Source organism: Ictidomys tridecemlineatus, chromosome 13 (assembly GCF_052094955.1).
Source record: "Ictidomys tridecemlineatus isolate mIctTri1 chromosome 13, mIctTri1.hap1, whole genome shotgun sequence".
In the NCBI taxonomy this organism is placed as follows: Eukaryota; Metazoa; Chordata; class Mammalia; order Rodentia; family Sciuridae; genus Ictidomys; species Ictidomys tridecemlineatus.
In genome coordinates, this window is record NC_135489.1 from 4,297,758 (window position 1) to 4,414,465 (window position 116,708).

Sequence of the window (116,708 nt, forward strand, 5' to 3'; positions counted from 1 at the left end):
TTGGTATCTACATCTCCAAACCTATCTGTATGAATTAACAGCCACAAGTTCTCAATAGTATTTTTAATTCTGATCCAATTGTACAGGGTTCTTTCTTGTTTTTGCCCCTTTCATATTAACAGCTCTCTTCCCCATCAGCAAGAGGAGTGGCTTCTGCCGTCTTTCATAGATTCAGTCATTCCACCAGTTTTTCCATATGTGGTCAGTGTCCCTGCAGCCCCCTCTTAAGGCCCTTCCTCACCCACTTGAGCTTTAGTACTTCTCCCTCCTCACCTGTCCAGGCTCGATACTCTTATACTCAATTGCCCCCTCCCCGCTACTTGAGCTTCCATACCCATGAAGCCCCCCACCCACCCTAGGGATGCTCTTCTCATTCTGCTTGGGTTCTGGTCCCTACAGAGGCCACATCCCCACTTCTGGACATCCTGTTCATTGGTGCCCTGCTTTAGGCCACCCCTAGAATTATATGCTAGTTCTGGAATTTCACTTTGTCACATCTCATTCAAGATCGTAGGGCTGGAGGTGTAGCCTAACAGGTGCAAGGCCCTGGGTTTGATCTTCAGCACCAAAACAAATAAGCAAACAAAAAACAAACATACACACACAAAACAAAACAAAACAAAACAAAAAAACCAAGAAACGAACAAAACACCCTGGAACCTAAAGTTGCTAGGAGTCACCAATAGCACATGGCAGGAACCCTGCTATTCCAAGGCTCTTACTGGTGGTCCCAGGATGCACCAGCCCCTTCACCTCTCTGTCCCTCCACCAGCCACAAATGAAACAAAGAGACACTTTTTGGGCAATCTGGTGTAAACATGAGATGCCTTCAGAGGGCTGAAATATATATGTCCGTTTGGTGGGCTGCATTCTTGGTTTCATGAAATACAGAATCTGGATTACAATGGAAAAGTGTAAATTGATCTTTGCTTGTCGATCAAGCTATTTAACCATCTTTTCTGTGACTCTTACAAGTCTAGTCTAGAGCAAGTTTGTAAGTCTTTGGTTGCCTTCGGACGTAACCCTGTCTACCTTAAAATCCCCTCCTCTGCCCTCCCAGTATCTTCTGCTTTGTCCAGTGAGGCACCCTTCTCCTTGCTACCCCTGATTTGCAACACCTTTTCCCCACCGTCCCTCATTGTCCCTCCCTCTGCTCTGTGGAAATGTCCCCTTGAAGGTCTTTTGTGATGTCACTCTTAGTCTTCTCTGCTTGATCCCTGTGAAACGTGGACACTGCTTCCCATTCACTTCCTAATGTCCCCACTGTATTGGTTTCTGGGTTCATTTACTGGAGCTGCTCTTACAAAGCACCACAAACTGGGTGGTTTAAAAAAATAGAAATTCACCCTTTCAGAGTTCAGGAGGCCAGAAGTCCAAAATTATGGCTTTGGTAGGCCACACTCCCTGTGCAGGCTCCAAGGAGGGTCCTTTCCAGCACCCCTGGTGTGCCTTGGCTTGTGGCTGCCTCACTCCATTCTCTGCCTCCATCTTCACGTGGCCTTCTTGTATCTCGGGGTCCTTTTCTCTTTCTTCTTAGGATGTCTAATTAGATTCAGGGCCACCCTGATTCATTATGCTCCCTCTCCAGCCTTACCTTAATTACATCTACAAAGACCTGGTTTCCAGTTAAGGACACATTCCACAGCTCCTGGTGCAAGTTGGGGATACTACTTAACTAAGCACAGTGTCTAAGGTGAGCCTTGCCTCTGCCTCCCGACATACTGTCAGCTCTTGATGAGGGAGTCTGCCAGACTCTTGTGCTATGTGTACCATGCTCATGATGCTTACTTACTCCCTTTCTCATGGCTTTGAGCATTGGGTACTTGAAGCATGTGTTTGGATGACAAAGATTCTAGGTCTCCAGTCCCATCTGTGCAATAGTCCAGTAGAGACACAACTGGTGTCCTCCATGCTGGCCTGCCTGATGTTGTAGTCCAGCAAGCCCAGCAGGAACACATCATCATTCTGCCCCTGTGTCGACTGCCAGCCAGGTCAACTCCTGGATCCTCACTGGGTCGGAGGCATCATTAACCATAATTGTTCAGGCTAAAGTTCTTAGTGTCATCTCTTATGTAGCAGTTTGAGAATTTGTGGCAATGAAAGAGAAGCAGCATACCTTATAATGGGCTGATTGAAAAAGGAAATTACAGGGAGAATTTCCTTATAAGATGTATTCCCTTTGGGTAAGTTATGAAGTTAGCTCCGAATTGCTAAATAAGGTAAGATCACAAATGATTAGATTTTCACAGCCTCAAGTTTAAATAAGTTAAAGTTTTTCTAGTCTTCAAGTATTTAAAAATATCTTCAGGTTAGCTATCACAATCTGAGAGGTAAATAACAAGGAAACAAGGGAGTTCTTTAGAAAATGGTGTTTAATAAAATAAATAGGCAATAAAGGTTTTACTTTTTCTTTAAATAGAGTTAAACACTGATTTGTTGTTGAGATTTCCCCCCAATTTCTCAAATTGTATTATTCTTTGCATTTTGAGACCCCATGGGTTTCAAGTATTAAGCTGTCCCTGGAAAATAATATTGAACATCTGTGGACACATCTTTGCTCTGTGGAAAAATGTGGCCTTTAACTGCAAAACTTCTTGTCTTTGTAATTTCGTAGGATTAGGTTAGAGCAATGCCAGATCACTAGTAGAGTGAGAAATGCAATCTTAGGTGACTTCTTTTTTTTTTTTTTTCCAGTACTGGGAATTGAACCCACAACTCATGCATGCTAGGTGAGCCTCTATGACAGAGCTACATCCCCAGCTGCAGTGATGTCATTTTATGCAAATGTCCCGGAGTGCACTATGCTAACACAAACATTCCAGAAGGAGCGACCCACTACACACCTGGGCTGTATGGTGCAATCTATATTTTATTTTTAAACATTTTTGTTAAGAGACTAAGGCAAAAATAGTTTCATTAGCCTGGCCCTACACAGGGTCAGAATCATAAATATCACTGTCTTCCACCTCCATGTCTTGTCCTACCGAAAGTTCTAAGGGATCGTAACAGGCAGGGATCCATCACCTCCTGTGAGGTCTTCTGGAACTCCCCCAAAGGGACTTTCCTTTAAAAAAATGAGTAGAATACATTAAAATAGCCATGGAAGTATATGTATTAGATACAAGAGCCCACGACAGTCGTTTATCATCATTATCAAGTAGGGTGTGCTATTCACAGTTGACTTGCTGTATTTTATACAACAGGTAGTGCAGTGGGTTTGTTTGCAGTGGTATCACCAGGAACAGGTGAGTAGTGCATTGCAGTGTGGCTAAACGTGGGGCATCACTGGGCCATTGGAAATTTTCAACCCCTCCTCAACCTTCTGGGACCATCTTCTCATGTGCAGCCGGTCACTGTGGAAACGTGTGAGCATGTGTGACACTGTAGCTGATGTCCATGGGGCTTTGCACATCGCTGTCCTCTTGTTCAGCTACATATGTTTTTACCTCTGATCTTCATGTCCTTCTGGGTCCCTTTGTTATCTGCAGATAAACTGAGACTCAGAGAGGTTGAGTGAAATTGTCCATGTCACTCCAGTCAGTGGCAGAGCTAGGATTCCATTCCTTGGTTTGTCTTGCTCTAAGCTTTGTCCCCAACTATTCAACTATAATAACTTTGAAATTTGCAAGTCATAGTCTAAGACTCCTGATTTTCAAGGTACTATCAAGATCTCTTTCCCTGAAAAAAATGACTATAGGTTTCCAGTGTGACAACTGATTTCTATGTTGCTCCTTCCATGATGCACAGGAAAGCTCCTGGGTCCCCTCCAACCCCGACTGGATGATCTCATGCCCAGCACAGGGTAAGGAAATGGGATCAGAACTGTCTGACCTCCGGCTCCCTTGTGCATCAGAGACCAAGGAGCTCATGTTCTCTCCACGGAAAACAATCACAGCTGGGAGCAGAACAGGACTCCTACAAGGAAAATCTTAGCAATGAACAAGGCCAGCAGGAGAAGGTAACACAGTGATAAAGGAAAATGTTATATTCATGGTGTAATGTATGAGAAAAGATTCCACAGCAAAAAGAAACCGTTTCTCCTTTCCAGTGGTAAATCCCAGCGTAACTCTTAGAACACAGTTAGACTCTATAACAAGGTTTTAAAAAGATAAGCAGAGTAACTTTAGCACTTCTCCAAATAGTTCTGCTCCATGTAATTCAAACAAGGTAAGCGAGTGGCATATTAAAAGTCCTTCAGAGCCAGGGATTCATTTCCTTTTTCTTTCTGTTTTTTTTTTTTTTTTGCTATGTAAACTATTTTGACCAGATGACAGAATCTAATTAAGCTAAACTCTTTTTTCAAGCACATTAAACAATTCAAAATTTCCTTTTCATTCTGAAAATATGTTTAAATTTGAATATGGGTCTCTTGTGAATGGTAATGAACAGTTAGTTTCTATGAACACTTCCTCATAATATCATCATTTCCACCAAGAACCAAGGGTATTTCTAAAGTCACGTCTGGGATTGCTCTCTGGCACTGATGGCAAAGGAGTTTATGGTGACCGCTGTACAAGGCAGTAAGGTGAACAAAGACCTAAGTTCTCCTTTGAGCAGGAAATGAAGTGTACTCTAGCCTCAGCAGATGGGTGGTTGGTGCTATTGCGCTGAGGAACACCCTGGTGCTTCTAATCCAGGCTCCTGATGTCTGTTCAGCCACAATGGAGAGAGCACTGTATCTGTGAAATGTCATCCAGCTCTGGTTTCACGGTTTTAAGGCGAAAAAATGAAATAGCTCTGAGTGTCAAGGTTTTCTTCTGGTCTTCTAAATTTTTAAATTATGTTATTTTAAAATTCTTTTCTTTCTTCAATATTATATATATATTATATACATATATATATATATTTTTGTATGTGTGTGTGGCGCTATTAGGAAGACCCTATTAATTTTCGTATCCCCCTCCTAATGGCTCCTCCCCTTGGGGCCTGGGAGGGCTCAGCTGGGAGAGAGTCTGGAAACCGGGCCTCACCTTCCTGCCCCTCCCCCTCAGGCACATAGGAAGCCACATAAGTTGCATTAAGGGCATCGGGCTTTGACTCTCACCAGGAGAGTCAAACAATCCACCTCTGCAGCATGTTAAATGTCCTCCAGGAACTGAAGTTCCTTCTTCTGTGCGCTGACTTTTATTAAATGACTGCAGATGTCATGTGAACAGATGCAGAGGGCCCTTGAGCAGCATAGCAGAGGAGGGGCCAGCATGGTCTCTTGAGTTCTGCTGGGAGAGCTTCTAGTACCACTTTGCATAGCATCTTACACATGTGGTGTCTCATTGTTGCATGTTTGTTCAATACACAGAAAGGCTTTTGTCCTTAGTAAAAGGAGAGCTTCCTTACAAGGCCCAAACCAATTGCAGCAACAGCCCCAGATGAAGAGGCTGCTAAGGCACCAAGAGCTGAAGGTGGGGGCATTCTCTTGGCCAGCTGTCCCCAGCTATCCATGTCACTTCAGGATTCCATTAAAAATGATAGGTTTCTGGGCCCTGTCATAGATGCAATGGCTCGCCCCCATTGCTTAGTTCTAGTGCTTAGATCCTGCAATGGGATCTTATTTGGGAAATCTTTGTGATGTAATCAAGGTTCTTGAGATGCGATCATCCTGGGTTATATGAATGATCCCTAAATCCAATGACAGCTATCATTAGAAGGGAAGATATGGGGAGATGGAGAGCAGAATTCTGGCCATGAAGTGACAGAGGCAGAAACTGTGGGAGGCAGCCACAAGGGCAGGCAGCCACCAGATGCTGGAGGAGGCTGGAAGCATTGGACTCCGGAGCCTTTTGGGGAGTGTGGTCTTGCTGGTGCTTTGTTGGCAGGTTCCTAGCCTCCAGAACTGTGGGAATAAGCCTGTTTTCAGGCCAGGTTGTGAACATTTATTTTGGTAGAATAATATGGGCCTTGCTTAGGCCTACTGAAATCAAATTTTAAAAATTTCCAGAGTGATTCTGAAAATCAGGTAGTTTAATGTTTTAGCCTTTTCATGGTCATGACCAAAGTACTGAACAAGAATAACTGAGAGGAGGAGAAGTTTATTTGGGGACTCATGGTTTCAGAGGTCTTGGTCCACAGACAACCGATTGCATTGCTCTGGGCCCAAGGTGAGGCAGAACCTCATGGGGAAGAGCATGGTGGAGGAAAGCAGCTCTCCTCCTACAGCCAGGAAGCACAGAGAGAAAGCAAGGGGGAGGGGACCACAGGGAAGATGCACCCTTCCAGGGCAGCTCCCAGTGACCCACCTCCTCCAGCCACGCCCCACCTGCCTGCAGTTACCACCCCATCAGTCCATTCACAGTAAGAAAGGCTGATTAGGTTACAGGCCTCATAATGGGAGGTTCTAGGGGACACCTTGTATCCAAGCCATAATAGGCAGTGCCGTCTGAGTCAATGGTCTGGTTCTGAGTTTTGTGACACCTGCTGCACATTGAATGGTTTTAGAGGGGACACTTCCAGTGGTCATGCTCTGGTGACCCAGGCAGACAACTCGAATCGACTTGAGGTTGAGAAGCACCTGAGATATGGATCCATGCATCATCCCATGGGATGACTCCTCCATGTCCTGGCTGCCCCTGACGCCCTACAGCTGCCCACACTGGAGCAGCCTGTCCTTTGTCTCCAGACTCTGTCCACGTTGCTCACCCTCCTTCCTGTGAACGCCTGCCCTCTGTTACCCTCTCTGTTTAAACCGAGGCATTACATACTTGCAGAGTGTGAAGATGGGGGGACACAGCCCTGTGTGTTGACAGTGGCCTGCATCTGTGGGACTCTCAGTCTCCTCTCCCAGGAAGAGTCCTATGCTGCTCCAGTTCCCTCCCAGCCCTCATAGAAAGAGTGCTTAGCTTTTCCTGTCACTGGACTTCCCATGTGTTTGCTCCCCGGGTGCCTGGGTACCCTTGTTTCCCCACCACCTGTCCCTCATGCTCTGCCATAAGAAGAGGACTAGAGAGCGAAGCCACAACCGCCCAGTCCTCACACACTGGTGTTAGCCCTAAAAATAGAGTAAAAAGGAAATGACTTGATAATGATGAATAATGTAATCATATTTGATAAAGATGAAAATGAACACTTTTATAATTCTATAATATGAAAATTAGTGAGCCTATTAAGATTCATTTGTACTATTTGAAATGAGTTTTTTTGTATTATCCCACTTCATGCATCTATATGCTAAATAAAATCAACATCAATTACTGTGATATTTAACTTAATCAATGTAGGCGTCTTATTTGAATTATCAATAAATACAATTGACAGTATTTTTTGGCAGCCCATCACACACAGTAGCCGGTGGCTTCCAGAAAAAAATATGGCTGATTTCCATCATCTGTGCCAAAGACAAAGAATCCTGTCTGGTTCATGGAAAAATCAATACATTGATAGTTGCAATACAGTATGTACCTGCTGCTGTTGAGTTGTCTTCTGTCTGATCTTGGGCAGTCCTAATAAAATGCCAACGAGGCAGGTATTGTCATCACTTGAGAGATGAGGAAACTGAAATGTACAGGGTGAAGAAACAGGGAAGGCAACACTTGGTAATAAAACTCTTGGGATTTGAAAATCAAACAGGCCTGGGTTCAAATCCCTGGTTCCAGGCTCATAAAAAAGATGAACTTGAGACACATATTGCCTTAAAGTGGCTCCCCAAAGGTGGATATTTCCCTTTCATCACTTTCTAATCTCTGGAACCTACGAATGCTACATTCTTATATGGCAAAAGATGTGACTGGGTGAAGGATCTTGAAAGCATGCACTTATTCTGGGTGATATGGTGGGCCCTAAGTTCCACCACCTGCATCCTTGTAGGCCAGACCCATAACAGAAGACAGAGCAGAAGCTATGTGCAGGGGGAGGCAGAGACTGGAGAATGTGGGGCCACTAGAAGCTAGGAGAGGTGGGGAGGATCTCCAGCACCTCCAGATGGAGCATGGCCCTGCCTGCAGCTAGAATTTGGTCTCCAGAGCTGTGAGGCCACACATGTGTTTCTTTAAACCACCCCATTGGTGGTACTTTGCTTTGGCAGCCTCGGGAAGCAGACACACCCTGCTCCCTCCTTCATACCTCACATATGCTTTTCAGTTTCCACTCCTCAGGGTGAAACGTCCAGCCTAGGAAAAGTCTGATTAGTCTGAGATGGATGGAAACCCCCTTTTTTTCTCCAGAGAGCACTGAAAGGAGAACTCGGGCAGTGGTTTTTCTTCTTGAAGCCTGGGCGAGAGGTCAGAGGACCCCCTGGTTTCCATGGCCATGGAGAATGACCAGGTCAAGCCAAGTAGGTTGTATCTATGTTCATCAGGGATATTGGTCTTAAGCTTTCTTTCCTTGATTTGTCTTTTGCTTTGGTATCAAGGTGAAACTAGCCTCATAGAATGAGTTTGGAAAGGTTTCTCCTTTTTCTATTTCATGGAATAATTTGAGGAGGATTGGTGTTAGTTCTTCTTTGAAGGTATGGTAGAACTTGGCAGAGAATCTGTTTTTGAAAGGGCTTTTCTTTGTTGGTAAGCTTTTGATGCTTTCTTCAATTTCATTGCTTGAAAATGATCTGTTTAAATTTTCTATGTCCTCCTGATTCCATATGGATAGGTTATATGTCTCTAGAAATTTGATGATGTCTTCAGCATTTTCTATTATATTGGGGTATAAATTTTCAAAATAGTTTCTAATTATTGTTTGTATTTCAGTAGTGTCCATGGTGATATTTCCTTTTCATCACGAGTTTTAAACTTTGATTTTTTTCCCTCTTTCTCTTGGTTAGCTTGGCTAAGGATTTATTAATTTTATTTATTTTTTTTCAAAGAGTCAACTTTTTATTTTATTGATATTTTTTCATTTCAACTTCATTGATTTCAGCTCTTATTTTAAGTATTTTCTTTCACTGCTATTGGTGTTGATTTGTTTTTTTTTCTAGGGCCTTGAGGTGTAATATTAGGTTATTTATTTGATGATTTTCTATTATTTTAATGAATGAGCTCAATGCAATGACCTTTCCTCTTAGAACAACCTTAATAGTCTTCCAGAGATTTTGATATGTTATGTCACTATTCTAATTTACTTCCAAGTATTTTTAAAGTTTCAGCTTTGATTTTTTCTGTTATATATTCATCATTCAATAGTGTATTATTAGTCTCCATGTGTTAGAGTAGCTTCTTTTTTTTAAAAAAATTCATCATTGATTTCTAATTTCATTGCATTATGACCTGATAGAATGTAAGGTACTAGCTCTACTTTTTTTGTATTTGCCAAGAGTTGCTTTGTGGCCTAAGATAGAGTCTATTTTAGGGAAGGATCCATATGTTGCTTAGAAAAAAGTCTATTTAATCATTAATGAGTGAAATATTCTACATATGTCTGTTAAATCTAAATTATTAACTGTAGTTTTTTGTTCTATACTTATTTATTTAGTTTTTCTTTGGAAGATATATCCAGTGGGCTAGGCTGCCCAAGTCCAGCTAGGCAAAATAACCGAGAGGTGACAAGCAACTTGAAGGTTGAAGCAGGAACTACTTTGTTGCCAGTGAACTCAGCAGGAACTGAGGAACCCAGGGTAGCAGGAGCCGCCGACTGTAGAGGTACATATACCCAACTAATTACACACAGCTTAACTTAATTGACATCATTTTGACACAGCAGTCAGTCATTAAGGAATCCTCATCATCTTAATGGCTTGCTGGCGTTACTTCACAAACCACTCCTCTTGGCATACTGCCAGGCGCCATCTTAACTTGATTGTGGCCCTCATCAGGTATGTTAAAATCACTTAGTATTATTGTGTTGATTTTTGAAATTGAGAAGGGTTTGTTTGATGTACGTAGATGCTCCATTGTTTGGGGCATAAATACTTATGATTGTTATGTCTTGTTGCTGTGTAATTTCCTTATTCAGTAACAAAATGTCCTTCTTTGTCCCTTATGATTGACTTTGGCTTGACATCTATTTTATCTGATATGAAGATAGAAACAGATGCTTGTTTATAAGATCCATGTGAATGATGTTTTTTTTTCCCCATATTTTACCTTCAGTCTGTGGATGTCTTTGTCTATGAGGTGGGTGAGTCTCTTAGAGACAGCATATTGTTAAGTCTTTTTAAAAATCCTATCTGCCAGTCTATGTCTTTTGATTAATGAGCTTAGGCCATTTACATTCAATGTTATTATTCAGAAATGATTTTTATTCCTTGTCATTTTGATTTATTTCTGTGTTTAATTTGAATTAATATCTCCTTTAATTAACTATTCTTCTGGTGTAGTTCTTCCCTCTGTTGATTTTCATCTTTATTTTTCATTTCTTCTTCATAAAATATTTTTTGAGTATGTTTTGTAGTGCAGATTTTCTAGTTGTGAAGCCTTTTAAGTTTTATTTATCATGGAATGTTTTTATTTTATTGTCAATTCTGAAGCTTAATTTCACTGGGTGTAGTATTCTTGGCTGCCATCCATTTTCATTCACAGCTTGGTATATAACATTCCAAGACCTTTGAGGATCTGGGTTGAGAAATCAACTGGGATCTGAATTGTTTATCTCTAAAGGTTAATTGTCATTTTTCTTAAACAATTTAAAAATTCTTTCCTTATTCTGTATGTTAGAGACATTTTCTTAATAATGTGGCTTGGTGTGGGTCTGTTGCAATCTTGTATATTTGGAGCCCTGAAAGCCTCTTGTATTTGATTTTCCATTTTATTCTTAATGGTTGGGAAAACTTCTGATATTATTTCATTGAAAAGATTGTGCATTCCTTTAGTTCATATCTCTGAGTCTTCATTTATCCTGATAAATCTTATATTTGCTCTTTTCATGTTATACCATGTTTTTGGGGAGTTCTGTTCATGGTCTCTTTTACATCTTTTCTCTTTGGTCAAGATTTATTTTCAAGATTATATGTTTTTTCTTCATTGCCTGAAACTTTATCTTCCAAGTGGTCTATTCTGCTGATGCTTTCCATTGAATTTTTTTTTATTGATCCCTTCATTTTGAGGATTATCTACTTGATATTTTTTTCAAAATCTCTGTTGAAGTGATCTTTCACTTCGAATTTTCTGATTGTATTCCTTACAACATTCTTTATCTTGCAGATCAGTTTCACTGTGATATGAACTTTCTAAACTCCTTCTCTGACATTTCTTACACTGTGCTGGTATCAATGGATTCTTTTATTGAAGTTTTTTTAAAATTCATTTGGGGTGATTTTTTTCCCATGTTTTTTCATATTATTTGTGTGTCTAACTATCTAACAGTATGGATCTGAGGCAGGAGAGTTTCTACCTTGTGGACTTATAGTGTCCCTGAATGTTTCCAGCACCTCACTGTTTAGGGGGAGACAAATAATAACAACCACTAATGTAAACAATATACAGCATTAAACCAAACAGTTCCTACTATGACATCTACATGTTGTCACAATAAACAGAAATGATGTGATCAAGTATTGTCTACAGTAAAAACAGTAAGTTTGCAAAAGGATTTATATCCCTAAGTGGAAATCCATCAATTAGAAGTTGGCAAGTTATATTTGGGTAAAAGAAACAGAAGTAACATCCCTGTATTAGTTTACTAAATGGAAGGAAATGAATAAAGCATTCCTGGCACAGTTGTAAAGGGGCCTGCAAGGTAGTTAGGCTGGAATCTCATTCCTCAGTAAGCAGAACCTCACAAAACTTCTGACTTGAAACCTGTCTCTTCATTTAGGAGGTAAAGACCATGAAGAGGAAACGCTGCCTGACTCTTAATGCTCATAAGATTTCACTGACTAGGCATGAAGGGACAACCGCCTGAGAAGATAATGACCAAATCATTTGTAAATGCACAGAATGATAGAGGAGGGATATTGGGCAGTCAGATATGTCCTCGAGATTTTTGAACTGAATTCAGAGAATATGGGAGAAGAAGCCTATGGACAGAGATGCCAGAATAAAAGCTGCTTAAAGATGCTCAAATAAGTAACTAAAAAATTACACATTATGTTTTTCTGTATTATACAGAAGAAGCTCTCATGGGCTCAGAAATGTTTCCTTTTGAAATAATTAGGTTTCTTAAACATACATGAAAGTAACTTGGTAAACTTAGAACTTAAGGGACATGGGTATGTAATAAAATGGGAGGTAAGTAAAGCTGAATACAGAGAAAGCAAATGGTCTTAACCAAACAACAGGGTCAGAGAGGGTGATGAAATCCCCACCTGAGCACAGATGCCAGGGTTCTTTGTCCAGGTGCAGTTTGACAACTGCTATGAGGTCTGAAATCAGGTCTGAGTTTTTGAATTTTAAGATGGTAGGAAGAACTTCTCAGCCTGTTACATGTTGTCACCTCAGGGAAATAAAAACACAGGAATAGAGCATTCTTTTGGGACGGACAGGAAACACTAACTAGGATACGGAGCCCATGTCCAGAGCTCAGCCTGTCACTTCACATGTGTTACAGCAGGGAGACAGGCACATTGCTCAGATTCTTTCTACACTTTCTACATGTTTGAGATTTTTAGAATTAAAATTAATCATTTAAAACAAGCACTTAAACCAAAACATTCACTAGTGTAAGGAGGGAGATAAACTAAGTGGGTGAGATAGCCTGGGAGTCCTTCTACCCCCAATAGCCTACAATCTCAAGAATACATTGGAAACCCCTGCACTCACAGTTCTGCAGGAGAAGAAGAAACACCTGACTGTGGAGACACCATTTGGAAGCCACTATGGAGAGAGATGTTTCTAAACTACCTAGTACATACAGCACTTAAGTGTCACATGAGCAGTACTTTTAAGAGGAAGTCATTTTTTAAAGAAATTCCTAGCAAAGACTTCAAATTAAATAGGGTGGTCATAAAAAAAAAAATTAAAAAGACCTAATACACACATTTAAATGGCCTCCATTGCTTTCTAGGCTTTTCTTAGCAATATAAAGTATCAGCATAAGCTTTGAGTGGGCTGGAAACACCTCATGGTGCCCTGGTTTAGGCACTTGCATCCTCATCTCAGTGACCCCAACCTCTGGTGGGGGCTGACAAGCTAAGGTTACTAGGAGAGGAGGGGTGAGGGCCGGGCACCTGGCCACAGAGCCTGCGCTTTTCCACTGGATTAATGCTCCCATCTGGTGCCGAGGCAATGAGACGGGCTCCTAAAACCCCGTGTACCACCTTTCCTAATGTATTCAGCGTCTGGTTCACTACAGTTCTCAAACATTTTCACATGTATCTCATGTCAGAATCCAAAGTACACGAATGGAAGGTGCTTTTGACATCTTTCTTTTAGTTGTAATTTTATTCTTTAGGCTTAACACAACTATACAATATAAAAATGCATAAAATATTGAAATCTGTTCTTTTTCAGTAACAAAAATTCTCATCATAAAAGATGCAAAAACGCTGTCATGATTGACATTTTAATGAGGAAACATAAAATATGCTTTCATGATTTTTCACAAGAAAATCCCTAACGTGGCTCGTCTAAGCTGTCGGAGCCCTGTTCCTTCGCGGTCGGGAGTGCTCGGCGCCCTCGCTGGGCACAGGCTGCCGGCTCAGTCCTCGCGGCCTCGGTTGTCCTCGATCACGATGGTCCTTCGAGGGTAGGAGTCCACCTCCACGAACACGTACTGAAACTCGTAGTCGCCACCCTCCGGGTTCTGAAAAGCACGCGTCTGCAGCCTGCTGCCTCCCCGCCGGCCCGCGCCCTCCCCGCCACGGCCGCCCACCTGCCCGCCCCCCGTCCCCCGCCCCCCGCCCCCCGCCCCCCGCCGGCCCCGCTGGCCCACCTGCCGCACTTCGGCGAACACCGTCCCCTGCTTGCCCGGCTCGGAGCCCTCGATGTAGAACTTGACGCGCAGGTGCTTCAGCCCGTCTCTCACGTACTCGATGAAGCTGCGGAGGAAGCGGCCCAAGTAAGACCGAGTCCCGCAGGCCGCCCGCAGGCCACCCGCAGGCCACCCGGAGGCCACCCGCCTCCCCCGCCCGCGGCACCTGACGTGCTGCCTCCGCCCGCGGCGCGTCATCTCCCCGTAGCCTCTCACGGGCTCCCCGAAGACGCTGACCACCTGCGGAGAAGGCGCCGGTCAGTTCCGGGGAGCGGCTCTGCACACCACGTGCCTCCGGGAAGGCCCGGTCCCTTTAAAACACGGTGACTCAATGATGCCAAGGCCAGGCAAGGAGGCTGTGCAGCAAAGGCATCCCTGAAGAGCTCAAGTCATCTCAAGCCCAGACACGGAAACGACCTTCTGGCACTCACCTGCAGTGGCCAAGGTGGGCTAGAGGAAGCTGCCCACTTCGTTACAAAAGAACACAGTGCCTCAACACTGCTCTAACGCTTCGTGCTTTCAAGGTAAAAAATGTACGAACACTCTGAATGACATTCAATATATGGGGTTTAATGCCCAAAACTGTGATGTTGAAATGAGTCAAGTCACTCAAACAGTGAGGAAAAAAACCCAAGAATTAATAGCATATTCAAAATCAGGTGTGAATCTACTATTGTTAATGGTAAAATTCACATGAAGTAGAAATGTATTTTTTATTTAACTTAAAAAGCAAATGCTTTGGAACTCTCTCTAAAAAATACAAATTTGATGTCAAACTTAAAAAGAAAAAAATTGACCCTCAATTTTGTAAAATTGTCTTTGTCTCTTTGCTGAGCATCTTTACTATCACAATTTCCAGACACAAAAGAAAAGGATACTATGTAAGATGAGAGATATTTAAGATCTGTGTGCCTGAAACCAAGGAACCACTGTCCAAATAATTTACTTTAATAGACTAAACACATCAGTATCAGAACATTAGGAGTATCTATTTTTTAATCAAGCATGGTGCCTAAGAATCCTTGGGACCTTAAAAACTACTGACAAAACTGAACTGTTAAAACTTAATTATTGTTCAGAGTTCCTTTTGGAAGCAAACTGTTATGACCCTAGTAATATCATACTCTGTGTTTATTCTATAGATTTTGTTTTGTTCAAAATGCCATAACTTCTATGAGACGCTGGGTTTGTGAAACGCTAAAATTCTTCACCTGTTCTCAGAGATGCATCCTGATATCTAACTAGGTTTCTACTGATATTATTTTTGTAAACTATAAAAGCAGATAACTTAGATATAATAGAATCCAGATATAATTTGATTCCCAATAACCATAGTAGGAACCTTTTATAGTCCCTGCCCATTTTCAACTCTCTCAGGGACAGTTCTCACTTCCTGCCTCCCTCTCCACGGTTCACACAGACTAACAACCAGAGTCCAGTTCAGAGAAATCAACACATTGAAAAGAAAAATGCCAGCACCCACTGGCTGCTGAGCCACACACCTGACACGACCAGAGACTGATGTAGCACTCAGAGCCCTGCTCCAGGGAACCCAGCACAGCACACCACGCTGAGAAAACCTGTGGCCTTCATCTCACCCCTGGCTGAAGACTGTAGACTCTGCTTCTCTGACCTCACTTCTTGGCCCTTTCAAGGTATCAAATTAGGATTTCAGCAAGGAATGCTTTTCAATGCTGAAGCTTTCCCCCAAGGGAGTAAGGAATCTGTCACACATGGGCCATGGTGTCTTGCAAACTGACTGGATGGTCATGATCTAAAGCCTTCCTTCTGGGAGGTTCCTTCAGAAACCACAGTGAGGCTGCATGTCGACTCCTCCCAGGGAATGGCTGAGGAAGGTTGTGCCCAGCAGGGTACGATGTGGAAACCGACCAGCTTGGATTTGGGTTCTGGCTCTCACCTAGTTCAGTGATTGACGCTGGGTTAGTTATTAATGCCAGTTTTCCCCTCTGCAACTGGAGACAGGAGTAAGACCTAATGCCAAGGACCTCTGCGAGACTTAATGAGATGATGCATGGAGTCACTAAGCACTGCCTGGCACATGACGTACTTTTGGCAATGTTAACCATTATTGTCATGATCACAAGACCACGAAACAGGTATTTTCAAAGACTAGAAACAGACTGCTTGAGTTTGACACTTTGATGATTATCTATGAGCAACTAGTAAAAAATTCACTGTACAATTCAGATGAAAACATCCACACACAGACCTCTGGGTGCTTGTGACCCAAGCATTTCAAGTACAGAACAAACACTTAACATAATCACAACCCAACCACTATGTGCTGTTCCATGAATCCCCTGGGTTCAGAACTGGTATTTTAGTTGGGCCCATTTCTGCCTCCCCCACATGTTCTCCCTCTCATCAGAGAACTAACCTCGGGATGTGATCTGCATTTTTCTAAGGCTTTCCCATATACCTTACTAGGACTGGATGAAGAAAAGAGTTCTCTGAAAATCGTGTAGAAAAGGCCACCTGAAAATCACAGGAAAAGATGATGAAGCAAACCAAGAGTGAGAGATGAAGATATGTTAGTAAAAAAAAAAATGTTCAGGGATGTTGTACTTGCTGTTTTTGGCAACCTGTTATGCCGATTCCAATGACCACGATGACTAAGTAGGTGAAATCTCTTCCAGCTTCTTTCACTGTAAAGAGAAAAATGCCAAGGAGTCACAGGTGTGTGAGCAGGCCCACTTCCAGCTTCTTTGACATTGCAGCAGGGGACATGTGAAGTCAGAGTCAAAGCGAGCAGTGCTGGTGCCTTCTCAGTGGCAGCTCTGGAATCTCCCTATGCTTTGGAGTTTTAGCAGGATCTCAGAGCAGTGCCTAGGAGTCTCTAGTTTTTACTTCATCTAATGTTATAATCTTGATACTGTCTTACTTTCTAAGAGGAGGACTCCTCATCCAGTCTCTTAGAAATAAGGACAAGTGCCACGTATCAGGCAGCTCTGGACATGGGTCCAGTGCACAGATTAAGAAGTGTTGGCTTTGTCAACCAAAGAGACCAAAACGATCATTAAACCTTAACAGTCAGTAACATTCCCAAATGCCATCCTTCTGTAACCCCACTGACTGGTGCATAAAATACAAAGAAAATTGAATTCAGAACAGGAATTTATCTCAACAGAAGAATTATGAATCAAACAAACTTAAAAAAAAAAAGAAGAACCTACATAGAGACTACACTGCATTTATTTTTTCCCACATAGATAAAAGATGTCCAGATGGATTAAAGAGAAATTCTGGGAGCTAAATAAATTCAATCAAGACATGTTTATGCAAAAAATTGCAATTACAACTACATTGTTTAATTGATGCTGAAAAAGTACATTTCTTCCTTGGCATTAGTTTACATATTTGATTTATTCACCACTTTAGGAAGACTTCTTTGTTTTGAACCTGGGGATGTTCTGCCATTGAGCTACAATCCTACTTTAAAAGATGTGATTCAAACAATAAAAATAGTGCATCTGCCAAATCTGTTCAGCTTATGAGACTGATCTACACAATAATTGTCACCACAAATCCCATTTCTTTACTTAGGTTCAGATGTGGAAAAGCCTATGGTGACACCACCTCATTCCATCTCATCACTGTCATAACACCTCGATAACTATCAATTGCCAGTAGTGTACCAGCCCCCAACTGGGAGTATACTGATAGCTTCATTTGAGCCTATTACCTGAATCAGGTCACAGGCTCCATACCTTGGATTTCTGATTGTCTCTTTCTCAATACATTCATTCCTGATAGGCTGTCTTCTCTATTTATTCAATCACAGATAGCTACTACATATCTATTATGTATAAAGGCTGTGCTGAATATTATCCACATTTTATGCATTCAAAAAATTTCTATTGCTAATATATAAGTATCACCAATGGAAGCTGCTCATTGCTTACCTTACTCTTCTTGACCTCTTAGACCTATCTTCATACCTAAAAACCTCATTAGTATGTTTCTGCAATTCTCCACACTTCCTGCAGTGGGTGCTGTGGTGCAGTATGGGTACTGTGGTGCAGTATGGGTACTGCTGGCTGCAGGGAGGAGTGGTAGCTGACAGTTCTCAGTTCCTCTCTGCAAATTCCTTCACCAGAAAAGAGCTTTCTCACCTAGTTTCTCATGGCCTGCCTAGTTTCAGAGTTCACTGACCACTGGCTGAAGCCCTTCTTGCAAGTGCACTTGAGCTCCTCCCTCTGCCAATACTGCTTTCCTTAACCTTCAACGTCCTTATGCAAATCTGTTGTCTGTTTCCCTGGGATGATCTACAACAGGTGCTACCAGGAGTGGTCCAATGAAGCAGTTCCAAATTGAAATTTTAGAACTGGATCACCAGCCACTCACTGGCAATGAGGACTCTCTGTGCCTGGTGGTAGATGGAGCATTGACAGGCCCCAGCATGCAATTCTAGGCAACTGTTGAAGCTTTTGTCCATGATGATGAGCTGGAATGGAATAGTGGGCAACAAGAATGCACTGGTTGGTGTTATTTTGAAAAATCTGGAGGACTAGGTAATTTTAGGACTTGTGTTGCATGGTTGTGTGGGGGAGAGGGATGTACTGGGGAAGGCAGGGGAGAGTTTGGAAATAATCTTCACCAGTGAAGTGAAGTGGGAAAGGCAAGAGATATTTGGGGCATAGGATATTCATGCTGCACCCAGAAGACAGAAAAGGCTGAGGGTCAGGGCCAAGGTAATAGAGTAGCAAAGAGGCTAGCATGGCAAACACGTCAGCTCTGCCAAGCTGGGGCCATGACCTGATTGGGGCGTAAAGGGAATGTGAAGCTTGGTACAAGAATATTGAGGTCAATGCTCTAAAAAAATCTGTTATATTCAGATTCTCCTGAAGAAGCGGCTCACTCCTTCCCCATTAAAATGTATAATGTCTTACTTCTTAAAGACTAGGTGAGGCTTCTGCCTAGCAAGACACATACTCTCCTCAAGAAGTGTCTACAACCTCCTTTCCTGGCCAAGGTACAACATAACTTGGGTGTGAGAAGGAGAAAAATAAACCATACTGTGAATACTGCTTGGAAAACATATAAATGACTTTTTCTTAAAGGGTGTGTGTCAAGGTCACAGAATACAAACATGGCTGATTGAGAGTTGATTTACATGGGGTACCCTCCTGAGATCAAGAACATAACAATCAGTTAAGTGCCCCAGGAACTGAAGTGCAGTCATGTCTGCTCTTGGAAACTTAGAAACAGCGATGGTCCCCATGAAGTGATGTGAAAACAAGAGGACAGAAGTGGCAAACAATGGAGCAAAGGCTCATCAGGCATTCTAGAGTGGATACTAGAGAGAACTCTGAACCCAACAGCTAGCCATGTTTCATAGGAGGGCACTTTACCAAAGCTATAAGGGAGCCATAGTTATACCTTACAGAGTAGGGCAGTGGTCTCCATTATACTCCCACCAACCTTCCCCTTCAAAAACCAGACAGATGCTAGAGAATAATGCGGATCAATGCAAACTAAACCAAGTAGCAGTCCCAATGTAGATGTAATAATGCCAAACATGGGAACTTTATGGGAGCACATTTATACAGCCTCATGGCATTGGCCGGTGATCTGAAGAATGCCTTCTTTTCTACCTCTCTTGAGGAGGAGCAGAAGTAGTGCATGGTAATAAAAATGGGATACCTGTGGCCTTGCCCAGGATTTGCTTACTTTCTCACTCTCTGTAATGTGGCCAGTGGCTATCATATTGGATAACACAGATATAAAACATTTCCATTATTGCACAAAGTTTTATTTGGACAATGCTGTTTCAAACATTCAGCAAAATCACCTGTTTGACTGTTATGTAGATGCCATTTTGTTGGAGCCAATAAGTAGTAAGTGGCAAGTATACTGGAAAATTTGGTAAGATATGTGCTTCATGTGTGAATGATGGGCCTGACAAAGGCCTAAACAAAAAAAAAAATTGTTAGATTCAGAGGCTCACTAACCATATCAATGAGACCTGCAGGAAGTACTGTCTCAGACACGCCATGCCATTCTGTCCCATGAAAAAAAGGGCAAATTCTTGCATTCTACACTGTGACCGCAATGCATGGCAGGTCTTTTTGCATTTTGGAGGCAGTGTATTCCACACTTGAAAATACTGCTCCCATTCATTCACTGAGTAACAAGAAGTGCTGTCACCTTTGGATGGGATCCACATCAAGAAAGGATTCTATGGCAGGTCCAGTCTGTAGTGCAAGCAACACTGGCCCTTGAGCCAGAGTAACTGATACATATGCATACCTTTATCTTTCATTTCTGCATATCAGTTTTTTTGTGTGTGTGCTAAACTGCTATCCTAAACAAAAGATTATATTTTTGGCATGTTCAGCAGATTACAAAACAATTGGCAGGATACCATTTTTTGTTAAAAATCAGGAATATTAACTGAAATAACACAAATTATTATCTAAACAATTGTTTTTATCTGCAACATATAATTATGAGTGCCTGAACTGCTTTCTGTGCCTTTCATTTTTTCTACCACATACTTGTGAAATGAAGAACACAACAATAAGAAAAAAATTAAACTTAAAATACCTGTTAAAATACCTTTGACTTTCCCGACTAAATTACATTTCATCTTTCCTGTTTGTATGTTCTATTACTGCACCTAATGTGTGAGGGCAAGGGATGTTCTGGATGTCTTTCATTTTATAGTCTACAAAGTGTAGCTCAGTATCTGGGAACAGCATCAATTATTCCATGAAGTGATCACTGAGTTTTTCCTATTGGTTGTAACTTGATAATCTCTCTCTCTCCAATCTATCCTATCCAATTTCTCTTTCTCATAGGCATTGAAACACAAGCTGAGAAAAATCTCCTAGACAGTATGCAACAAAATGACCAAATTCAAGATCAACTTCCATATATCTAAATTCGAATTTTTGAAACCTGGTCCTAAACAGTTTAACGGTTCTTCTGTTGAGTCGTTTTTCCCTCCTTAGGTGTCAACTTGGTAGAAGGACATGGTCAGCTCTTGTCAGGTTGACTGGAAGACAAGTACCGCCTTTACCTTTCTGGGAGGTGGAGACTGCCGTTTCCGCCCTCTGATCTCTGTGCACCGACACTTGCTTGCGGCGGTCCTCCTGTGCGTTGCAGGGGCTCGGTCCCTGTGTCCAGATCGTTTTCTGGACGAGTCCAAGAACAGATCTAGGTTGCGCCGTTTTCTTGGGCTCTCGCAAGCCCCACCTCAAACTGGGCTGAGTCTTCGAGGCAGCCCTGTGAGGCCCACGGTCCGGCAGCAACAGCCGCTTCCCCGAGGACCTGTGCAGCCTCTCCGCGTACTGCAGAGCTCTTAGGGCAGTACAGATCATGTTCCCAGAAAGCCGTCCCGCTCAGGGACGCAACCAAGCAGCAAAGCTTCGCAGTCCACAACACGACTGGCCGGCCACGCACGAATCCACACCTTCACGTTCCACGGCGTCCGCCTCCCTCCCGGCCCCCAACTTGCTTGCGAGCGCCCTGACCCTTCCGCGCTGACATTCACGCCCTACTGCTCCGCAGAGCAGCCTGGGAAACCCCTGGGTGTCTGGGAATGGCAGTTCCCGGGCCGTGCAGCACACTGCGGGGCCGCGCGAGGGCCGCGGCAAGCACTGCATCTCCCACAATGCAAGGCGGCCAAGCGCGTTGCCCTCTCCGCGCCTCCCAGAGGCCTCTACGCGTATGGCCACGCATGCGCCGCGCATCATCCGGCGGCAGGGGGAGGGGCCGCAGGAACTTGTGCCTCGGTCCTGGTAGGTCCAGCAGAGGTTGCAAGAATCAAATAAGCAGATGTAAACTGTGTGTTCTCCTGATCGTTCTGGAGAAGGCTGTGTTAACTGGAGAATCCTTCGCCTCATGGTGGCCCATTTGAACTTATTGGCAAATAATTTCATTTCTGTGTTTTTTCTCAAGAAAACCAGACAACAGCCAAGTGAAAATGAACGGGGATGCCGAAAAGCAGGCAAGGGTGTCGTAAAGTCCCAGCGGCGGACTTGACGCCTGGCGTCCTGGGCATCAGAACGACGCGGGCATGGGAAAGAAGCCGCCCCGAAGCGTCTAGAACGCCATCTGGTAGCTAGGCGACAACGTCAGTAGCGCCAGTGCACGCACGCGCGAAGGCGGCCGCGCTTCTGCGCGTGCGCAGAGCCTAGGCGCTCTCCGAAGCGTCGCGCCGCTGGGCGGGCCCCACCAGGTCTCCATGGCGACCGGACGCGGGCGGATCCTGAGGCAGCACTGGCTTGGCCTCCAGGCGCAGCGCGGTCCCCTCCTGGGTGGCGGCTGGCCGCGGGGCAGCGCGGGGCCAGCCGCGTGGCGTGCCGGGGCCACCGGGTTCAGGTGACAGTGGGGTCCACTGGCGTGTCTACCCGACCCGTGAACCCTTGGCGGACGTCCCCGCCTGCTGCTCTCGAGCGAGTGCTTTTATTGGTCGGGCGTCGCCACGTGACTGGTGGCGCGCTCTTTTTTTTAAACGCGGGAAAGGGTGCAGGACGGTAGAAAGGTCCCCTCACCCTGGAAAAGTGGGTTTCCTACTCTGTGGTACTTCCCGGGAAGAGCCCAGCGCCGCCCGCGCGGCAGGCTCTGCCAGTGTCTGCAGGGGTCTGGGGCGGGAATCACCCCTTGCCCTCGGTGTGGGCCAGGAGGGGCAACCCCCCGGACCTCCCCGGGGTTGGCCTGCTGGCGGCTGGGCGCCGTCGCTCCCCGGCACGGTCCTCTGGTGGAGGCTGGTCGGGGAGGCGCTGCGCCGCCGCCGCGGGCCAGGTCGCCAGATCCACACAGGACCCTGCCCTGCCGCCGCCTCTCTCAGGCTTGGGGACCCAGGGAGGCCTCTCTGCAGTGTGGGTGGCCGGGGGGGGGGGGGCGGGAGCGGGAGGCGCCGCCCTCCAGCCGAATCCGGTTTGACCCGAGGAGGGGACTCGGTCCGGGAGGTCCCGAGTGCCTGCAGCTGCTGAGGCACCGCACTGGCTCCCCGTTTCCTCGCCAGCTGTGTCTGGCCCAGTCCCCGTTATTCTGGGCAGGAATAATGCTAAGATCGTACGTTCCTGAGGATTCCCTGTTCCCAAGGCTGTTGGGCTACGAAGCGAAAGGCCAATTGTCTTGAAGCCTTGGATGTTACCTCAAGTTTTTTCCCCCTCCCCTGGCTGGAGGAGTGCATCTGTCCTCCCTGGTCTCCGAAGCACAGCCCCGTTCGTCAGTGCCACGACAGCAGTTCTGTTTGAAAGGCTATAGCGCTGGATAAAGCGCAACCCTGTGGCAAACCAAAGGTCACAGTGCTTGCAAAAGTTATTATGCAGAACAGAAAAACTGGCTTTTAAGTAGGAAACTTAAGCTTTCAGTCAGTTTGCCTCAATTACTAAAATCAGTTTTTATGTAGTGCTCTGTTGGGGGAAGCAGAATGACTTTTATATGATGAATCTTTTCTTTGTAAGTTGAGTGAACTTCCTGGTGGAATGATGTTCACTTCAGTGCCAGTCATTATGCCTGGCATGGGAAACTGCATTTCAGCCTGTGGTGTGAACATGTATAGATGCTACTTGGTAAATGGAAGTCAGCTGCTAAAAATAGAATAACTCTGGTTTGAGAAGCTACTTTTAAAAAGTGCATTATAATTTAACACAGTTGTGGAGTTCATTTTGACATATGAATGGCATTTAATACAATTTGGTGCTGTTTATATCCCCAGTACTACCCCCTTATATGTCTTCTCCCTACTGATCCCTTACCTCTATTCTGTTGGTCTTCCTTCTATTTATTTTTTAACCCGTGCATTACAGTTATACATAAAGTGGAATTCATGATGATATACTCATACATGCATATAGAATACTTTCTTTCCGCAGTTCTTGCCCTTTTCCAACCCTCCTCCCTCAGTCCCCTTCCTCTACTCCACTGTTCTGCTTTCTGTTTTCATGAGGTCCCCCTTTTTAATTCCTTATTTCTCTTTATATTTTGCATATCAGAAAAAACATTCAACCCTTAGTTTTCTCAGTCTTATTTCACTTAGCATGATGTTTTTACAGTTCCATCTATTTACCAGCAAATGGCACAATTTCATTCTTTTCTATGGCTGAGTAGAACTCCATTGTGTATTCATACCTCATTTTCCATATACATTCTTCTATTGATGGGCACCTAGGCTGGTTCCTAACTTGTCTATTGTAAATTGTGCTGATATAAACATTGGTATGTATGTATCCCTAGAGTATGCTAATTTCAGTTCTTTTGGGTAAATGACAAGGAGTGGATAGCTGCATCAACAAAGCATTACTTTTAATGTCTTATTGTGGAAAACTGATGTGAATAAGGAATCAGTGGTTTCCTTTTTAATAGTCTACATATAACTGTCACCCTGTAAGAAATATAGCAGCACATGTATCAAGTTGGCTCAGTTTTTATCTACCCTAATTGCTTTGATTTACTAGATACTAAAAAGAAGGCAGAGAAATTAGATTTTTAAAATATTAAACTTATTCAAAGTTATCAGGCAAAAATTTGTCACTTGAAAAAAAAGTGTTTTAAACCAAATATGCTCCAGTAAGTATATCAGACATAGATCTTTTTAAAAATTATTTATCTAACTTGCTATACACGATGGCAGACTGTAGCTCGTTTCATACTACACATATAGAGCACAGTTTTTCAAGTCACTGATTGTATACAAAGTATTTTCACACCACTTGTGTCTTCAGACCTAGATCTCAGGAGAACATGCATACAACTTAACTGATATGCTAATGTATGTCCCTTAACAATGTACAGTTGGTTTTAGGAAGAATGGAAATGTGCTTTCAATAGTGTCAAAATTTAAAATCTTATCAAACATGGAAAAAGACCCCTGAAGGGAAATATAGCAGGCTGGGTCTTGGGGCTCCCTGCCCTGACTTGGGACTTTGAACAAGTCTCTTTAATTGCCTAATTAGAGCCTTAGTCTTCTGTGAAATGATGGACTCCATGAATTGTATTTTAATTGTGAGAAAAACAAAACTAAAAAAAAGATTTTAGCATTTTTAAAGTGTTAAAATGTTTGTGAAAAAATAGTTTTCACTTTCAATTAAATGAAATAGGATGAAATAAGTTTTAAAGCACTTAGCACATTACTTTGTGCAGAGTATCCAACTAAGGAGTATTGGTAGAATTGTACTTACTAAATGAACCCTGTTAAATGTTTAGTCAAAGATAGAGGCATATTCATTTGCTTCTGGTTTAGGGATTCAGACTAGGGAAAAGCCTTTGGTACTTTTTGTTGTTGTTTTTTAAATAATTAGGACCAAACAGGATTTGCCTGCTTGATCACTATTTGAAACTATCTTTGGGAGAATTACAGCTTGAATTTGAGAAATCCACGAAGATTATTTTATTTACATTATAGGTTATGTAAATTTACATAACAGGTGGCTTTATTCAGTTCTTGAAAATTTCTAAAGCAGGCTTTCATAAGTTCTGGACATTTGAGTTAACTTTCTCAGGAAGAACTCACTGGATAGAGCCGGTATGTGTTCTTTGACACAGCTGAGCCCCATCTCTCTGTGCTTCTCAAATGGATAGGTGCTACTGGGTAAGGGACACATAGTTACTCTTTCTGATGTCTAAAATTAACAGAGAGATTTTGGAAAATTATTACATAATTTAAGTGGTAATTTTTGTAAGAAAAAGGTAGATAAATTATCTAGGAGCATGCATTATTTGTGTGTGTATATATATGCACATAGATAGATATATATATACACATATATGTACACATTCATGTGTGTGTATATCCATATATGTGTATATGTGTACATATATATATGTGTGTGTGTGTGTGTGTGTGTGTGTGTTAATACCTTGTCTCTATTCAGATCTGGTTTCAATTTCTTTGGGGGCACTTGCCAGGATGCCTCAGAGAACCACTGTTTCATTCTGAAGGATTGTGCTGCCAAACTGACTTCTAGCAGCTATGTGCATGAGATCTCAGTTTTGAAATTGAAGCAACAACTACTCCTTAAATTTATTACATACTCAGTATATTAAAACAATGAGAAAAATAAATGGAGTTTTGCCTCTTAAGTCTTCCAGTCCCCACTTGAAAATCACCACCACTATTAAACCTTCTAATTCTATGACTCATATATATATATATATATATATATGTAATATACATATGTATACATATTTACACTTATATATATGCATGTGTGTAATACCTTTTCTCTCTATTCAGATCTTTCCTTTGTATGCATGTGCTTACTCTTAGAGAACTAGGAAAGTTCGTTTATGTAGTATATTCTGATATGACCTGACTTTTCAATTAATATGTCATTAATTTAATATATTTATTAAGTGCTATTTGCATACCAGATGCATGGGGGTGCTGAAGAATTAGCACTGAACAAAGCTCATACATGTTCTTACCTATATGGAGCTTACATCCCAATGATAATAAATAAGACAGAATACTAAAATGCATAGTATTGGTGACATATGCTAAGGAAAAAATTAGTAGGGAAATAACATAAAGGGTATGTGTTTAGGGTCTGGATGCAGTTTTAGGAGGCATGGCCAAGGAAGGTCTTGGTGAGATAGTGACATTTGTAAGTGCCTAAAGAAGGTGAGGGAGCAAGCTAAGCAGACTCCTGAAAGACATACATCAAGCACTTCACCTTTGTTGGGACTGCATCTTCACTGTCTGCACAAGGTAAACAGCATGGCAGCCATACAACCTAACCAATACTATGCTGTTTCCATCTTTTTATCCAGTGAAGACAGCTTTGAGGTGAATATTCTCATGGGAGCTATCTGGGCACGTTTTCTTTATGTAGGGTATATAGGTCCTGCTTGTTTCTATAGCGGAAAAGCTATCCAGGGAAGAGAAGCTCATTCTTCAACTGCTCGGGTACATGCAGTGGTGCCTGCTGATCAGAGCAGATGTGTGCTGTTGGGTAACATAGTGCTCATTGCCATGTGGACATCATGGTGTGCTACCTTGGTGGTAGGACTCAACCTACACTGTCACTTGGCTTGTCAGCTGACACCTTGGGCCAGGGACCCTTTTATTGCCTGTGGCTCCTAAGAGCAGGGTGTGCTTGGAGTGGAAAACTATCCTTTGTTAAGATCCATTTTAAGTGGATTTCATACTTCAGCTCCAGACGGTTAATTAGCCTTCCTTTGAAGTGCTTTGGGCACCTCATTTTGGTCCCCAATTATTGCTTACTTCCTATTTGAGTGTTAGTCCAAATATGCCTGGGGAATCAGTGTGGTACAGAAACTGAGGGTTATTAAACTCTCTGTGAGTAAAGTACATGTTCTAAAGTAATGGCAGTGAACTGAGCATGTGGGTAGTATACTCTAGATTTTAGTTGCTTCTTGAATGACATGCTGGGTGGGAGATGGGTCAGTAACTGATGTGTGTGTGTTGTACATTGCTTCAAGAGGCAGATTCCAAATCTTTTCAAGAGAATTAGCATCTTAAAGATCCTGCCTAGAAATCTGAGCTCTATGACTCTTCTAGGGTGTTTCATATCCCCTCTAAACTGCCATCAATCATTGCTGGTTTTGAGGCTTGATCATGATAAGGACTAATTGTGTAAAGTGTTATATCTTATTTCATAAAATGTAAAAACTTTAATTTAGATATTCGATAAAATAAAAAAGAGGCCAAATAAAATATATTTCATTGAATGTGAGATGTTAAATGTGAGAGTGCTGTGGATGAGTCTTTTGGCCAAGACTGCCAAAGCTACAGAGTTGGAACTGGTCCTAATCTCCCCAAAGATAAGCAAAGTTGTAGCTTGCGTTGAGAGTTCTAAAGTTCTTAAAAATCTCAAGCTCTTGATGCTATCTTTATTATGTTTCTTTTGTGTTATCATAACTGGCCAGTCAGTATATTTTTCCTTTTCCTTCTTGTGTCCATTGAATACATTTCATAGCACTTCTTTGACAAGCTGACAATTTGTAATGAGAGCAGGTGTTAAACCTTTGATTGAAAACACATCAGAGTAAGTCCAGGCTTCAGGTCTACTCACCAGGACACTTGCCACAGGACCTTCTTCCTTTGCCCTCCCTTTTTTCCTTCATTTCTTCTTCCCCTCCTTCCTGTCTTCCCATGCTTTCTTTATAGAGCTATGCAGAGATGAAGTTTCACAGTGAGACATCTTTGGAGTTTATGAATTCTTTAGAATTTTATAGAGAGGAACAGAAAACTCACCTCATTTGGCAGTCATGTAATTTGAATCCCCACTTTTCCTTTCAGAAAGGGGCCTGGTGTCAAATCCTCTGCAGGCCGCACTGCTGTGAAGCAATATGCCAGACATGGCCAGCACAGTGAGAAATCTTCTAACTGTTCTATATCTCTGGATAGGTAAGTAGCTGGAGTAGCTGACCACTGTTTTGGGGGCTCTAGATGGAGATTTTAGAGAAAGTCATAGTGCTGTATATACCAAGTTGCTATTTTGAGCTCTCTAAGAATAGGATTGTGTAGGAAGAATGTACAACAGAGAATTTGATATGAGTCACGAGCCTGTCACCATTATTCTTATTAGACGAGTTTTATGAAACTAAGCTTATAAAAGTGACACATAAATTGAATTTTCCTTTTATTAAAATGTTCTCTAAAATTATTCACTTTTCAATTGATAAAGACCATTGAAAGAAGAGAAAGAAGATTAAAATGCATTCTCCTAAAATCTTAGAAGTTCTCTGTATTTCTTAGCTACCAGTATTTTGGGACCCCATTTTCTATGACAAGATTCCATACTGTGACCTTCATTATGAAGATCCTTAGAATTTTGTAAAAATAGTTATTTGTAATTGATAAGATGTCTATAGATTTGCACTGTGGTAACATTATCTGTGTGCTAAACATTGTGTGGAGCTCTGAAAATTTGGTGTTATTATAGAGAGACATTTTACACTGGAGGAAGTAAGGTCCACATAGTCCTGTGTTGCAAAACTGTGATTTAAACATAAGTTTCCTGTGTTCAAATTCTGGGCATTTAATAATATATCATGACTAGTTCAGCTAATAGTGTCCATATTTTTATATACACATTTTATTGTGAATATTTTAGTATGGTTTTACAAAGAAAAGCCAAAAAGATAATTAAGGACATCAGTTTAGTTTAGAACCCTTTATTCTGGGAATACAATCTGTCTACAATAATCAGAGATGGAAATAGAGCAAATATTTGTTAGTTTGGTTAATCTGTCTAGGTATTTGAGGACCTACTCTGCCTGGGGTGCTGTACTCACTTTTGGAGACAAATAACCACTCAATTCCCATGAAGCTTATGGTCTAATGGGGGAGACAGATTTTTAAAATGTAAATTATTATAAATTGGGATACATTCTATCCAAGAAACAAATAGATTCTGTAGTGCAGAATAGTGGCGTAGAATGGTAAAGAAAGACTTCCCTGAGGGGGTAGCATAGAAAGTGAGGGCTGAGAACAGACTCAGGAGCTTGGAGAAGAGGACCCAGAGGTATGGAGGTGGTGGTGGTGCTGCTCCAGGTGCTGCTGGAACAGTGGTGGCAGCACGTGAAGCGAGGCTTCCATCATAGTATGGCATGGTGTCATTTAACTTTTTGGTATTTTGTTTGCTTGTTTGCCTCTCTCCTTTTGAAGGAGGGGAAGTGGAGATACATGCAAATTTGTGATAATATTTAGATGTAATTGGTATCACTCATTTTTGAATGATAAGTCAGTGTGAGGGGAAAATTGACATCAGATAGGAGCTTGAACCTGTCAGCTTGAGCAGACGTATAAATGAAGGTGCTGCTGACTCATATGGGTGGGGGCAGAAGAGGGTCAGTGATGACAGAAGAGGATGCCAGGCGACAGTGGGCATGAGTCTCCTTCAGGGTGAGGTCAGCAGGAGTTTGTTCTACTGGAGACTGTGGGGTGTCCTGGGGAGAGAGTGGAGAAAGAAGCAAATGTGGCGTAAGATGAGCTTGGGAGACTGGGGCATTGAGAAGCACCCAGGGAGCTAGGGGAAGACCTGCGAGAGCCAAGAAATCCAAGAGGGGTGTTGCGTGAACCAGGAGAGGAGATTGCTGAAAAGCCAGGAATGGTCCTGTATCTGCTGTGGCAGGAGGGAAAGTGGGTGGACTGTGACAACCTTGAACTGTTTCAGGTCAGCAGAAGGAAATGGCTGGACATCATTTTTAAAAATGTTTTTTGAATGTTTTATTTCACACTGAAATGTACAAAAGAATGTGGGAGGCACAAAGTGGGGGCAGCAGGTGTGACAAGTTGTTTTCTTCTGTTCTTTCCTAGAAGCTTGGCTGTGTGTGGGGGTCTTAGAGATTGTGTGGTAGCTGGAGGGAGACATGAGAGAAGAGGATAATGTTATGATGAGATATTTGGAGCAGTGTTTTCAGAGAAAAGCAGGGCGGGAATGGAAAGCTAGGGTTCTTGAGGATGAGTAGGGACTCAGAGCACAGGTGGTTTGATAGGAGGAAATGAGGATTCTCATGGGAGCAGAGAGGTGTAGAGATTATAGATGCAAAAGTATTGGAGTGGATCACAATAAGAAATAGGGACAAAGTTATGTTCAAGTTTGAATTCCCTTAGTTCTGAAATGAGCAATCACAAATGAACTCAGTGTTTCTCAGGGAAGCCTGTTGGCCTAAAGCAGTTTCCTTGCTTTAAACTTCTTTGTCCTTCTTCTTGCCTTCCACTGTCACTTTTCTCCCCCATAGTCCCCTATCCTTTTCTTCTCCCTCAATAACTATGTAAAACTGCAAATGTGAAAAAATTAAAACCCAAAAGAAAATAACCCAATATGGGTGTAACCATTGGTGCTTTCATCTTGGAGGAAAGTTTAGGAACAATAATTAAGAATACTTTAATCTTAGCCATTTTAACTATAAAGCGAGGTTTTCCCCTTGTGCCAGAATTGCAAACAAAGAATCCCTTTTTAGGATATTAGTTTGGTGGTAAGAAGGTAAAATCCTGTCTGATGTTTAACTTGAGTGGGATTTCATTCTAGTTAAATGATTCTTACTACATATTTTTCTGAAATGTCTTTAAGCCCAACTTTAACTTTTTTAAAATTACCCTGATTTAAAAAAATAATAGGTATGAATTCTTATGAAATAATTAAAATATAAAAACTATATACAGTAGATAACCTGAATGGCCACAAAAACATATTTTCTTGTAACTTTGCTATCTGTAGCATTAGAGACCCTTTATCATTGAAAGTGTTAAATTTAATGGCTCAAAACATAAGGGAATTCATTTGAAGAGAGGCATTTATTTTATTTATTTATTTTTTTTAAGAAAAATTTTTAGTTGTAGATGATGCAATACTTTTATTTTATTTATTTATTTTTATATGGTGCTGAGGATTGAACCCAGTGCCTCACATGTGCCAGGCAAGTGCTGTACCACTGAGCCACAACCCCAGCCCCAAGGGGAGGCATTTAACTAGTACCTAAGCAAGGCTACTATTTAGACTCTCATAATGTTTCCAGTTTTGAGCAGTTAGTAGCACTTGTACAGTGACGTACATCATCAGCTTTTTTCTGAGGATCCACTTTGTTCTCTCAGTGTTACCAGAATTTCAGGACTGTGACACATTTGATCATCTGATTTCCATCATAAGTAACAAATTTTTTGATAATTTAAATCACAAGTATGAGAGTAGAGAGTATGGGAAAGCCATTTTAAATTGGTTCAAGGCTTTCCCCAAGTCTATCCCTAGACCACATTATCCCAGTCATTAATACAATCTTCTGTCTCATTTCATTTTCCCTTTTACTGAATGTTCATAAAGGTGCTTAAACACTCATTCCTGACTTATTAACACTGGTAACACTTCTAGGCACTTTCAGAGTCTCATACTCTTTGTAGAATTCTGTGCTTTATGGAATATTGAATACATCCAACATTATTTACTTAGGCATAAAATTGAAAAAGTCACTTCAGAAAACATTACGGGATTTGGTGTCTCTTTGAGAATTGAGAGAAAGCAGTAAGAGTACGGGAGCATTTAGGAAGAGGATGTACCACAGGGCATAGGTTAGGTAGGAAATAAGCTGATATTCCCCATTTCAGTTAATTCTACTTAGCATTTTTTTTTTAAGGGGACGAGGGATTCTGCTTTATCTTACTAATAGCTAAGAATGTGCTCTCTGTCCTTTTATTTCCTCCTTTTTCCCTCTGATAGTGGAGAGATTGAACCCAGGGATACTGAAGTACACCTCTAGCTCTTTTTATTTGAAACAGAGTCTCACTAAGTTGCCCAGGCTGTTCTCCCACTTGGGATCCTTCTGTCTCAGGCTCCTGAATAGCTGGAATTACATAGCATGCTCCTCCCAGCCTGGCTTGTTTATTCTTTGTATCTCACCAAAGAATGATATATACTTTCATAGAGGGGTGGTGTAGTCATGCCTATTGATTCAGTTTATGAGATTAAAATGCTGAGAAAGTTTGCTCTTTGTGCCTTAGGATTTCTTTATTGGTTTATATCATTAAAATTCTTTTTTTTTTTTTTAACCAGGGATTGAACCCAGGGGCACTCAACCACCGAGCTACATCCCCAGCCCCTTTTTGTATATTATTTAGAGACAGCATCTTTCTGAGTGGCTTAGGGCCTCACTAAGTTGTGAGGCTGACTTTGAATTTTGGGTCCTCCTGCCTCAACCTCCTGACCTGCTGGAATTACAGGCACGTGCCACCATGCCTTGACTGTTACTAAAATTCGAATGAAAATTTCAGTCAAAAAAATAATTGAAAGGGCTGGGGTTGTGGCTTAGCAGTAGAGGGCTCTCCTAGCACATGTGAGGCCCCGGGTTCAATCCTCAGCATCACATTAAAATAAATAAAATAAAGATATTGTGTCCAACTACAATTAAAAAATAAATATTAAAAAAAGAAAATAACTGAAGATTATTTGTAATTCTGGCACAAGGGGAGAACCTTGTGGGTACATTTGCCTCTTCTAAGGAAGAATCTGTTTATGGTCTTCTATTTAGAGATGAATAGCCACTTGTTTTCTGGGTGGTTTTTTAGATAAAGCACTGGTACAATTCTGATTTTTCCCCTCTCAGAATGCCTTCTGAGATCTTGCTGAAGATATTTTCCTACTTGGATGCTGTGAACCTGCTGTGTGCTGGATGTGTAAGCAGACGCTTCTATCATTTGGCTAATGACAAGTAAGTAGAAAACCAAGTCTGTTATGTTTTTAGCCACATCAATGTTTATAGCAGCACAATTCTCAATAGTAAACTGGAGCCAACCTAGTTGCCCTTCAGTGGATGAATGGATAAAAAGTGTGGCATATATACACAATGGAATTTTACTCAGCATTAAAAGAGAATAAAATCATGGCATTTGCAGGTAAATGGATGGCATTGGAGAAGATAATGCTAAGTGAAGTTAGCCAATCCCAAAAAAACAAATGCTTAATGTTTTCTCTGATATAAGGAGGCTGACTCAGTGGAGTAGGGAGGGGGAAGATGGGAGGAATAGATGAACTCTAGATAGGGAAGAGGGGTGGGAGGGAAAGGGAGAGGACAGGGGATTAGCAAGGATGGTGGAATGTGATGGACATCATTATCCAAAGTACATGTATGAAGACATGAACTGGGTGTCAACCTACTTTATATACAAACAGAGATATGAAAAATTGTGATATGTATGTGTAATAAGAATTGTAATGCATTCTGCTGTCATTTTTAAAAAATAAATAAAAATGACAATTTGATAGAAGTCATGAAAACTATTAAGAGCTTTTGAAATATTTTTAAAAATTTAAGATAATTTCAATAGTATTTTAGACATAAATAGAAATAATTTGTCTAATACTTTATGTAGTCATATATTTTCAGCTCTTTGAATTTGTATACTTAAAGAAAGGAATATTCTTTGCATATACTGAATAAGATCAGGCTCATTATTGCTGTAGTAATTGGAGGTTGCAGCTTTGTTCCCTTAGGGTTCTTAGGTGTGCTCACTCCAGCACTAGACAGACACATCCACATTCTCAAGCAGCACCACAGAGACTTCCCCATTGTCCCTGGCCTTGGTTTGCAGACCAGATGACATGCTTTCTTCTGGCAGGCAGGCAGGCAGAGCCTAGAGGAACAAGCACAAGGAACCAAGTTAAATAGAGGTAGCCCCTCCCCCCAAACTTGCCAATCAAGTAAATTCACTCTGTGGGGAGAGTGAAGGAGGGAAGGAGAGGCCCACAGCATCTTCTGGAGCTGTTACCTTTGAAGCAGGGAGTCACCCTTGCCTGAGCTCCCAGGGTGTCTATGAATAAAGAAAAATCTCTCCACTGTTTTGACACTCAGCTTTGCCCACACCACAGAATTTATCTTGTGTGGGGAGATTATGGGACCTCCTGACATCCGGTGAGCATTGTGTGTATTTTGGTCTTCTAGGCCCTTCTCTCATTCATATCAAAAGATCACACAGATACTAATTCTACCTAGAATCCATGTGTCATGAGGGAAAACATCAAGGGAATCCAGATTTTACTTATTTATTTTTTGCTTTTTTCCCCTCTTTCCACATTTTATTGGTGTATTATAGTTATGCATAATGATGGGATTTATTGTTTCAATTTGTACATGCATACAGTATAATAATATAATTTGTCCATTATCACTTCCCAGCAAAATGCAGGTTTTAATGGTAGTTTTGTTTAATAGAATGACAAAAGAAGGTCTATAATATAATTTAATCTTGGAATGTGGCAGGCAAGAAATGTTATATGGTATATTGGTTCTTATATGCTAGTCAATAGAAACCTGAATCAGAACCATCTGGGAAGTCTTGAAAAAAACCTTGGATTTCTAGTCTGCATTTCTGATGACTGTAATTCAGTGCTCTGGAATTTGTATTTTTAACATTTCTTCAGATTATACTGCTGAAAATTAGGTTCTGAAATGACTTGATGTCATATGTTTGTCAGTTACTTAAGGAACTCAAAATAAGCTCTTAGACTCCATTAAGGCTGCCCTCAACTGTTATTATACTCAGGAGAGCACATATATCATTCTCTGGTTGGGAAGCATTGATTTTACTTATTTTTCAATTTAAAAAGATGTCTCCTATATGGGAGAACTATGTCTGTCTGTCTATCTGTTTCAACACACACATCAGTGAGTGAAATTATGAATCATGTTCTTGACAGAAGTTGTAGAGTGAATGGAGAGCAATTTTTATGTTTCTTTTTCTTAACAACCTAAAAAGAGATGATAGAATTTACTAAAGCATAATGCAGTGAGGAATTTCTCAAGGAAATAGTAATCTAGTGTCCAAAACTGTAGTATGCTGGAGAGTTCTCATTATATTTAATGATAGTATTAAAAGGGTCTTAACCTTAACATTTTTATTAAATAATCAAGAACAATCTGATTTAATATTTTGATTCCATAATATAAAACATTTTTGTGTAGGCACCACTTGTTAATTGAACGTGCCAGTGTGTGTGTATGCAGCTCAGCATTGCACCATGGTGTAGTCACTGCTGCGGAGTATGTGTGGGGCTGCTGATCTGACCCCTTCTCCACAGGAGTGCTTGCTCTTGTGGTTTGTGAGGACTAGACCATGTACCAGTAGCATTGGCAGTGGTTTGGTAGTGCTGATGGGAGAAATTTATCCCACCCATGTCCTGCATGAGTGGTGGAAACAGAGTTCCTCTGGGGTTCCTCTGTGTAGTATAGGCTGGTGGCGAAAAGACCACGTGACTAGGTTCTGAAATGACTTGATGTCATATGTTTGACAGTTTTTAAAATTACAGAAGTAATTTTTTATAAAGCTGGGACAGGATGGCTCTTTGACCTCACACTGGAAAAAGAGAGTGTGTGAGCCTGCATTTTTTTTTAATATGGGGGATACACAAAGGCTTTTCCATAGAATATTTTGCACCAAATAAGGCATGGGGTAGGCTGTCCAAGCCCAATGGGTTATGCCCACGTCCGGAGCTAGAAGAAAGCAGACTTCCTAGCCCAGGGAAGGCAGTGATCCCGTGCATCGCACCAAGTGGAAGGAGCCACACTGCAATGCCAGATCAAAACCTTCTTGTCTCAAGGCTGAGTGAAGATGCTATGATAGCTCGGGGATCCCCCCTGCCTCCCACAAAATTTGAAGTTCCATAAAAATCTTGCTAAAACAAAGGAACACTTAAGTAGAATGAGATTTTAAATAAATCTGAGGAAAACACAAGTAAGCTTTATGTACAGGGAGGAGTTTTTTTAAAAGTATGTATTTGAGAGATTTTGGTAAAACAGTTTTTATTTACCTAGATATGTTTAATTAATCATTACTTTACATCTGTTGGCTCACATATGAAAGTTTAGAAATTTCTGAACCAAAAACGTAAAGGCTTTTGTACAACTACCTTGCATGAGACGATTTTGTAGGGTGAAAGAAATGACTTTAGAAAACCATACCAGAAAGGGATGTCACTAGGCCTGTGATTATGTGTGAATTTGTTGGGAAGTCCATGCAAATGTCTGAATTCTGGAGAGGTTCTCTGAAGTCCTTTTGTGAGAAGTGATCCGTTTCTGTTGGAGTGAATGAGGTACCTGTGGTATCTCTAGCTCAGCAGCAACCTCTTCTGGGAGGCTTCTTGGCCATTTATCATTTTATACCATACTTCTCTAAATAGAAAAGTAGGGATGTAAATAGCAAATAATTAAATTTTATTTATGGGAAGCTTATCTTTTAGATTAGGAAATTGATTTTAACCCCTGCTTCAGTTTTCCCTAGTTGATATTTCTAGGATGGAGAGTATTAGCTCAGAGACAGGAGACCTGTGGTCCAACTTTAAGCCCACTACTGACTGAGTACTACTGCACATGGGGTTTCTCACTGGCCTCTTAGAAACAGTGAGCAGAAGGAACACAGACTTTGTATCTGAAGGGAATTTGTATTACAACCTTGTTTAGTTTATTCAGTTATTGGAGACAGAGTGAAGCATATGGATATGAGAGCTCCAGTCCAGCCTGCATGGGTTCAAATCCAAGTTCCATAGTGTTCTGGGGTGTACCAACCTGATCCAGAGCACTTTGCATCAGGGCTTCAGCTGCATCATCTCTACAATGGGGAGCTGCCTCCTGGGTTTGTTGTGAGGACTCAATGAGTTAATGTGTATAAAGTGCTTAAAAAATGCTTGACATATAGTATTTGCTCCAAAAAACTTAACAGTTGTTGTTAGTGTTATCAATAACATTCACATTTTTATCTTTGAGAAAGCAATGCATGTTACTGTTGAAAAGTTAAAAAATAGGAAGCAAAAGAAATGCATAATTCAGTTCTTCCCTGTTGATATTTCTGTGTGTGTGTATCCTTTTTGATCTTTTTAAAAGCATGCATGTGTAAAAAAAAATAAGACTTGTACTACATAGCCTTCTTATTTTTCTAGAATAGAACTCCTATTCAGTTGACAAGGCAGTGGTTTGGATTATCCTAAATAACATGAGATTGCTTACTTTATGCTTTATCCTCAGAAACAGACTTTTCCATTTTTTTTCATATGTTTTTGGGGTTAGTGAATCTAAAGCACTGCATTTCAAACTGCAGTTCACTTTAACATATGAACAGTTGTAAATGTTCAGCTTTATTTATTCATGGAATTGAACTGTTATGCATCTCTAATTTAATATGAGATGCATAATACAGGTGTGTGGCAATGTCTCTTGGTTTATGTATTTTCTCTTTTTTTCCCAGTTTTATTTGGCTCAGAATCTATTCAACTGTGTTTTCACCTAAAAGATCCAACTGGAAAGTTAACTCAGTGGAGGAGACAACTGTGTCTGTGAGTGGACTGTCAGTTGAGGATAAAGAAGCTGGCTATTGGAAGAAAGAATATATTGCAAAACAGATCACATCTGTGAAGACAGCACTGGCCCAGGTTCTCCAACCTGTCAGCCCCTACACAGGCCTTCCTGTGAAAACCAAAGAGGCCCTTAGGTATGCAGTGTGTCCTTGAGCAGGGACCTCTGAGGCTCCTGGACAGACTGTGGCACCTTTCAATTTATAACCACTTTAGAGAAGACTGGTGACCTCAGCTCTTAGTGTCCTGTGCATAGGGCAGATGTGTAGTTTAGGTGTGGGGAACTATCACTGATAATTTTTTGTTTTTCTGCATCTATATAATATGCAGTATATTCCTATTCCATATATGTGGCCTAAAGTTTTTCTGTTTTTATGAAAAGCAGAAATAACCTAATGATCTGCTCTAGTAAAGCAAGGGTGTTCAAGATGTTCTTCCTTCTGGGTGGAATCTTTGTTGTACTTAATGTCTGTTGTCAGTTGCTGGAACATCATAGATGTTCAGTCAGTTTTAAGAGAGGAGCAAAAGTATAACAAAGAACTTCTGGTGAAACAAAAATTATGTTGTGCATGTTCCGAGAATGTTGATTTTTGCTTTCACGGAAATAGATGCTTTCAAGATAATGTATGAAATTGCCTTTAGCATTTATTTTCTAGAATGAGGTAAACATTTTTAGGTTTTTTTTTCTTTCTACAGGATATCAGGTTTAGGTTGGGCAATTGTATTGAGAGAAAAAAGTGGAAAAGAATATATCATGCAGCATGTTGATCTTTCTTTAAATGATACATCAGTTACTGTTGTGTGGTATGGCAAAAACTGGCCATGTTTAGCAACATTAACAACCTTGGATTTGTGTGGTGTGACGCCAGTTTTTATGGACCGGCATAAACCTCCTGCCAAAAATGGGTAAGTATTAATTTGTAGAACTCTCAAGTGACAGCATCTTGTACCTAAATATTAGTTGGCATTACTTTGGTAATTCAAAAATATTGCTAATGTATTTTAATTTGATTGTACCCTAGACTTTTCTGCAATTTTGCATCACCATGGAATAGGAAAAAAATGTCTTTGTCATACTTAAATCAGGTCTGAATTTAAGTTCCTCATGTATTGGTTATATGTAACAGTGTGAAATGATGTTCTAGTTAGCAAAGTTTCTTGGATAATTGATGGCTAACCTTTTGAAGTTTTTAACAGAAAGATCTATAAAATGATTACATTTTTCTTTAGTAAATGATTATACCAATCATAGTTGAAGTATGAAGTCATGCATATAATTATTTATTTTGCTTGTCTTTCTTTTGAACTTACTACATGTGTGACCTTGCTACGTAACTTTTTGCATGCTTCCACTGTCACATCTGTAAGTAGGATGGTGCCTGTGTAGTATTTAGTGTGGGGGGACTACTGTGAAGATCAGACTCTTATCAATTTAAAATGCAATATCAAAGGTGTGTGTATCCCAGTGCTAGTGCTTACTGAACACTCACTCTTTTCCTATTGTTAGGTGGCTTTATACTGAGTCCATACTCATTAGAAGGCTTACGTTTACTTTACCCAGGAAATCTCTCATGCCACTTTTCTCATTATCAGTTATTTTCTCTTGAAAGTTGGACTATGGCATGTAGCATCCCCATTTCCTGAGCAAGCTAACATAGTCTATACAAAATCTACCACAGATGAAAGGGTCCTATCTACCTTCTGCAGAATTTATGTCCTGCTCTCCCTCCCTCTTCTTTCACTGTTACGATGTCCTTGGACTTTTCAGCAACACTTCCCATACCCCTTTTCTTGCTATTCTTGCATGCTGCAGATTCACCCATCGGTCTCTCTTTGTCCTTGGTGAAAGGTATTCAGGTGCCTGACATTAGGGCTAGCTGTCCCCAGGAGGATCAGTGTTCTTTACCGTTTCCCTGGAGGTGGATCTTGTGTCTGGCTTCTCTGTGGTCCTGTTGTGATCACTTAGCTCTCCCTATGCTGTGAATATGAGGACATTCAGACTTCTCACTGATGTAAGTCCAGATTTTGTATTTTGAAAATGCCCTTGATGCCACAGTAAAAAACATATGAATTATTTTTTCTGATTGTATTACTGAAAACATTTTGGAAACACAGTTATCTTTTAAATAGTTTTTTTATTTGAATAACTTTCTGAAATTGCAAATGGTATCATGATGGGTACCAGATTATTCTAATACAATATTTAGGTTTTACACATTATGAAATAGTGTTTGGAGGCTGAGCCCACAGATTCTGTTCTTATTTGACTGAACAACATGCTACTTGGCATATCATGAAATGCTGTTTACAAGTATTAGGACAAAACTGTTAAATTAATTAAAATGAACACAAAAGATGGGTCAGGTGGAATTGTAACACTCAGTTGAAAACAGTATATTCCTAAAACTTGACATCAAGGTCAGGAATACTGGATGATATACAGTGAGCAATGCTAGAATTTATTGAGGAAATATATTTTATGTAATTTATTTCCATTAACACTCCATGGACTTTAGCTGGCCTCTGATCAACCATGGCATTGGTTTTGATTGCTCTTTCATTGTAAGTTTGTGAACCAGTGCTGTCATCATGCGGCAGCACAGATCCTTGCCTCCAAGAAGATACTTTATGACTTTTATTTGTTTTTGTTTTTTGTTTCTTCAATGAGAATTTTTTCAGAGACAGTGAAAGTACTGTTGATGTAATTTGCGAATTGGATTTCCCTATAATTCATTGCTTTCTAATTGAATCTCAGTTGGCTTCCTTGCCAGTGTATGTCAGTGGCTTGTAAGGCCAAGGCAAATGAGAACTCAACACATCCACAGAATCTAGTGTGTTTTTTTTTTTTTTAACCTTTGGGCCCATTGGAGAGGGAGAGAAGAGGGATTTTCATACCCCACTTCGCCTCCTCTCCATTTTAATCATGGCAGTGGCAGTGACTGCCATTTATTAAGTACCCACCATGTGCACTATGCTCTCATGGTATTTTCTCATTTATTTTTTCAACCTCCCTTCTGAGGAGGCTGGTGATCTCATACACAAGAAATTGTCTGCTGTGGTTGAGGAGGAAGAGTCACTGTCAGTGGGAGCTAAGGGTTCACCTCAGGTTTTCCTGAATCTACAATTAAATCAGAAATCATCCTCCTTCAGGAATAATCTGCATATACTGAATGTATTTTTAGTTTGTGAATCACACATATGCTCACTGACCACCTCTTCTTTTCCAGTGGTTCTCAGCACAAAAAGTTTTCTTGAAGGGCTCAATTCCCTGGTATGGGAGCTGTGGGTTTGCCTCTAGTGCCTTATAGTGCATCCTCTGCTATGAAACAGTGCTATAGCTGACCTTTTAAAAAATTCTTTTACCTAATGAACATTTGCATAATTATTGACTTCTGCTAGGTGCTGGGGGCAGCCTCTGGAATGCTCTGGAGCCCCAACTCCTTCGGGACTTTGTTCTAAGGCTGTGCTCTGTTAATTGACCAATGAGATCTCATCTTTCTTATAATTCCCTGAATCATCTTTAGGTTCCTGAGAATGACAGACATTCATGTCTACTGTTTATAGTGCTCTAGAAGGTTTCACTAGATGACTTTAAGTCTTGTGATGAGACACAGACTTGTCTTTTCTTACACCTCTGAGTATTTACTCTTAGACACTGAGTTCTCAGGTTATCTCCTTTATGATAACAATCATGATTTTGGTTTAAATTTATTTTCTAATGTTTCAGTTTTTACTCTCTTAGTTTCCCTGAAGATAAATTTGAAAGACACTTTTGTGTTCAGATATCCTACTGAGATTACCTGTTTTGTGTAACTTAAAGTATCTTACCTTTGCTTATGCACTATTTCACTCACTAGATTAGAATTACATATTGAGAATTGACTTTTGATTGTCATGTTTTTTCTGGGTTTTGGCGTCGGGTGGGGGTGGGGGTATGAGAATAGAAGACAGTTCTGCCACTGCTTTACCATGCTAATTCTTCAGTGCCCCTCTGGCTGGGTCATTGAGTTGATAGAGCAAGGGAGTGGGGAAAACATAGTATGGTGAAAAGCTCAAATGTATCCATTTTGCGTTTTATTTATGCAAGTCTTTTGTGTCCCCACGTCATGATTGATTGTGCCACTTAGTTTGAGTAAATAAGTATGTATAAATTGCTCTTCAAAAGCATTTTTAGATACACTAAGTAGTAACAGTGATACAGATAGGAAAGCTCACGTCTCTCTTTTTTCTTTGGCATGGGTTTTCAAAGACCTCGATGGTATTCTTTAATTGCAAAGTATGACTTGAGTCACTTAACGGAATCTACCATGATCGGTTGCGACAGACTTGTTCAGATATTTTGCCTACACCCTGGTCTCCTGGTGGGGCTATGGAAGGTAAGATGTATTCCTTGTGTATCCTGAATCATTTCCCTGTCACAGCCCCATGTTCACTCACCATTAGGTATAAAGTCATATGTAAACTCCTTGACTTTTCAGCAGTTGCATCTCACCAGCCTCATTTTTCTGGCTAAATGATCTTCTCTTTATTGAAGCAACTCTACTGTTCTGCTATCACAGTGACAAACCACTTCTTCCTCCTTGTCTGTTTTTGTTAACGTTGTTCTTTTAATGTCATGGGGCTTCTCTTTTCCCCCTTCCAATCAATCCGTGTTTCTTCCTCTGTTTCTTTCATGTCCTTGTCTGCCAAAGCCTCTTGATCATTCACCATGGTAGTGTTCGAAGCATGCTTCTGATGCTGCGATGTAGCATGGGATATAATTTGCTTTTCAGGGTCAAGTGTTTGAGAAGTTGTCCTTTCCTTTTACATAGGTTTCTTGTTGTGCCAAGTCAGGCTGGTTGCTTGCTCCTCCTCTGGAGGTTATTTTCTGGCAGTCACAGAGTAAAAAGCAGAATATACCTCTGTGTATACAAATTTAAGTCTTTGGCCTGTGGATGTTTTAAGGGAGTTAACAGACTTTATTTTGAGAATAGCAGTGTGCATCAGTGTACACTGATGAGACAGAATCAAGGTCTCCATTTTCATAGAGCATCATCTTGTGGCACTCTTTTCTTTTTTCAATCTCCTATGGCTGTCCATTTTTCTTTTCCTCTGTCCCCTTCTCTTTGAAGGTAACTTGTGGGTGAGGCAAGGGTTTTTTTATTTTACATTTTATGACTTGACCATCCATCTGTGTTGGCCTATAGAGTTAAGAAGACTGTGGTTGATCTGCTTGTCTTCTGCCTGGTATTTGAAGGTTTACTGTTTGTGAGTGTCTACACCAGTCAGCATCAACCATGAATCTGAAGAGAGATGGATGAGTCCCAAATAGTCACATTTTCTGTTCAGCCTAATGGGCATGAGAAAAAGCTGAATCTAATCACTCTCACTGCATTTGCTAAATCAAATACTTTCTTGAGTGAGGAACATTATGCCAGTAATGTTCAGTATTTGTTGAATTAATCTGGTACTTGTGAAAGTCTTACCAGTATTGTCTTTATATTGGACAAGAGTCGAAACAGCCCTGAATTGACTATATATATATATTTATACATATTTGCAATCACAAATATATATATATATATATATATATATATATAATTTGCAATCATCATATATAATAGAGTATTTTGATGTTTCCCAAGTCCTAGGATGTTAATTCTTTTGGTACTGCATGCTCTGCCTATTTGGATGAATTGTGGTCCTACTGTCAATGTGACACATAAGTCTTATTAGATAGTAATAATATATTAGCAGTAATAACGTATTTGTGCCATGGTGATCTTCTAGTTATTAGAAACCACATCTATCTGCAAGATGAATGTGCTGTGATCTTCACAACGACCTTGTGAAATATTAAAATATTTCAGTTGAAAAATGTATTCTTTTTAATTAACTTTTCAGAAGGAGGAAGAACTGGCTTTTGTCATGGCAAATCTTCATTTTCATCACCTTGTGGAGAGGAGCACATTAGGCTCAGCCTCTGTGTATGTATCTGGGTGAATTGAATTTTTATACCATCAATATAAAGGGTTAGAAGTTGATGCCATCTTAATATTTGACAATAGCTACAAAGATATTCTTCTAATCGGTAGACACAAGCCAACAGGCATAAGTGCTTTAGCTGTTGCTAACATAGTTGGATTATTAATGAGTATATATTTGCTTTATGTATCCCTAGTTAAGGATTTTGTACCTAATATAACATTATTCATGGACATAGGAATGCTTCACTACTACAAGATGCTGCCAGTTGATCCCTCAGTTTCTTGCACTTCTGTGAATTTTCATATCTTGCAAGACATGCACATTACGGGCCCTCTGGATGAATTTGGTCTGCAGATTTATTTTGGTTGGGGTATCTTTTAATGCATTTGAATGTCCTTCATTGGGGAACATGCTTTCCATTTCCGTGTAGCTCTTAACCTTCCTCTTTGGACTAATACACTCCCTTACTCATTTATTTTTTATTGTCTAAAAAGCTCCTGGGTGCTTTTGAGTGTTACCTTGTAGTAAGGTTTTTCTTATAGAGCAAAACTTTTATCATCTTGGCTTCAGTTTTGCCTGAGTCCCTAACCTGTAGGTCTGCTGTTTGATGCATTTCCTTGCTGAATACCCCGGTTTCTGGTTACTGAGAACATTGAAGGCAGTTCTACCTTTGTAGAACTGATGTTGGGATCCATCTCAGAAATACCTTCATCATGGCGGTCCTATGGGTACCTTTGGCACTCATAAATGTGCCTGTTTTTATAGAAATTGGTGAGAGGAACATGAAACAGTTCTTTTGGGTTTATGGTATTGAAGATTATTGGTGTCTCTATAATGTCTCATTGGTAAAAGATAGTGCTTTGAATGAATGCTAATTGTTTTAGAAGTAATTTCAACCCAAGTATTTCATCTCTGGTGTTGACAGATTTATGTGTTTTGTTTTTCTTTTCAGGCCCTATGAGCTGCCTCTTCACAGCCCCTTTTTGGATGACAGTCCAGAGTACGGGTTGCATGGCTACCAACTCCATGTTGACATGCACGGCGGTGGAGTTTTCTACCTGTGTGGTACATTTCGCAATCTCTTCACCAAGAAAGGTGAAGTTAATTTAATTTTTGTTCCATGAAAGTAAAAGGTGTAGAGAATATGGAACTAATTTCTGGGGCTAAGAATCATTTTCCTAACTGGTCATTTTGTAATCCATTGGCACAGTTATGTTCCCTGACCCCATCTCACTCTGGACTTGTGAGATTCCTTGGCTTTGTGAATGTGAATCTCTTCTGCATCTGGCTTTGACTCTTTCACCACCATCGCTTTCTACTTTCTGGATGTGGTCTCATTTTCTTTGCTTATATTTTTTTATTGTTTTGCACTCCCCCCAACCCTTTTCCCTTCTTTCTCTGAGGATTTGGTCAGTGTGCCAACAGAGCTGATGTAGTACCTGTCCAGGATGAGAACAAAGAGAGGCTAGCCTTCTCTCGTGTGTGCTGAGTTAAGTGTTGTCCCACTTGCCAAAGCTGAGAAGAGGACAGGGAGACCTAGGGATGGAGGAGGGAACTTGAGCTAAGCAAAAGAAAAGAGAATATCTGTATTCTGATTTTTCATTCTTTTGTATACTGTACACATGGAATTTGATGTAAATACTTGTATATAATTGAGTTTAATATTTTTGATAAGGATTTTTTATATGAGAAATTATATCTCCTTCATTTTGCATCATATTAAGAGGCGTATAATGTTGGGTCATCTCTCTGTTAGTATTCCTGAATTTCTTTTGGTTAAACTGACCACTAGAGCTCTCATTATAAAGCCATTCTTTACCAGATACACTGTTCCTCAAAAGCTTTTTACCTAATGAACTTGACATCCATTAATGATCCTTGCCTAATTTCTTTTTTTAATTTAGAAAATGCTGGATTTCTAATTATGTCATTATTTCTATATTTTCTAGCTGAGATTTTAAAAGGTACTTTGTTTTATCACTTGGGTGAAGGCAGGTAGATGCTTAATTCTTTTCGTTTTAAGTGTCAACTTTCAGATTAAGAAAATGATGTGTAGTTACCTCCTACAGTGGAACTGTTTTTCATACTTCTTTCTCTTTCCTTCCTTTCTTTTTTCATGTTTAGTGTCTCTCTGGATTCTTGGGTAAGTCTATTTATCCAAGAATTTATAAAAAGTTACAGATGTTATTATTTTTGAAGCTAAAATTGTTGCCAATTTGGTCATTGGGGTCTTCTCTGTGTTCTTTGGATTCACCTCCATTAGTCTGCTGCCTGTCTGTCTTCCTTTCCTTTCCCTTTCTTCCCTTTCCCTTTCCTTCAGAGATACTTTACCACTGAGATATATCCCACATTCTTTTCATTTCTTATTTTGAGATAGAGTCTCACTAGGTTGTTGAGGTTGTCCTCTAACTTATGGTCCTCCTGCCTCAGCATCCTGAGTCACTGGGATTCAGGTATGCTGCATTACACCTGGCTTCTCCATTAGTCTTCGAGCCCTCCTTGCCTTTTGATTCAAGATTTCTATATTCCTTTGCTTTTTGGCATTTTATTGTAATTATGAATACATTAACATGAGATGCTTTGACATTTTTGTTGTTGAATAGTTCCACCCAAGAATGTGGAATGCCCTTCAATTTGTTAAAAATACTTATATGACTTTTAGGAGTGTTTTAACATCTTCCTCATACTAATTTTGTACATTTGTCATTAAGATTTTTAGTGACTATTTAATCTTTGTATCTTTTCTTCCATTTTGTCTTTTAGTTGTTTTGTAATACCTGTGTAGTTTTGGCCTCAGGTCACAGATGGTCTTGTAGAATCAGTTGGGAAGTCTTCCTTTTTCTTGGAGTTTTGGAGAATTTTACATAGAATTTTATGAATCTATCAAAGCCTGCAGCTTTCCTTGAGAGAATAATTTTAACTATATTTTGATTTTTTTGATATCTACAGGGATATTTATGTTATCTATTTCTTCATGTGTGAGCTTTGATAATTTGTGTCTTTCAAGGAACTTGTTCATTTATCTCACTTGTTGAATTTGTTAGAATAAAGTTGTTCATAGTCCCTTATTATTATTTTTTAATATTTGTAGGATCTGTAGTGATGCCCCCTGATTCCTGATAGTTAGTTTGTGTCTTTTCTTTTTTTCTGGTTAGTGTGGCTAGAAACTTGTCAATTTTAATGATCTTATGAGAACCACCTTTTGGTTTAATTGGCCTCTCTTTGATGTTCTTTTGTGTTTCATTGATTTGTATGCAGATTTTTATTCTTTCCACTTCTTCAGGTTTGTAATTTGCTTTTCCTTTTTTAGCTTTTTAAATAGGAAAACTGAAGTCATTGCTTCAGGAACTTTGATAATGAAGGGACATAGTGTATTCTACCCAGTACTGCTTTAGTGGCCATAAATTCTGATTTATTTTATTTTCATTTTCATTCATGTTCTAGGTTCCCATCATTTATAACATATACCTGATATAACCAACTTATTGGGAGAAGATATTTATTTTGGTTTATGATTTTAGAGGTTCCAGGCAACGGTCAATTGGCCATAATGTTCTGGGTCTTTAGTAAGGAGCACATCATGGCAGGACCACATGGTGCATAACTGCTCACCTTATGGTTGGGAGGTAAAAAGAGAGGGAAAGAAGGAACTGAGATCCTCCAGTCTCCTTCAGGGAATGCTGGTACTGAAGGTTTTTGTTATGTATTGTTATAGGTTGAAGATAATTCTTTCTATTCCTAGATTAGTTGGATTTTTATTATTTTTTAAATGAGGAGTAATTGTTAAATGCTGTTCCATATCTTTGGACAACTGTGGATGATCATATGACTTTTATTCTCCTTTGAACTATTAACAGTAAATTTCACTAATGGATTTCTAATAGTAAATATTCTAGAATCCCTACAATGAGCTCCTCTTGTCATATTTATATTTAAGCCACTGGTTTTAGTTACTTGGATTTTAGTGTTTTTTCATTTTCACTCACAGATGGTACAATGTACAGTTTTCATTTTTTTTCTTCTATTACTGATTCAGTAATAATCAGACTTTCTCCTTTGGAATCAGATTTGGTATTTGTATAATTTCCTAATATTGTATTTAGTTTATTAGTTAGTTTAGAAAAGTGAGCTCCATGAAGTAGTGTGTGTTTTCTGTAGGTGTATTTTGACTTTTTTCCCCCTAGCATTCTGAATTGACTGTTCAGGTTGTTTCATTTTCAGGTTTTTATGTTTTTCCTCGTTTTTTTTCTGCTGTGCCCAGAGTCTTGGGCTCTCTGAGGTAGGCAGGCACTGAAAGGTGCTCTTGAGCTGGCCTCTCCTGGACTTACTTGGGCCCTGTGGCCTCCACTTCAGATTGTGGTTATAGGCACTGGCAGCCTTTTGGTCAGGTGCCCTGCCTGTGAACAGCCCACCCATTTTGCAAAGTTGTGGAAATTCTTTCATTGGTTGCAGTCATTCTGTCCTTTGTGGCCCTGCAGATAAAATCTGATCCTTGGAATCTAGGTATGCACTGTTAAGGGTCTTGCTGACATGCCATATAACAACCCAGGTTCAAATGCCAGTGCCTTTGATGCTTGTGTTGGCAGAGAACTTAGTCTGCTCTCTGAGGAGCCCATATTTGTGTCCGTAGGTGTCACCTTCCCCCAGCCTTGACTGAGTTTGAGTTGCGAAACACTTGCTAGCCTTTCATGGTTTTATCATGGCGAGAAACTGGCTTGGTGATGGATGAATGAGACCTAGTACCCACAGTAGGGGATGAAATAGTTGGAGTGGTTTCTGCCACAGCTGCTCCCCAGAACTCTCCTTGCCCTCTGAACTTTGTGATCATTATTATAGTGGCCTGTGGGGCTCTCACTCTGCATCCTCTTCCTGGTCTCAGTGTTCCCATTGTCCCCCTCTGGCCTTATTGCCTATTGCCTTCCATCTTCTGCCTGCTCTCTTCAATCTGCACCAGCCACTCTGGCTTCCTCCCTGTTCCTTGGCCATTCCAGGCCTGCTGTGTGCTTGGGTACTTTTCCTGCTTCCCTGCCAGCAGTGCTGCTGTCCTAGACCTCTGCACAGCCTCACAGTGAGGCTTTCCTGTGAGGCCACACCAGGATATCTATTATATTATTTAATTGTATTTAGTTTATTAGTTAGTTTATAAAAGTGAGCTCCATGAAGTAGTGTGTGTTTGTCTGTTTTGTTCAGGACTGTCTTCCAGCATGGCAGAATCAGTATCTGTAGCCTAGTGGCCTCCTTGTTTGACCAAAGTGAGGGAAGTCGCTAGTGGTTAAGCCTCCATGGAGGAAAATGAAATCCTGCCCTCATTCCACCTCTCACAGTCCAGGAGGCCCCCCAAATACTGGTTCGGCCTGGTTCTGAGGTCATCTCTTAGTTCCAGAGATGCTACTGCAGTTCTGCCTCTTATTATCTCACTTCCTTTTCTCTTAGAATCCAGAGGAAGAGTCATAACCCTCCTTTTTAAGTACTTCTATGTGTACATCTCTCTCTGGAGGGAAGAAGTTCCATAAACGTATGTCTTGGCAGACGGCTTTCTATCTATGTACCTATAGTAGGGTTCTTTGCTCCAAAATGAAATTTCTTCAGCATCTGATACAACTACTGTTTGTCCATCTCATGCTCTCACTGTGAGGTAGACAATAAGCATTTTTTTCTGATCTGACATGGTTTATAAGGCATGAATATTTCAAATTACCAAGCCATCTATAAAAATTCCTACTAAGATACTTTTTATATACTATTGTATACTTTAAAAAATTTTACTTTGAAATATTTTCACACTGTACAAATACAGAGAACTCCTATATAGCTTTTATGCAGAATTTACCAATTTATAACATTTTTGCTATATTTGTGTTGTATGCATATATACATATATGTATATATGTGGAGTTAGCCTGACCACTACTCTTTAGAGATTAGGTCTGTTAGGTGCCAGGTCTGATTTGGGAGTACCCAGGAATACAGGGAACAGGGCTGTGCCTTTCCTTCCTCTAAACAAATAGAGTATAATATGGGTCAGATTTTACATTGTATTCCTTGTATCTACAAGATACCCTTAATGATAGAGATGAGAGTTCTAGGACACATTTATGAGCCCTCATTATAGGTTTCTGCTTAAGTTTTATATCTACATTAATTATTTAGCTGAGTCTTCATTGAAAGCCTGTGAGACAAGTCCTCTCACCTCTCCTGTGTCATTGACAAGGAGTGCACAGCTAATGGCATAGGTCACTTCTCTAATGCCAGGATGAGTCCTTGCTCAGGTCCACAGGACTCCAGAGCTGAGAGTCTTTAACCCAGCGGCTCTACAAACTCCTGTGAATTTTTGCATTTGAATGAGATGCTTTTAGAGTACATATTCTCGTGTGTGTGTGTGTGTGTGTGTGTGTGTGTGTGTGTGTGTGTGTGTGAGATTAGCTGTGCAGTGTGCTGGCATTGTACTGTGGTCAAGGCTTGGCCCCTATGTGCTGAGCTGCTGCATTTACATTCAGCACAGCTCTGTGTTAATTCTAGTAACACCCTTTAATCATTATGTGATTGTTATCGCTTATAAGAGGTTAAGTTTTTAAAGAAGGAGACCTGGACACTGAGATGGGAATTACCCTATTTTTGTCTTTTTTTGTCTGTTTTTTTCAAAAGAAGTCTTTACATAATCAGATGACTTCCCAGGCTGACTCAAATGCATTTCTTTTTCATGTGGTTCTATGAAGAGTCAGCAGAGGGTGCTGTTGCCATCAGAGTGTCTCTGACATTTTTGAAAGTACAAATAGAACGTCCTCTACAGTGTTTGAGAGACTCTCTTGGTACTATGTGGTATATTTAGTAAATTCCAACTATGTCATTGCAGTTGGGGATGACAACACTTTGCCCCTATTTTTAAAAAACACTCTCTTCCTATCAAGGATAAATTCTATCATCATGTCTCCAGAATTCAGGTTGCTCTGTGATCTCTAATCCTCAGTGAAACATGAAGAATCCGGCCTGACTAAGGAGACAGGCTCTTTGGAGTGGTGGGAAGTCAACAGGTTGAGGCTGACTTATTTGATTCATTTGTTAACCAACGGTTGTGGAATGCAGGGGATGCACAGGCACAGGTGCATGCCAGGAGCATGGAGTTACGAATTCCTGGGGGGCTCTAAGGACAGACACCCAGGAGTTGCTGCCAGTAGGGATAAAGTAACCATTTGTGTTCAGACCAACATGTGTCCAGTTTCCAGGGTCATGCTGTAGAGCAAAAGAGAACACTTTAAATAGGACGAAATTTATAAACAGGGCCTGCATCTGGTCATCTTATAGGGCCATTTCTAGTATTTCATCTTCGAATAAGGATTCTGTGGATATACCAGTTTCATCCACAAATTCATTGCAGTTGTTTTAAAACATCTCAGTGGGAAGTTACAAAACTTGCAAAGTAGAGTCTAATATCCATTTGGAAATATAAGATGCATTAATAATGGCTGCGAATTTGTTTTACAATTTTGAGTTAGTATATCTTTTCTATATATGGAATGTATATAGGCTACAGGAGAAAATACAATAAAAACCAAAACCAAAAACAAAAAACAGAGAGCCAGCACACAGTTGAAGAAAGAAACTATCACTTTGAGTGCTGAAGTCACTTGTGTGTCCCTTCCTGCTCTCCATCTGTCTCTCCTTCTGCCAGAGGGGACCACCATCCTCTATTATGTTAATAATTCTCTTGTATACTCTTTTTTTAAATAATTAAGCTTTTTTTGTATTGTGAAATGGCACACAGAGAAATTCGTATAACAGATTACAATAAAGCAGAAACCTGTGTGATCACCATCTTGGTCTTGATTAAATTTTGGAAATGAATAGTAAGAGGGGGACTGTTTATCAAATGCTGGACACACCCTGAAACTCCAGTAACCAAGAAAGAATGATATCATTGAAGGATAGAAACTCAGGTGAATGGAGCAAAATACTTCTATACATCTTTTGCTGTTCAAGATTATTTTGTCACATTAGTTTATATTCATAAATCCCTTATCTACATCCTAATAAATATTGGACTTACAGAAAAGCAATTACTATTTAAATTAATTGCTTCATGGTATGTCTGTATATCTGGACATATCTTCATCCTTTAAAGAATATGTAGGTATTTCTGTAGGTTCTATAGAATCCATTATGTAATTTGCCAAAGACTAGCTAATAGAGTTGAATATGAAGGGGATATAAATAATATTGAAAGAATTTATGATATATTTACTTTTAGACAGAATGATCCCCATGGAATATTCGGAGTAAGTTCTAATGTTTTAATGTTGCCTACTTCTTGGTCATAGTATTTTCTCTGAATAAAATATGCTTTCCTTCTATTTTCTTAACTCTGTTCCATATGCTTTACTACAAGCTTCTTTGAATTTTTTTCTTCTGTATGTGTTACCAAACCCACCTAAGCCCCCAAGTGGTTGCTTAGGTGTCTAGGATTAGATTTCTGAGTCACATGGAGGATCACTTGGCCAACTGAATCCTCATGAATACTCAAGGATATGTATTGTCTCCTTGGCAGACAAGCAGAATATCTGAGCTCAGTGGTGCTGTCCTCATTCATTTCAAGGTAGAGCTGATGATTCTTGGCTTTGAATACTGACTGTCCAGCAGGCCCAGCTCCCAGTAATGAACATCAAGTCCTGCTTTGCTTTTCATTTTATTGCTTTTTCTGATCTCTTCTCTTCTGGCACAGTCAGGAGGAGCCTAGATTCTTTAATTTTATAATATATCCCTCATGTTTCTAGAATTTTTCCTCCCTTAGCAAGGAATTGGGATAAGTTTTTTCTCTCTCCCAGCTCCATTTGAGAGTGAATAACCAGGATCTGTGTCTTTTCTTCCTCATCAGTTTGATTGCTTCTCCTTAGAACTTTGGTATACTCCTCCCCCAAGAAACTGGGAACAAACCTTCCTTCTTTCCTTCCTTCCTTCCTTCCTTCCTTCCTTCCTTCCTTCCTTCCTTCCTTCCTTCCTTCCTTCCTTCCTTCCTTCCTTCCTTCCTTCCTTTTTCTATAAGTCATATCATGTTGAGAGTTTAAAAAAAGATCCGTAAAATCTCTTTTGAAAAAAAAAAATCCCTGAATTTGCTTCTTTGTGTGTTACCACTAAAATTAAACTAAAAGGAGGTTTAGGTGAGGAAATATTTTGCTCTCTGAATCGGATTTATGAGGGGCTAAAGGGAGGGAGGGATAAACAGTTAAGGAAATACTGAAAGTAATTTATAAATGAAAACTCAAGGTAAGCTTATGAAAGTGCCTATGGGTTTTTTCTATATACAATTTGTTTTCTATTCATTTGGAAATGTAAATGGACTATTGACACCAAGTCCCCAAGACAGGCCCTAAGGTCAGTGATTCACTAGGAGGACTCCTAAGTCTTGAATATAGATGTGTTAGTGACTAAAAATTGGCTCTTGGCTTTGAATGCTGACTGTCCAGCAGCATTCAAAGTTAAAGTTATAGTTAAACTATATCTATATATATATAGTTTATATATAGATAGAGGATACTCAGCAAGGAGAGAATGTGCGTAGGGTGAGGTTTAGAGGAAGCCAGCACACTCTTCCAAGAATTCTTTCCCTGTGGAATCATACAAGATGTGCCTATCCTCTTGGAATGAGTTGTGACTATGCGTGTGAAGTACTGTCAACCATTAGATAATCTAATTAGAGCTCACTAGAGACTCCACACCCGGAGTGTTTACGGGGGACTGGTCCTGTAGGCCCTCACTACAAAATACTACCACAATCCAGACTCCCAGAAGAAATGAGTTCAGTATAAATTACATTGTACAAGTAGTTTAGGCACAGTGAATCACTCTTATTGGTTAGGGAATGGTGATAGGAAACCACCTAAATTCCCAAGTTCCCAGACTTTCAAGGGCCAACCTTGCAAGCAGATCTTTCCAAGAATAGACAGACTCAGGCGTGCTGTATTAGTTCCTTTCTGCACAACTATCCATTAACATTTTAATGAGATTATGATACAGCCTAGTGAAGAGAAGATAGGAAGTAGTCCAGTCATGTCTTTGAAGTGTAAATAGAGCTTGCCAAAGGGCTTGATCAGCATTGCAAAGTATAAAGGAGTGTATATTTTTTTGATCTTAGTATCAAGCTAATTATTACCAGTTTTCAGAAGTTGAAGGAAGAAGGTCTTGTAAAACACAGTATATTGTAGTCTTTTTTTTTTTTTAATAAATTTTGAGTGGAATAGTTATAGTAAAGAAGCAGAAGGAAGTCACTTTAAATAAAAAGTATGCTGTTCCTGTCATTTGACTTACAACAAAACAAAACAAAACAACAACAACAAAAAACCCTTTACTTTTTAGAACCTAAGTTCACAGCAATATTGGGAGGAAGGTACAGAGATTTCCTGAACTTACACCCGTCACCCCCAAATGAATAGTCTCCACCTTTAATATTCTCCATCACAGTAGAGCATATGTTAGCATCACATATGTTGACACATCATTTTCACCCCAAAACCATAGTTTACAATAGGTTTCCCTCTTGGTATAATACGTTGTAAGGGTTTGGACAAATTTTAATGGCATGTATTCACTGTGATAGTATTACAGAGTAATTTTACAACCTTAAAAGTCATCTTTACTTCACCCATCCCTCCCTTTCTCCCCCCACTAGTACTTGGAAACCACTGATCTTTTTATTGTCTGCATAGTTTTTCCTTTCCCAGAATGTCGTGTAGTTAGAATCATATAGTATATAGGCTTTCAGATTGGCTTCTTCCAGTTAGTAATATGCATTTAATGTCTTTTTATGGCTTCATAGCCCATTCCTTTTTATTTTTTGGGTACTGGGGAATGAACTCAGGTAGCACTTGACCACTGAGCCACAGCCACAGCCACAGCCCTATTCTGTATTTTTTGTTTAGAGACAGGGTCTCACGGAGTTGCATAGTGCTTTTGCTGAAGCTGGCTTTTGATTCTCAATCCTCCTGCCTCAACCTCTCTAGCCACTGGGATTATAGGTGTATGCCACCATGCCCAGTTGCCCATTCCTTTTCAGTGTCCAGATTTATCACAGTTTATTTTTCTGTTCATCTACTGAAGGTCATCTTGCTTCCAAGTTTGGGCAATTATAAATATACAATAAGCATGTGCATGCAAGTTTTGTACAGACATAAGTTTTCACCTATGATTAAATACCATTAAATGTATTGCTATATCATATGGTACAAGTATGATTAATTTTATAAGAAATTGCCAAACTGTTGTCCAACTCAGCTGTATCCCCAGAGGCAATAAATTACATATTCCAGGCTTGCATCCTCACCAGCATTTGGTTTTGTCAGTGTTCTGGATTTTGGACTTTTTTAAAAAGATTCTTTGGATATTTTCTGTGGATGATTGGGCCATGTGTTAAGAAAGACGGTTTCAATTTTTCCTTCTTGATCAGGTTGCCTTTTGCTGTGATTTGGATCTGGAATGTCCCCCAAAGGCTCATGTGTTAAAAAGCTTATTCTATCTTGGCTCTAATGGGAGATGGTGGAGATGTCAAGAGGTACGGCCTGACAGCAGGAGGTCTCTGGATCCTCAAGAGGGTTAGTGAGACCCCAGCCTGTTCCTCTTTCTGTCCTGACCATGAGGTGAATGGTTGTGCTCCCTGTGCTCTTACCATGACGTGCTGCCTTGCCACAGGCCCAGAGTAACAGGGCCAACCAACCATGGAACCAAAATAAACCTTTTCTCTTCATAAGTTGATTATCTCAGGAACTTGTTTTAGTGACCTTTTATTTCTTTTATTACTGTATTAGATGTTTCCAGCACAATGTTGCAAAGCAGCAATGAGAAGAAATACCCTGGTCTTATTCCTGATTTAAGTGGGAAAGCTTTGAATTTCTCATTTATTATTTTAGTTGAAAATTTATCATCATAAATTGTTAATTGTAGATTATTTTGTAGATATTTATCAGTTGAATAGAGGAAGTTTCCCCCTCTATTCCTAGTTTACTGAGAGTTTTTAATCATAACTTGGTATTGGATTTTGTCAAATGCTTTTTTTCACATCTCTTGAAATAATTGTGTGATTTTTCTTTTTTTGCCTATTGAAGTAACAGGTAATATTAATTGGTTTCAAATGTTAAACCAATCTTGCACACTTGGGAGGAATTCTACTTGGTTATCGTGTATAATCCTCTTTTTTTTCCATAGTTGAATTTTATTTGCTGATACATTTTGTTGAGAATTTGTCATCTGTGTTCATGAGAGATACTGGTCTGTATTTTTATTTGCATACACTGTCTTTGTTTTCAAAAATAGGATAATGCTGCATTATATAGGCCTGTTCAGATCATCTGTTTATGTAAATTTGTCACATTGTGTCTTTTAAGGAATTGATCCACTTCATCTAATTATCACATTTGTTCATTGTTCTCCTTTACTATTCATTTAATGTCCATGGGGTCTGTACTAATGATCTATTTTTTTCATTTGTGATATTAGTAATTTGCATCCTCTCTTTTTTTTTCTTGGTTTGGCTGGCTAGAAGCTTATTGATTTTAGTGAAATTTTCAAAGGAGACCAGCTTTTTGTTTCATTGATTTTTCTCTGTTGATTTCACTAATTCCTGCACTAATTTTTATTATCTTCTTCTGGCTTAGTTTGGATTTAATTTGCTCTTCTTTTTCTGTTTTTCTAGATTGTGGAAACTTAGATTGATTTTAGATCCTTTTTTCTTTTTCTAATATATGCATTCAGTGCTTTGAATTTCCAACTAAGCACAACTTTGTTGCATCCCACACATTTTGATAAATTATATTTTCATTATCATTTAGTTCGTAATGTTTTAAAATTTCTTGAGTTTTCTTCTTTGACCTATGTATTATTTAGAAATGCATTGTTTAATCACCAAGTATTTGAGAATTTTGCAGCTAACTTTCTGCTATTATTTCTAGTTTAATGCCACTGTGGCTTTCTAGCAGTCTATGATTTCCAGTCTTGTAAATTTGTTAAAGTGCGTTTTATGGTTTTATGACCCATAATGTGGTCTTTCCTGGTGATTGTTCTATGTGAGCTTGAGAAGAATGTGCATTTTGCTTTATAGTATGAAGTAGTCTATAGATGTCCATTATATCTAGTCGATTAATGCTGTTATTGAGTTCAGCTTTGTCCTTATTGATTTTTCTGCCTGCTGGTTCTGTTCATTTCCGAGAGAGGGGTGTTGAAGTATTCAGCTTTAATTTATCTTTGCAGTTCTATAGCTTTTGCCTCATGTCTTTTGATGCTCTTTTGTTAGGCACCTACACATTAAGGATTATTATGTCTTCTTTGGGGTATCCATCCCTTTGTCATTACCTAGTACTCTTCTTTATACCTGATAATCCCCTTGCTCTGAAATCTGCTCTGTCTGAAACTTATATAGCGATTTCCATTTTCTTTTGATTGGTGTTGGCATAGTGTGTTTTCTCCACTTATTTGCTTTTACTCTATGTTGTTTTCTTATAGCCAACCTATAGTTGAGTTTTTATTTTTTCACCCAATTTGACAACCGCTGTCTCTATTGGTATATGTAGACCATTGATATTTAAGGTGATTATTTTATAGTTGGATTAATGTCTGCTATATTTGTTGTCATTTTCTATTTGTTACCCCTGTTCTTTGTATTTCTTTTTTCTGCCTTCTGCAGTTTTATTTGAACATTAATATGATTCTATTTTCTCTGCTTTCTTAGTATATCAGTTATAGTTCTTTCTTAAATTTTTTTTAGTTGTTGCCCTGGAATTTGCAATAGACATTGCGAATAACCTTACAATAACAAAATAATTCTAATTTTCCTTCTTGTCTCTTGTATCATTGCTGTCACTCATTCCACATATACATAAGCATATATGTATATATGTATATATATTGTACATTTGTGTACATATTTGAATATAGTATTTTTTTTAGTATTTGAACAAATAAGTTTCAAATGAGAAATGTGTGGAAAGTTTTATTTTGCCTTCATTTACTTCTATTTTAGTGCTCTACTTTTCTTTATGTAGATGTGAGTTTCTGACCCATATCATTTTCCTTCTCTCAAAAGGACTTCTTTGAACATTTCTTGCCAGGCAGATCTGGCAGCACATTCTCTGATTTTTCATTTGACTGAGAAAGTCTTTATTTATTCTATTTAACCTTTGAAGGATAATTTCACAGGGTAGAGAATTCTAGCTTGGTGCTTTTTTTTTCTTGCAACACATAATACCAAATATTTTACTCTTAGTTTCTTCTTACTTTTATGGTTTCTTAGAGAAAATCATATGTAATTTTTCTCTTTATAGACAACATCTTCTTTTACTCAGTCTTCTTTCAAGATTATCTTTGATTTTTTTCCTTTTTTTTTGGTATTTATCCTGCTGCTGTTCTCTGGGTTTCCTGTGGTTTGGTGTCTGACATTAATTTGGTGGAAATTCTTAGTCATTATTGTTTCAGATATTTCTTCTTTTTTTCCTCCTTTGTGTTTTCATTATGTGTACATTATATCTTTTGTAGTCATACCATATATCACAGTTCTCACATATTCTGTTCTTTTCTTTCCCTAGTCTTCTTTCTCTTGTTTTGGAAGTTTACATTGAGAATATCCTTAAATTCAGAGATTCTTTACTGAGCTGTGTGTCCAGTCTACTAACAAGAGCCCATGAAGATATTCTTCATTTCTGTTACTGTGTTTAAATCTCTGGAATTTCTTTTACATCTCTCTTACTTCAGTGTCTTGCCTTATATGTTCTTGCATGTTGTCATCCATAGGAGCCCTTGGCATGTTAATCACCATTGTTTTAAGTAAATAGTGTGATAATTCCAGCATCTTTGATATAACTGAGTCTGATTCTGATGCTTTCTTTCTCTTCAAACTGATTTTTGCCTGTTAATATTCCTTGCAATTTTTCCCTGATAGGTGGACATGATGTGCTGGGTAAAAGGAGTCACAATAAATACCTTTAGTAGTGTGGAGATAAAGTTTGTGTATGTAGGTGGGGGCGTTCCCTGGTTGTATGTTAGGTCCCAGTCTTTTAGTGAGCATGTGCCTCTGACTGTGAACTTAACACACGCTTCTCAGTTTCCCTCCACTACATGGGGATGGCACAAGATGGCTGGAAGGGGCTGGAGTTGGGATTTCTCTTCTTCAAGGTAGGTTAGGGTCTGATAAAATTCCTATGGGTTAGGCTGCATTGGGTTTCTTCTGAAGATAACCCTTGTTAAAAAGAACCAAATGCTCTGGTATATTTCAAAATGGTTCCTTTCCCTTCCTCTCTACAGTAGAATGTGGAATTTTCCCTTCATATCAACTGTGAGAACCAGCTTCAGTACACAAGCTCCTGGAGGCTATATAATATAAAGATATGCCTTTACCCTACAGTGGGGTGCCTCTAGAGTTTACCCTTAGACATGTCCACCCTGACCTCCAACAATTTGTCAGTTATTGCTCAGGCTTCCATGGAGGATTGTTTTCTACTAAGTTCTGACTTCCTATATTCTCCTGCCTGTCTTCTCCAGTTTGAGGGTAGAGGTATGCTCTGTGACTTCACTTTTCTTGTGGATCTAACAAGAAATATTGACTTTTCAGTTTGTCAGCTTTTTACTTGTTAAGATGCAGTGGTGACCTATAAACTTCTTATAGTGCTGAACAGAAAGCCAGAAGTCCAAGTGGACTTTTTGAGTTACTATAAAAACACACTTAAAAACTAAATTTTTTTGGCTATATGACATTTTAAAATATAAGAAATTTATAAAAAAGCAAATAAAAACTGCCCAAAGACAACTATTGTCCATAATTTGGTCCATTTTCAAATATATAATCTTATATTGTGGACAATATTATATGAATTATGCTGTTCTTTTTCTTCCTAATGTTACATTAGGATCATTTTTCAATGTCACTAAAAAGTCTTAGAACATTTGCTTTTTCAAATTTATATGACATTGCATTGTTTACTTTTATCATGATTTCATGATCCATACTCCTAACATTGGGCATTTAGGTCTCCAGTTTTCATGATTATAATACTGTTCTTATGAACATTATTTTGAAAAAATATGTGGTGACTTTGGGGAAGGTGAAAATGACATCTAATTACTTTAAGTTTGCATATGTCTGAATGTTTAATTTTTTTTTAATTTAAAAAATTATTGACTGTAACAGAGGTTTGGTTATTATAGAAACCACATGGAAGTCTGGTTTAGGGATATCTTCCTAGGAACCAACTTCAGTACCATTTCTTAATATTTGTGTGACTTTGGTCAATCACCATAGTGTCCTTGCTTACAAAATGAGAATAACATTAGAACTACCTTCCAAGGGATTAAAAGATTAAAAGGAGGTAATAAACTGAGTCTCAAATATGTATGACACTATGTTGCTATTATCATTGTCTATTTTTATATTTCTTTTCAACTTGAATATTTATGTTGTATTGTATTTGTATTGATTTATTCCATTGTTTTAAATGCTTACAAGATTCATATGCATTACATTTATTACAATCTTTTTTCCACTTTGTCTTTTGCCTTTTTATGTAATTAAATTTAAATTTTTAAAGTGTTTTTTTTTTTTTTTTTTGGTGCTGGACATCAAACCCATGACCTTCTGTGTACTAGGCAAGTGGTCGGTCTACCACTGAATCATATCCCTGGCCCTTTAATTTGATTTTATATATATTGGTTTGGATTTCTCAAAAGTTTTTAATTTTATGTAAATTACTTTTTAAATATTGTCATATATATATACACACACACAAATTATATATACATACTTGTGTGTGTGTTTGTGTGTGTGTATAAGGGGGAAGGCCCTCACTCTCTAAGATCAGGTGAATACTAACCTGTATTTCCTTTAGACTGAGAATTTCTCTTCATTTTTCAAATCTGTGTTTTCTTTTAACAAAGTAATTTTTTCATAGCTTTATTTTATTCGTTTATTTTTTATGTGGTGCTGGGGATTGAACCCAGAGCCTCACATGTGCTAGGCAAGTGCTCTACCACTGAGCCACAACCCCAGCCCCTGTGTTTTCTTTTAATTAACATGAAAATTACACGGACTACTAGTTTCCATGCCTATGCCTTTTTTGGGGTGTTTCCTTCTGTTGAGAATTAGTGCACCTATCCTCTCCAGGAAAGAAGATATTTCAGACTTTACTTGATCATTTTGTTCTGAAAGTATACAATCCCTACCTCAATATAAAATAAACTTAGTAATGAAATTCTGTCACTGATTTCTTGATTGTTTTTGTGCCTTTGTGCTTACTCACTTGGCCAGATTACACAATATCTTATTTGGATTTTGATCAGATTCATAGTATATTAGTATATGAGTTTGGAAGAATTTGTATATCTTCTTTAGGGTTTTGGTCTATCTTTCCATTTATTGAAGCTTTCCTTTACTACCCTTAGAAAAGTACCTTTTGCTATTCACTAACACTTCATTTTTGTGTTGCATTTGTGAATAAAGTTTTATGGAGCATATCTGCATTTTGTTAGATTTGCTTTATTTCCTATATAGTTTTTGCAGTATGCTTTCCATTAAAATACTGACTAAATAATAAATTCAGGGCTTACTCAGTAAGACATCATAAAAAATGTCGAGGGGATAAAAAAAGTTAAGGGCCTTAAAAACTGCTCTTTTGTACCAAGAGTGGGGTCATTCAGTTCTTCAGCAGCTGAACCTGATAAGCCAGAAAATTCTTCTATTCAAGTTTTTATTGTTTGCTTCAGGTATTTTCTGCTTCCATTATGTTATTTTTGTTGTGATTCTAAAAATAGATGACTTTTTTGTTCCCCTCTTTCTGATATTAATGGTTTTCTATGTTTCTAGGTCAGGTTGTACTGTGTAAGCATTTATCATAACAGGTAAAGCATTAGAAACAGTGTTGTCCTTTCAGGGTGGTGATTACCTAAAAAAATTAGAACAGATAACTCATTATAGCAACTTCATTAGTAGTTGTTTGTACATTTTTGTACATCTGGTGACTCATTATGAAAAATAAGCATTACAAATTACTGTTCATGCAGTCAGAGAACCCAGATCTCCATAATTTCATTCAGTGCTTATCAGAACTAAGCTGTGCTTTACCCATGGGTGGGAAAAGTTGCATAATCTCAGGAAAAAAGAAAAATGTGGGGATCCATGTTACAAAGTTGTAGGAATTTATGGAAGTGGTAGAGCCTTACAGCAAGAGGGGGGCCTTCACAACTACACAGGCTGCACTCCTAGCATGGCCCTGCCTACAACACAGGTTGTGCTGAGCAGAAGCCTCAAGATTCTGAAGTCCTTTACAGGCGCCCATATAGCTTCTCTGGTATTCTTGAACTCTGACTTCTATTCAAAATTTGACCTAAATTTTCATTTGTTCTTTCTCTCTTCTGATTAGAATTTTTTTAATCATTCAAAAGGAAGGATATGTGTTCTTTATTTTGTTATATTTATGTTTTCAAGAATATTGCTTAAATAAGACTTCAATATTTAGTAAAATATTTAGTAAGGCAATTGTAGAAATAGAATCTCTTACTTAAAATAAGGGAAGGTAAGTCTAGTAAGAAACATGAGGAGTGGATTTTCTAATTTTCCCCTGGTATGAATTTAGTTGGTATCAGGACTCTGGATCTCTAGGATTCTGGGTTTAAAGCTTTTTGTTGGATAATAATCTTCCCATCATCTATAATACCACCTTTCTTACTGCTGGTGAATTGTTTGGATTTCTTGTTGCTCTGAGTCTTTGTTCTCTTTCTGGTTTTATTTTTCTGGATATCTAGCCAGATGACACCTTGGCTGTCTCATCCTATATGGCACCACAGAGGTCTTTTCCTGTCGCCCTGTACCTTCACCCCCACTGATCTAAAACTCCCTTCCGCCTTACTGAAGTAGCTTTTTAAACTTTGAATGCTCATTAGTTTCTTAAGGGAAATCACAAAGGCATGTCCACTGTGGCATTCAACTTATCCTTTCTTCCTACCAAGAAATTTTTAAACCAACTCTTGATGTCTTCCCTTTAACGTTTTACGTAAAGGAATTAAAAATACCGTTACAGCATCTTCCTCTTTTGCTCCTTATTCTCGGACTCACTGTGCTAAGGAGAAACTGTCACTCAGTTGTGCTTCCTGATCTTCCTCTGGCAGCGCATCTTCACTGTGTCACAAGCTCTTTGTATTCTTGTTTTCTTTTTTTCTCCTATTTCAGAGAAAAAGATGTTCCACTTCTTTCTAAAATGAGCCTTCCAATTTCTGTTTCTAAGTATATTTGCTCCTGCCTGCTGTGGGACCTTTATTTAGCCATTTGTCTCTTATCTCTTTCATCATCTCAAATCTATTTTTCCATCAACTCCTTTTCTACTTAAAAATATATATATATTTTTTCTGTGTCAAAAATATTTTAAAAGACAAAGTACTTCTGTATAAGACATTTATTAATTGAAAGTTGTAGAAAACCCAACCTAACTCAAAACTTGGCTTACCAAAAAGGGGTCATGTTGTTTCAGATTCAGAGGTAGGTCTTTTTTTTCAAGTTTAGTTTTATTCAGGGACTCATCATGCTTGTCCAATGTTGGTCATGGATCTGGATAAGGCTATCTCTATTTTTATCTCCCATCCTGATTCTTCTTGCTACACTTTAATCTTAGTTACCTTTCTTCCTTGCAAGGTAGCACTAACTAGTTCTAGACCTCTTGTTTCATGTCTGAGGGTCTCCTTTCCAAGGCCCCTTGATCTCCTCCCAGGATTTTCATTGCATCTTCTTGGTTCTGGTCAGGCCATGAACTCTTCGTTGAGTCAGTCTTGTAGCTGGGTAAGGAGAATGTTTGATAACTAGGCCTAGCTTCTGTATGTGAAGCATATGACCTGACCGGGTGTGCTGCTTACAGGAATATCGGAACATACACAACAGGTATCAGAGAGCCCATAACAAATATTCTTATATTCTTCTTTTAAACTTCTGTGAAATGACTAGTCTGGAAAAAAGGACTTGTCTAGAAAAAATGTACCCAAGTGGAGTGGACTGGACTGGACTGGGCTGATAAAAAATTTCTCCAAAGATGTGGAAAACAGAACTGAATCTTGCAGAAATACCAGTTGAAACTCTTAATATAGCAATAGAAAAAGCTACTTTTATACTCAATTGAATTAACTGACAGTGAATTTTTAGAGTCTAAGCACATATTTTATTCTTTTTAAACTCAAATTAATTGTCACCAATATCTGAAAAAATACCATCATCTGTATTGCTGGTTAAGTCCTAGTTAATATGAAAAATATAGAGACTTCTACTAGGAATATCTCAGTCCTTTTGCTTTTATATATATGAGTTATCCTTTTATTCCTGAATTGTAAGAGTTCTTTATATATTCTGGATATCAGTTGTTTGTCAGACATATATTTTCTTTTTTTTAATGGTATCTTCTGATGATCACAAGTTTCTCATTTGATGAAATCTAATTTTATCAATTTTTAATTTTATGGGTATTTTTTCCTGTCTTAAAGGCTTTTTCTATTCAGGCTACAAAATATTCTCTAGTAGTTTTCTGGCTTTAGCCTTTTTTACTTTTAGATTTCCAATCAATTCCTAATTAATTTTGTGTAAGGTATGAGGTAAAGGTTGTTTTCTTCCTCTCATGTTATTTTGTACCATTTGTGAAAAGACTTTCTTTCTTGATTAAATTACTTTGATGTCTTTGTTAAAATCAAAAAGAAGGAAAGATGGCTGAATAGAATAATGGTACATTTTCCAGCCACTCTCTGACTTGGGATTCGAGCAGGAATATGGCTTCTTAGTGAGGTGGGTAACCGGGTGTTCACTGAAATTCAGTTGACAGCAAGAAAACCAGAGAAACAGAAATATGCTTTGAGCATAGGACAGGAAGGAGTAGTTTGGAATCATGGTGGTGGTGCTAGCAGTACTAGTTTACCACAAAGGGGAACAGTGGCACAGGTAGAAGGAGAGGAAACAGAGCAAACAAATTTGGCACTGGAGAACTTGTAAACAGAGAGCCAGTCTGATCTTAGCTGACCAGAGGCTGTGCAGCGAGCTGGTGTTTGAAAAGTACTCTGTTTCTTGCTTGTAAGTGGGGAACCATCTTGAAGCAGCTACCTTACTGTTTCCTGCTGCAGGAGTCCGATAGATCATAGACAGCATTGCCAGACTATACCAGCAAGTGCTTGCCTTGGTTTGAGGGTATCCCTGGTGGGTTTGTATCTCAAATGGACACAGAGGATTGTGCCCAGGGGGATTCCAGATGGGGACATGGAGTGGAGTGCAGCTTGCTTGCTTTTCCTTTGGGTTTGGCAGCTCATGTGGGGAAAGTCCAGAAGCTGATCAGGCAGGCATAATTGCACTTATGGTTTGATCCAAGGAAGACCACATTCATGGGTGATGGAGTGTGTGAGACCTGTGGAGGGTTAGCTGCCCTGCCCTACAAGTGGATTTCTCTGGAGAACCAAGAGATCCAGATGCCTAGCAGAGATTGGCATCTGCCTGGCTCTAGGGTGTGTTGATCTAAACTCTCTGAAACATTTACCATCCCACAAAGTTCTAATCAGAGCTAAACAGTAGCCAACAGCTGCCAAAATGTCCCATTTAGAACAATACTTCAGCCCTACCTTGGGAGTGCATTGATTTCATCTGTCTGGACAAAACTTCAAGTGTCAGTACTTCCCATTCCTATCTTCCTGATTGGTTAATGGACACACACACACACACACACACACACACACACACACACACACTTGTTATTTCACCTTATTTTGTCTTTGAAAGGTTAGGGTTATTTGTTTGGTTTTGCTTTTATTTTTGTTTCTCATTATTCTTCCTTCCCTTTCTCCATCTCTAATAGCCAAATTCTGTATTTTCTTTCTCTCTTTAGTTTCTTTTAGTTATTTTTTACTCTACCTCCTTTATAGTCATCACTTGCTAACTCTCATCTTCTTTTCCTCTCTTTTTTTGAATATTTTAAACTTTCTTTATATCTCATTTTTTCTCTTATGAGCTATAATTTTACTATCTTTTAGAACTATTGAATTTGTATAATTCCTGCTACTACCATTCATTTTGTTGTGGTTATTAGTACTATGAATTGAATAATTGACACTTGCTATTTACTTTAATGGCAGATATAGTTCAGGACTATTTATTTTTTTCTGGCTGCTGTTAATTGCTGACCCCACCATTCCTCTTTTTGTGGTAATTAGTGTTGTAGATATCACAATAGACAATGGGCATTTTAATGCTATGTGTCATTTTCTGCTCTTCTTGCTTTTGTTTGTTTCCCATTTTTTTCTAAGAAGGGCTGGAAAGAGACTGGGACACTGAGTTCACTGGTAAGAGATTCTACTGCTGAGCCATACCCAAAACTCAGCCAAGTGACAATTCATCTTGTTCTGCACACAAACTAACCCTGTTCAAGCATCAAAAATATTTTAATATGTAGAAGAGGGAGTGCAAAAACCCAAACCAGTCACAAAGCTCCAGGTAGGAAGCACTGTGGGGCAGGTACCTTGAGTCCCACTCTTGGACATCTGCTCCTACAGCAAAAAGAGAGAGATTCCAAGACAGTGCTTCAGAGATCCCACAGTGTTGCAGCAATTTTCTTTTTTTTTTTTAAAGAAAGAATGAGAGAGAGAGAGAATGAGAGAGAGAGAGAGAGAGAGAGAGAGAGAGAGAGAGAGAGAGAATTTTTAAATATTTATTTTTTAGTTTTCTGTGGACACAACATCTTTGTTTGTATGTGGTGCTGAGGATTGAACCCGGGCCGCGCACACATGCCAGACGAGCACGCTACCACTTGAGCCACATCCCCAGCCCCCCGTTGCAGCAGTTTTCAAAGAGTGAATTATATCAATAGTTCTGCAGTGGCAAACTGAGAGTCATTGGTGGTTGAAGATAGCTTAAATTATACTGAACATAGGCATTAAAGCTTAGATATGCCAAGAATACAGAATTTGTTACAAAAGAAATAACTACACACCAAAGGACACCCTTAGAAAAGAGAAAGAGGAATCCCTCTGAACAGATGTGAAAACCTAAAACATCTGAAAGCATGAGGAAACAGGCAAACAAGTCTCCACTCAAAATTTATAGTTCCCCAGCAATAGACTATAGATATGGAAGGAGATGAAATTCCAGAGAAAGGCTATACAGATGGATTTTAAAATAATCATGAGCTAAAAGAAAAGTTAAAGAACAAATTAAACAAATATAAGCAGTGACAGACCTTTCATTAGTGATAGAGTCTGAAAACAATGAGAACTCCTGAAAATGAAAGACAAAATAGATTAAATTAAAAATTAACTTGAAATTATCATAAACAGATTAGATTACATAGGAAAAATAACTTCAGGCCTCAAATATAGGGTATCTAAGTTTGAGTGCTCAATATTCAATCAGTTTAGAAATATAAGAGCATGATCAGCATAGATAAGACTCTGGGACAACATTGAGGTCAAGCATAAGAGTCATTGAGATAGAAAAGGGCACAAAGATGCAGGCTAATGGCATTAAGAACCTTTTCAGTGAAATAACAGAAAAAATTCCAAACCCTAGGAATGAGATGGACATTCAGATATGAAAAACATATAGAATTCCAAATAGATAAGATCAAACAAGAACCTTTCCAAGATACATCATAATCAAAATGCCTAACATAGAGATTAGATTAGTAAAATCCACACGAGAAAAGCATCAAGTCACATTTTGTGGTGTTTTAGTCAGCTTTTTCACCATTGTGACTTAAAGACCCGACCAGAACAATTGTAGAGGAGGAAAAGTTTATTTGAGGGCTCACAGTTTCAGAGGTCTTAGTCCATAGAAGGCCGGGTCCGTTCCTCAGGGCTGAGGTGAGGCAGAACATCATGGCAGAAGAGTGTGGTGGATGGAAGAAGCTTACATGATGATGAGAAAGTAGAGGGATACTCCACTCACTAGAAACAAAATATATACTGCATAGCCAGGCCCCCAGTGAACCACTTCGTCCTGCCACATCCCACCTGCCTCCAGTTACCACTCAGTTAATCCCATCTGGGATTATTAATTCACTGAATATGTTAAGGCTATAACCCAGTCAATTTTCCTCCTTGCATCATTTCACACGCAAGCTTTTGGGGGACACCTCACATCCAAACCATAACAAATGGTAAATCAGTAAGGCTTACTTCTGAATTGTCAGCTTAGATCCTAAAATACAGAAGGACTTGGCATAAGATAATCCAAGCTCTGCATGAAAACAATTGCCAAGATTGTTATATCCAGCAAAGCCATCATTCAGAACTGAAGAAAAAATAAAAACTTTCCAGGATAAACCAAAAGAATTCATGATCACCAAGCCAGCACTATAGAAAATACTTAAAGAAATACTACACACCAGAGAAACTAAAAAATATACTCCAGGACTGGGGCTATAGCTCAGTGGTTGAGCACCTGCCTTGCACGTGTGAGGTACTGGGTTTGATTCTCAGCACCACATAAAAATAAATAAAAAATAAAGATATTGTGTCCATATACAACTTAAAAAAATATTTGAAAAATGCACCCCAGATCCTCAAATGGATGAAGCTCACTACCTGAGCCATTAAGCAACTAAAAATTAAGACCAAATTAAATATATGGAACAAAAATAGCAGAAAATAATAAACATCTCTCTGTCATAACTCTGAAAGTAAATGTTCTCACCTCTCCAATTAAAAAATATAAACTGGCAAAGTGGATAAAAAAACAAGATCCAACTATATATACTATTTGCAGGAGACTCATCTTATAGGCAAAGATATCCACAGGCTGAAAGTAAAAGGGTGGAAAAAATATTCCATGCAAAGGGAGTCTGAAAATCAGCAGGACTAGCTATTGTCATATCCATAGAAGCAGATTTCAAGTGAAATGAAATCAAGAGAGACAATAAAGATTGCTACATAGTGGTAAAAGGAATAATCCAGCAAGAAGTTATAATGATAGTAAATATTTGTGACCCAAATGTTGGTGTACCTGATTATGTAAGACAAACATCATGGCATCAGTCCCAGCTAGACCCCAGTAAAGTAATACTGGGCAATGTCAACATATCCCTCACACTAGTAAGTCATAATAAAGACACTGCTGACATGAGTAATACTATAACTCAAAAGAACCTAACAGAAATCCTTAGACTATTTAATTAAATAGTAGCAAGATTCACATTCTTCTCAGCAGCTCATGAAAATTTTGCCAAAGTAGATCATATCTTAGGTCACAAAGCAAGTCTTTCCAAATACAAAAACAAAAGAAGAAACCAAAACCCCTTAAAACAATATAATCTCTTGCACCTTATTAGATCATAATGAAATGAAATTAGGAATAAACAGCAAGAAAAAATTATAAAAACCAATAAAAACATGGAGATTGAGCAATACTCTTTTAAACAAAGAATTGATCATAGAAGAAATGAAAAATTTTAAATATTTCTAGAATCAAATAAGAATAATGATAAAATGTATTAGAATTTCTGGGACATTATGAAGGAAGTTCTAAGAGAAAATTTTATAGCATTAAGCACCCACATTAAAAAAAATAAAAGAAGAAGAACAGATTCTAAGAAATCTAATGCCATAAATCAGGGCCCTAGAAAAGCTAGAATAAACCAATCCCCAAACCATAGAAGACAGAAAATAATTAAGGTCAGAGTAGAAAATAATAAAATAGAGAATAAAAAATGTAAAGAATGAATGCCAGCAAAGATTGGTTGTTTGAAGAGATTAAACTATATTGATAAACTCTTAGCCAAAATAACCAAAGGATAGAAGACCTAAATCAAGCTTAGAGATGAAAAAGGAGATCTCACCACAGACATTTCTGATATACAGTGGGTCATTAGGGACTACTTTGAAAACTTGAATTTTAATATATTGGAAAATCTAGGAGATAGACAAATTTCTAGACACATACTAACTGCCCAAATTGAACCAAGAGAATATAGAAAACCTATAGCCAAGAGCAAGCAATGGGATTGAAGCAGTAATAAAAAGCCTTCCAACAAAGAAAAGCCTGTACCAGATGGATTCTCAGCTGAGTTCTACCCAATCTTTAAAGGATAATGAATTTCAGCTCTCACTAGTTATTTCATGAAATAGAAAGGAACATTCCCAAATTCATTCTATGAAGACAGTATCATCCTCATACCAAAACCAGATAAAAGATACATCAAGGAAAGAAACTGCGGACAATTACACCTGATGAACTTAGATGCGAAAAGTCCTCAATAAAATATTAGCAATCCATATTCAAAAGCACAATTGATCAAGTTAGATTCATTTCAGGGGTACAAGGTTGTTTCATCACATGCAAAGCAATAAATGTGTTTTATCACATAAGTAGAATCAAGGTCAGAAATCACATGTTCATCTCAATAGATGCTGAAGAAGCTTTTCAAAAAATCTAGCACCTCTAATGTTAGAAAATAAACACTGAAGAAAATAGGGATAGAAAGAACGTACTTAAACATTATAAAGGCTATGTATAGCAAACCCACAGTCAAGGTCATTGTGAACAGAGAAGAATTGAAAGCATTTCCTCTAAAATCAGGAACAAGATAAAAATGTCTATTCTCACCACTCCTATTCAATATAGTTCTTGAAACTCTAGCCAAAAGGAATTGGGAAATGAAAGGAAATTAAAGGGATACAAATAGGAAAAACAGTCATTGAACTATCTCTGTTTGCTGATGAATGGTTCTAAACTTAAATGACCCATGATAAACAAATTCAGGAAGGTTGCAAGATACAAAATTTTCAACATAGAAAATTCAATAGCTTTCCTATTGAATGAATTTGATGAGATCAAGAAAACTATTTCATTTATAATAACCTCAATGAAAAGTAAAGTTCTGGGAATAAATCAAACTAAGGGGGGTAAAAGACCTCTACAATGAAAATTATAGAATACTGAAAACACTGAAAAAAGAAATTGAAGAAGACCTTAGAAAATGAAAAGACCCCTTCCCCCATTCATGGGCAGGCAGAATTCATAGTGTCAAATGCCCATATTACTAAAAGTAATATACAGATTCAGTGCAATCTGGGGATGCACTGAATGGGGATCAAAATACCAATGACCTTGTTTATAGAACTAGGAAAAAACAGTCCTGAAATTCATATGGAAGAATAAAAGACCCAGATAGCCAAGGCAGTGAGAGGTATGATGAAGGCATGATAGTACATAATCAAATTATACTACAGAGCTAGAGTAATAAAACCAACAAGGTATTGGCATAAAAACAGATATGAAGACCCATGGAATGGAATAGAAGACACAGAGATAAACCCGCATAAATTCACTCATCTGTTCCTTGACCGAAGTGTCAAAAACATAGTTGGAGAAAAAATAACCTTTTAAACAACTGGTGCTTGGAAGAACAGAATATCCTTACATAGAAGAATGAAACTAGACCCTTCTCTCTCACCCTGCACAAAAATCAACTCAAAGTGGATCAAAGACCTAGGAATTAGACTAGAAACAATGAACCTGATAGATAAAACATAGGGTCAATAATCCAATATATGGGAGCAGGCACTGACCTCCTCAATAAGATTCCTAAGTCTCAACAAATAAAACCATGAATCAATATGCGGATGGAAACAAATTAAAAAGCATCTGTACAAGAAAGGAAACAAGAATGAGAAAATCTTTGACAGCTATTCTTCTGACAGGGGATTAATATCCAGAATATATACTCAAAAAAAAAAAACTGAGACCAGAAAAACTAATAACCTAATTAATAAATGGACAAAAGATGTAAAGACATTTCTCAAAAGAAGAAATACAAATGGACATCAAATATATGAAAAAATGGTAAATATCCTTAGCAATTAGGGAAATGCCAATCAAAACTATATTGAGATTTTATCTCAATTCTAGTTAGAATGGCAGTCATCAAGAATATAAACAAAATAATTGCTGGAGAAGGTGAGGAAAGTGGTATACTTACACATTTTTGTTGGGAACTCAGATTATTACAACCTCTTTGCAAAGCAATATGGAGATTCCTCAAAAGACTAGATCTAAAGTCAGCATACTGTGGTGACACATGCGTAATAATGCAATTTATAATGGTCAATTTATGGATCCAATCTAGTTGTCCATCAGCAGATGGATGGATAAAGAAAATGTGGTGTATGTATGTATGTATATATATATGTGTGTGTGTGTTTTTGTGTGTGTATATATACACACTCACACATACATACATACACACAATGAAGTTTTACTTAGAAAGAAAAATTGTAATTATGTCATTTGTAGGTAAATGAATTGAATTGGAGAACATCATTGGTAAATGAAATAAGCCAGACTCAAAAAGTAAAAGGGCTAAATGTTTCCTTTTCGTATACAGAAGTTAGAGAGAGAAAAGAATATATATATATATATATATATATATATATATATATATATATATATATATATATATATATACACACACATTTATAAATTTTTTGAGTCTCTTCAGTATTCTATAATTTTCATATATATATTCTTTTTTCAGTGTGATTGTATTGAATCTATAGGTAGTTTGGGTAAATAGATACTATACACACACATATACATATATGTGTGTATGAGTGTGTGTGTGTGTGTGTGTGTGTGTGTGTGTGTGTGTGTATCTCACAAAAATAGAAGACAGTCCAATAGTATAGAGGAAGGGGATTCAGAAGGAGGGAAGGTCATCAGGAAGTAGTTGTAGCCATAGTTTAATTTGAATCACATATACTATAATGCATTAATTAAAATAATAATAGAAGATCAGTACAGTAGAGTCAGTGGATTAGGGGAGGGAGTAGGGAAGAAAAAGGGAAAGTACTGGCAATGAGATTTATCAAATTATGTGTGAATATAGCATAATGAATCCCACTATTATGTACAATTGTAATGTGCCAATAAAACATCAATTGCTTATAAAAGTGGTTCTGTTTCTGGACATGTATTCTATTGATCCATTTATGTGTCTTTTGAATCAGTTCTGCACTGTCTTGATTGCTGGAGCTCTATTGTAAGTGTTGAAGTCCCTTTTCTTTTTTCCATGATAGTTTTGAGTATTTTAGGTCCTTAGCATTTCTATGTGGATTTTAGAATTATCTTGTTATTTTAAATTATTTATAAGTATTATTTATAAAGTGTTTATGAAAATGATTGCTAGAATTATGATCGTGATTGCATTGAATCTATAGGTAGATTGGGTAAATAGATACTATATATATATATATATACATACACACACACATATACATACATATATATGTGTATATGAGTGTGTGTGTGTGTGTGTGTGTGTGTGTGTGTGTATATATATATATATATATATATATATATCTCACAAAAATAGAAGACAGACCAATAGTATAGTATATACCAATAGTATATTTGGGTAAATAGATACCTTAACATTACTCAGTCTTGAATCCATGAACTTGGTTATCTCTACCTGTTTGACAGTGGACTTGGCCCTTTAGATTGATTTCTTGTTCTAATAATGCACATAAGGTACTTCACATGCAGCCTGGCATAATAAGCTTCCTTGTAATGTTTATATCTTACTAGTTCCACTACTTCTCACAAAGCTTTCTCAGATGCTCTCTATTTGTATGCCTATTTTATGAAGCTTGCAAGTTGACCTTGGTTATAGAGCCAGTATATGGCCAGGCGTTGTTCAGAATCGTGTCCTTATCATTCTTATATGTGCATTGATACTGGACGCCAAGATGGTGAGCCTTAAGTTTTATTTGGTGCATTGGGGAATGGTCTAATGTACCTACAGGTTTCAGTTGGAGTCTCCTACAGTAAAATTTATCTTGAGTGGTTTAAAGAGTACAGAAATGTAGTGTGGATATAGGAGCCCAGTGTCTTGCCAGGAGCGCAGATGGAACATTTGCACCTGATGTACACACTCAGTGGCTTCTCTCCAGAAAACATCACCTATTAGGGCACTTATTCTAGAGCTCTGCCTCTGCCAGCCCCAAGGAATAGGGCTTCTCTGCACTGCATTTTCCATAAAATGGCTTTTCCCATCCTCTGCTCACTTCTGACCTCGGGTATGCAGGGCCATTGTTTTAGTCAGTCTTATTTGCCACTGTGACCAAAAGACCTGATAAGAACAATTTTAGAAGAGGAAAAGTTTATTTGGTGCTCATAGTTTCAGAGGTCTTGGTCTCTAGAGGGCAGACTCTGCTGCACTGGGCCTAAAGGGAGGCAGAACATCATGGTAGAAGAGTGTGGAGGAGGAGAGCAGCTTGGGTCATGCCAGCCAGGAAGCAGAGATGGTCTAGCTCATCAGGAACAAAATATATACCCCTAAGGTACATCCCTAAATGACCCACTTCCTCCAGCCACACCCTACCTTCCGCTAGTTACCACCAAGTTAATCTCTGTCAGCAGTTTAATGCACTGATTACATTAAGACACTCATAACCCAATCATTTCACCTCTGAACTTTCCTATATTTTTTCACAAATGAGGTTTTAGGAAACATCTAATGTCTAAACCATATAGGTATGCTTGTCTCATCAAGGGGCAATCAAGGCACTCATTACCTAGCTAAATGGAGGGTTGAGAATGGGAAATGGTGAGTGTGAGACTCACAGATTGAAAAATTGTCAAAAGTTTGAGGGAGCCATAAATGATCCCCCAGTGAATCTTGTTTTGATAATTTATAGGTAGGGTTTTCTCTATTGACAGTAATAATGTAAACAAAGCATCATGAGAATTTGAATTACCCTTATAAATTCTTTGTTTTTGAGAGAGAGAGAGAGAGAGAGAGAGAGAGAGAGAGAGAGAGAGAGAGAGAGAGAGAGAGAGAGAGAGAATTTTTTAGTTCTCGGCGGACACAACATCTTTGTTTGTATGTGGTGCTGAGGATCGAACCCAGGCTGCACGCATGCCAGGTGAGCGCGCTACCGCTTGAACCACATCCCCAGCCCCCCTTATAAATTCTTAGCTAGTATAAAAACCAGTAGGTAAGTCTGTTTGTCCCTTTTTGTATGTGTTAATCTTTTAGACAACAAAACAATTGTGCTTCTGCTATTTATTAGTGGGAGGACTTTCAACAAATCATTGTTAACCTTTGTCCATCAGTTTTCTCATCTATGAATTCAGAAAACTATAAAACATAATTACTAGCATTATTTTTAAAATAATATTTCAAAGCATTTTTTTAAGCTACTGTATGTAAAATGCTGAATTCAGTGGTAGGCAACAAGTACTCCAAGTGCCACCTGTGTGTACACACACTTTGACCCACACATTTCCTGTGTGGGCTGTTGAAATGCAGACAGAGCTGAACCTTCTCAGTAAGATAAATTTAAGTGGGCATGAAGGACTGGCAAAAAGAGCATGGATCTTTGAAGCCACCACAGCATCATGATTGTTTTGAAATGGTAGGATATCTGGTAATAACAAATAACAGCAGGTTTGTCTCCTGCAGGAATTTCGTGTGTATTAGCTCAGACAGTTGCCATTGAGATGTTATTGGTTGTTGAATCGGGAGTGCATTTTCTCTGGTGTGCTGAAGATAAGTCACACATGGAAATGGACTCGTGGTTTTCTGTATGGCTCTGCTACTTACTGCTAGCACACAGGCCTGCCCTTGCCATGCCAGTCGGAGGCCTCTCTTGCTTTGCTCATAGCTGTGCAGTAGTGCACAGCAGAGCAGTCACATCTGGTCCATTCAGAATGTCATTACAGAAGCTTTGCTTTTCATAGACTTCGCCTGCTTTTGTCCAGCCCTGGGAATGACAGTAGAGCTGTTTGGGAAGGGACAGTGTTTGGCATTCGATCCTGTATCTAGAGGCAGTGGAGAAAGAAGCTGCACAGTTTTTGTTAATTACTCAACAGGGAGGGAAGTGTGGGCTGCCACCATAGTTGGGGCAGAGATGAGACTCTCAGAAGCCAGCAGAGAGAATACCTAGGTGAAGAGTGCCCCTCCCCAGGACATGGGATGCCTGCCTCTGGTGGCGTTTTCCACTTAAGGTACATTGTTTATTATAGAGGAGCGCCCTGCAAAACATTGGTTTTACATTTGGCTGTACTTCAGTTATAGGAGACAGTATAGAATTTGTGTAACAGGGCATTGGTCCCAAGACAACTTGGCTTTGGTTGTATTTTGTCTTATGAAATAACTAAACCTAGGGCCGAAGAACATTTGCTCTTCTGTTTTTCCCATGTGCTTTGCCTTCTGAATTGTGCTTCATCTTATTCAGGTGTTGTATCATCTTGCTACGGTGTTACTGTGCTTAATGGTTGCTCTTCATGGTGTGGTCATTGGATCTGTGAAGCTCATCCTTAATGAGCTGGGTAATGCTGCCAGCTATCCCCAAGCAAAGAGGCCAAGGAAAGTGGAACATGGTTATTGTTTGCTTCAGTGATGGAGTTGCTAGTGTCCAGCTTTGAGCTAGTTAAGAGCCCAGGGAAGGTTTGGCCTTGCACTTTAGTAAGCATGTGCAAGGACTTGTACTCATTTGTGAGCATGTGCAAAGATGTTCATTTTGAATGCTGTTCTTCTTCCCTTACCTCCTGTTTATCTGTTCTCTGTTCTCTCCTTTCTCAGGGCAGTGTTCTCCTTGTTCCCTCTCATTTTATGGTCTTTCTTTGCCTCTTCTGTATTTGCTTCCTTAAGCTTCATATTTCTGGTTTTCTGTTTCCATTACTATTGCATTGACCAAGTGATAAGAGCCTTAATCAAGACAAAGGCTCTTCACGTAGTCTTTTCATTAGAGACAAGGTACATGTCCTGACTCACCTTCAACATCCCTTTCTCCTTTTCTAGGAATACACATTAATTTTCTCTAAGGCTCTAGTCTCAGTTCAGGGCCAGGATTTGCTGTTCAGATGTCCTTGGGTAAATCTAGAACTTAACATGATAAGTATCCCTATGGACCTGCCAACCTGAAGACTCTTAATTTGTTGTCCTGCCTTAATATAGTAACTAACAACCTTAAATTATTTTCAGGATGCATCGAAGATGGATATGTGAAGCTGGTTGTGATAAATTTTAAAAATAACAGAGAACACCTACCTCTTATTGGAAAAGTTGGCCTTGCTTGGAGAACTAATATTTTTGATGGCTTTATAAAGGTAAAAAAAAAACCAAACAACAACAACAACAAAAAAAACCAGTTGCTTCCTTTTCTTCGTATCATGGTTTCTGCATAACAAAATGAGGGTGTTGATATATATCTGTGATGCTTCCTTTAAAGTGTTGGACTTTTTATTCTGGTTTACATGAGCTGGGCAGTGCTGCCAGCTATCCCCAAGCAAAGAGGCCAAGGAGAGTGGAACATGGGTATTGTTTGCTTCAGTGATGGAGTTGCTGGTGTCCAGCTAGTGTCCTTGTAGATCGGTGGGCATTCCCTAAGCCAGTGACAATCACTTGATTCCTCCATCAAGTTCTTATCAAGCACCTTTTGCTCTTCATGGTGTGTGTAGTTAGACTAGAGCAGTGTTTGGGTTGAGCTGACTGCACTCTCCACTTTCTTAAAACCTGTCTGTTCTGCAGAGAGAGAGCAGAGCTGAAAGTTGGACCAGGCAAATACCATTTGCTCAAAATGTCATCATCATTCCTACATGAATTTAAAGTTTTCTGCAGTTATAAATTCTTTTTCCAGGATACAGGTGTCTTTTTGATAGTTAACATAAAAAATTAACCACTTGGATGGGAGTTGATTTAGTGTTGGAAATTGGAGGGAAGGATGGAAGGATGTAGGAGGAAGGAGAAGATATTTGGCACAATGAAATGTTTTACTCATCCTATTTATCTAGAAGCACACATTTAAAATTTGGTAAACATTATGTTTATCACACATAAAAGAACGTTGTTTCATGTCTTTAAGAGCATAAACCTAACTTTTTATTTTCCTCTGATAGCCTTAGAGGGGGCCTAAAATAAAAATGTGTACTAAGATAAAATATTAGAATCAAAATTTACCTTATGGACTAAGAAAGTCTGAATATAAATATGACTTCTGTAAAGGGCCAGCATAATCTTTAAAAATAATTTGTTATGTGTTTTCTGGAAGTTTAAAACAAGATGAAAGCTATCATTTAGTCTCACTAAGGGACAAAGGGAAATATAGTAATTATGCTAAGAAGCAAAGCTTTATTCCAGCTCTATTATTAAAACAACATCTCTAATGGAGCTGTATGCAAGGCCAACTAACCCTAAATAGCACTTAGCAGCAAATGTACTCGTGTACTCCTCACAGCAGTTCTTACAGAGGCTGAGGCCCTTCAGTGAGCTCTGGGCAGAGGTGCTGGCTGCTGTGCATTTTCCCAGGCACTCAGGCTTCTGGCACAGCAGCTTGATCTGGAAACAGGATTCTGAGTCCCTAAAGTAGCCAGTGGACTGCCTGGCTCTGGATAGTTCCCCTATAAATTCCTTCTCTTGGATGAACTTTGGGAGAAGAAAGGAGGACGATAGCTCAAAAATTCTGTGCCTTCTTCTCGGCTGGAGGGGGGCATGGTCAATCTGCATTTGCCATTTATATATGGGGTCCCTACTAAGACTAAGCTGTCCTTGTTCACAAAGAAGGAAGTCAAGTGAATGATATGTTCCTTGTGTTTGCCTTGCAGCTCAGGCATAGGAATAATGAATTAATAAAATACATTTGAGAAGTTGCTCTCAAGGAGCTAAAGTCTTTATTTTTAAACAAGAGCATAAGATATAAAGTGTTTTTAGGTATATATAGCTATTAAAAATAGACGTAAAAAAATTGCTTCTGAAAACTGCCTCTGGAAAGGAGCCTTCTGACACTTAAAATGCCCATCTGAGCAAATACTGGTAAGAAAGTATGTCACCCAACTGATTATGGTGCTAAGGACAAAAAAATAAAAAACAAAAATAATGTAGATGACAGAGGATATGTTGCCTTGTTACATTGCTTTATTTGAAGTGACATGTCCTGGCAAGGGTCCTGATCCTCTGGACTTCACTGTTTCCATATGAAAATTCTTCTCTAGAGCTTGGAGTGAGTTCAGAAGCGTGGTGGCTGCTATCACCTGCTGGGATGGTGGAGGTGCCAGTGAGAAACATCTTGAGTTGGGGGTCAGCATTAAAAACAGTAAAAGCAGATCAGTTTTTTCCTTTTAAATAAGTCAGATTTGATATATATATTTTTTTCCTCCTGGGGATTGAACCCAGGAGTGCTCAACCACTGAGCCACATCCCCATTTTTTTTTTTTTATTTTTTATTTTGAGACAGGGTCTCACTAACTTGCTTAGGGCCTTGCTATGTTGCAGAGGCTGGCCTTGAACTTGAGATCCTCCTACTTTAGCCTTCTGAGTCACTGGGACTGTAGGCCCACACCACCAGCTAAAATGCATTTCAAAGATACTTACAATGGCTGAATGTCAGTAACCAACCCACATAGGACAGTTGCTATATGAGCAGTTACCACACTATTTTACAAAGACACTTTAGATGTCCAAGTTCCCTATAAAGGGTGCCCTGCTGCAGTCATCAGTGTGATATACGATACAGCACTCCCCTGTTCTGTTTTCTCTCAGTTCCTATCATGCTTTCTGACGAATTTTCTTTTGGTAAGCTTTTCTTGTATGTCTACCTTTCCTTGTCTTTCATGCTTTGGTATTTTTTGATGTTATTTTAATGTTCCTTATAAATCTACATAGAGTTTGACATAAGTTTTAACTTAAACTAGGTATTTAGTATAGATCTGTCATTCTGCTTTATGCATGAAGAGTTGAGGTCAGTAGAGCCTGCCATGGGAAGATCCTGGGTCCTGCATGTTGTGGGTGCTCATGCCCCATAAGAAGGGTGCTCTGGCTACTTTGCTGAGAAGTGTTGCGGCTGGCTGCATAGGTTCTGCTGCAAGCTGTTGGTGCCATGAAAGAGCAGGGCATTCCCATGTGGACGGGTGCTATAGTCTGCCAGACACTCGATTTTGACCCTGTTATGAGAATAGGAGCTAATGTGAGTCCTGCCCTGGCAACTCTGGAGTCTCCCTTCCTGGGCCTGGTCATACAGACTGGTCCTCAGTACAACCACTGTGTCATATTCTTTCAGCCTTTGTGCATGTGCTCTTTCCTTTTCTTTCTCCTTTTTGCAGAATGAACTCTTTTCAGCCTTATGACAGGGCTTACTTATCATTCATTTGCTAATTCATCAGCAAATATTTATTGGCCACAAAGGGCTAGTCTGACCTGGGTGCTCAGGCATGTGAGATGAGTCCAAAAACCAACAAAACCACCACATTAAAACAACATCAAAAAACTGTCTTCCATTGAGCTTATGGCCTGTGGAGATAGGAGTGTCAAGGAGACTTCCCCAAGGAACTAGTGTCTACTCTGAGTTCTGAAGGCTGAGACATACCAAGGGTTGGGGAGAGAGTTTAGGCATGGCCCTTTGTGGGGGTGGGGTGGGGTGGGGGGTGGGGGCATGGCAGGTTTGGTGTTGGGATAATAAGGAAAGTGCCTTTTTTATCTCCTTGTGCAGAGTGTGGTTATCTGCCAAGGCATCTTGAATAGGGTGCTGAGGGACAAGGGAGGGATGAGTGAGCCCCCAAAGCAGCACAGCAGGATCCACATGTGACGCTGAACATGGTTTTGGAATAGCTTTTCACTCAGATCCAATGAGAAAGAGAGAAATAATGGAGTTCATCCAGGGCTGGGGTTTGGCTAAACCTGCTCTCAGGTATGATGAAAGAGAGGCAAAGGAAATGTTCATCATCAGTTCAGAGAAGGACAGGGAGGTCTAAAGTAGGTGGGAAGAGCCTGAGAAGGGAGAACTGGAAGGCAGGGGGTGAGGATGCATGCGCTGTGCTCTCAAGTCATTTTACATTTCCACTGTGATCCACATACATGTGAATATACATATTCATGGGTCATTAAAACACAAATTCATAAGATAATACTTATGCTTATTATGTATGATGCTTGTTGAAGTTTGCTGTTTTATTATATTTTGACATTTAGTTGTGCCCCCACTAAATGTAATTCAGGATGCACGAATTAGTTGTGATTTGCAGTGTGAAAATTCTAGGTGAATCTGAAGGATAGCCATGATGGAAGTGGTTGTGAATAAGCTGAAAGGTAAAGAGACATAGAAACAGTGTTGATCTTGAAGGAGAACACTTAGGGGAATGGTTTGTTTAAAGGTAAAACCCTAGAAAGGAAGACTGAAGTGAAGTGGAGAGCAGACCATAGACGTCATGTGGTGCAGGAATTGAGAGTACCGAGATCCTGGGGGATTGGAATCCCTCAGGGGATAGTGAAACCTGGGAACAAGTGAGCAAAGAGAGAGATACAGAGGCAACAGAGGGCCTGCCTTGCAGTGAGAGGGATGAGCCTGAGGTTGGTTATGACTGAGTCCGGGTGAAGCAAGCATGGAAGCGCTGGAACTTCAGAGCCTCAAAGAGCAGGGGTTGTTACAGGAGAGGAGGCCACAGTCTGTAGGTGTCATCGAGACACTGGAGGGATCACTGCTGCTCTCCAGGGCAGCGTGGCCCCATGCTCTTGAAAGCACTTCACAACCATCTGTGTCCTCTGTGTGATGTCTGTTGCCTCTAAATGGTGAGACTGTGTGGACAGGGGCAGCGTTTGTGCTGCATCTCTCAGGCTCTGGCACTAAAGTTCTGTAACATATTGGAAGATCCCCAGGCCTCCCCTTCTGTGTTGGAATGAGTGTGAATGTTAAATGATGAGGCAGGAAATACTAAGTATGGTTTAGGCCACGAAATGCCAGTGATAGTCTTCCAATTTTGATGTCACATGCAGGATTTCTAGTCAGTTTTACATAGAGTCACAATCTCCATGAAAATTGCGTCTAATAGGCCATTTTATTTCCATAAATCTTGTTTATTTTTAGAGTTGTTCTATAGTGGACATAACACTGTTGGATGAACACAGGAAGCCCTTTTGGTGCTTGAGTTCTCCTGTTTGCATGAGATCTGCAGCCTGCCCCTCAGATGGTCCCAATTTCTTGGGACAGACATACTATGTGGACTACATGGATACAGAAGGAAGAGTGCATGCGGAGCTGGTGTGGATTGAAGAGACTGAAGAATACTTCATTGTCAGCCTGGTTCTTTACCTCAGTGTGGCAAAAATAAACCATTGGTTTGGGACAGAATATTAAGAATTGACAGTAGGTGACAAAGTGTGGTGTGCTGTTTATTTTTGACTAACAAATTTGTTCCTGGTATTGGAAGTTAAAATAAAGCATATTGCAGTAATCTGGTGGCTTTTTACTTTACATTAGAAAGTATGATTCGCAGGTCATTTTAAGTTAATATTTAGAAGTTGAATTAAAATTTAAAAATAAAAACAGCATGTCCCAGGGCTGGGGTAGTAGCTCAGTGGTAGAGGCTTCCCTAGCATGTGTGAGGCATTGGGTTCAATTCTTAGCATGCATTTAAATAAATAAAACAGAGGTCAATTGACAACTAAAAAGTCTTAAAAAACAAAACAAAACAGTATATCCCAATGAAAATTCACTTAAAACAAAAAGGGAAAATGATATTTACTTTTCTTATGCCCTTATTTAAAAAAAAAATTAAGTAAGTCTACCTAATCTACATGTGTGCTGGGTAGCTTAATCTTTGTATTTTCTTAATCGGTAAGAAGCCCAAATGAGAATATATATTTAAATATAAACTTCATGGTATTCATTAGAATTACACAGTGCTATGTTTTACAGCTCAACAGCCATTTTGTTATTTAATAAAACAAAGTAAATTGGCAAATCCAAGAAGTAAGATGTATCTGAGATCATCAGAAGAAATACAAATTAAAAATAGTTTCTGGGCTGGGGCTGTAGCTCAGTGGTACAGTGCTTGCCTTGCACATGTGAGGCACTGGGTTTGATCCTCAGCACCCCATAGAAATAAATAAAGATATAGTGTCCATATACAACTAAAAAAGAATTTTAAAAAAAGAACAGTTTCTGGTGCAATACAATTAGACCAGCTCTCCCTTAGTAGGGTAGAGATGGAGGAGTTATCAGACACTTCACCTGTGGAAATAATCCAGGAGAGTCAGTGTGTATATAAGGATATGTTATTTTAGGGCATTTGGTTTCAAATTTTTTTTTAGACTGCACTATGCTTTGACCATATTTTTATCTCCTTCATGAAATTGATCTCAGAGGTGATTTTTTAGTAACTCACCATGTTTCTCGTAATCAGGCATGCGTGATTAAACTCATCCTCCTGTGTTTTTCCTTCTTTTGAATTACAACAAATTTTCTCTTTTGAGGTGTACATGATTGTGTGTGTGTGTGTGTGTGTGTGTGTGTGTGTGTGTGTGTGTGTGTGTGTGAATGTGAATGCAGAATAAAGAGATTGAAGACAGCAATGAACTGAAGACTTGGAACAGATATTAGGTTAATGTTCAAAGAAGTGTGAGAGTAGAAAGACTTTCTGCTGCTGACATTGTCCTCCACTCTCTTGTTCTCCTTGGCCTCAGACTGAAGCCCTTGAGAAGAGAATCTGAAATTCCTATCAGACATTGAAAGTGAAAAGCAACATCATTTCATGGTATCACCAAAGAGAGCATTAAGAGTATCTGCCCCACTTGAGTGGGAGTTGGGGATGGAAGAGGCTTTGGCTTAGCAGTGACCAGAGACAGAAGTATGAGGAGTTGGTGAGAGGCAGGTTGGCACCTTGGAGGCAGGAAAGGTATTATCTTGGAGTCAAATGTCATTCACAGGACTGAGTCTGAAAACCATCACAAGACTATTTGAGGAGACTCCTTAAACTTGCTGGTTACACTGTGCAGGGACTAGACATCCTGAAAATACCAGAAATAAGGTAGAACCAGAGAAAGAATTGTCTTTTCAATTCCTGTTTAACAACACTTGGATGGAGTTGGGGGTGCAAGAAATATAGGACAACTGGAAAGCTTTTAGACTGGAGCTTATTGTTGCAAACTTTGTCAGTACTGGACTTCACTAATGCCTAATGTCTTCCTTTAGAGCCAGATTGCTAGTCATGTAGCAGGTACTATGATTCTTGTCCACTGCTTTATCTCTAGCATCCAATAGGATGCCAGGCCAAAAACTGATGCTCAGTAGTTATTGGTTGAATCAGTGAAAGCTATTTTAACTAATATATCAGCAACTATTCAAGCTTGAAGGAGGCTTGAAGAAGACTAGAAACCATTCATGTCTCAGGGAAAATCTGCATCTCAGGGAAGTTGTTGGGAAGCAAGGGGAAAGTACTCAAGGCAGGGGAACAGCCTTTAGGAAGCCATGGTACTCCAAAGCAAGTGTGCACACCTTATGTGACTGAGTAAGGCTACAAGACACTGCTGTCCCCACATGTCCTCTCATGTGTCTGATACAATATGCAACTTCTTAAAGCTACAGCTTCTTATATTGACCTCCATATTTCTAAATATATCTAAACATATTAAATAAGGTATGAATTATAATTTCTTTTTTCTCCCAGAATATTTTATCCCCATTTGCCTTTGTTTGTTTGAAACTGCTTGCTCTCTAGCCTTGCTGGACGGTTGTCATCTTAGGGTTTCCTGTGGGCATCCCAACTTTATGGAATCCTGTCTTCTTCCTTGTCCTTTTTCAGTGGTACACATTGTCCTGTGGCTTTCTAAGAAAGGTTGATGTGGTACATGCATTTTGAATTCATGAATTTCTGAGAGAAAATAAAAAGCCTGGTGGATAGTTTAGCTGGATACCAAGTTGTAAACAAGAAAAATAGCCTTCTTGAAACTTTGAAGACCTTTTTTCCTTGGCATCTAGCACTGTGAGATGTCATTTGTTACCCCCACCCCTGGCCCCTGTCATATGCAATCTTTCTCCGCTTTCTCTGGAAGCATTTTAAAATTTTCTCCTTATTTATTTATTTCAAGGTGATATTTTTGGAATTTCTTTGTATTTATTGTGAATTATTTTATTGAAGAATTTGTGTATTGCTGTTCTGGATTTCTTAATCTGGCAGTACTTTCTCTGTTGTCTTTTTCTGTAACTTTCATTGATGGACTATTGTTCTTTCTTGACTGATCATCTCATTTTGTTTTAATCTTTTATTTCAATTTTCTGAAATATTGCCTACAGTTTATTCTTAAATCCTTCTATTGAATTTGCTTTTTCATTTTGATAATCATGTTTTTATTTTTTGGAACTCTTTTTCTGTTCTTTTTGTTTGTTTCTCAAAATATCTGTACTGGTTTATTAAGCGCAGTCCCCACTCTCCCCTGGTGGTGGGGATTGAAACCAGACTTCACACATGCTAGGCAGGTGCTCTATCATGGAGCTGCATCCTCAGCCTGCAAGGGCAATATTTTACCAAAGCAGGGTTGGAAAACCTTTTCTATAAAGGCCAGACAATAATTTAGGCTTCATGGGATATATGGTGTCTGTTGTAGCTACTCAGCTCTGCCCCTGTAGTGTGAAGTCAGCTACAGATGATCCATAAATGAGGGTGTGGGATCATGTTCACACAAAAACAAGCAACAGGAGGGAAAGGAGAGGTATCAGAGAATAAAACTGACCAAATTATATTATGTGCATGTACATATATGTAACAATAAATCCCACTATTATGTATAATTATAACATATCAATAACAATTTTAAAATGACAATCATCAAAAACAACTACCACCTCATAAAGCCAGGCAGCAGCTGAACTTGGCTTCAGGCTAGAGTTTGTCCATTCCTGGATAGAACTGTCTTAGGCTATCCATTTCCTTTTCAAAAAAATATTACCATCTTAACTGGAAACCCATAGCATGGGTGCCCAAGTCTGATGTAGTGTTGAAGTCTCATGCCACTGGTACTTAACTACTTACAAAGGAAAGAATGGTAAGTTTACAGTGAATAACCTGAGAAGACAGAACCATTAAAGTCAACAGCATCAGTAATGAGCAAATCATAGCCTCTTGATATGTCAAAGACTTCTGTGATGTTTACCAAAAATCATACATGGGGAAGCATTAGACTAAGACAGGGGCAAGAACATTTTATACTTGTATTCTATATTCCTCTTTGAAAATTTTAAAGACAAAGAGTTAGGAGGAGGCTAAGGCTTGGGACAGATGAGAGCAAGAAATCTGATTAGATTTTGGATCAGAAAATGACACTAACAAAACAATGGGTGAAATCTGAAGAAGGGATATTGATCACACATTAGAACACACTGCTAATTTCCTGATTTTAGTATCAAATGTCAACATTTGGAGAATCTGAAGAGTATGTAGGAAATTTTTCATGTATCTTTTTTATAAATCTTTTTTACAACTTTTTTAATGAAATAATTCCAAAATTAAAAGTTAACACAAAAAAATAAAATGATCCCTGTCTTCCTTGTGTTCTCTGTCTTATATAGACTCTTTCTGTCTGTTTTCCTGGATTGTTGGTTTTCCCATTAGAATTTGCTCTCTGCTCATATTTAAGACAAAGTCTGTAGAAGTTGACCAGACCTCTGCTATAGTCAGCTGACAGGCCACAGCAGAGCAAGGGTGTGGGTGCTGCCTAGGACTTTATTCTTTAGATCAAAAGCCCTTAAATATTTTTGCTTTGTTCTCATATATAAAGGTAATAATTTCAAAGAATAGGAATACATAAAGTAGAATATTTTTAAAAAATCTCCCACTAAACTTTCCCATCCCTATTTAGCCAAAGTAATAGCACTCTCTGCCATGCAACCCACTCTGCCTTGCTAGGATGTAGCATGAGGCACTTACCAGATACTGAGCAGATGCTGTGCCATTTTTTTTTTACATAAGTCATACAGTTTCAGGTATTTTGTTACACCAACAGAAAACAGTACCATCTTAGTATTATTATGTATTGAAATTAAGTTGTCAGACACATGAAGTAAATGCATTTGATAATCCTATTTCTTTGTCAGAAAGAAAGCCTTTGTTTGCAAAGCAAGAGAAATGATTATGCAGGGGCATGTTTGATACAAAGAGAATCACAAAGCAGGACTCGATTGAGTTGAATCAATTCAAGAAAAGTAACAGGTGCAAACTCTTGATTATGCAATTGGCAACAAAATCAAGTTTGAGTTACACACAAAAGCATATCCACCACTAGTGTGGAGTAAAAGAGGCATACTTTTATTTCACAAGTACTCAGATGCAAAATCTTCTGTGGTTTAAAATCCGGCCAAAGATCTGATCAGCCTTTGAAGAGATAATATGTATAGGTAACTTTATAGTTGTCTCTTCTTTTCATCAACATCTGCTTTAAAGTGTGATGATGATAACTGCTTCAGAAATGCTCACACAGGAAAATCTATGTCAAATGGTTTATAAACACTTTTAATGTGAAAAATGGTGTCTCCAAGCTGAAAGTAAAACTGTTAGCTTAAGTCATCTGTGTCCATTTGTATGTAGAACAATATGTCATCCACCTTGAGCCTGGGAGAGTCTTGTGGTTTCCTATGACTTCAATAAATAATACTTGAATTTCCTATGAGCTATAGTAAACATGGAGCAGATCACTGCTACACAAGTCCCAAGCTGCTGGCTGAAAGGCATGCTCCTGAGCACAGTTCAGCAGGATCGGACATGCCACGCAGTGGGTCAGGGCAGATGACAGGTGCCCAAGGAACCCAGCAGCTGCTGCAGAGAGCATCATGGTGCACATTTGGGAACAGGCAAGTGCTGGACCTCATGAATCCTCCAGCCAGAGGGCCACCCGGCTGCCAGGGAAGAACCAAGGAGACAAAGCTGTTCTGGGGCAAAATGGGAAGAAGACGCAGCTACAAATACACGGGCCCTGTTGCCTGCAGTTGGTGAGAGCCACGGGTACTGCACCAAGCACTGCAATGCCAGTCCTGAAAGTGACATGCAGCGGGTGAGTGCATGCTGGGAGAGGCTGTGTCTGCCAAATGCCTGAAAGCGGGTTGAGGGACAGGGCCTCGGCTTCATACTACTGGCTCAGCCTGAGCACTTGTCCTGTGCTAACCCTCCATGTTATCTCCCTCAAGGCCTCTTGATGATTATAAGAGGAACTCTGGGAATTATCCCAAGGGAAAATAATGGTCACTGGTTAACTTATGTGCTTGAGTCATGGTGAAATGGGCATAAAACAAATCATTCATCTGTATGTGTCCAATTCAGAAAAGTGCTTACAGACTCAAGAGAAAACATAGGTGATTGCTCATTGACTTAGTGTTGGCTGGGGATAAAGTCAAAACTTTATTATGAAATAATAATAGTGACTTTCATTTTTAATAGTTGACATCTTTTTTTATGCCAGGTACTATACAATAGCTTTACCTATATTTCTTAAATCCTTATAACCCTATGGGTATATGATATGATAATGCATTTTACAATGAGGATCTGAGTTCAGGGAAGTTAAGTAATCAAAGGAGCACATTTGGTAATAGTCAGTGCTAGGACTTGCCTGCTTCTGAAGCCCCCGCCCTGGGGTTGCTCTGTACCTCCATGTGTGCAGTGGCACTGGAGGGCAGAAGCTCCATTATAAACACTTAACCACATGAGAAATTGTGTGGGTGTTCAGCAGAGCATAAAAATAAACATATGCAATGAAGCTAATTCTTCCTAATGGGTAAATTTATTAAAAGAATTGTGCTTTAAGTCAACGAAACTTGCATTTATGCACACAAAGAACAGAATAACTGTTACTTTGAAGAAGCACAAGATGACAGGGCTTCAGAAGACTTTCCACAGTGCCATAGTGATGCAGCCACCAGGTACCCCCCACATACACCACAGAGACCCCACCATAATTAAGCTTCTTCAAGCACCCCTACCATGATTAAGCTTCTCTTCTTGTCAGAAAGACTTTTACAAAGAGTGTCAACAGGATTTCACAGGATTTCTGCAGAGAGCTCAATGTGGTTTGAAATGTCCTCTCCTGTAAATGCCAGGTTGCAAACAAATGGTGTAACAGACTCCTTGGTAAAATCTTGTGAAACCTCTGTCTAGCTGAAGGATATGGGACAAAGAGTACCTGCCACGTAATCACCAACTGCTATATACCCAGTGCGCACACACACTGTGTATAAATCTCAAAGAATTTCTAGACCCAGGGTCCAGAGATTTTTAGGCATTAACCCCTCTGGACCACTGCAGCTTAAATAAACCTGCTCCCTAAAGATTCCTCGGGTGTCCAGCCTCATCTGTCCTACAGTAATAGGAAATAAGATATTGCCCTTCATTTCAAGAAAAGATCAACTAAACATATGGAGCAGAATACAGAGCTCAGAAACAGGCTCATTGACATGGTGGCATCACAGAGCAGTGGAAGAAGATGGGTTTTTCAATAGGTGACACTGTGTTACCTGTACAGCCACTTGAAAGAAAGAAAAGGGCATCTACTTTATGCCTAGAGACACAGTCCAGGTACAGTATGTGAAAAATAAAGCAAGAAAGCTCCTAGAAAACAAATTGGGTAACTTGCAACTCCATAGCACAAGGAAAAATATACTCAGTAAAAAAATGGGCAAAGGACCTAAATAGACATTTCTCCAAAGAAGAGATGCAGATGGCTAAGAGGTATGTGCAAATTTGCTTGGTGTCACTAATCATCAGAAAATGCAAATCAAAACTATAATGAAATACCACCTCGGACCTACTAGGATGGCTGTTATCAAATGAACAAAACAAGTTGATGGTGAGGACGTGGAGGAACTGAACCCGTTATCCACTGCTGGTGGGAACGAAGCATGGTGCAGTCTTTACGGAAAACAGTATTGGAGGTTCCTAGGAAAAGTAGGATCCTGAAGGAGTATCTGCACTTGTGTTGTCATTGCAGTGTAGTTCACAATATTTAAGATACAGAGTTAACCTACTTGTCCATTAGTGGATTAATGAATAAAACATATCTCACAAACACACATAGGAATATGAATGGGCCTTAAAAAAATAATGACAGCAACATGGATGAACCTGGAGGATGTTACACTAAGTGAAATAAGCCAAATACAGAAAGAAAAATACACATTTATATGTAGAATCTAAAATACTCACTCATAGAAACAGTAGAATGAGTAGGCTAGGAAACTGGTCAAAGAATTATGTTGGCTTAATGTATTTAATGTTGCTATAATTGAGGAGAAGTTTTTATTGATACATACAGTCTAAAACCATTCTCAGGTCAAAATGGTGGGGTTAAAAATTCTATGCATTTTGTATTGGTTCAAAATGTCAAATACCTCTTAACTGTAGTGTGCTTTAAGTTAAGTAAAATTTCTATTTTTTTTAATAACAGAGACTAGAATGAATAATGACCAAATAAGAGCAGTTTGACTTGTTGAAGACATGGGATTATGAGTACATTTTGATTATAATTCTATTAATGTTGCTATAATGTAACAAAATATTTAAAGATCAGAAATTCAGTTCATGATTGTGTTAAGTATACTATTAAAGTCTGATGCAACTGGACCCTGGAGCCTGCAGAGAAAGTTGCCCAACCTTTTTACTCACTGCAACCCACTCCCATGGTGCTTTGCTCCCCCTGGAGCTTGTGCTTTTCCTGCTTGTGCTGGTCTTTCTGCATTAGGGCAAGAATCGCCACTGCATGGCATAAGACACCAAGTGGCATCTGTTTTGTACACATTTACGAATCCCAACTCCCCATTTTTCCAGACAGAACACTGTTTTCTGTGGTAAGATTCTGTTGGCTACTCTTCTGTCACTGAATCGCTCATGTGCCCCTTGCTTGTTCTGAAGCCACCTGGGAAAAGGCCACACTGACCTTCTGCTCACACTGGCTCCGTGGTTTCAGGTGTTTGCTCTTCTCTTTCCTGAGGGGCTTATTATGGTGCATCAACAACTGCTTTAAAGACATTTTAAAAGCTGTGTTGTAGCTGGGTAGCAGAACTTTGTCTCGTGGAGGGGCATTAGAAGTATGTGAAAAGCTCTGTTTTGGAGGCAGACAATGTAATGTAGTCTCGTGGATTTAGTGACCGTTCACATTTATTCCTCAAGAGTATTATTAAATTAGTGTGTACCACCATGCCTTTAAATCACACACAACCTGAATCCCAGCTGGAGGCTCAGAGAACAGGGTCGTAGGCTCCCTGTTACAGCTCCCGTGGCCCCTGGCCCCCAGGGCTACAGTGCAGTCAACATCCTCTCAAAGGTAGGCCTTGTCCCTCCGCACTGGTGGATGGAGGAGTGAGGGCACCCACTCAGCAGAGGGAACTGGGTGCAGCAAGCAGCAGGTGACTTAAGGAGCATAGTCACTGGGGCATGAGGCTGCCCACCATCGCCCAGCGACAGCCCGGATTCTCTGCAGAGGTGAGGCCCAGAGCAGTGAGTGCCTCCTGAGCTCCACGTGGTTTCTGCCACCATGTCTACTCTGTACTTCCTCAAACATAACTCTGCTCCTTTGCTCACAAGACTTACTCAGAAAACGCCCTTTAAGTCTCTAACATTCCTCACCAAGGATTATGACAAGATGTTAGAATCCAAGGCAACGGTAGGCGTTTGGTCAGGGCAGGGAGGCTTTTCCTTCTTGTATCTGCCCTTAATCCCCCGGTGATGCTTGTCCATGCCCACGTGGGACTACAGCTAGCAGAGGAGCCATGGTGCAAACGCCTGGCTAAGAAGTGGGCATGCTTCAGTCCTTCCTTCCCTCACTCATTCATGAAATTCTCATTATGTGGGCCACATTGTGTATACAAACGGGAATGTCCTGGTCCCTGCAGGCCTTCAAGACACCATGTACCCAGGGACCATTAAAACCTGAGCTGTCTGTGTGGGAGTGTCCGTGTTCTGGGTGGGCTGACGAGTCACGGATCCCTCTATGGTCAGACGAGCAGCACTGGCTGCTGGACAGGGGCTATCCTGCCTCCGACTTGGGCGGAGGGTCTGGAAGTGAATATCCAGTGTGCAACAACAAGAGGGTGGCCTATCTAGTCCTTCCTTGCTGAATAGAGCTCTCTGCTCCCGAGCTGGCGATACTGCACTTCCTATGCCACACGTAACCCACGATGAAGCTCTGCAGCCAATTGAGTGAGGGGTGAGTGAAGTGTCCCCTGTGGTACAAGCACCTCTGCCACAGGACAGAGGGCAACCCTGCATGGGATTTGCAAGGAGGTGACAGGAGGGTGGTTTTAGTGGCTTTTGATGACAAACAGTAGCATTCTCATTGCACGAAGATGTATTTGCCTGCACACTTCCACTCCCTCTTCCCTGGTTAAAAATATTCTGGAGAAAAGTACATAAAAGTTCTGAATCGTAAATCAAGGCCACCAGGAATCTACCCTGTGGTAGATCACTGCTCTAACTGTCTCATTGATGCAGGCTGCAGCTTGAGAAATCACTCAGTGCTGAGAGTAGAAGTCCCTGGTGGAGCTGCCGCACGTCCTCAGGATGTCTGTGGAGGACAGAGCACACTCAGGAACGCAGAGGAAGACGGTAGGAGAGGAAACAGCTCCTTTTATTTAGACTCCTTCTCAAGTCATTTAATTCAGTTCGGCAGATATTTACTGAGTACCTAGCAGGTTCAGATGACAACCTGTCACTTCCCAACCTTTACTCCGGCTCACGCTACAAGAAAACGTGTCTATGATTCAACACTAAGTTCCCTGTTTTCCACTGTCCATCCATTTAGCTTGAAGATAGGCCGGCATTTCAGAATCCAGAGTAAAGTTCTTGATCCATGAATTAAAGAAGGGCTCACAACTCTGCTCTTCACTGGCTGTGTTGGAATCTTAGAGAGATTGTTTCACAGGAAAGGAAGTCAGTAATGCCCATCCGGTGATCGGAAATCCCATATATATAACAAGCAGCTGCAGATGGCATTGAAGGCTGCAGTAGAATTCTTCCTCCTCCTCAGCAACTCAGGCAGAGGGTGTTGAAAGAAAGACTGCAGACACACGTGTGGCTGGGGAAGGCAGGGTGCAGCTGAAAAGTCCAATTTTAGAAAGTCAGGAACACTGTAACATGTGAGCCTCAGAGAGGGGTGCAGGATGTAAAGTCCTGGATAGCTAGCTTGGTGGTCCACTTCCAGAATGACCTTTAGGCTGTCATTTAGAAGACAATCCTGCTGACCAAGTTGGCATGCTAAATAAAGCCCACAAAGAGGACATACTGAATTGATAAAGCTTCATGCTTCATTAAAGTTTGCCAAGGGAGAGAAATTCCAGTTATAGGCTGATATCATCTTTCACATGGTAGATAGGCAACAAATGTGGAATCCAAGTGAGTTTGTTGAAGTGTGTGCAATTACACATCTTTTCCCAACTTGATGCAAATAATTAAACTGCTAATAATCCATTAGAAGAGTGGCGTTTTGTTTATGCGATTAGGCAAGTTATTTTTAGAGGTAAATGAACACTACAAATTGTGCCCAACTGCCCAGAGAACATTTTACAGCCGTGTTTGTCCAGAGAAGTCAGTGGTTTGTCTGGGGGCTGTAGCTTTAGTGGAGTTCCTCAGCCAGGGCCTGGAAAGTCTACACAAGGGGGATGAAATTGGAACATTGGGATAAGCCCTCCTCTATCAATAAGGGTCGTTCTAAATGACAAATGACCATGCTGTCACTTGTAGAATTATCTTTCACTTTACCATCTCTATTGACAATGTGGAGTTGGGGAGAAAAGATTATTACTTGGAGAACTTATCTTTCTTGTGAAAAAAAAAAGTTAAAAAAAAAAGTTAAACACTGACCTATGACACTTTTCACTTGTGTTTTATACCTACTTTAAGAATATGAGATAAAGTAGGGCATGGTGAAGTTTGAGGCCAGCCTGGGAGGCTCTGCCTCAAAACAAGAAGGTCTGGGAGTATCACTCGGGGTACAGCTTCAATCCCCAGGAACACACACACAAAGACAAATTGGAACCACGAATTAAAATAAAATCTGGGGTGTACTAATGGAAGGTGAAATATAGTAGACGGCTCCAGCTTAGGAAGCAGATGAGATCACTTCCTGATACATCCCACTTCTGCACTCTCAGAGCATTGGGGTCTGGTGAAATAGTCTAATCCACTCTTTCTGTGGGGGATGTGACCTTTCTAAATGGGTTTCATTCCAATTTCTGGATGATCCTTAGAGCCAGTGCTGGTGAGAACCAGGCAGTAGCTGGCATTCAGGGGACAGGGGAGCAAGAGGGCGTGTGAAATGTGCTCGAGGCCCAGCATTGGACTGGCCGTAGCTTCGGCTTCTGCCGGGCAAGATGCAAATGCAGGGGGGATCCATTCCTGGCCAAAGCTTCCGTCTGTGTGCAGGGTCTTTGAAAAGTGCCACTTGACATCCATCATCACACACAGAGGCACATTTTAAGTAAAGCTGATCTGTGAAATATTAGGTTATTAATTAGATACCTCAGGATGAGGTTGCCCCCTTTCTTAGATGGTTTTTCATATTATTGAAAAATTCTCAGAGTTCTTATATTTTGCCTCCAAACATTAGATTTCTTAGTTTTTTTTATGAATTATAAAAATGAGATATGTTCTTTGTAAGAAGTACGAAATGTTATGGAGGAAGTTAAAATCACCCCAAGGTAAGTAGATGTAACTAATATTAATAATAAAAAGATGAGCAAAACACTGAGATAGTAAAGACAAAATACAAATTATAAACAAATTGATTCCATAGAAAACATTAAGAAAATGGATGATTTCTTAGAAAAAATGATTTAATAAGAAATGAAACATGGATGGAAGAGAACCTCTACAGAAATGCAGTCAATAAGCCAGACACACACATTTCAGTAACTCCTACCAAGTTCAAAGAACTTAAAGCTGATTTTTTACTTTATCTTGAAATACCAGATAAACCCAAATTTTGAAAACTGTTCTAGAGCTTATGAAAATAGGGAGCACTCCCAAATTCATTTTAAATGATTTTTAAAATTCAAAATTTCATGTTATAACATATACAGAAAATCGTGTAACACATAATTGTTCAAATTGATGAGTATCTCAAAACCCCGGTGACCTTACCCACGGGTGCCATTACTCAGCCTCTCTCCACCCTTTCCCTCCAGCAGATCCCCTTTCCCCTGTGGCTAACCATTACCCCAACTTTTAGGATGCCCCATGCTTACTTTTATTCCTACTTTTATAATCTTGGTTTGCATTCATTTATGTTTTAGTTTTGCCTGATTTTGAACTTTATAGAAATGTCTTGAATGGGGTCTGAGCATTGCAGTAAGATTGGATAAAAAGGAAAAAAATGAGTAAGGATTAGAAAGAACTAACCAAACTCTTATCTCAAGTTCTTATCAACAGCAACACCCCATAAACTGTTGACAAAGTTTAAAATAAGAGAGTTCAGCAAGGCATCTGGACCAAACATCATGTATAAAAATGAATGAAGTCACTTTTGAAAATCAATACTTAGAAAGTTTAATTAAATAACATATTTCTAGGAGTTACTACAAACCTACCAAAAACAAAAACAAACAACCTCATGGTATGTGGGAGCAAGCCCAACAAAGGATATGGAAGAACTTTATGGAGAAAATTCACAACTTTCTCAAAAGACATTAGCAAAAACATAAACAAATGGATAGAGTTATCATTGTCATAGACAAAAAGACTTTCCATAATACTGTCAGTTCCACTAAGCTAATCTACAAATATAATACCATTGTAATTCCATTGCAAACAGAGCTTTTCCTTTAATTAAATAATTAACAAACACAAAGAAAACTACAAGACTAAGACTGGAGAAGATGATTTTCAAGAAGAAAGTGACGGGATTCACTTTCAAGGTATAGTAATGAAGAGAGTGTAAAATTAGCACAAGGATAAAACATTGATTTATAAACAAATAAAATTGAGAAGCTAGAAACGAAGTCATGCATAATGGAAACAATAGCAGAATAGCATTATCATTCAAAAGAGAAATAATGGACTATTCAATTATTGGTGTTGGGATACCTGGATATCCACATGCAAAATGTTAGAATGAGACTCCCTTTTTCACACAAAAATCCATTCCAGGTAGATTAGAGACATAAGTAAAATTTCAAATTTGAGCAGAAAATACTGGAAAAAATTCAAATCTCAGTGCAGAGAGGTATTTCAAGCAAAAACACATAAAATATAAGCCATAGAAAAAATATATATCAAATTGAACATGTTTAAAACAGAAAGCTCCACATTCAAACAAGGGATGAGACAAGCTACAGACCAAGAAAGAGATTCAGAAAACAATTCAACTGATAAATTATTGGCATTTAGAATATATTTTAAAAGCATAAAATGCCTTTAAAGTTATAGTCTAAAGACTAGCAATTCAGTGGGAAGGTGATAAAGAATATGAAGACATTTTGCAGGGGAAGAACCACAGATAGGCACTAAATGTGAAGAATCAACATCACTAGTCCTCAGAGAAGTTCAAATGAAAACCAGGCCACATGCCATTTCATCCTCTTCTGTTGGCAAAATGTAAAATCCTGAAAATTCAAAGTGTTGGTCAGAATGTGGAGCATAGAACTCATATGCTCCATGAGTGGGAGTACAAACAGGCACAACTCCTCTGTAAAATTATGTATCATTATCCAATAAAATTGAAAAGATGCAAAATCTATGATTTACAATTACCTTTCTAAGTATACACCAGCAGAAGTTTGTATGCATGTTCACAGAGATTAAAAAAAATGTTTATAGAAACTTTGTATGAATATCAATAAATTGCAAACAACTTATATGTTTTCAACAGGAAAATGAATATGTATATGTTCATAACAAGTCAATATTAATCAGCAACATGGGTGAACCAGAACTATATGAATGAATGCAGATAAATCTCAAAAATATATTGTTATGGTATGATTTAAATTATATAAAATTTAAAAACCATCAAAAGCAACTCAATACTTTTTATGGAAACACACATTTACAGTAGTTATTACAAACCTACCAAAAACAAAAACAAACAACCTCATGGGAGCAAGCCCAACAAGGGTGTGGAAGAACTTTATGGAGAAAATTCACCTTTTCTGAAGACTAGTTGATTGTCTTCACGTTTAGCAAAATATGCATGGAATGATACACATCAATTGAAGCGAGTGATTATGTTTAGGTAGGAAAGGAGGAAGGAAAAAAGATTGAGGACACTTCTAAAAAAGTGATATGAAGCCAACATGGCAATAATAAGACGTAACTCTGGATGGTAGGCCTGAAATATTTCACATAGAGATTGAAACGTCATTGGTATGCACATCACATTTCGCTCTCTCCTTTAAGTTTTGTGTATAACGTATCGGTCAGGAAGAGTGGTGTTATGTCAGACATTTCCAGCCTGTTTGGGGTCTATCTTCTTCCTACCCAGCATGGCCACACATCAGAGCATATGGACAGTCCCTGTGTCTTTGACTGCAAGAGAGTTATCCTGTGTGGCTCTAGAGCTGACACAAAGTGATGGGCAGTTTCTGCTTCAGAAGGTAGCCATGACTCTCCACAGAGGCCACCCTTCCTGACATCTGAGCTCTGTTGTCATGTCCAGGTCTGACTGGGACGATAATGCAGCGTCACTGTCTTAATATTCTTGAACTGTTGTAACAATACACCACAGACTGGGTGGCTCGCACAGCAGAACATTCTCTCTCAAGTTCCGGAGACTGGAAGCTCAAGGTCAGGGTCCAGCTTCTATTTTGTTCCTGAGAAGCACTTTCTTCCTGGCCTGTAGACAGCCACCTTCTCATTGTGTCCTCCTCATATGGGGAGGAGAGAGGGAGGGCAGGAGACTCTGGTCCCATTGGGTAAGATCCTACCTTTATGATTCACTGACTTCACTTATTTCCTTGCTCTAAATACAGTCACAATGGGGATTAGGATTTCAACATTCAGTCCATAACACCAACTAAAGCAATTATTGTCCTTCAGTCATCCCGGGAACTTATTTTTGGGGGAAGTGGTTACAGGGATTGAACTCGGGGCACTTGACCACGAAGCCACAAGCCCAGCCCTATGTTATATTTTATTTAGAGACAGGGTGTCACTGAGTTGCTTAGTGCCTCACCTTTGCTGAGGCTGGCTTTGGACTTGCAATCCTCCTGCCTCAGCCTCCGAAGCCACTGGGAATACAGGTGTGTGCCACTTCGACCTGGATGGAACAAATGTTATTACATAAGAACTTGCAGAGCCATTAGGTGACAGATAAATCCAGTGGGCTTGCTTTGAATGCCACCAGCACTTTCTGCTACTGTCTTATCAGACACACACCAAGAACATTGGCACTTTCGACACTTAAAAGAGGGTTGAAAGTAAATCTATGCCACTTTGCACTGGAAGAAATGAAATTAAATGAAAAATTTGAAAATATCAATCTAATATTTGATATCTATTATCCCAACTGTTAGATGCAGTGTGAAGCCGAATAGCAAGGGGAGACCAGATGTATGGAATTTCTGTTTTTCCCTGGAGCACTGACAAACCACTGTACTTGACATGGAATAAATACTTAATAAAAATTTAATTTGTGTTCATAACAAATGTATGAGAGTCTGTTATTGAGGTATCCCCATAGTCCAACCTGGTTTAGTGGTGGCTTGTTTATGGCTTTTATTTCTGAACATACCACTGCCTACTTCATTATGCCTGACAATCTCCTTCACATATGTAGGTCAAGGATATAATTGCTGTTTAATATTTGAAAAGCAAATAGATGTCTTGGATACTAAAGGCCAATTCCAAGACTCTTTGTTTATAGCTTTATTATCCCATGTCCCCAATTAATCTTTGACTTTTCCTTTTGTTTCCATCCATTATTTGCTCATTGTAAGTCAAAAGGCCCTAAAGAATCTGAGAGAATAAATAAAATGATGTCTCCAATGGGTATGTGCTTTGTAAGCAATAAAAACATTTTGTCAATGAGAAGTCTGGTCTTGGAGTTTTGGTCCATATTTCATTAGTATTGGTGGAAAACAGGAGAAGGAAGTGATGGAGAATAATGGGAAAAAAACCACCATTTTTGTTTTCCAAAACCTAAAAGATGGCGGCATGAGAAGAAGAGGGAGCTCTTTAGGTTGGGCTGGGTGTGGACAGGGGCCACTGGCAGGTGGGTCTAGGGAGGACGCAGGCAAGATTCTGATTCCACTGTACTAATTGAAGAGGTCTGCACCCAACGGAAACTGTCTAATCCCCTGACCTTTATGCTTGGCTCTGGCTATTGGATATATAGAAACAGAGTCACTTCAAAACCCTTTTTTTTTTTTTTAAATTATACTTTGTTTTTGGTGGTGGTGCTGGGGATTGAACCCAGGGCCTTGTTCATGCAAGGCAAGCACTCTACCAACTGAGCTATAGCCCCAGCTCACTTCAGAACTCTTGAGTTTCTTAGAGAAGCTGTACTTCATAAATTCTTCAAATTAGGCAGATGACGTGGAAAAATAAAATAAAAACTCTGTGAAGTTAGACCAATTCAGACTCAAATCATGGTCATACCACCTGTGAGGATGAGTTCATTTCTCCAATCCCCAGTTCTTCATCTACCGGATAGGGACAGCACCTGCCTGCAGGTCTGCATTGTTATTGCAGAGACACAGGGAAGGCACTTGGTTGTGTGTCTAGACACTAAAATAAACGTTAGAAATGCAGTGTCATGAAAACAGGCCTTGTAAACTGTCAGAGTGCTGGTGATCGAGCACAGCAACCAAAACAGGTGGCATTGAAGGCTCCACTTTCCTCCTCTGTGTGGAATTTTGGAAATCAGCAATGTCAAGGGGACCTGAGACTGCCCAGCTGGGCTGAGAGCATCACACTTGGGTGCACATGTGTCTGCTGCTGTGATAGAATTCTATGTGAACATCCTTCAGATTTAAAAAGAATCAATCGAAGTGGCAGTTGGTGGTTCTGTGTTTTTATCACCTGCTCTGGATCTCCACACAGTCTTTGTCACGTGTGCAGAAGTGGCCAGTAGGTTGTTTGTACCTTGAGGGCATAGGAGGAGAGAGGAACATGAGCGTCACCAGGGACAGGGGGAGTCACCAGGGACAGTTAGTCACAATAACAAAAAGTTGACTAAAACTGTGTGTGATCAGGAAGCTGACTCTGTACCAGTGTCACTGAGTCACGCTCTGCCTTGACTGCTGGGTTCTTTTCACTGCTGTTTCTATGGTGGTCTTCTTGGTGTTCTGTCATAATTTGATGAAGTTTTTTTTTTCTTTTTAGGAGACTGCATGGGAAAATGAAAACACACAGCAGCAGTAAAGATGGTGGTGAGTGTGTACACATTGTGGTTTAGATATGAGCTGTCCCCGAAGGCTCATGTGTGAGACAATGCAAGAAGGCTTACAGGTGAGATGATTGGATTGTGAGAGCCAAGACCTCTCAGGGGATTAATCCACTGATATAGATTGATGGGTGTTAACTGTAGGCAGGTAGGTGTGGCTAGGTCACTGGGGGTATGACTTTGGAGTTCATATTTCGTCCCTGGTGAGCAGAGCTCTTTCTGTTTCCTGGTTGCCATGCCCACTTTGGGTCCAGAGTTATGGAGTCAGCTCACCATGGACAGAAACTCTGAGACCATGAGCCAAAATAAACTTTTTCTTCTCTACGTTGTTTCTGTCAAGTTTTTTTTTGTGATCAAAAAAGTTGACTAAAACTGTGTGTGTGTGTGTGTGTGTGTGTGTGTGTGTGTGTTTGTGTGTGTAAGAGAGAACAAGAAAAAAAAAGAAAAATGATAAAATTAAAAAGATTGTTTAGTCTCCTTACAAACATTTTGTCCCTAAGTTTTTAGAAAACTTTTCATTATTTTAAACATGACTTATTATTTTGAGGTTTGGTGTAGTAACATGAATAAACAGAATGAAGAAAAACTGTAAGATGGGCTCATTTAAATAGTTGAAAAGTGTTTGTCTCTCTCTCCCCATTTGTCTTTCACATTTGGTTTTCACTTGTTTGTAATTGACCTTGAGCGTGGTGCAGGCTGGTACAGGTATGAGATCATTGATTTTGGCGTCTGATCCACTTAGTATCTATCCTGTGCTCTGCCACCCATTCACTGAGTAGCCTCGTACATGTGACTTGATTCTCGGGTGTCCCTTTTCTCACTGGTAGAACGTCACGTGTGTAACGGCAATGGATGCCACACCAGATTGCTCTATTAGATGAGACAGGTGGCACCTGGCTTGTCATACATGTCCAGGACAGTAATCGCTTCTCTGTGTTTAACTGGGCAGTGTATTATGACAAATTATGTTTGGATATTGCTGTTCCTCAGCACGGCTGGAGCAGGAAGGGTGCAGAGGTCTGGGATGGACACATCCAGTGGGTTGGCATATTTCCTTCTGATTCTGTTTCTCTTCGCATCCCATTGAGTCCTACCCTCCAGGAACTGAAGGGCAATCTCATCTGAAAACCTAGAAACAGCTGCTGTAAAAAGCACAAAATGTTTTTCATTCCTTCTGATTTAAAGCGACTTATCATGAAAGGATTTGTTTGCTTTAGTATTTTCATTCCATTCATTTGGTCATTTCAACAAATGCTTCCTGAGCACTTACCAGGGCAGGCCCATGAGCGAGACAAAGCCCTGGCCTTGGGAGAGCTCACAGACCCACGGATGTGGTCACCACGTGAAGGCTCTCAGTGTGGCTGAGAATCCAGTGGTGGCCACAGAGGAGGGAACACTACCCCTGTGGGTGGGAGGAGGACACAGAGGCTGTGTCCACTGTACAAGAAAAATTTCCCTGATGCCTGTTAAAGATGGCAAGGGAGACTTTATCCAAGACGGCTGTGATGGCACAGTGAACCCAACTCCACCGAAACACAGGAGGGAGGTTCTGTGAGGCAGGAAGCCCTGGAAGGGGAAGAGAGGAGGCTGTCCATTGGGTGTCTGTCACCAAGGTTAGACTGCCTTCCCCCAGATGGGCAGATGGGGATGGGGTAGCTCACACTCTCTCTTCCTTCCTTCCTTCCTTTTTATCTCTTTGCTCCCTCCCTCCCTCCCTTCCTCCTTCCCTAGAGTCACTGAGTCACTGACGTGCAATTGATGAGTATCAACTGCATATCCTGGTGGGCCAGCCCTTGGCGTGGTGGCTGTGTCCAGGCCTGCCTGTCCTGTGGCGTGGTGGCTGTGTCCGGGCCTGCCTGTCCTGTGGCGTGGTGGCTGTGTCCAGGCTGCCTGTCTGGTCAGCGCATTTCCCAGCCGTGGCTGCAGGTCCTTGAGGAGAGCAAGCCTGGGCTGGGAATCTGGAAGAGGCTGAAAGAAGTCTGCACCACAGGGACAGAGAGGGGTGCAGAAGGATCTGCTTTCCAAAGTAAATGCTCTGTGAAGAGGGAGGTCAGAGCCTAGAGCCAGCAAGTAGCCTGGCTGGAGTTTACTGTGCAGGCTGTGTTGGCCACAGTGAAGGAGGCGGACAGACATCTGTGGAACAGCCACGAGCTGAGGAGCCCAGAGGGGAGGCCATCGTAGGCGAACATGGGTTCTGACAGGAGCAGGCCAGCTTCAAATCCTGCTCCAGCATTTCCAGTGTGTGGCCACAGCCAGGTACTTGGTCTCGCTTCCATCTTGGAAGCTTCCATCTTCCACATGTACAGTGGGCACAGTGTTGGAAGGAGTGATGTGCCATGTGTATGAACCTGGGCGGAGCAGCTGGCATGCTCTAAGTGACCAGGCGAGGGGTTTTCTTTGACATCGTGGTGAGTGGACCCAAGGCAGGTAGCTTGGCCTTCCCGAGAGGCAGGAGTTAGAGCTGAGTCTTCCCCAGGCCAGGCCGTGGAGGGTCATGTGTCCTTGAAGGAATTCAACATCAGAGGACAGCATGAGATCCTTTCTATTTCTTTCCTATTTCTATTTCCTGAGTGAGGCACCTAACTGCTGGTACTTTGCAATCACAGCCTTGCAGCTCATCCCAAAAACAGAAGGTGGACTTCTCTCCTTTTCTCAGGAAGTACCCTGGGAAGGCCCCCCATGGCTGATCACAGAGAAGTGGGCATTTGACAGGCAGCTCTCACTGGATCCCAGTGGCTGAGTGGAAGTAGAGCCCCTTCCAGAGCAGGGTAGTCTGATGGCAGAAGAGGGGCTGGCATGAAGAAGGCGTGTGGCCTCTCCACCACCCCAACCAGTTTGAGGACATGCACCCTGTGCTGCACGACCTGGCCCTTCTTCCATGATCCATTCCTCTGAGCGCTGGGACAAGTGTGTGTCACGGTCTGCTCTGGTTACTGCTGCCAGCCTTGGGTTCTGGGCTTCTGTGGAAGCATTGCCCTGCACCATCGCATGACCACTCAGCCTCTAGTGTGCACAGCACCTGCCGTGGTCCCAGCCAACTCAGCTCCAGGGTTTTGCCATCTCTACTAAAAGGGTGGGAAGAAAGCCAGGCCTTGTGATTCCAAGAGGAAAACAAAGGTGCAGCTGGTCACCACTGGCTACCAGTGGACTGGCATCCAGCATGGTGACCTCCGTGAAGCTAACCTGGGGCGATTCTTCCTGCAGGCTGGCCTCCCTGCACTTTTCCAAGCAGAAGCCTCTTGACTCTCTTCTCTCTTCCTAAGAGTCTTCAGCCTAAGGAGAGGAAACTCAGGTCCTCCACATTACCCACCCAAGATCGCCTTCCTTTCCCCACCAGTGGCGGTGAGACATCACAGCGCCAGACGCTCCCCAAACCGTCACTCTGCAATGCTATGTGCAGGATTTGCCCACACAGGAGAAGGAATCCAATGTGTGCAAGGTGATTGAAAAATCAATACAACAGGGGCGTCCAAGGCCAAGCGGCCCACATACCCTGAATTTTATAATTTAAGTGTGTAGTTTCACTCACCAGTCACTTGACACAGTCAGCGAGTTTAGGTTTCAGTGGCTTCGTCTTTCTTCATAAGCCACACTCATAGTCCATCACCTACACTTTTCAGTTTTGCTTTCTTTAAATGCAATGAAAAATTTAAGACACTTGGAATCAGAGTGCAGAATCCCTCAAAAACAATGTGTACATTTGTTATTGGTATTGAAACCGGTTTTGAGATGAGACTAGATTCCCTGCTTCACCAATTTCCTTCTGGATTCTTGTCTTTCAAAACTTGAAGAATAAAATCCATGGACAATCATGGAAGAGCAGAGTCAACAGAGAAGAACTTAGTTAAGCAAGAAGAGAGGGAAATCTCACCACGTGGGAGGGGTCTAGATAGCAGAAAACCCCATTTTGGTGTGCTAGCTTGAGGGCTTGCATGGTTCTGGGCGGAGCATGGAGCAAAATCTACATAATCAGGCATTGAAAACAGCACCAAGGTTTTGCCTATGAGTTTTATTCCTTCCTATAACTTCCATCTGGGTTCACCCTCACCTTCTGTTTTTCCACCTCCGGGACAAAGGAGGTGAGCTTCACGGTGGTCTTTCACATTTGAATTAGGACTTCGTGGTACCCAGTAATATTTCTACCAGCTAGATTCCTGGTGTGGTGTCTGCATTTGAACAAGACCTCAGTTAGGGCCCATCATTTCTGATAGCTGACCACTGATTGTTCTTTTTTTTTATTTGGTTCTAATTAGTTATACATGACAGTAGAATGCATTTTGACATATTACACTTTCTTCTGATTGTACGTGTTGTAGAATCACACTGGTGGTGCCGTGCACTCATATATGTGCACATAGGGTAATAATGTCTGATTCACTCTACTGTCCTTCCTATCCCCAGACCCCCTCCCCTCCCTTTACTACCCTCTGCCTAATCCAAAGTACCTCTATCCTTCTGTATCAGACTGTTGGATTGATGTGATTTCTGGTCAGAGAGATTCCTCTGGGGCTCAGCCGGGGCTCCCTCTGTGTCACCCTGTATCCTAGGTTGATATGATGTTGTGGCATGCTCCTTGTGCTGTTTTGTGACATTCCTCCTCTGCCTGCCTTGACTCCCATCTTGTGCAGATGGACCTAGTCCTCAAGGTGGACCCCACGGTCCTGTTGCTGGTGGGTGTCCTCACCCATGGATCTTACAAGGCTGACTGAGATTGAGGTTATTTTGTGTTTTGTTTTCTAGAAAATACAGCTAATGCTCTCTCTAGAATTTTTGGAGTTTGAGCTCTTATGTTTAGGTCTTCGGGCCATTTTAAGTTAATTGTTGGATAAGTGTGTGGTAAGGGTCTAAGTTCTTTTTTTTAACCTTTCTTCTTTCTTTCTTTCTTTTCTTTTTTTTTTTTTTTTGGCATATTTATATCAATTACCCCAGCACCGGTTGTTCAAAAGACTTTTTTTCTCTCCCCATTAATTATGTTTGCACCTTTGTCAGACTTAAACTGCCTGTTACATAAGAGTTTATTTCTGGGCTCTGAGTTCTGCTCTGTTGATTTATATGCCTATCCAGGGCCAAGGCCACTGCCTTGACTACCGTGGCTTTTCAGGGAGTTGTGAAGTCAGAACGAGGAAGTCCTCCCACACTGCTCTGTGTCAGAATCCTTTGGCTCCCCTGGTCCTTCACACTGCCAGGTACAGTTTAGGGTTAGTTTGACTTTTCTACCAAAAAAGCTTCCTGGGGTTTCAACAGGGATTGAGGTCAACTTGGGAGCAACGGCCCTCTTGACAACATTGACTCTGTCAGTGTTTGAACATGGAATGTTTCTGCATTTATTTGGTTCTATTTTAATTTCTCTCAGTAACATTTTATACTTTTTAGTATAATCTTGCTCATTATTTTGTCAAAGTTATTTCAAAATTTCACTTTTTGATGTTTTTTGAATGGACTTATTTTTTAAAAATTTCATTTTCATAGCAATGCGAATTATTATTGACTTTTATATATTGAAACTGGGCTCCATGACTTTCATAAACTTACTTGCTCCAGGTGTGTGTGTGTGTGTGTGTGTGTGTGTGTGTGAGAGAGAGAGAGAGAGAGAGAGAGAGAGAGAGAGAGAGAGAGAGAGAGAGATTTCCTTGGGATTTTCTGCATTTAATGACATAAGATAGTTTTACTTTATTTCCAAACTAGAGGATTTTTATTTTTATCCCCTTTTGTTTTCCCTTCTCCTCTTCTTCTTACTCCTCCTTTCCACACTTCTCCATCCTCTTTCTCTTCCTTTTCCTCCTCATTTTTGTGTTTCAATACTCAGTTCAATGTCGGGTAGAAGTTTCTGATCTTGTTCTCAAACTCAGGGGCCAGTGCCTCCAGTCTGTCACCAGGAAGTTTGGTATTAGCTGCCATTTGTCATAGATGTCCTTCATCAGGTTGAGGAAGTTGCTTTCTATGCCTATTTTGTTGAGTATTTTTTACAATCAAATTTTGAATATTGTCAAAATACCTTTTCTATATCTATAAGATGATCATTTTGTCTTTTATTTTATTAATATTCTTATTACAGTAATTGATTTTCATATATTAAACCAATTTGCATTTTGGGAACATATCACTTATTAAAAATGTCTAATTCTTTTCATATGTTGCTGAATTTGGTGCCATTGTTAACGATTCTTGTGTCTCTGCTCATGAGGGATGTTGGCCTTCACTTTTCTTGTCCTTAAGGATGTTTTTAAAACTAGCTTTGTGATGTTAGTAGGCACTAGCACTATATTAGGAGAATACTAGTCTCATTGAATGATTTGAGATGTGTTTCCTCCTCTATTCTTTAGATTTTAAAGGACTGGTATTATTTCTTCTTTAAATGTTTAGTAAGATTTAGTCATCTTAGCCTTGGCTTTTCTTTGTGGTAATATTTTTATTGCTTTTCTTGATGCAGGTCTATTCAAACTTTCTATTTCCTCTTGAGTCAGTTTTGTTAGTTTGTGTTTCCAGAATTTGCGTGTTTCATCCACATCATCGCATCTGTTACATATGACAGTTGTAATCCTTTAAATTTCTCTAGGTTCACTTCTGATGTCTTCTCCTGTATTTATGATTTTGCTAACTTGTGGCTTTTATTTTCCCTGGTGTAGCTAAAGGTTTGTTATTTTTTTTAAGAGAACACTCTTCTGGTTTCATTGATATTTTTTCCTAAGGTATTTCTGTCATCATTTCATTTATCTGTGTCCTAACTTACTTTTTTCTGCTTACTTTGGGTTTAGTTTGCTCTTTTTCTCCCAGGCCTCTTAAGGTAGAAGTTTTGGTACTTAATTTGTGACATTTTTCTTTTCTGACTTGTGGTATTAAATCTCTCAATTTCTCTCTAGTTACTTGTTTTTTAAAGTTCCAGCCTACAAATTTGATATTTGAAAAACTCACTCATTTTGAAATGTCTTCTAACTTCCCTTATGATTCCTTTCTTTACCTATGGGTTACTTAGAGAATGTTGTTTAATTTCCAAATATAAGGGAATTTTCCAGATTTTCTTTCTGTTGTAGGATTCTAGTTGGTATCTAGTGTTAACTTCATACATTTAATGCTCTTACACTTTATTATAATAGCTAGGAGTGAGTTCTCTTTCTTGTCTCTGCTATAACCTCATGGACCTTTGTATTCTGACATCCTCCACTTTTTTTTTTTTTAATTTTAACTCAGGATATTCTCAAAAACAATTTCTTCCAATATTTTCCCTTGGTTAATCTTTTCTTCCTCTGATATCCCTGCTACTAGCACATAGACGTTTTACTTTTTATCCCACATGTTTCATGTCTCCTGTTATATTTACCCTGGTCACTTTTGTTAGTTCCTCCACCCAGCTGTGCAACTTCTCCTTTCTTTACCTGTATGCATTTTATTTATGTCACCTGCCGAGTTTATCTAATACCTGATGCTTTTTTGTTGCTGTTGTTTATTGCCTGTACTTGGCTTATGCTATTGATCTCTTAAGTCTTTGTCAAGTTGATTTAAAAGTTTTGATCTGGCTGTATTATCATTTCTGCTCCCTACAGTTCTGGCCATGTTTTCTGCCATGGGATTTTTTTCCCTTGACATATGGTAGCCTGGAGTTCAGTGCGAGTAGAGGCAGGGAGAGGGGAGACCTGGGCTGAGCCTCCAGCTCAGGTTACTCTTTGCCAACCACCTACCTCCCTGCAAGGCAGCATCTTAGTTTCACACAGTTGAGGAACCAGCGTTCCACACACAGGGTATCTTAGAACAGCGGAGTTTTACTCCTACACAGTCTGGAGGGCAGAAGCCCCAGATTGAGGCGCCAGCAGGCCAGGCTCCCCCTGAAGGTTTGGGAGGACCTTCCTGCCTCAGTGGCTCTCTACAGTTCTGGGTATTCTTGGCTTGCGGCTGCAACCCCCCAGCCTCTGCCTCTGTTTGCCTGTGATGCTCTCCCTGCCTGTGTGTGTCCAGATTTCCTTCTTGTAAGGATGCCACTGGTTGGATCAGGGTGTGCATGAATCATCCAAGCTAGTTGCCCTGTTTTGGTTTCCTTGGGCTGCTGGAACCAAGTGCCCCAACAGAAATATATTCTTTCACATTTCCAAAGAGCAGAAGTTCAAAATCAGGGTGGACCGGATTGGTTCCTTCTGAGGCTGTGAGGGAGAGTCTGCCCCAGGGCCCTGCCCTGGCTCCTGGTGCTGACTGACCATCTCTGGCATTCCTGGGGTACAGATTATCACTCAGCCTTCTGTCTCCATCTTCATTTGGCCATCTCCTTGAATGTATCTGTGACCAGATTTCCCCTTCTCATAAGGACATGGCTGTATTGCAGTAGGGCCTGCCCTATTCCAGTGTGGTCTCATTTTAACCTCTACAAAGACCCTGTTTCTAAATAAGATTTCATTCCAAGGTTCTGGAGATTAGGACTTGAACTTGTTTTGCTGTGTGTGTGTGTGGGGGGGTGGTGGCACAATTCAACCAGAGAAGGTGCAGTAGTGTGCGAGGGGCAGGAGAGCAGAGCAAAGAGCAGGACAGGAAACTCTAAGCACCTCCGGCCACCGGTGCCCCGAGCCCCTCTCTCTCCTTACACTGCACAGGAGTCTAATAAAAGTGATTTAGATAAAATAAAAATTTTAAATTTTTAAAAGTAAAAGTCATTTGTTTACTGAAAATTGTTCACAGTGGAGAGACAGCTTTCCTTTCTGGTTTACAATGAAAACTCACAAGAATTTATGCTTTCAAATTAAAAAAAATAAAGGAAGGTATAGAACTGAATATTGCTGCAGGGGCTGCCCATTTTAAGGTGGCACCCTACGAGAATTATAAGCTTTTGAGAGGTTGAAAGCAATGGTGCCAGACATCCTCCTGGTGCCTGATTTGGGTGTCCTACAAGATGTCTCTGCTGAAAACGACCTTCACAGAGTGATTTCATAATGCAGAAGTGTGCCTGCATTTCTCCAGCAGAAGGGACAGAGGCAGAATTTTCAACTTCTTATTCAGCTGAGAACTTTTTCATCTACAGTGATAGCTTTCTCAGGCAGAGTCTAGAATTCTAATAGCGAAACCCCTGGGTAGGTTGAGAGGTAGGAAATAAAAATGAAATAAAAATAAAACTTTGCAATTTGGAAGGAAACTAAGCAGACCTGGAATGTGGGGTGTACATTTTTTATCAAAATAATCTCCACTTTTTTTTCCCAGGAACCGGGCCTTGCTCTTTACCTCTTTGGGCCTTGTCCTCAGGTGGAGGAAGGAACCGGCATTCCGTGATGATTTACCATCTTGTCAAGAATATAAAATCTGCCTTGCAGAATTTTAGATACTTTTCCCTCAACATTTTATTACAAAACATTCCAATGTACAGAATTGTTGAATGAATTTTATACTGAACTTCACTGTAGGCAGCACCAAAATTCTTTAATTAATAACTGGCCAGGAATCTTTGGATTCTGCTGTAACTCTCTCTTACCTCTAACAGCCATGTTGCCAATAGCTGATCTAACAACATTTCAGCAAATAAAACTCATCTTTGATGAAGCTTTTCTAAGCATTCAGATTTGTAGAAACGACCACTGCCCTTTTGCACTCACATCTGCATATCATTCAGTTGTGTTAGGAAACCGGAATCCTGTGCCAAAGAGTGTTGGTCCAGCAACGTCCCTGTGTTGGAGGGAGGCGAGCCTGGCTGGTTTCTCAGGCTGCCACGCACTCTGGATCCTGAAATGAGGTTCAGCAGAGGGACAGGAGCACCAATAATCTGTGGAGTTTATTACTAGAGATCTGCTAAGAGAATTTCCAGCACAATCCCACAGGGGCTTTTCCAGTCATATTGTGCTGTGCTAAGTACTAAGTTTCTGGTCTTCCCTTCAGAGAGAGGGGTGTAAGAACCAGTAGGGTCAGGGTCAGGGCTCTCCTGACAAAGGGTGCTGTTGTGAGCACATAACCAGGCATTCACCCTTGCATGACCCACAAACATGTTCCCAGCACAGAGAGTCCTGCCTGAGCTGGTGTCTGGGAAGAAACAAAATAACCAACAAAATAACCAAACAAAATAACCCCCTGGCACTTTTTTTGCCAGGCCAAAGATACATTTGCATTTCTATACAGGCCTCAGGAGCCTGCTGTGGATGACCTGCCTATATATCTACTGACTCTCACTGGTGACCAAGATGGGCACAAACACCTGCCATGTTCCCATGCAGAAGCTGTTCATGAACAGCAAGCCCAGACACTTTCTAGGTTTAACGTTTTTAATATCCAGACTCTACCTTCAATAACAGGAAAGCAATCATCTGGAAATTTAAAATGAGCAGAGACTGCCATTATCATTCAAGTCCTTCTTCCAATTTCCAACTTCATATGTTCGTCCTGTTTGTGCCTTTATCACTTCTGAGCTTTTCTCAGCCTTCTACTGGTCTGTGTGCTGCTGATGCCATCTGCTAACCCATGCCCGCCGGGCTGCTTCTAGAGGATGTGGACTGTTGCCAACACTGTCTTCATGGCCTAGAGAGGGCCGTCCCTCCTTCTTAGCACAGCATGCAAGTTTCAAATGATCTGCCTCTAATGTTAGTGTCCAGACTAACTGCTTCCAAATTCCTCCTACCTCGACTTCCTTCACAGGCTGAAATGGCTCTTGCAAACTGGTTCCCTATCGCCCACCCCCCCAGCTTGCTCTTCCTCCATCTTTCTCTTTGCTATCAGCATCCTGATCATCCAGGGACCACTGTCACTGGCTGAAGGTGACACCTTCCTCATCTGTGTCCCCTGAGCCTCATTGCTCATGTGCCTCACTGTCCACCTGCCTGTGTTAATGGTGATTTTAGTGGCTACTGCTCCAGGTCTATGAGACGCTCCCTGTGGGAGGACTGTCGCTTTCTCTTTGTGTTTTCTTGGGCTCTTCTCTCCATGCTTGTACCTGGCTGTGCTCAGACATATTTGTTATGCTGAACTACATGCCTTTTATTAAGGATGTCAGCACAAGGTGTCCATAACTCCTGGGCGTCATATGTCTCCATAGTCTACGAGCTTGCACATTCAGAAACATTTGTGTCTCTAACATATTTGCTGAAAGTCCACTGATCAGGAATTCTGTTAGGTGGAGTCACATCCAATTTCCCTCATTGCAAAGTGAAGTTGAGCCATGCAGCAGTCCTCGTGGAAGGGCCGTAAGGATGAGTGTCTGTGATCTGTAAACCTGCAAAGCTGCATCTAAATGACGCCTCTGAAGATGAGGACAGCAGCAAGACTGTTGACATAACTTAGAAGCTCCTGGAATTACGTACCAATTGAGACTTATTACATTGGATTTTACATGTGATGTAGCATGTTCCCCTGTTATGTAATGGAAGGTGCAAACAATATATAATATGCAATATAAACAAGTCACTTATTATCATGTAAGATGTAAAACCGATAGACATGATCTCAGTTCACATTCCTAGAATAACTGAAGGGCACTAGCAGTGTTTAAAATACACTTTGCAGAGAGTGGCCACCAACTCCCTCATCTGCTCTGCACCCCAGTCTCACTGCCCAGCAGGAGGCTGGACAGATGTTCAGACCCGGAGCTCCTGGGAGCCTGGGCTTCTGTTTCCAGGAGGTATTGTCATGCCTGTTGTGTAGAAGAACCACCAAAGTCAAATGTGTAGAATCTTCTGTAAAAGAGAACTCAAAACCACTTACTTTTTTTTCTGAGAAAGAACTCATAATTGTATCCAGCATGTAATTTTCTGAATTGTCACAAAATGATCGCTTCTGGTAATAGGAAATTACCCTAACTTTCTAAACTTCTGTTGTGACTGTTTATTATGAAACTCCATAAGGAGTGATGAATCATCTAACACTTATTATAAACCCAACATTAGCAACAAAGGTAGAAGAACATGGAAAAGTTGGGGCCACTTCATTTTTACTTGCTGGGCCATTTGTTTATTCACTAAACTAATCCATTCAGCAATCATTTCCTGAACACCCTCTCACACAGGGCTGCAGGACAACATAGTGGAATAAAACAATTTGTCCTCCCAAGGAAATAATAATCCAGATGGAAAAATGTGATATGTTCCCCAAAACTGTCCATATGAGGCAGAGCCAGCAGGCAGCTCCGGATCCAGCAGGAAGCTCCGGATCCAGCAGGAGTGAGTGTCTTCTTTCAGCTACACAGGAAGGAGCTCACGTTCACTAAGCAGGTCACGTGCACTGAAGACCCCCAGTCTTGCAGTCTGAGTTTTAGAAGGTGGAGCCCATGCTCATGGGCAACTATTAAGATCAGAGGAAATAAGGGTTCCAGTCAGGAGGATGTGCAGGCGCGGCCAGAGATGAGCGAGAAGGAAAGCATTAGATCAGACTGTGGACAGCGCCATGGAATTACTTGGACATCGTTTTGTGCAAAATGGGAAACCAACACAGCTTTTTAAGCAAGAGAATAATGTGACCCCGTTTGTATTTTAGGGAATTCTGTTTTAATTCTGAGTTTGCTTAAAGCTTCTTCCTGAGGTAGGAAACTGAAAATGAGCTAATACCACACTAGAGAAATAAAATAAATAATAAAAAGCAAGAAGGAGTACTCTCCTGTGTGGGAAAGGGGATGCATCTGCAGTAGCCCTGTCTCCCAGGTGGCCTGTTTGGCCTTCTTGCTAGCCTTGTCTTTAATGGTGACTACCTTACTTGCGGACATGCTTGCTTGCTGGAAGTCTTTCCCACCCCCACCTACTATGCCTTGTCTAAATTATCCAGCCTCAGCGCCAAGAATAGCACCTCACATTTAAGAGGCAATTGTTAATCATATTTTGAATGAAAACTCTTAGTTTGATTTGATTTTCTCCTGTAAAAACGGGTTTGGGGACTAATATGGAGAAATAGCTAATGCCTGTTTAAAGCTGCATGGATTTTAAAGTACTTAGACCTATTTTTTCCTCCCAATAGCTACAAAAAGCAATCTGAAGGGTAGTCACTCATTCACCTGACCTTAGTGGAGCACTTCTGGGCCAGATGAGCTGGGTAATGTGTTGACAAAGGTGCACTCAGACTAATTCCTGCAACAGAAGTCCTCACACTCTGACTGAGAAAGTCAATCTGCATAGAGACTCTTAAATCATTGTGTCTGTATTAGAGTTCTCCAGAGAATAAGACCATGGGATGTATCACATGTAGATACCCCCCCCACACACACACACCTGGGATGCTGATGTCCTATTCTGAAGACACTCAGGCAAGAGGAGGCATCTCAATAATTTTTGAATGTATAAAACATTGCTATTAACTATTGCCACCATACAGTGGATCTCCTGACTTACTCTCCCTGTTTAACTGAACAAAATTTAAAATTATTTCTTTGATTGACAAATGAAAGTTGTATATATTCATGCTGTTTTTGCAGGGTAGCCAAATCAAGCTCACAACATATGCATTACTTAGGTTAATAGAGAAAAATCCTTTGAGGCCACCTTGGGTCATATACCTGCCCTGGTAAACTGCTGGCTGGTCTGCCATTTAGTGAAGAATGTTGGAAGTACTTAGAAGGGGGTGGGGCTAAGTAGATACCTGGGGTACATTTTCATCAGGGGTTGCACTTACCTGGTTAGTGACAGATTTTGCCACAGTGTTCATTATGTGACCCCTGGGAACACAGCAATGATAACTTTTCTCCCCACCCCACCCCCAGGCTTTCAAGAAGCCACAGTGGTCTACAGGTTACTGACTGTATCCTGTTTAAGTACTGCTGAAGGATACAAGAAACAAGCACCTAATCTCCCTTCCCCCTCAATCTGTAGGCAAATCACTTCCCAGGCTGTCCTTGGGTTGATTTTCAACCACCATCTGAAAGGAGCCTTAGTCATCCTAACAATGTGGATTAATCATCAGTCAGGCCCGCTGGACAATATTGCAACAAAAACAACAGAGACGGAAACGTCCCAGCCAGATGAGAACATATGACCATAGCTTGACTCAGAAAGATCACAGCTGCATTCAACAAACTTGCAATAAAAAGAGCCCTACCAGCCTTATCTAGAATTTTGGGCCATTAAATGTGTTTTTGTCAGCAGTGTAATTTCATACTCACACAAGGAACAGAATTGCAGTAATTTGAACATTTTGTGACCAGCACACTTCCAGCCAAATGATACAGTTGAAGTTGTAGCTTTCAAACAATTAAATTCTGTCTCATATATCAATTTCTGAAGAATACAATTGTTATTAATGAGACATTAACAGGATACCATTTCCTTTGATGATAATTTGATCTCTCCATAAAAGTGAGTTATTAGAACAATTAAAAACTACATCAGAATCTGCCATCCAGATGATTCAGTGTTTTGTCCCATTTCTGACACATTTGATGCCTTTGAAATGTGCTTCCTCCTTTTTTCCCCAATCTGTTTGAAATTACAAGGGAGTCAAAAACTGTCCACTTCTTCTGTTTGAAGATTTTGTAACAACTTGCTTTTTGGATGACTGTGCAGCTTTAGAACGCTGTGTTCTCCTTATTGTCATCCCAGCTGCGGCGCTTAAGAGCAACGCAGAAGAGGACCCAGCCATTAACCCAGCTTAGCACCAAAGCAGCACCAGAAAATAGGTATTCCTTCCACCGTTAGGAATTAATCAGGTGATGAAAGATCACCTGAAAGGAACCAAACGAAGTCATGTGCGTGTGTGAACATGGGTTCCACTTTCACGTATAACTATACTGCACCAATTTTCAATAAAAAAGGGAAAAAGCAAAAAGTTTTTCAATTTCAAACTATTTCAACACACATGAAAGCAATCATATTTTTTTTCTTTCAATAGAAATTGGGCAGAGGTACCATGTATCGTTATAACCAAAGATGATTTTTTTTAAAAATCGGTTTTAATAAAAATTTTAATAAATGTATGAATTTAATGTTAAAAAATTCACATGGTCACAAAATAATTGGAAGTCACACAATGACAGGAGTAGCTTGTGATACTGCGGTTATCCAACTCCCAAGTCCAGCTTCTGTTCTATAGAACATTCCTCTTCCTCTTCCCCCTGCAGACATAATTAACCACCAAGCAATGAAGTCTTTCTAAGGTTAATGTCTACTCTGCAGCCAGTCCTGCAGAGGGCCAGGATGAGGTGACACAGTGGGCATGCTGTGGTCCCTCTAATCCCAGAGCCTCTGCTCAGAGGGTTCCCTGGATGGAAGGACGTAAGCCAAGCTGAGTCCTTCTCCAAGTGAAGCCGCCTCTGCACACTGGGGCAAGAAGAGCCCTCTGGTGATCCTTCAGGACTCTGCATGGCAGTGAGGATCTCTCAAAATGAGGGGTACAGACTGCCCCACACTAATTAGGAACCACTCTTCCTTATTTTAAGCTTCACACTTGCTGTCTCTGCAAGAGACCTGCAGTCATTAGGTGTGAGCTGGATCAAAGGCCGGGGACCGGGACACACTGGTAATTTCAGACAGGAAGCTCCCCTGAAGGACCGAATCCATCTACCCTCCCTCAGATTGCCTCACCTTACGGGCTGCAGGGGACGTCTGAGGACAACTGTCTTGAGCTGCAGGAGCTGTGATGCTCTCATGGTCCAGGAGTCAGGAAGGGGCGCTGGATGGAATCCGCCCGAGGAAAGGAGTGTGGAGTTCTGTGACCTAGACACTAGGAAACAGAGGGTTTCATAGGTGCAAAAACCTGACGGTGGGTGAATCTTCATGTGTGTACGCATGTGCCTGTGTCCCCAAGAAGATTTTATTTGTGTCTTTTCCTTTGAGGACCAAGAGTCCTTTCCCCATCGTGCTTTTCCTTTCAAGTTGCCTCATTCTCAGGAACAAGCCTGCCTCTCCCAGCACCGTGTGGGGTGTTCATCTCATGAGGGATGAGCAGCAGGGTGTCTGGGTACAGAGACCTGTTCTCCACCCTGGTGACCTGCTGGCCCTAAATGCACAGTGTGATGGCCTCGTGGTTCCCGGTGATGCTCAGGATTTGGGAAAGCAGCCTCCAGAGAAGAAGCCTCAGGGGAGATGGCCCCTATTCCATAGGCAAGGATCATAAATCCATGCCACTATGTGGGCCAGGCCAGACACAAGGGAGATCTGTCTTTATGGGAGAAGAGAAAAGGAAGGACACTGACGAATCTCAGAATAACTACCATGGAACATTATGAAGGTGAAGCTCCTACATCAAAGGAGGTCAGTGTTCTGCAAACTCAGTGCTGCTTTAGCAACCTGTAGGAAGGCTGGGACCTGGAGTGGGAATGCTCACAAGGAGCGCATGGTGCACAGCTACAGTTATGCAGGGCAGGAGAGCTTGACAGATGATCCATCCAGCTAGACAGCAGGCACTGTAGCCCCATAGTGGACACTGATGTTTCCACACTGGGTAACAAAATATGCACTCCTAGGCAGGGCATGGAGAAACAACACTGTTCACCTGAAAACTCTGTGTTAGAAGCTATTTTTTTTTTTTTTTTGAGATGGTAGAGGATGTACCTGTCATTTCCATGGGACCAATTGGCTAGTCCAGCTGTAAGCTCCTGCCTACGGATTGAAGGTCAGCAGAGGCAGCTCCCACTGCAGGAGGAGCCACTACAGCCTGCAGTGGGGACCAGAACACAGGGCCTGGACAAGGACACCTTCACTCTGTCTGACCAACAGTCTCCAAGTGTGCTCGGTTCTTCACCTCCAAGTCCAGGTCCAAAGAGAAGATTTCTGTGGCTGTAGATTTTTAAATTTTGAGGTGCATTTTATTCTGAAATGATACGTGTTAACTTGAGGAAAGGAGGCTTTGTCACAAAGAGGAGTGGACACTCCACTATTTGGTAGGAGAATGGAAGACTGTAACAGAGGCCTGGAAGCCCCCTCAGACTCTCTTTGTGGTGGAGGGATGGAGGCATGGGAGCCCTGCACAGACTCTCCCTGTGTTGAAGAGGAATGGAAGCCCCTTCATAGGTCTCGGTGTGGCTGAGGAATGGAAGCCCCGCACAGTCTCCCTGTGTGTGGAAGAATGGAAGCCCCCCTAGACTCTCTGTGGCAGCCCCTCACAGACTCTATGTTAGAGGCATGGCAGTCCCTCACAGGTTCTGTGTGGAAAGAGGACCTTCACACAGTGGTGGGAATCCTTCACACCGTCTGGAGTGTTCTGGAGAAAGGAGATCTTAGTTTCCACTTTC

The 116,708-nt window shown here is 40.1% G+C and overlaps 2 protein-coding genes and 2 long non-coding RNA genes across 12 annotated transcripts; 3 read left to right on the forward strand and 1 right to left on the reverse strand.

Annotated features, from left to right (window-relative positions):
- Window positions 1-13,345: 13,345 nt before the first annotated feature.
- On the reverse strand, window positions 13,346-21,384 carry Timm21 (translocase of inner mitochondrial membrane 21). Of its 3 annotated transcripts, none has more exons than XM_013362443.4 (6): window positions 20,810-21,384; window positions 16,371-16,433; window positions 16,208-16,263; window positions 13,934-14,007; window positions 13,729-13,834; window positions 13,346-13,599 (listed from the first exon to the last, which is right to left on the reverse strand). In XM_013362443.4, the coding sequence occupies exons 1-6, from the start codon at window positions 21,108-21,110 to the stop codon at window positions 13,495-13,497; spliced, it is 705 nt and encodes a 234-aa protein (XP_013217897.2). In that variant the 5' UTR covers window positions 21,111-21,384; the 3' UTR covers window positions 13,346-13,494. The 3 variants fall into 3 exon arrangements, with proteins under 3 accessions (XP_013217897.2, XP_005334441.2, XP_013217898.2); XM_005334384.5 differs by having other exon boundaries at window positions 16,166-16,263; window positions 20,810-21,381; XM_013362444.4 differs by lacking the exon at window positions 16,208-16,263 and having other exon boundaries at window positions 16,354-16,433.
- A 65-nt stretch (window positions 21,385-21,449) lies between these two features.
- Fbxo15 (F-box protein 15) lies at window positions 21,450-81,702 on the forward strand. 7 transcript variants are annotated; one of them, XM_040272040.2, is made up of 10 exons: window positions 21,450-21,530; window positions 28,004-28,111; window positions 32,806-32,910; window positions 37,436-37,678; window positions 38,238-38,447; window positions 41,791-41,917; window positions 43,425-43,507; window positions 44,461-44,603; window positions 76,466-76,590; window positions 81,336-81,702. In XM_040272040.2, exons 3-10 carry the CDS (start codon window positions 32,807-32,809, stop codon window positions 81,603-81,605), a joined length of 1,305 nt encoding a protein of 434 aa, XP_040127974.1. In that variant the 5' UTR covers window positions 21,450-21,530; window positions 28,004-28,111; window position 32,806; the 3' UTR covers window positions 81,606-81,702. The 7 variants fall into 7 exon arrangements, with proteins under 7 accessions (XP_040127974.1, XP_077886007.1, XP_040128001.2 ...); XM_005334385.5 differs by lacking the exon at window positions 21,450-21,530 and adding an exon at window positions 21,923-22,113; XM_040272044.2 differs by lacking the exon at window positions 21,450-21,530 and adding an exon at window positions 22,214-22,295.
- Window positions 81,703-91,621: 9,919 nt separating this feature from the next.
- On the forward strand, window positions 91,622-99,928 carry LOC144370096 (uncharacterized). Its single transcript, XR_013430036.1, has 2 exons — window positions 91,622-91,833; window positions 99,544-99,928. It is a non-coding gene; the product is annotated as an uncharacterized LOC144370096 (long non-coding RNA).
- Window positions 99,929-104,582: 4,654 nt separating this feature from the next.
- On the forward strand, window positions 104,583-109,122 carry LOC144370097 (uncharacterized). The gene is made up of 2 exons (XR_013430037.1): window positions 104,583-104,790; window positions 108,782-109,122. It is a non-coding gene; the product is annotated as an uncharacterized LOC144370097 (long non-coding RNA).
- The last annotated feature ends 7,586 nt before the right edge of the window (window positions 109,123-116,708 follow it).

Coding starts and splice junctions, on each gene's coding strand:
- Timm21 (XM_005334384.5), bottom strand. CDS start 21,110: ATGATCTGTACTGCCCTAAGAGCTCTGCAGTACGCGGAGAGGCTGCAC. Junction 16,434..20,809: donor AGTCTCCACCTCCCAGAAAG/GTAAAGGCGGTA, acceptor TTCTCTTTACAG/TGAAAGAAGCTGGAAGAGAT. Junction 13,835..13,933: donor GGGCGGAGGCAGCACGTCAG/GTGCCGCGGGCG, acceptor CTTCCTCCGCAG/CTTCATCGAGTACGTGAGAG.
- Fbxo15 (XM_005334385.5), top strand. CDS start 21,977: ATGGCGACCGGACGCGGGCGGATCCTGAGGCAGCACTGGCTTGGCCTC. Junction 22,114..28,003: donor GCCGGGGCCACCGGGTTCAG/GTGACAGTGGGG, acceptor TTTTCCTTTCAG/AAAGGGGCCTGGTGTCAAAT. Junction 44,604..76,465: donor CAATCTCTTCACCAAGAAAG/GTGAAGTTAATT, acceptor AATTATTTTCAG/GATGCATCGAAGATGGATAT.